This window comes from Tympanuchus pallidicinctus, unplaced genomic scaffold (genome assembly GCF_026119805.1).
Source record: "Tympanuchus pallidicinctus isolate F22 unplaced genomic scaffold, pur_lepc_1.0 scaffold43, whole genome shotgun sequence".
Taxonomy (NCBI): domain Eukaryota; kingdom Metazoa; phylum Chordata; class Aves; order Galliformes; family Phasianidae; genus Tympanuchus; species Tympanuchus pallidicinctus.
The window spans coordinates 1,034,660-1,176,237 of record NW_026294762.1 but is presented as its reverse complement, the minus strand read 5'-3'; the positions used below and the strand labels follow the sequence as shown (position 1 = coordinate 1,176,237).

At 47.3% G+C, this 141,578-nt stretch overlaps 4 protein-coding genes and 2 long non-coding RNA genes across 15 annotated transcripts; 2 read left to right on the top strand and 4 right to left on the bottom strand.

Annotated features, from left to right (window-relative positions):
* Positions 1-10,012: 10,012 nt before the first annotated feature.
* On the bottom strand, positions 10,013-14,630 carry LOC128090159 (uncharacterized). 2 transcript variants are annotated; one of them, XR_008210821.1, is made up of 3 exons: positions 14,519-14,630; positions 13,273-13,507; positions 10,013-13,008 (listed from the first exon to the last, which is right to left on the bottom strand). It is a non-coding gene; the product is annotated as an uncharacterized LOC128090159 (long non-coding RNA). The 2 variants fall into 2 exon arrangements; XR_008210819.1 differs by lacking the exon at positions 14,519-14,630 and having other exon boundaries at positions 13,273-14,226.
* Positions 14,631-14,653: 23 nt separating this feature from the next.
* MVP (major vault protein) lies at positions 14,654-24,194 on the top strand. Of its 7 annotated transcripts, none has more exons than XM_052702255.1 (17): positions 14,654-14,753; positions 14,931-15,098; positions 15,370-15,565; positions 16,464-16,587; positions 16,659-16,790; positions 17,187-17,281; positions 17,481-17,717; positions 17,939-18,064; positions 18,415-18,573; positions 19,201-19,451; positions 20,248-20,445; positions 20,992-21,130; positions 21,641-21,852; positions 22,601-22,717; positions 22,979-23,105; positions 23,177-23,365; positions 23,968-24,194. In XM_052702255.1, the coding sequence occupies exons 2-17, from the start codon at positions 14,980-14,982 to the stop codon at positions 24,094-24,096; spliced, it is 2,550 nt and encodes an 849-aa protein (XP_052558215.1). In that variant the 5' UTR covers positions 14,654-14,753; positions 14,931-14,979; the 3' UTR covers positions 24,097-24,194. The 7 variants fall into 7 exon arrangements, with proteins under 7 accessions (XP_052558215.1, XP_052558213.1, XP_052558217.1 ...); XM_052702253.1 differs by having other exon boundaries at positions 14,886-15,098; XM_052702257.1 differs by having other exon boundaries at positions 14,654-14,851.
* Positions 24,195-35,214: 11,020 nt separating this feature from the next.
* On the bottom strand, positions 35,215-39,939 carry LOC128090085 (PHD finger protein 7-like). Its single transcript, XM_052702100.1, has 9 exons — positions 37,967-39,939; positions 37,688-37,779; positions 37,481-37,591; positions 37,118-37,242; positions 36,805-36,967; positions 36,607-36,713; positions 36,275-36,388; positions 36,006-36,124; positions 35,215-35,834 (listed from the first exon to the last, which is right to left on the bottom strand). The coding sequence occupies exons 1-9, from the start codon at positions 38,301-38,303 to the stop codon at positions 35,215-35,217; spliced, it is 1,788 nt and encodes a 595-aa protein (XP_052558060.1). The 5' UTR covers positions 38,304-39,939.
* A 10,992-nt stretch (positions 39,940-50,931) lies between these two features.
* Positions 50,932-54,686, bottom strand: LOC128090084 (PHD finger protein 7-like). The gene is made up of 9 exons (XM_052702099.1): positions 54,644-54,686; positions 54,365-54,456; positions 54,158-54,268; positions 53,795-53,919; positions 53,482-53,644; positions 53,284-53,390; positions 52,952-53,065; positions 52,683-52,801; positions 50,932-52,511 (listed from the first exon to the last, which is right to left on the bottom strand). The coding sequence occupies exons 1-9, from the start codon at positions 54,684-54,686 to the stop codon at positions 51,892-51,894; spliced, it is 1,494 nt and encodes a 497-aa protein (XP_052558059.1). The 3' UTR covers positions 50,932-51,891.
* A 5,165-nt stretch (positions 54,687-59,851) lies between these two features.
* Positions 59,852-121,106, bottom strand: LOC128090156 (ceramide synthase 4-like). 3 transcript variants are annotated; one of them, XM_052702261.1, is made up of 12 exons: positions 121,015-121,106; positions 116,480-116,534; positions 98,993-99,166; positions 80,794-80,911; positions 77,450-77,568; positions 74,398-74,455; positions 71,064-71,114; positions 67,748-67,840; positions 66,424-66,552; positions 66,050-66,156; positions 65,493-65,649; positions 59,852-61,787 (listed from the first exon to the last, which is right to left on the bottom strand). In XM_052702261.1, the coding sequence occupies exons 2-12, from the start codon at positions 116,497-116,499 to the stop codon at positions 61,596-61,598; spliced, it is 1,218 nt and encodes a 405-aa protein (XP_052558221.1). In that variant the 5' UTR covers positions 116,500-116,534; positions 121,015-121,106; the 3' UTR covers positions 59,852-61,595. The 3 variants fall into 3 exon arrangements, with proteins under 3 accessions (XP_052558221.1, XP_052558223.1, XP_052558222.1); XM_052702263.1 differs by lacking the exon at positions 121,015-121,106 and adding an exon at positions 120,074-120,607; XM_052702262.1 differs by lacking the exon at positions 121,015-121,106 and adding an exon at positions 117,767-118,861.
* LOC128090160 (uncharacterized) lies at positions 120,593-127,853 on the top strand. The gene is made up of 3 exons (XR_008210822.1): positions 120,593-120,800; positions 122,242-125,578; positions 126,869-127,853. It is a non-coding gene; the product is annotated as an uncharacterized LOC128090160 (long non-coding RNA).
* The last annotated feature ends 13,725 nt before the right edge of the window (positions 127,854-141,578 follow it).

Here is a 141,578-nt window from a genome sequence, read left to right as displayed (position 1 = left end):
GCCTGCTGTCAAGGCCTTCTTGTTTCAGGTATAGGAAACATCTCACTTGCAGGCTGTCATGATGGGAGATTTCAGCCACCAGATATCTGCTGGGAAATCCAGAAGACTCATGAAGTGCACTGAGAGTGTTCCTGATCCAGATACTAGACAAACTGTCCAGAGGAAAAGCATTACTGGACATGGTGCTCACTGACACAGAGGATCTCACTGAAGAGATTAAGATTGGATGCATGCTGAGTTGTAGAGACCGGGCTCAGGTCAGCTTCGTGTTCTCAAGGAATATGAGCCTGTCAAAGAACAGATTTGGTAGAGGTAAAATTGTACCAGCAATTTGAATTTGGTTCTGTTCTTTTATTTCTTTATTTCTCTATTGTATTATTTGAGGCTATCAGAATCGATTACTTTAAACTCTGTAGATCTGTGTTAAGCAAGCCCACTAATTATCCAGGGGCCAATCTGTATTTTCTCCTCCAGTTTGACTTGGAGTGTAGTTTCTGGTGAGAGACATTTCAACTCCATTCATCTGTTGAGTAGGTTTCATTTTCATGTATGACTGAAGTGGAGAAATTTAAGGTCCTTTTGTTTTGTGGTGTTTCAGTGGTTACAGAGCATAGTCCCACGGGTCACCAGGAAAACTGCTAACCCCATGTTGTAGCAAGGTTTCCACATATTTATCAAGAGGTGCTTCAGTGTGAGCGTGTGGGGCTAGGACAGGCTGTGTAGTTGGGTCAGGTTTAATCATATCTATTCTGAACCTGAATGATGGCCCTGAATGATGGACCTGAATGATGGACCTGAATTATGTTGCTGCCTTTGACAAAGCACAACAGTGGGTTTTATCAGGGTGAAATTATAGCAGCAATCCCTCTTATCAGTGACACAATGCTTTGCAGCTATGGAATCTGAGAAAATATTGGATATTATGATCCATTTAACTTTTCATTTGTTGATCCGCTGATCAATCTACGTGTCATCTGAATTTCTTATCTAGCTATTTCTTCTCCTTCTGGACACAAATCAAAGAGGATTGTACAAAGGTCAGGATAGCGCTCAGTATTACTTATCCTCCCAACAGAGTCATTCTAAAATCTGGGTTATTCAACCTCATGCAGTTTATTCAGGATTCCTATGAACACAAAAGAGAGAGGAAATATGTTTGTCCATACTTAACTGGCAGGGTTAGAAAGGTCACCAGATGATTTCTGCTGTGCCAATGTCAGCCCACATTGCTTCTAAATGTGTGTGAGTTTTGTCACATGCAGTGAGGTTGTGTACAGCAAAACACCAAATTAGAACTGGAAAATGCCTCTGGACACTGCCCAGTCCAACCGCTTCCTATCTGAGCATCTTCAGCTGGAGCAGAATTTCCAGGACTGTGTTTGTACATCTCCAAAACATATCTGGACATCCAGCTGTAGTGATCAACAATCCACAGTAAGCAAGTGCTTTTCTAAAACTCTCATGAGACTTCATGTGTTTCACCTGGAACTCACTGCCCCTTGACCTGTTGCTGAGCATAACTGGGAGGAGCCTGGCTCCCCCCCAGGTCCTCCCATCAGATGTTTATATACGTTGACATACTTCCCCTTGGAGCCTTCTCTTCTCCAGGCTGAGCAGCAACTGCTCTCTTAGCCTCCCTTCTCATAAAGGATGCCCCAGTCCAATTCAAAGGCCTTTGCAGGACTTGCCCCACTAAATTCACATCCTTTTCATATTGCAGTGCCCCGTTCTGTACTGGTCACAGTTCAGCAGAATTTGCTTTACCAGCGCTGAGCAGAGAAGAACAAACACCTCCCTTCATCTGCTCCCCCAGGAGGCTGTTATTCTTCTTTGCAGAAGCAGCACATCGCTATTTCATGGTCAGCTTGTTGCCTGTGTGGATGCCAAGGTCCTTAAGGTCCTTAAGGTCCTTAAGGTCCTTCTCTGCCAAGGCGCAGGGCCAGTCAGCCACCATCCCCTCCCATGCTGATGCAGGGGTTATTTCACGCTGTGTGCACAGGGTCTCATGCAGAGACTGGCAGATTGCTCGGCAGTTCGCGCTGGCAGGAGGAGCTGGGAGGAGGAGCACCCCGCAGTAGAGCTGGAAGACATTGCTGTTAAGCCACTCTCAATGTTCTTTGCAATGTCATAGAGAGTGGGAAAGTTCCCCAAAGACTGGAAGCATGCAAATGTCAGTCACATCTTTAAGACCTGCAAAAGCAAGTGTCTGAAGGGCCAGTCACCATTCCTTAGGCATTCTCCTAGTCAGCTGACACAACATAAATTAGATAAATGGCAGGTGAGACTGATTGAAAATGACCAAATATCAAGGCTCAGAGTGTTATGACGGATATCACAAGGTCGAGATGGACATTCTTGCTTTGCTTCCCAGGGGCTGATGCTAGGTGTTACATTCTCTAACCTCTTCGCTAAGACTCTAGACAAAGGGGTGCAGTGGAGGTCTCCAGCACCACGGTCTGCTCTAAGCAACAATAAGGTGATAATAGGGTCACAGTGATCAGTAATTTCTCTAGACACAGTGCTGGTCTGCATTCATGGTGATTTATTCCCCTTAAGAAAGTAAGAATTTTCCTTTTCTATCTTTTCAATTTCATTTGCTCACTGCCCTTTGTTCTTTCCCCACTTCCCTGCACTCAGATCAGGTCAGCCACATCTACTCTGACCAAACACAACTGTATGGGGTTTGACTGGGATGGAGTTAACATTCTGCATAGCAGCCTATTAATTAGCACAGCAGCTCAGACAAGAAGGTAACATTCATTCTGTGCACACTGAGCTGAGGCAAGAGGAATCCAGCTCCTGTGTGTCTGTGAGGTACACAGCAGGGGCAGCTGAATCCCTCTCCAGCTCCAAACTACTGATGAGAGCAGAGATGCCCACAATGAATCAGGCAGATCCCTGTGCTGCACAGGGAAGAGATTGCTGCCTGACATTGCCCTGGTGTGCTGCCTGACAATGGGTAAGGGATTCCAGAGGGGAACACTGCACCTCCTGCATACCACCAGCACACACTGGGAGGGCAATTCCTACAGCAGGAGTCTGTGCAGTGCTAGAGAGAGTCGGTAACGATTCCTTCAGCTTGCTTCAAAGTGAGTTCTCCAGGAGGGGCCCTGCTGCTTTTCAGGAGCTGTGAGCCCTGGAGCCTCAGGGACATCTCCGGGGAGGTTGGTTTGGGGCATAGAAAGTGATGCCTCGGGCTGTACCTCTGCTGCTGAGCTGGGCTGTGCTGTCTGAGAAGCAGGGAGCTGCTGGCAAACAGCAGTGCTGCAGACAGACAGCTATGTCCAGGAGCAGCTCTTCTGCACCAAGAGCTGGGGACTGGCCTGCAGCTGGCACAGGGAGAGCAGGGAATGAAAGAGGTGTTAAAGGCTGTGTGGAAGAACTCCTCAGTGCTCTTCACACAGTAAGTCTGGCTGAAGGCAAGGCAGATGCCATACGTTGAGAGATCACCTGAAGTTAGCATATCCCACTGCTTATAGGATCTTCTGGGAGTGTTCCCATCATTTTTCCATCACAAAGGAGGAGATTCTGCTCCAAGTCAGTGATTCCCTGCTCCAGGCAGTGCAGGGTGGGATCTGTGAGCACAGGTAGGCAGGAAATGTGGGGACAGAGAAGCAGCTCCCATCAGGGACAGCTGCAGGCAGCAGAGATGCACAGGCTGTGGGAAGGAACTGCCATGGGAGGGGGATTCTGGCACCTCCTGGCTGCGCCCTGCCATGCAGATGCTTTCTCTGGAGCAGCTCTTCCCTGGTCTCTCCCACTCCCCCAAGCCATAGGGTCTCAGGCAAGCATCACCAGCACAGCAGCCAGAGCCCGGAAGAGAAGCTCCCACACTCTGTCTGTGTGTGCCCCTCTTCCCTTGACAGGAACCCTGTGGCATGTCACTGTGATCCACTTTGGACCGACTAAAGCAGTAGGGGAGGAGGGGAGGATTTGGTCATCATTCAGACACCAGCCCAGTGGTCCTGCTGTGCCGCGGTGCCTGAAGGAACAATGACCAAGTGTCCTCCTGATACTGCAGTGTAAGGAGCTGGGATACAGGGACACCCCAGTTTTAGGGTATGCAGCAGTGTCTATGGGGCATCTTTCGGGGCTGCGTGCTGCTCTCCAGAAGTATGCAGCTTTCTCACTAGATCTTTGTGTTGCCTAGGTGACCCACAAAGGACACACCTCAGTGCTAAGGCCATGTAGATGCTGCTGGATGGCTCTCTGTGTGCAGACAGAAATGAGGCCTCTGTATTCCTGGATAGGAGGGAAGAGCTGAGGTCCTGCTCAGACATTTTGAGGAAAGGACGATTCTTTACACTGCACATTGACCCAGAGTCTCTGCTGCACCCAGAACAAGGTAACACCTGAGCGTGACCATCCTGCAGCTCACAGAGGTGTGACACAGCACAGCTGGGAACAGGGTGGATGGACAGAACTGCTCTCCTCACTGTTCACCAGGGGACAGTCAGCTTGCCTCCTGGAACCCATAGGATTTCCCTTGGAGTCCGCATGGCTTTCAGCTACCCAAAACCTCTTCTGAGAGTTATGGGGACGGCTGTAATAAAATAAACCAAATAAAATCCCCTTAGCTCTTCTCTGCAGTTGGATGAGTTGAAAGAAATGGCACAGAAAAACTCAGTGATGTTATAAGCAGAGTGAATCTGAGTTTCCCCCCATGTTCCTCTTTCCTTTCTGCTGCGTGAGAGGAAGGGCTCCTCTGAAATCTGCAGCAGCCTCTGTTCCCAATGGCACTCTCAGCACCAGCCAGAGATCAAGTCAGACAGCTGCAGAAAGGTTCTCCTGAAAAGTTTAAGGCTCTGTGCGGGGGGGTTGCTGTAAGGTTTGCAAAGTTTTCTTCAGATAAAGCTGTTTAAACTTTATATATCATTTTCATCAGAAAACTATGTAGAAATGTACAATGGTAGCTCCATCACCAAGCCTAGCCTGTCTTGTTCTCCTTGAACTGGCCCCAGCTAAACAAATGTCCAACAACACCTTCCTCCTTCCAGTTCCTCCTCCTGCCATTCACAGATGTGGGAGCTGCAGATCCTGAAGGGGCCTATAGGAAACCTGAGGAGGGACTTCTTATAAAAGCACGTAGTGACAGGACAAGGGGACATAGCTTTAAACTGGGTGAGTTAGACTTAAACTAGATATTAGGAATAAAATCTTTCCTGTGAGGGTGGTGAGACACTGGCGCAGGTTGCCCAGTGAGGTTATAGATGCGTCTCTCTGGAAGCACTCCAGGCCAGGCTGGATGGGGCTGTGAGCAGCCTGGTCTAGAAGGAAGTGTCCCTGCCTGCAGCAGAGGGGTTGGAACAAGGTGATCTCCAAGGTCCCTTCCATCCCGAACCATTCTGTGATCCTTAATGTCAGTTTCATTTCTCATTTTGACAAGCAGGGAATATCCCCGCAGGGCAGCTGGATAGAATCTGACTAATTCAGTGCAGGGATTCAAAATTCCCCTTCAGATACTTGGGCAGCTCCATGTGCCAACAGGTCTGGTTGGGGATTAACTCTCCTAAATCCAATCCTAACACCTCTTTGTCTTATCCTCCTAGTACAGGTCTCCAAGCCCAGCAGCAGCAGTTGTCCAACAGCAGCTCCATCAATGAGTTTCTCCTCCTGGTGCTTGCAGACACGCAGCAGCTGCAGCTCCTGCACTTCTGGCTCTTGCTGGGCATCTGCCTGGCCGCCCTCCTGGCAACAGCCTCATCAGCACAGCCGTAGCACCACGTGCACACCCCATACACTTCTTCCTCCTCAACCTCGCTCTCCTGAACCTGGGCTGCATCTCCACCACTCTCCCCAAAGCAATGGCCAATGCCCTTTGGGACTCCAGGGACATCTCCTTTGCTGGATGTGCTGCACAAGTCTTTTTTTACTATTCTTTTTTGATGCAGAATACTTCCTTCTCACTGTCATGGCCTACGACCACTACGTTTCTATCTGCAAGCCCCTGCACTACAGCACCCTGCTGGGCAGCAAGCAGAGCTTGTTGCCACCATGGCTGCAGCTGCCTGGGGCAGTGGGTTTCTTTATGATCTGTTGCACACAGCCAATACATTCTCAATACCATTCTGTAAAAGCAATGCCAGTTCTGTGAAATCGCCCAGATCCTCAAGCCCTCCTGCTCAGAGTCAGACAATCTCAGGGAAGCTGGGATTATTGATTTTAGCCTTTGTTTAATCTTCGTGTGCTTTGTTTTCATTGTGCTGTCCTATCTGCAGATCTTCAGGGCCGTGCTGAGGATGCCCTCAGAGCAGGGACGGCACAGAGCCTTCTCCACATGCCTTTCACCTGGCTGTCTTGCTCTTTGTCAGCACTCTCATGTTCGCCTATCTCAACCCCCCCTCCATTTCGTCCCCATCTCTTGACCTGTTGGTTGCAGTTCTGTACTCACTGGTGCCTCCAGCAGTGAACCCCCTCATCTACAGCATGAGGAACCAGGAGCTCAAAAACACAGTGAGGAAATTCAGAGGAATTCCATGGTGTATCCAAAATTATTAGAACAGTCTTTTTACTTTCATTACTATTTCCTCATACTTGGATTAAGATTTAAATACTTTTATATTCAAATTCTTAGCCTCCTATCTGTTCACTTTTTTTACCTAGTCATGTCATTACAAGTCCAACTTGAAAACTGGGACTCTGTGGTCCTAACAAAGTTCAAAAAGTTCAAGTGCAATGTGTTGCCTTGGGTTGGGGCAAACGTAGAGATATGTGCAGATGGAGAGATTTCACTGAGAGCAACCCTACTGAGAAGGACTTCTGTCTGCCAGAGTTCTGGTGGATGAAAAGCTGGATGTGAGCCAGCAGTGTGTGCTTGTAGCCCTGAAGGCCAACTCATCTGGGCTGCATCAACAGAGGGGTGACCAGCAGGACGAGGGAGATGATTGTCCCTCTCTACAAAAACAACCAGAGGCCTGGATGTCCCACCCCTGGAGAAGTTCAGGGTCAGGTTGGATGGGGCCCTGGGTAACCTGATGTAGTTTGAGCTACACTACCTTTAAGGTCTCTTCTAACCCTAAACATCCTATGATTCTATAATTCTATGCTCTTGTGTACCTGCAGAACCAGGCTTCCTGTGCAGATGAACACAATGAAGAAGCCAGCAGAAATTCTTTTGTCTCAGCTCCCATGTCTCCCTTGTCCTCTTGAGCAACCCGCATATGTGGGAGAGTTTCAAGGAGCCAGGAAACCATCTGCCACATGGAGCAGCAGACCTGGTGCCCCTGTGGTCTGCCCCTCAATGCTGGCTGGGCTCTTTCTCTCTGCTGCCTTTGAGTTGGGGCTATTGCTTTCCTGAAACCATGGCCATGAGCAGCAGCTGAATATGGTCTTTTTAGCACTGCTCTCCCTCCACTTCCTTGCTCTCCTAATGTGCCTCTCCATTCCAGTTAGTCTTCAGTTCTCAATTTACTTGATAGCAGTCCTGCTGTCTCTACAGTAGCATACCTAACTAAAGGCCTGCTCAGGGCAGAGCCAGAATCCAGGCCTCTTTCAAAGCTGGTGTCAGCAATGCACTCAAGGAGCTGCTCTCTGCTCTTTTGTTGTCTGGAGCTCTCCATGGGCTGAAGAACACAGGCTTACAGTCCCACAGTGATCTGCTAGTGACCAGTCACTGGACCCAGGGCTCCCTTCTCAGTGGCACTTGTTCAAGCAGACAACAAATATTTGTTGACTTATCTGGAGCGTGATTCAGTACAGACTTTTTGAAGCCCTGTGGGTCAGATTTGGTTCAGCACTCAAGTGCCCTTTGTGACATTAGAGGCACCCCATGCTCCTGCCAAGCACTGTCCTTGGCTGCAGAGCCTTTAGCACTAGATGCAAGATTAGATTAGATTAGATTAGATTAGATTAGATGGCAAGAGGCAGCAGAGATCTCCATCCATCTGTGTCTGCTGCCCACCCTGAGCAGCATAACCTGGGCAGGGTCACCACAGATCCATCACTGCAGAGTAGTACCACCAGATCAGGGCCTTGTGGGGAACACGGGGAGGGAACCAGGAGCAGCCAGCCAGGCCAGCATGGACAAGCTGCCCTGGACAAGGCTCTCCAGGAGCAGGGATAGCTCTGGAGAAGAGCAAGAGAGCATTTCTGTGCCTTCAGAGAGGGACAGATGAGAAAGAGAAAGCTATTTCTGCAGGCATTTGCTGGGGGCAGGCTGTGCTGGGCCAGGACTCTTGTGCTAGGCTGAGAAGAGGATGGCACTGGCACAGGCAGTCTGTGCTGGGGGTCTTCTGGGCCTGGAGCTTCACTGACCTCTGTTTCCCCAGGCCACAGCCCCAGCCTAACAGCTGCTGTGCCTTCAGAGCTTCTGGGCCGTGGTGGCATTGCATACCCAGCGGTGGGCACTGCCACTGGGCTGCTGGGCTGAGCTGGGTTGGGAAGAGGGTAGGAGGTGGGGAGAGTTGGGGAAGAACCGGGATGTTCCCAATAGAGGGAAATACCACCATTAGCTGAGCTGAGACAGTGTGCAGGGTGAGAATTTGCAGCAGGGCTTTGTGGAGCAGATTCAGGGATTAGGGAAAGAGCCAAGATTTGCAGATGCAGGAGAGAGGATGTCAGTCTGCAGAGGTCTCAGTCACTAACAACCTTACACAACCAAGTCAGTTTTCTTCTGACTGAGATACTTTTGGGACTGAGACTTAGAAAATAACCAAGGTTGAGACAAGGCATAATATGCAATACCCTATAAAGATTTTCAGGAACATTTCAGGAACGTTAGTTTCTTCCCAAAATCAGAAAATAAATTATTTAAAAAAAAACAACAGGAGAGCATTATAATGATATATTAATGACAAAATAAAACTTAGCTCTGATTGCCATCAACAGGAACTAAGAACAGCTGTGAGCAAGTTCTGAGATTCATTTCTTTGAAATGATAATTCTGAACTTCTCGCAGTTATCCTTCCTCAAATCGGATGCTTCTCTGGAAGAGATTGGTGTGCAGGAGTTGCTCTGGTTGGTACACTTCTCCAATCAATAAACAAAAAGCTTGGGCTTCTACTCAAACAAGTGAGGGGTGAGGAGCGACGCCCTTGGGAAGTACAAACATAGGAGCTGTGACCAAATTGTGAACAGCTGTGCCAAATGGGAAGATTTCAGTTAGACATTTTGGAATACACCTTGCTCAGACTTGCAAAACTGATGTGGTGTTTCAGGAAAACTTACCCATAGCTTCCATGCTTACTCCTCGTTTTCACAAATGCAGCGTTTCCTTTGGAAATTAATTTGGACAAAAATAAAGAGAATCAAAAGCCTGTTTTCCTGTACTTCTGTAAATCTGAGCCCAGAAAAAAGAAAAAATAAGTTAGATAAAGTTCTTATGGAAATGAGACAAGATTGTCATTCTGGTGCTGACCTCCCCGTCATACACATGGATAATGCAGTGAACAGGCTGCAGGTGTTTCATCAGAACAGCTGCACTTACTTACTCCTCGATGCCAACAACCAAGGTAAATCTAACAAACCATGCAAAATCAATTCATGCTACAAAGCAACTGAAGGTGAGAAAGCTACTGTGAGACTTTTCACTTCTTGAACCTGCACTTGGCCATCACAATGTAGCATCAAACTATCTTCTGAGACTTTGGAGGAAAGTTTTGTGTGGCATGTGACTACTTTGACTGCACAGTTATGATCAAGCCTGAAACATCATTTCATGTAAGCAGTTCAGCAAAACCTGTACGCTACTGTCTGCACAGAGCTCTTCTGAGTTCCTCCCACCCCTCCCCTCACTGTCCATTATTTCTACAGGCCATTTTTTCTGCAGAGAGCAGCATAGCATTTTTACTTTATAGTTCCAGTGTTCTTTATGTGGCTAATGGAGAACTCTGCAATGTAGAATGAAGTAATGGGAACTTCATTCAACTGGCTGATTTAATAGTTCAAGCCTCCACATCGGACCTTGCTCTCCCCAGAAAAACCTTTGTGTATTTGTCACTTACTCATATTGTTCCACTTCAAGTGTGGTAGCCAGCATTTCAGAAATAACAAAGAGAAAAAAAATGCACTGAAGTTTTTCTCTTGCAAAAGATTTTTATTTTACAGTATTGATAGAAGCAAGCAAGAGCCTTGAAACCATTACTGCAATGAAAATGCGATCCCAAGTCTGCTCCTCAGCTTGCTACCTTGCTCACTTTAAGGGCAAGAATGCTTTCAACATTTTTAGTAATATATTTAAGGTTAGAAACTCACTAGTGAGCACATAGAGAAGGAAGGCAGTGTACAGAGAACAGCAATCCCAGCCTTGAGAACACTCCACTGCAACAGACCACTGCAGACACTTCTGTTTTATCATCAAAACTGAAACTAGAACTGCATCATGAATGGAATTTATTACCATGGGCAACATATGACATTGGTGTAAATTATAAATGAACCAGCAGATATAAGCTTTGGTCCCTGTAATTTCTGTAGCTAAAGCTAGTTTATCATGGAAGATTTACATACTGCTAAAATCCTTGCAAAGTTGTAGTATTCATTTTTTCTAATAAAAATTTGTGGAACAAGATACATATTGAGCTCCATGAGGTCTTTGCTTGCAGTAAGACAGCCTCGTTAATAAATAACCAAATTAACTTTTGAAAGCATCAGATGAGCATCAAAGCAAAAGCCTGAGAAATAACTGAAACCCACTTCAAACATAAAACCATTTTTCCCACTGAATTAGCAAGCGCATGTAAGTCAGCTCCGACTGGCTTCCAGTGAGGGTTTCCCAAGTGTCATGGCTGGAGGCAAGGATACGGCCTGTGTTTCTGCAACACTAATATCTGAGACATGTCTTTCAAGGCTCCACACCCCAAGACTGACTGTTTAAAATAAAATCTGTAATTCCTTACAACTACAATGTACTTCTGCGAGAATCCTTCTTTGTTTTGTTTTGGTTTTTTTTGGCTCAAAGCTTGCTTCCTGAGGTATTTTGTGTGATAAAACTCTGATCGATTTGTTGAGGAGGCAAGTGATGGGTGCTAACCGTGTGACAATGGATATCACTTTGGGAACATTTGCAAGCCCCTTCCTCCAGAGCTGCTTGCCTCTGGAAGAGACTGCTCATGAGTGTTCACTGGCGGAAGATCTGGCCTGTGACTAAACAGCTCCAGCTAGGTGTGGGAAAACTGGGGAATGATACCATTGTGTCCCGTGAAAAACAGGATGCAGATGGGCATCCCTGCTCCCTCTTATCTGCTGGCAAGGCCTGGAAGAACAAAGGAGTTTCTGCTGAGATCCCAGAGCCAGAAGCTGCCACTCCAAGGAGAGCTGACTCAACCACTGTGGATTTGAGCTGTCACTCCAAAGACAGCTGACTCGGCCGCTTTGAAACCATTTAAAAGGGGCCATCATTGCCACGGTCGTTGTCGTCATTGTTGTCAACAGAACAACTCTGCCTGACCACCCACCCTACTGAAGATCAATGACTGAACTACGAACCACGCTGGATCCATGGTGGTGATTCTCTCCCTCTTGCTTCCTATAAAGACTCCTTGCTTCTTTTTTTCTTCTTTCCTATCTTTTCTATCACCCTCCTTCCCTTCCCCATTTCCCTAATTAAGATTTGTAATAAACTGGTCGGACCAACATTTGAACTGTTGTTTCTTAATCTCACACCGAGTAGATAGACAATAAAAGAACCTCCTCTCCCTCCTATAAATTGGAGCGAGACAACTTCTTGAGCAGGGTCTTGACAGGAAGAAGAAATGCTGCCATTAAGCAGAGACAGAAAGGGGCAGAGGCAGTGGCCTGCCCTCTCCCATCCGCGTGCCTCAGAACTGGGAAGTTACACAGCTCACTGGGGTGGGAGCATAAACCTACTTTCATAGTTCCAGCATCGAACAAAATCCCTTGGGAAAACAAGACTGAGGGCTTCCATGGCTCTGCCCAAGCTGAGGTGGGCAGACAAGACAACAGCAAAAGAGGAGAACTCACATCCAGTTACACTTCTGGTTTCTCTCCCTAGACCAAGTTAGTGCTCCAAGATCCTTCCTATCTAGCCATCAACTCAAGGTTAAAATGTGGCTCCCCGTCCTTCCATATGTCTTGCTCATTTCTTCCTGTGGACAGGACCTCTACCCTGGCAGCACCCTGGGCATGACACTAAGTGCTCCAGGCACACAGGTTTCCAAGTGATGCCTGGCTTATCTAACGTGCACCACTTAACACACTCTCCCCTGTCACCACAAATATACCATCAAAATCTTAAGCATCTGGCTTGATTACTGGCAAATCTACATTTCTGGTCTTGACTGTCTGCTCTCTCCATTTTTTATATTGCTGACCAAATAATTTTCTCAGGCCAAGACTTTGAATCTTCCACGCTTCTCTGTGCGTCACTAGGTATGGATTCCTTGAGATTATTTTTTTTTGTATTCCTTTCTCTACATGCATAAAAGTTAATTCTCAGCAGAACTTTTCCTAACAGATGGTTTGGAAAAAAGGGAGACAGAAGTGTAGAGAATGAATGAAGGATCACTCAGTGCCCATCTAGAATCATCTTCACTGAGTCAGTCTGCCCTCCAGCAGGTCTGCATGGGTGAAAGAAGGCAGCCGAGCTTCTCCAGCAGCTCTGCAACTGTTGGTCTCAATCTATGTTCCTTTAACTTCTCCAAAACCCTACTATTGTTCCTCTAACTTAACTCTGAGCTTTTAATTCTCACTGTGTGTTTCTCATCCATCCTTTGCACCTTGTTCCCTCGTTTTTGGCGATCATTGAAGTAGAGTTGACATCACACTGGGCTTGATCATGTCAGATGGATCACTGGCAGCTCACTGCTTACCAATGAGCTGTAGCTGGCAGAACATTAAGGCCTGGAAATGCTGCCACAGAGGTTGCAGAGGGCTGCATACTTCTGCTCCCAGTTCCTGCAGACAAAGCAGTAGCCTGGTGTTGGTCAGGGCAAGCTTCTCCTGCCGCAGCTTGATGATGATGGATCTGGAGATGATCTGCAAGGTGAACTTCCACACATTTTACAGAAGGTGGCAGAGAAAAGCAGCATCTGTCAGTCTTTTAGGAGAGCCCTGGGGCAGGAGAAAAACTTGTTTGCCCTAGCAGCTCATTAGCACTAAAGATTCATTAAAAAGAGGAGCTACATAGCAATTGGGATTGAATAGTACTGACGACCTGTTAGCCCTCAGAACTCATTAGTATTGAGGACTCATTAGCACTAGCAGCTCTTTGGCACTTTTGTGTGAAACTCTTACATTTTAATAATGGATAAAGCGAGTCTTTAATGGAAAATTTTATATTTTGGATAAAGTGAGCCCATTATAAAAAAATCTTACCTTCTAACTCCCCCCTTTTGCATTTTCCTGTGCCAAAAGCTGGTTTCTGTGATCCATCTCTGGATGTGGATGCTCTGGGAGCAGAAGTCCTGCATGTCAATCATGAAGTCCAGCCTTGTCCAGCATGAACATGCAGATCCTCCTCATGTTGAGCAGTCTCTGCTTGAAGCACCAGTTCAGGATGACCACAGTGCGTCAATGACAACGTGCTCCTTCAGGTTGGAGCCCAGGGACACTGCCAGGGGCAAAAGAAGGCAAAGAGATGGGTAAGGGAAGTGCAAAAAAATGGAAAAGAGGGGTGAAGTGTGGGGGAGAAAAAAAGAAAAAAAATGAATGGGAAAGGAAGAAGCAAGGAATAGTAAAGAAGTACACAAGGAACAAGGAAGGAATGGACATGGGGTAGGAAAGGAAATGAGAAAGGGATGGGAAAAAGGACAGAGAAAGGGTCGGGCAAGGAGCAAGCAAAGAATAGTAAAGAAATTGGAAAGGAACAAAGAAGGGACCAAAGAAACGAGGAAAGGAATTAGGAAGGAAGGAGCAACAGGAGGAGCAATGGGAAGGACAAAGGGGTCCAAGAGTCTCTTCATTCCCACGTCCACGTGTCTCCTGTTATCCCTGCAGTAACTCCGTTACTCCAAGATTCTGTGACATTCACTCGGATTGAACGCAGCACTGAGGTGTGGAGGTGGCACTGCGTGACAGCAGGGATGACAAAACCCACTCGGAGGGTGGCAGCGGTGACAGCAGGGATGACACAGCCCCTAAGGCGACCCCTGGAGCGAAAGCCCCTCAGGAGGCGGCAGTGGGTGACACTGGGTGAAACCCGGGTTGACACAGACCCCCAGGGAGCGGCGCTGGTGACACCAGGGAGCGACAGTTCCTCGGGGAGGCACTCGGTGTCCTCTGCAGCCCCCAGCAGCCTCCGACACTTTTTGGCTGCCCCTCCAACGCGACCCTTCCCACCGCTTCCCCCCCGCCCCTCCCTCAGCCTCCCTCCCTCAGCCTCCCTCCCTCGGCCCCGCCTCCCTCCCGCCCTTACAGCCAATGGGAACACGCTCTGCGGCGGAAGGCGGAAGCAGCGGGAACGCCCGCGCCCCCTTTCTTCCTCCCCCCCTTCCGGGGAAGCGGACGTCATGGCGGCGCCGGCTGCGTAGAGACAGCGCAGGGCCTGCCTGGGGGCTGCCAGCGCCGTTCGGGCTCAGTCAGCCGCATAATTCTCATCCTGATCCTAATCCTAATCCGTTACCTGCAGCCCTACAACGCGGCATAAATCCTTCCTGAGGGCGAACTTTGCCCGGGGTGCGGCATTTCGGGTGTGGAAACCCGGCCCTGGGGCGGCCCCCATGGGCTGGGCCCCGTCTGCCAGCAGGGCTGGGCCAGGCCAAAGGGAAGTAGAAAAGAAAAAGTTAAAAATAGTCACTTCCGCGTCCTCCTGCCCCACTGCCGGGTGTTGTGCCCCGCGTTGAGGTCCTCTGCTCCAGGTGAGGTCTCCTTCTCCCTCTTTTGCCTGGCACAAAGCTCTTCTGCCCCACAGCAGGTCCTGCCACTCCTTTGGAGGTTTCCCCTCACGCATTTCAAGGTGCCTTGTGACAATTTTTCTACCCTGTTTCAAGGTCTACCACCTATGCTGAGCCTCATCGAGCTGTTCTGCTCCACAGCACGTTCCAGCAAGGTCTCCTGCTCCACTGTGAGGAAGTCTTCTTCCCCATGGAGGACCCTGTGATCCGCATACCCCCCTACCACTACATCCACGTGTTGGACCTCAACAGCAACGTCACTCGTGTGGAGGTTGGACCTCACTCCTACATCCGGCAGGACCATGAGAGGTACCTGCCTGGGGTTCAAGCAGTGGGCTGGAGAGACCCAGTCCCACATCTAGGGCCGTGATGGGCTCTGTAGGTCCGTGGGGGGCTCTGTACAGTTATAGGAATTCTGTATGATCATGGAGGCCTCTTTTATCTGGTTGTGTTCCATAAGGCCTTAGAGTTCCATGGGAGGTCTGTGGGGCGAAACAAGGGTTGTGGAGTATGTGAGGGGTTGCTGTGGAGCTCCAACAGTCCTACAGAGCTGATGGCAGATGTGTGGGGGCACCTGCAGGGTGGTCTTTTCCCCCAAGCGCATGGTGATAGTTCCCCCCCGGCACTACTGCGTGGTGCTCAATCCTGTGGCCCGGGGCCCAACGGGAGCTGTGCTGTTCGATGGTGCGGGGCAGGCCCAGCTGCGGCATGCTGACCTTGATGTCCGCCTCACCCAGGAGCCCTTTCCCCTGTACCCCGGTGAGGAGCTCCAGCAGGTACGCATAGCCACCCTACATTGCTCCTATAGCCCCCTATAACCTCAGCTATCCTTGCCCTGCCACCCTGCAAAGACTTCCAGCACCTCTACCTATGGGTTTCAGGGTGCCTACAGCTCCCTGTAGCCCCCTGTGGGGTTATCCACAGCCTCCTGTAGCTTTTTCAGTGTGTGACAGTATACACTAGCTTAGTCTTATATAGCATCTGTAGTTTGCAGTTTGATGTGATCCCCCTTAGCTTGTATAGCTCTTCTAGGTTTTCATGATTCCTGGAGCATCTGTAGCTCACCAGCAGCCATCCCAGAGGTCCTATAGTTAGTTTCTGGTAATCTTTCCAGCCCACATTCTCCTTCAGCTCTTCAGAAGCTCCACAGCACCTTATAGCTTCTATGGTTCTTATAGTCCCCCTATAAGTCCTCTACCTTCCCCTCCATGGTCTCCTATAGATTCTATAGTCTCCCAGGTCCCCCTCTGCAACTCTTCTCTGTGTCCTTCCATAGCCTCTATAGCTCCTCCTGTAATCCCCTATAGCTCCTCTGACCCCTCTGTTCAGTTTGCTATACATCCTGTAAACCGTCTATAGCTGTCTCATTGACTATAATCACTCCTGTAGAACTCCCACAGCTTCCCGTAGCCCTCCATGTGTTCCCCTTGTCCCTGCTTTGTGCCTGAGTACCTGCCACTGCCCTACCAGGACCCTTGCATCCCTCTGATAGACTTGTCATGACCCCCATGTCCTGAGGTCATGTCCCAGAGAAACCTTTTCCCTTATGCCCCCTGCCATGCCACCATCACTTCTGTCCCCCATTGTCTTCCAGACATCCCTAGGTTGTCACCCTCAGCCCTGACCTCTGTGTCCCCAGGATGTCACCCTCAGCCCTGACCCTTGTGTCCACAGGGTGTCACCCCGCTGCAGGTGGTGCTGGCTGATACTGCCCTGCGCCTTCGAGCCTTGCTTGACTTTGAGGATGAGGATGGGAACAAGTTTGTGGCAGGCGATGAGTGGCTCTTCGAGGGTCCTGGTAAGCAAGGGGCACACTTTAAGGACACCTTGGGGACATCTTGGGTTGCTGATGGTGCCCCGGCTCCACAGGCACCTACATCCCCCACAAGGAGGTAGAGGTGGTTGAGACGTTGCAGGCCACCGTCATCAGGCACAACCAGGCCATCCGCCTGAGGGCACGCAAGGAGTGCCTCGACCGTCAGGGCACGCGGCGTGTCACAGGTAGTACCCTTGGGATTGTCTTTTCCCCCCCAGTGGCCCTTGGGATCATCCCATCTCACTCTGATGACCAGTGGGATTGTCCCTTCTCACCCAAATGACCCTTGGGATAGTCCCATCCCACCCTCGTGATCCCAGACACCGTTGAGGTCATCCCATCCCACCCTAACGACCCTTAGTTTTGTCCCTTCCCACATTTGGGGTTGTCTCATCCCACCCTAATGATGTCTGAGATCATCCAGTCCCACCCTTAGGACTCCAGACACCCCTAGGTTTGTCCCACAGGACCCCCAGCACCCTTCAGACCCCTTCCCAACCCAGATCTCCCCAACCCTCCCTGTCTCCCACAGTCTGCACCAGCCCCCTTAACTCCTTGATCACCCACAATGCTGTTTCCAGGTGAGGAATGGCTGGTGAAGCGGGTGGGTGCCTACCTGCCAGGGGTCTACGAGGAGGTGGTCGATGTCGTGGATGCCTATGTCCTCACTGACAAGGTACAGGGACATGGGATCCCCTGTGGTCACCCCTACACCCATGGGTGACAGGGACACTCCAGGATTTTTTTGCCCTGACCCCAAATCTGGGTCAAGTTTAGGTGTCCCATCACTCTGTCTCCTAGCACATGCAGGTGATAAAGACCCTCTGGGACAGAATTGGGGTCCCATCATGCGCTTTGATCTCATTGTCCCACAGAAAGCCCTCCACCTGCGAGCTACCCGGACCTTTGAGGATGCGCAGGGACATGTGCGCCGCACAGGAGAGGAGTGGCTGGTGACACAGGAGCAGAGTGAGGCCTACGTCCCTGATGTCTTCGAGGAGGTGGTAGCTGAGGTGCTGGTGACAACTTTGGGTCCTCGACAGTACTGCGTGGTGCTCGACCCTGTGGGACCCAACGGGCAGCCCCAGCTGGGACAGAAGCGTGTGATCAAGGTGCACACCTCATGGGACCACAGAGATGTCACCTGCAGGTCCTTGAGGACAAGTTGGGTACCCCAGAGGACCATGTAGATGGACCTCAGGGACCTGCAGGTGGCTCTGATGTACCCATAGGTATCCCCAAGATATCTCAGAGGTGGCCAGTGGCCACCAGGGACCCAAATTTACTCCTGAGAGCACATAAAATCCCTGAGGTGATGTTCCTGTGTCCCCAGGGGGAGAAATCCTTCTTCCTGCAGCCGGGTGAGCGGCTCCAGGCTGGCATCGAGGATGTCTATGTGCTCTCTGAGGATGAGGGGCTACTTCTTCAGGCTCTGCAGACAATCAAGGACACTGACGAGGTGACACTGAAGCTCATAGCATCACGTGGTGGAGACTGGAGGTGGTGGGCGAATGGGGGACAGAGGGAACAACTGGGGGAACTGGAGGGGGAGCAAAGGAGACTCGTGGGAACACTGGAATTGGTAAGGTGCATTGGAGGCAGGTGGGGACAGGTGAGGTTCATGGGAGACGCCTGGGGTACATGGGAACAGGTGAGGTGCATACGGGGCACCTGGGATACATGATGATACCTGGGGACAGGGGGACACCTGGGAGATTCTGGAGGTCCCACATCCCCAGCCAGCGATTGGGTAGGGTCCCCACGTCCCATGTCCCCAGGTTGGTGCTGATGCCACCGCTGCATCCTCAGGATGGGACGGAGGTGATACGGCGTGCAGGGGACCGCTGGTTGGCCCGGGGTCCTCTCGAGTACGTGCCACCAGCTGAGGTGACTGTGCTGGAGCGACGCCGTGCGCTGGCCCTGGCTGAGAACGAGGGCATCTATGTGCGGGACATCCGCACCGGCAAGGTGAGAGTCCTGTTCCTACAGACCCCATGGGTGCTCAGTGCCCCTAAACCTACCCCAGTGTCCCTCACACTGCTTTCCAGTCTCTAGAAACCTTCCTTAGCTCATCCCAGTGCTTCCAGTATCCCATATAGCTGCTTCCAGTACCTACAGAGCCCATCTAGGATCTCCAAGAGCCCACCACATCCCTTTGGATACCCCTCCAAGGGCTCCTAGTAACCCCTTTCCTCTCTCAGTCCCTCAACAATCCCTTCCCAGTGCCCCCACAGTCCCCCTCCCTAGTGCCCCCACACACCTTTCCAGTCTCTCCCAGTGTCCCCCAGCACACATAATTCCCTCTCAGTTTCCCCAAGCCCCTTCCAAGTGTTCTTAGCACTCCCCAAATCCCATCCCAGTGCCCCCAGACACTTCCCACAGCTCATCCTAGAGCTCCCAGTATCCCATATAGCTGCTCTCAATAGCCCTTTCTGTGCCTCCACATGCAGTACTCCCAGTAGGCCTGAAATCCTCTTCCAGTGCCCCTAAGCCCCATCCAAGAGTTCCACGTACCCCACGAATCCTTTCAGTCACCCTTTCCAGTCCTCCTAGTATTCCTGGTGACACCCTAGGCCCACACTGGTTTCCATACAGGTGCGGGTGGTGACGGGGCAGACCTACATGCTGACGGAGGCCGAGGAGCTGTGGGAGAAGGAGCTGCCCCAAGGGGTTGAGACCCTGTTGGCTGAGGCTCGTGGGGACACAGCTGGTCAAGATTTGGGCATCCAGTCATCCTCAGGCCCCAGTTTTGGGGTCCAGGAAAGGGACCGGACCCGTGCTGTCACATATCAGGTGCCCCATAATGCTGCTGTGCAGGTCTATGACTACCGGGAGCGGCGAGCACGGTAAGTGCCTTCAGATGAGAGGCATGGGGACAATGGGATGTGGGGCAGGCACTGAGTTTGGGGAATTTTGCTGGGATCCCTGGCTTTGTTTTTTCCTAAAAGCCAACCTATTGGATCCATTCAAACTCAGGATATTCTGGGTTTGTAGGGTTCTAGGTTTTTATGTTTCTGGGATTCTAGGGTTCTGCATTTCCTAGGTTGCTGGGTTTCTGGGACTGCAGGACTCTAGGATTCAAGGACTGTAGGTTTTTAGGACTCTCAGTTTCAACAATTCAGGGATTCTAGCATTCTAGTTTTTTAAGATTCTAAATTCCATGATTCCAGGATTCTAGCATTCCATGTTTATAGAGTTCTAGGGTGTTTATAAGATTCTTGTATTCTAAGCATCCTAGGGTTCTGTGTTTATAGGACTCTAGAGTTCTAGGATTCTAAGGTTCTGGGGTTCTAGAGTTATATGACTGTAGAGTGTTGTAGAGTTGTTGAACTCTGGGGCTGCCAAGGATTGTCCAGCCCTCTACTACCTCCTGATGACCTTCCTGTGCTGCAGAATCTCCAATGTGACTGTAGGGTTTTGGGGTGAGAGTAAGGAGCACAGTGATGCTTATGGGTACTTACTCACGATGCTTACTCAGGTTATTATAGGTATTGTGGGACTCTATGGTTTCTAGGCTTTGTAAGATTGTAAGTTTCATAGGATTCTAGGGTTTGTAGGATTCTGGGGTTTGCAGGGTCCTTGGCTTGAAGGACCCTTGGGCCTCATTTTACCTTACGATGCTCTTTCTCCACCCCATTGCAGAGTGGTACTGGGCCCCGAGCTGGTGGTGCTGGGCCCTGGTGAGCAGCTGACGGTGCTGTCCCTATCTGGAGGCCGCCCCAAAAGGCCCCACGCGCGCCGCAGCCTCTGCCTGCGCCTCGGCCCTGACTTCTGTGCTGACATTGTCACCATTGAGACAGCTGACCATGCACGGCTGCAGCTGCAGCTGGCCTACAACTGGTGGGGCTGGGGGCTGAGGGGTCTTAGGTGGGAGTTGGGGTGGTCTTAGGATTGGGTGGTCTTGAGTATGGAGTGATCTTGTGTATGGGGTAGTCTTTGGGTAAGGGTGAGGTGGTCTTGGGTGGGGTTTGGTTTGGTCCTGGGTCTTGAGGTGGTCTTGGTGTGGGATTTGGGTTGGTTTTGGGTGGCGTTTGGGTTGGCCTTGAGTTTGGGGTGGTCTCAGGTGAGCTATGGGTTAGGATTGGGTGGAGTTTGTGATTGATCTTGGGTGGGGTTTGGGGTGGTCTTGAATTTGGGGTGGTCTTGGTTGAGGTTTGGGTTGGTCTTGGGGTGGGGCTTGGGATGGTCTTGGGTTTGAGGTAGAGTTAGAGTGGTCTTAAGTTTGATTTGTTCTTGGGTGCAGTATGGGTGGTCTTGGGTGGAATTTCACTGTAGGACAGCCAAAGCCCATGGGTTGGTGGCCTGGGGACAGAGGTAGCTTTGAGAATCAGGGTTAGGACCAGGACTGTGGTATGGGGTGGTGACATGAGGACATTTCCCCAACAGGCACTTTGAGGTGCCTGAGGATCCAAAGGCTCTGGGGCGTCTCTTCAGTGTTCCTGACTTTGTGGGGGATGCCTGCAAGGCCCTGGCCTCCCGTGTGCGTGGAGCTGTCGCTGCTGTCACCTTTGATGACTTCCACAAGGTCCACCCCTTGCCACCCCTTGGTTCCCCCACTTATCACCCATGCTTCCCCCAGCCACGTCACCCTAAGTCATTGCCTTGCGTCTTCCTGTGTCACCTCCCCCTACGTCCCCACATTTTGTTTATGTGATCTTGGCTCGCTCAGATGTCACCAGAATGAGGTTCCCCATGTCCCTGAGTCTCTGCTGTCTCCTAGAGCCTCTGGGGACATCAACAGAATTCTCAACATCCCTGCTTGGCTTTGATAAATCCTTGCAGGTTCCTCAGTGTCACCCCATGTCCCCATTGTGCTCACTGCCCCAACAGCCTACACTATGATATTGTCCCCAGATGTCCACAGATGCCCTTATATCTCCATATCCCCAAGTATCTTCTATATCCCATTTCCCAGATCTCTCCTGTCACCAAATACCCTCTATGTCCCTCACACCCCTAAATGGCCCTGTTGCCCCCCTGGTCCCCTGCCCTTGTCCTCATCCTGCAGTGACACTGCTGTCCCTGCTGTCCCCAGAATTCCAATCGCCTCATCTGCTCAGCTGTCTTTGGCTTTGACGAGAGTGGACGACTGCGGGAGCACCTGCGCTTTGTCCCCAATGGGCTGGTGGTGACGAGCGTCGACATCCAGAGTGTGGAACCTGTGGACCAACGCACACGCGACGCACTGCAGCGCAGCGTCCAGCTGGCCATCGAGATCGCCACCAACTCCCAGGAGGCTGCCGCCAGGTCCCCAGTTCCCTGTGTCACCTTGGGTTGCCCCCCTTGTGTTCTTGTTGCCATATGTCTTCTTTTGCCTCTCTGTATGCCATGTGTTGCCATATTCCCACCTCTCCTTTTCCACTTCCTGTCCCCATATGACCTCTTTATCCCCAGGTGTCCTCTATGTCCCCTGTGTCCCCAAATGTCCTCTATATCCCATACATCCCCAAATTTCCTCTACATCTCCCATTTGCTCAAGTGTTCTCTATATTCCCAAGTGTCCCCAAATATCCTCTCTATCCCTCTTGTCCACAGATGTCCTTGTCCCACATCCCCGAGCATCTTCTATGTGTCCCATGCCACCAAATGTCCTCTTTATCTCCCATGTTTCCAAATGTCTTCCATATCCTCTGTGCCCCCAAACTTCATTCCACATACCCTCCATCCTAATGTCCCACATATCTTCAGCATCACCTGCATCCTTCTGTGTCCCAGTATCCCCAAAGCGTTCCCAGTGTCCCCAGTGTGTTCCCAGTGTCTCTAACATGTCCCATATGTCCCATCCCCAATGTCACCTGTGTGTCCTCAGTATCCTCAGAACCCCAGAGTTCCCACAGCATCCCCAGTGTCCTGTGCTCCAGTGACCTCAACGTGTCTCCAACTGTCCTCCCACTGTCCCGTCTGCATCCCCACTGTCCCACCCCCCAGTGTCCCCAGTTGGCCCCCAGTGTCCCCCCAGTGTCCCACATGCCCACAGTGTCCCTTCATCCCACAGGCATGAAGCTGAGCGCCTGGCACAGGAGGCCCGGGGCCGCCTGGAGCGCCAGCGGCTGTTGGACCAGGCGGAGGCAGAGCGGGCACGCAGGGAGCTGCTGGAGCTGGAGGCCCTCAGGTCAGCCATCTTGGTTCTCCCCCTTCCCAGCATGCATCACGCTCACCTGCCAACTTGGGAAGGCTGCCGGGGACCTCCATTTGCCCAAGGCTCCACCTGTTCCAGTGTCCCCATGTGCCCCAGCTGGAGCGAGTGCTGGGGCTCTGGGAGTGCTGGGACCCATTGGCCTACAGAAGTAGGGCAGTCTCCTTGCTTGTAGGCAAGGGTGGGAGGAGGGGATGTGGCCCCGGCAGGCTTGGCTTGTGACAGCACTCCTTGCAGCGCTGCAGTGGAGAGCGCAGGCGCAGCGCGGGCGGAGGCCCAGGCCAGGGCAGAGGCTGCACGCATCGAGGCCGAGGCCGCCATCTTGCAGGCCAAGCTGAAGGCAGAGGCTGTCGCCATAGAGACGGTGCGTTACGAGCAGGGCTGCGGCAGTATCTCATAAGGTGGGGTGAGACCTTACCTCCTCCCCGTGTCCAGGAGGCAGAGCTGGCGCGGCTGGAGCGGATGCAGGCGCAGGAGGTGCGGGCGCAGCGGGCGCGGGCGGAGGCGGAGGCGGCGCGGGCACAGGCGCTGGCGGCCGTGGAGGCCTCAAAGGTGCGGGAGGTGGCAGCAGCCCTGGGGCCTGAGACCATCCGGGACATTGCCCGTGCTGGGCCTGAGCTGCAGGTATGTGGGGCTGGGGGTGGGCTTAAGTGTCAGCTTTGGGTGGCCATGGGGTTTCAAAAGCACGGCAGTCTTGATGGGCTGTAGGGTGCCCGTGGCTTGGGGCTCCATAGGGTGGGAACTCTGTTTGGTTACAGGGTTTCGATTGGATACATGGTGTCAGTGGGGCAGGATCTTCATTGTATTGGGTCTCCATGAGCTCCATGTGGTTTTGGGGGCCTCTGTGGGGTAGAGGGTGGCAAAACATAGGGGGTGTCCATTGAGTTGAGCCTCCATGGGTTACGAAGTCTCTATGGAGTTACAGGATCTTCATAGGGTACAGGCTTTTAGTGGAGCAGTGTCTCCATGAGGTGGAGGTGTCTACATGTTGTTTCCATGGATTGGGTTATCAGTAGATTGGTGTCTTCAAGGTAGGGGGATCTCCATGGCGCTGAATTTCCTTGGGTTATGAGGTCTCCAATGGGACGAGGTCTCCATGGGCTGGAGGTGGCCAGTGTTGTGGGTTCTTCATGGAGTATGAGGTCTCCAGGTTAGGGCCCCCAAGGCTGGTGGGGCCACCAGGTCTCTGTGCCACGATGGGGCAGCGCCTGCACTGTGCTTTCCAGGTGAAGCTGCTGCAGGGCCTCGGACTGCAGTCTGCCCTCATCACCGATGGAGCTGCCCCCCTGAACCTCTTCAGCACTGCCCGGGGGCTGCTGGGGCTCGCGGTTCCTCCGGAGCCCTCAGCCTCGTAGGGCTCAGCACTAACAGAAGGCAGAAATCCCAGGATGCTGAGCACTCAAAGCTTCCTTTATTATTTTTTTTTTTTCCAAAATAAAGCAGAGTGATTGCAGTAGTGATGTCATAATGATGGTGAGGCTGGGGTGGAGATGTCAAAGTGTCTGAAGTAGTATCACCAAAGTTGGAAAAGACCTCCAAGATCAACCAGTCCAACCATCCATCTACCGCCAACCAGACAAATTCTGGTTGATTTTCCTCCCTTTTTTATAACAAAGCCCTACTCTCTTTGCAAATGACACCAGTTTGGAGCAGAAGCACCAAGCCTGGGGTGAGGTGTCTACAGGCTATGTTGTTTCAATGGATTGGGTTATCAATAGATTGGTGTCTTCAAGGTAGGGGGATCTCCACGGTGTTGGATTTCCTTGGGCTTATGAGGTCTCCAATGCAATAAGGTCTCCATGGGCTGGAGGCCATGTCCCTTAGTGCCAAATATGTATGTTTCTTGAAAGCCTCCAGGGACAGTGACTCAGCCACCTCCCTGGGCAGCCCGTTTCAGCACATGACCGCACTTGTAGAAGAAATCTTTGCTAATATCCTACCCCCAGACAGGTTGACACTTCCTACCAGCTTGGTGTCATCTGCAGACTTAAGTAAGTGCGTTCGATCCCCTCGTCCAGGTCATCTAAAAAGATGCCGAACAGGACAGGCCCCATTACCAACCCCTGTGCAACACCACTCATGACCATTCACCAGCTGGGTGTAACTCCATTCACCACTACTCTCTGGGCCTGGCCATCCATCCAGTTCTTCACCCAGCAAAGAGTGTACCTGCCCAAGCCGTGGGCTGACAACGTCTCCCGGAGAACATTGTGGGAGACAGTGTCAAAGGCTTTGCCCTGGGAACAGTGAGGTCACAGCAAGTGGGGTCCTAGAGGCTGTGGGGCTGAGGGATGGAGACTGGGAGCCCCTTTCCCTACCTCAGGGTAAATGTGTTAACTCAAGTTTTATTGACATTTTCGATGTATTTTCAAGCAGAAATGAGAAAAAGCAAATTGCAAACAGTTATGACAAAATACTGAGGACATGGTTAAAAATGAAGTAACCAGTGAATGTGTTCCGGAAGGAAAATAAGGCTGTGAGCAGGGAATAGGAACATTTCTGAGCAAATCACAGTAATTTAATGAAAAACATTAAAAATATGGTTAGAACAAACTAGAGAATGAATATGTTTAGGGAAGAAGATAGTAATGTTACTAGGAACAGCAAAATTTCTGATAAAATTGCAGTACTGGAGACATAGTTAGAAAACTAGACCTGTGAATATATTGTGGAAGAAAAATAAGGGTGTGAGAAAGGAATGAAGATTCCTGAGTAAAGTGTGGTAACATAAGAAAATAATAAGCAATACAATTGAAAACTAAACCTGTGAGCAAGATTCCAGTCATAAGCCCAGGCTTGGTGCTTCTGCTCCAAACTGGTGTCATTTGCAAAGAGGGAGGAGTAGGGCTTTGTTATAAAACAGGAAGGAAAATCTACCAGAATTTGTCTGGTGATGACATTAGGATCACACACCCTGTGCCAATCTCACCTGTACAAATTCCTGTTTATAAGCTACACAGCACTATACATCAGTTACATATGATAAAGAATAGTAATTATAATCTACAGTAAAAGAGATTTGCATGTGTGTATAAAGACACACACAGGCACACATGCATAAAAGCAACAGTCCTTTTACTCTGCTCTTTCATCTCAATGTGCACCAAGAATTGGAAAAATCCAAAGGTAATGTTGTAAAATTTCAGCAAAAATTGTAGCCAAGTATTTTGGGGAAACGAAGCAAAAAAAAAAACAACCCTCTTTTGCCTGTTAGCTTCATGGTTTTGGGTGATATTTTGCTTTAGGAAGTGCCGGGGCTTAAACCTGAATTTCTGCCCGTTTGTTTTTCTTGGAATTGTTGCCTTCTGCGGTTGTTTCTTTTATAAACAGCCTTCTGAAATAGATTCTGCTTGGGACCTGTCGGCCGCTTGGAACGATTCCACATGTTAAGCATGGGTGTGGGTTGGAAAATACCTTGCTTTACAGATACAAATCTGGGAATCCGTCCTCTTTGTGATAAATCAGAACCATCAAACGATGGTAGCCCAGAATCACCATGGGATCAGAGAACCTATCGTCAGGGAATCTACACAGAGCCAGACAATCTAGAAGTATTGAATCATCATGGAGATATTATGAAATCTGCACTCATTGAATCTAGAACATACAGTCATAGAAGCATCGGCTCATCATAAAACACCAGTCTGGAATAATAGAACCATCATAGAACGTAGAAACAATTAATTAATTTAATTAATTTAATTAACCCCATAAACTACTCTCCCATAAAACTCACCGAATCCTCACAGAATCTGACATAGGCCCACAAGGCATTAAGGACTTCAGCCTGTGTTTCCACCCCTCCATCCCATGAAGGCTGGGGATTCTCCTTTATCCTCCCTTAGCTTCTACTGTACTTAGAGCAGCATTTTTTGTGCCTTCAACAGCGGTAGCCAGATGGAACTCCAGCTGCACTTTGCCCTTCTAATTTTCCCTCTGACATCTTTGCAGTCCTCATAGTTTTGTCCTGGGCAGAAACCAATCAGACTAACAGGAGTTGGTGGGCACAAGCATTATTTTGTTTTCTCAGTCCCACAGAGGGAAATTTGGCATGGAGCAAGCTCATAACCAATGGTGTTGAACAGCATCACCCAGCGCTCCTTATGGAATGGGTTATGTAGAAAACCAAAGCACTGCTGCCAGGTACAAGTGCTGAGAGGTTTTCTTCAGAAGATGGATTTTAATATTTTTAATACATTTTAAATATTTTTAAGACCTTTCCAAAAGAAATCCAACACTGGATTTCTTTTGTGGAAATCCAACACAATCCTTCACAAAACCTCCTTTTCCATGACTCAGGAAAAAAAAGTGTTCATATAAAATACACAAGCAAAAAGGAATCCCAGGGAGCCTGACCTTATAGAGTTGCATGTGTGAACCTCAGCACAGGTCTCCCCATCTGTGGAAGCGTTCAGGGCCAGGCTGGATGAGGCCCTGGATGGCCTGATCTGATGGGAGGTGCCCCTGTCCAGGGCAGAAAACTGGGACTGGATGATCTGTCAGGCCTCTTCCAATCTCAGCCGTTCTATGATTCCATGACTTGATGATTCTACAATGATTCTCTGATTCACTGATTCTATGCTTCTGCTATTCAATGATTCTATGATAATTCTGATTCTAAATTCTCTGATTCTGAGACTTCTCTGTTTCTGAGCTTCTTTTATTCAATTATTATGATTCTAGAGCATATAATTAGCTGATTGCATGATTCTGGATTCTCTGATTCTTTGACTCTATGCTTCTGCATTTTGATGGTTTGATGATGCCCTGGTGGTTCTCTCATTCTCTGATTCCATGCCAGAGCATATAGCTGTACATGGAAGCAGCCACTCACATGTAACCCCACTTCTCCTCCATTACATCACCCAGATTTGAGGACATCCATTTCAGCCACTTTTCTGTGGCCAGCGGGATTCTTCCCATCAGCATTATCACCATTCGGGTGTTGGCTCACCAGAGGTATGCAATCTTTCAGTGTGCAATTTGAAAGTGAAATCAAAACTGAAGTATTGGCTGCAACATCCAGGTAACATCTTAGGCATGCTCTAAGTGGGGATCAGATCAGAGCTGATGCAAAGCCCATGGTTTCTTGGTGGCCAGCAACTCCTTCTTCCACTGCATCCTCCAACTTGTGATCTTGTAGGTAGAGTCTGACTCTATGTTACAATTCCTGCATTTCATACTGATTAACAGTGGATCTGCCAAGGGTCCCAGTGACTGAAAAATGGGGTGAAGTAAGGATTCTAGATAATAAGAAAGCTACACTAATTGCTAGATGTTCTGTGGAGCAGTTAGCGACGCTAAGTGCTAGAAAAGTAGGCAATGATAAGCAATTCTACTTGCTAAAATGTTTATGTAATTCTGAAACTTGTAACCAGAATGCTGGGGTCTGTCTTCGTCCTGCCAAACATTGTCAAGTGGGATGAGCAGTGGCAGATATCAATCCAAAAGCCTTGTAAGTCCTCGAGGGTGTGCACAGCTGTGTGTGAGTGGCTGTGACAGAAACATCTAGGATAACCAAGAGGAATGAAAGAGGGAAGTAATTGATTCCATATTGATGATTAAACAACTACTGCTGCATATTCTTGACTCTGTTCCTAAGACTATATGTAATAATAAAGCTCTAATATAACACTGTAGTCAGCCCACATTCTGAAGGAACCATGAGAAGATTCTCGGCCCCATGGAGTCAGGTGAGGGGAGTCCTGAAAAACTCTTGCTGTTAAGAATTACATTCTGAACATCTCACAGCTGCAAGCACCACCTGCAGCAGTGTTTCGGTGAACTACGGCATCAGGAGGCAGTATGGACTACATGGTGTCCAATCTCCTATGGCGCGCCCTCAGGCATCTGGGGATGTGTATCTTCTCAAAATCCACGAGGGACCTCAGGAAGATCCAGCCCAAGGGGGGGTACAAGCACTGTGAGCTGCAGAGCACGGTGGAGCTGTCAGCAGCTGCACTGGCCGGCCTGCTGTACAGCCACCATGGGCAGCCCCACAGCAGGCAGGTGTCAGCAGATACACAGAGGGGCATGGGATGGATGTAACAGGACGATGTGCTGGAGAAGCCCATGCCCCACACATGAGGCACAGCGGCCTTCAGGCCCAGCTGGCTTCTGGCCCAGCCCCACTGAGGCACGAGGTCTCAAGTCAGGATGGATCAAGGCTCTGCTGGCAGGGCAGCCCAATTCTGGGGGTGTTTCATGGCTTGGGGTTGCCACTGTTCTGTATCGTTCATTCATTAGCAGCAAACCGTTTCCATTTGTAGTATTTTTTAAAGCGTTGGGGGGAAAAAAAAGGAGAGAAACAAAGCGTAAAACTGGTGGGATATCTGACTTCTTTTTTTGTGAAGGTAGTGCATCAATGCCTCGTTTGATGTCAATGGTTGCAATTTTTTGTGAGGTCTTAATGCGTTTGTCAGATTTCTGATGAAACTTTACTCTTGCCATGCTTCATTCTTCACAATTGTTCACAAGCGTGCTGACTGCCAAAACGCGACGACGTGAATAAGGCTTGACTGCAAAGCGAGGGATATTTCTGTCTGTTAAAAGATGTCTGACAGAAGTCCAGTCAGGAGACGTGGTTAGATTTTGGAGTCGAATATCTGGTTGGAACTCTAGGCATTCCATTTGAAAACTGGCAGGTAATGCATTTGTATCAACTTAAAATGGGGTCACCCACATAAAGGGATGATTTTTTGGCAAAATTGAAACCGATTTCCAAATTCCTTTATCAAAAGAGAAAGCGTGGCTGCACATTCTTTGCTGTTCAGAGCACTGCGTGGGGCCGGGGCTGGGCTGCACTGCTGGCTGTGCGGAGCTGCGCATTGGGTACACCTGCTCTGGGTCCCAGAGAGAGCTCCAACACACAAAGTAAAGCAATACGGTGCACAACTCTCTTGCAAAATGCTACTTTAGGATTCAGCATTCACCAAGAAAGAGCAAACCTAGCTTTTACAACGGCTCACACAAATTACCCAAAGACACCCTGTGAGACAGAAAGCATGAAGATTCATGGAGGCAATCAGCTTTTTTGGGGGTGGAGTTTCAAGCACGCAGCCCAGCCTGGAGCACAGCCCCAGGTGCCCCTTTTCCGTTTGTAATCCTGCAGGAGTAGAGCACCTGCTGGGGCACAGAGCATCATCTGGACAGTTTCCACTGACAGAAGTAGAGCATCATACTGGGGCAGAAAAAGGAAAAAAAAAAAAAGAAAAGAGCATAGCTATATTCAAATACTTTGAACTGAACTTTTCACCCTGCAGGATGAGCTCACTTCAGGACTCACATCGTGAGAGGTTTGGAAAAAAATATTCAAACATCCTGATTTGTGTTTCCAGTGCTACGGATTAAAAGCTGCAGAAATGCCTTCTCCTCCACCATCCATCAACTCTGATCCTGGTACAGAGACCCACAAACTCCTCAGGGTCGGAAGGGTCCTCTGAGGGCCATCCGCACCAACCCCCCTGCAGCGCACAGGGACACCGCAGCTGGGTCAGGTCTCCAGGGACAGAGCACCCAGCGCACCGCTGTGTGACCTGTGCCAGTGCCTCACCACCTCTCTGCAGAAGATTTCGTCCCTATAGCCAACCTAAATCTCCCCTCTTGGAACTTGCAGCCATTTCCCTCTTGGAGCTGGAAACCACACTGACACTTTGGTCAGTTTTGGAGCAGAAAATGAGATGAGATGTAGATAGACAGATAACTCGATGTTTTTCTTCCTTGATTTACTATTTATTATGATCTCGCTGACCGACTGCACGCCGCACGCCCAGCACTGCCGCCAGCTCCAAGCACTACCTGCCCGCCGGGCCGCCAGCGCAGCGCCCTTACGCCAACGAGCCGCCGCTTCCGCTCTTCTCGGCACATGCGCAGCACGAGCAGGAGGACCCGCTACCATAGAGTTGGAGGGCTGGAGGCACAGAGCAGTCAGAGCAAAGAGGCACCACTTCCGGGTTTCCGGAGGCGTCAGTGTCTGGAGGATCGCTTCGTATTACCGCAGGGACGGGCGGTACGGAGCGGAGAGAGCAGAGCGACGCGTCGTGCCGCTCCGGGACGGCTCTGTGGTGCTCTGCGGGACCGTGCGGGCCCCGGGGGGCCCAGAGCGCCCAGAGCGCTCCCAGAGCTCGTCTGATCCCCCGCTGCCCCGAAAACCGCTGCCGAGGCGGTCCCGACTGCAATTCTGCGCTCCGGTCAAGCGGTGGCAGCAGAGACCGAGAAAAGAGCGGCGCGGGGCGTGGGTACCGGCGATGGGAGCGGTGCGAGCCTGGGGCTTGGCTCTGCTCGGGTAAATGCGTCCATTCCAACTGCATTCAGGCTCGGCTAGCTCGGAGCTCTGTGCCAAAGTGGTTGGCATTTGTCATTGCTGAGCGCACAAGAGGTTCGACCAAAGGTGACGATGCCCGGAAGGCAGAAGGATGGAGAAAAGCGTGGCCACATCCCTGGCACGGAGCCGAGCCCGTAGCTGGAGAAGGGGGTTGTTCTGCCGGATGTGGACTGGGAGCGGTTCTGTGCCACGGCCCGAATCTGCCCTTCTTTGGCTCCGGTCGGGCCAGGAGCTGCTGCGCGGTGCCGCACACCGTGCGTGTGCCGTAACCCCACGCTGCTCCGTGTGCACGGTGGTTGTGGAGGGCCGTGGTTGTGGGGGGGACCCGAGACCGCCTTCAGCCGGGCGACTGACTCCTGGGTTCTCCGTGGACTTGGTACAACCTGTGTTTGTTGTGCACCTTTCACAAGCATGTGACAGTACAGTGTTTGCTCTGATGCCTTCACGAGGCTGTCACAGCCGTGTCTCCTGTCTCCGGTTAGCCACAGGTCCACCTGTGAACCAGACAGAAAGAGGACGAGAATTCACAGTGTTACAGTTCTGTATGGCGTTGTCACAGTCTGAGCCACAAAGAAACACTTGTTCACACGCCTACAGAGTATTGAGAGTGAGACATAAATATGTGCGTATACATGCATACAGAGCGTCTGATCCTTCACCAATCGTAATGGAACTTCTTTTCACCAGCTGCGTATTCACATAGGTTTCACCTTTATAAATGTCCACAGTCCATAAATGCCTCATGAAGCTCATGCAGACTGGGACGTGCTTGATCGTTTTTCCAAATCATTTCACTGATGGGCTCCGCCACAAGCTCACCTGAAGCGCAACGGTACCCAAGCCCAGTGAAAAGTGTTGAAAAGCAGCAAGGGGCTGGAGATGGAGAAGGGTGAAAGAAGAGCTCGGGTGATGTTTTTCACAAAGAACAGAATGTGGAGAGGAACAGCATCCCCAGGTCTTCAAACTGACAGAAGTGTTGAGATTGTTTCACTCCCTTCTTCAAGAGTGGATGTGCAGTGGGGTTCATGCCAGCTGACCAGAAAGACACCGAACCTCTATTCATCAGGGGAAGAGAAGGGTTAGGATGAGCCTGGAAATTATCAACTACTTGGTGTACCATCAAGTCCCGGGACAATTCTAGAAGCCATCACCCAAAAAGTCTTTCTCAAAAGGTGAAATTTCCTAATGATTTTTGAAGTAGAAGTCACTCTAAGAGGAAATCAGATACAGTTGCACATACAGCACACAGTCCAATTGCGCAGAAATTTCTTTGCAAACTGTGCAAAACAAAATGATAACAAACTTGTGAATGCCTCAGAACAAAAACTGTGCTGCCATGCTCCTGCGAAAGGTGCAGAACAAACATGTTGTGCGTGAGCACAATGGAGAAGTCTGGAGTTTGTTGTCTTGCTTAAGGCGGTCTCGGTTCGATCCCCAGCCCCCCGCACAACCACCATGCAATGGGAGAAGCATGACTGGTATGGCATGCACACGGTACATGGCACCAGGCACACTCCACGCCATCTGGAAACTGCTCCTGAGCCAATTGGAAGGGCCCATCCAATGGCATAAAATGCATTGCCGACTCCACAGTAGGACCATCACCCCAGTCTTTGGGAGAGCAGAACCTCCTCAGTGGGCCTGCTTGGAGGTATCCCATGGACGGGAGCTTTGGCAAGTAGGCCCGAGAGAGCTGCTTGACACTTAAACACCGCTTCCTCCAAGCTCAAGATGGATGCACCCCTGAGAGCAAGAAAGCAGGGAAAAGTGGCAGGAGAACTGCTGGATAAGCAAGGGGCTCATGGATGAACTCAAAGGGAAGAAGAGCGTACACAGCACGTGGAAGAAGGGCATTTCTACCTGGAAAGAATGTATGAGCGTTGTCAGGGCCTGCAAGGATGCAATGAGGAAGGCTAAGGCACCCTTGGGATTAAATCCAGGAAAGGCGGTCGAGGAGAACAGCAAGGGCTTTTGTGAGAATGTTGGTAGTAAAACTAGGACTGGAACACATGCGGGTCTGCCACTGAATGCCTTGGTAACAGGGGACAAAGAGAAGGCAGAGGTACTGAATGCCTTCTTTGCTTCTGTCTTTCCTACCAAGATTGCCCCTCTGAAATCTCTGAAATATTTTTTCCAATTCTCTCACGGTGGGAGTTCTTCAATGAGCTCGTACTACCTGTTGAAATGTTCAGTTAAAAATATTTTAATGTATTAAAAGTATTTTATTGTAATAATGTAATTAAAAGTATTTTGATATAATTAATAATTTTGATAAAAATCATGTTAATGTAACTTAACATGAAATTTATAATATTCCACCAGTTTTACGCTTTGTTTCTCTCCTTTTTTTCCCCCCAACGCTTTAAAAAATACTACAAATGGAAACGGTTTGCTGCTAATGAATGAACGATGCAGAACAGTGGCAACCCCAAGCCATGAAACACCCCCAGAATTGGGCTGTCCTGCCAGCAGAGCCTTGATCCATCCTGACTTGAGACCTCGTGCCTCAGTGGGGCTGGGCCAGAAGCCAGCTGGGCCTGAAGGCTGCTGTGCCTCATGTGTGGGGCCTGGGAACATGGCGGCGTGGATCCTCCTGGAGGAGATGTGAAGGCACACGCGAGATGGGGAGGCGACCTAAGACAGCCAGCACGGCTTCAGCAAGGGCGGCTGTGCCTGAGCCATCTGGAGGCCTCTGGTGATGGAGTGATGGCTGTGATGGACAAAGGAAGGGCGACTGATGTCTTCTGCCTGGACTTGTGCAAGGCCTCTGACGTGGTCCCACAGCACCTCCTAATGTCTGAAGTGGAGAGATGTGCATTTGAGTGTTGGACAGACAGGTGGATGCAGGTTGTTTGGATGTTGTGCCCGAGGATTGCTGCCAGCGGCTCTGTGTCCAGGTGGAGGCCGGGCACCCAGGGGTCCGTCTGGGGACTGATGCTCGTGAACATTTTTATCAAGGACACAGACAGTGGGATTGAGTGCACCCCCAGCTGACGGCACCGAGCTGACGGTGCGCTTGGCACAGCAGAAGGCAGAGACGCTATCCAGAGGGACCTGGACCCAGGCTGGAATACAGGGCACGTGAGCATCCCGTGAGGTTTAACAAGGCCCAGTGCAAGGTGTTGCGATTGGGTTGAGGCAGTCGCAGATACGGGTGGAGACTGGGAGGAGAAGACAGCGATAGAAGCCCTGTGGAGAAGGACCTGGGGGTCGTAATGGCCAAAAAGCCGGAGATGAGCCAGCAGCGCATGCCTGCAGCCCGGAAGGCCTGAGGAAGATGTCCAGCAGGGCAGGGCGGTGATTGTCCGTCTCTGCTGTGCCCTTGCGAGGCCCCATCTGGAGTACTGCGCCCAAGCCTGGGGTGCCAAGCACAGGAGGGGTGTGGAGCGGTGGGAGGGAGGGTCCGGAGGAGGGCCGCAAAGAGGAGACAAGGCCTGGAGCACCGCACCTCAGAAGGCAGGTTGAGGGAGTGGGGTTCACTTTGCTTTAAGAACAGAAGGCTCTGAGGAGACCTCGTTGCAGCCTTCTCGTACTTTTAAGGGTCCTGCCAAGCTGGAGGAGGACTGACTTTTTCATGCGTTCTGATAGTGACAGGACAAGGGGGAATGGCATGAAACTAAAAGAGGATAGAGAGAGATGAGGTGTTAGAAAGAAACTGTTTCCTCAGGGAGTGGCGGGGCACTGGAACAGCGAGGTTCCGCCCTGAGGGGTTCAGGACACCCTGTCGCTGGAGTCCTGTGAGGCCAGGTTGGATGGGATCCTGGGCATTCTGATCTGGTGGTGCATGAACCTGCTCACGGCAAGGGGGTTAGAGCCGGCCCCTCCAACCTGAGCCATTCTGCTGGGGAGAAGGCAACCCTGTGGTCGAGGTCTGAACTCTGCCCACCCCAGGAAAAGACGAGAAGAATGAAGCTGATGGGGGTGGGGGTGGGATTTATTGTCTTGGCTGATGTTGACCAAGTTGAGCAGGTGTCATTAGCACCCGGCTGCTCCTGTGCAGACTGAGGTCTGGCTGTGGGGATGTGGTTCTGCAGATGGATCTGGGAGCAGCCTTGTGCCCAGGCTGGCCGCTGCTGTTGGGTTTGGCTGCTGCGGCGTGCTGGGGTCTGTGTGGGAAGTCTGCAGCCTGACATCCCGTTGCGGAAGGGCTTCATGTGTGGGCCCTCCCTTGCTGCCTGGAGGGTCTTCTGTGTCCCAGCAGCGGGGAACCCCTCGAGGGCCTCGATGTCACTGGGGCGGCTGAGCAGAGCGTGCTGCTCTGTGCAGCTCGGCGTGGCATTTGTCTGCTGCCACGGCTTCTTCTGGGCCGGCTCTGGGAACGTGAGGCCCGATCTTGAAGCGGGGAGCGGCTTCGTGCCCGGCCCGTCCCCTGCTGCCTAGGGCTCCTTCTGGGTGCAGCCACCGGGGAGTTGCTGGAGGGCCGTGGTGCCCTCTGTCGGGTGGACCTGCAGGAGCTGCTGCTGGTGCGCAGGGCTGTTGCACGGCCGCTCCCACGGCGTCCTCGGCGCCGCAGAGATGCCTCCTGATCCTCAGGGAGGCGTGGGCCGATTGCTCTCTGCCGTGTCCCAGGCTCACTGGGCAGGCGTCTGTTCTCAGGCAGCTGGGACCGGTGTGAGGGGCCTGATGCTGCCTGGCTGCTGGAGCCGGAGCTGATGTTCTCCGGTCCCTGGGAGCCATGGGGAGGCTCCGGAGCCCCTTGGCTGGAAGTACTGGGGCCGGCGCGCTCCGTGTTGGTGCTGGGTCCGGCGCGCTCTGTGTTGCTGCTGGAGGCTGTAAAGGAAAGCAGGAAGGTGATCATTGGGATGAAGCTGCAGCCTTGAGTCGCAACGGGCTACCCTCCTTCCTGAGGCAGAGAGAGCCTGGCAGGGCCGCCCTGAGCAGCACCCACTGCCAGGTGTTGCCCGGCCCCTGCCTAGGGAGCCACAGCTGTTTGCATCTTACCGGTGCCTATGCCAGCACAGCTGTCACACTCCCAGCTGTTAACTCTGTTGCTCAGGTAGGAGCATTGTCGGTGGGTCCCTTCTGCAGCACAGGAGCTGCAGAGCAGCAGCTGCCAGGGCCTGGGGAAGCAAACGGGTTGTGGCTGTGAGGACAAAGTGAGCCAAGCCAGGCAGCGGCCGGCACATCTGCGGTGCTCAGCCCTGGTTCCCCATCCGGTGTTGAGGGAGAGATCCCCTGCAGAAGCCCAGAGGGCTGCTGAGGTAACTCACCCATTCACCTCTGCCTGCTCCCTGCCTCCTGGGTAAAGGCACTTGCTGACATCGCAGCGCCTGTGCCTCCGCAGAAGTGATGGGTAGGTGTTGTCGTCCCACCAAGATGGTCTCCTACAAGAGAAGGGAGGGAATGCGATGAGTCCCCGGTTCCCTGCCATGTGTGATCCGGGGTATCCCTGTTCATCCAAGGCAACCCCATTTCCAGCTTCTCTGTGAAACTGAGGCCTGTGCTGGTGAGACAGCAAAGGGCCAGGCCTGCCGGGACAGCCCCCGGGCAGGCCCAGCGCTCGTGCCTTCCCATCTGCAGCGCTGGGGAGAAGGACACCAACCTGACTGGGACTTGGATCCCCAGAGTGGACATTTCTGCACGGAATTGCTCCGTGTCTTGACAAATGGGGCACTGGAAGCACATGGTGCCGGCGTTCGTGGCCTGCCCCTGCCGGAGAAGCAGAAGCAGCGTGAGCGTGAGCGGGGCCTGGTGCTGCTGAGCGCGGGCCGTGGCCGCAGGGTGAGGGGAGGGCTTCTACCTGGACACAGCGGCGGTGGAACCAGGTGTGCTTGCATGCTGGGCACCACAGGGTCTGGTAGGACGTGCTGTCCTCCAGGGGCTCCAGGCAGATGACGCAGTCGGTGCCTTGGGGTGGAGCTGCCTCCGCTGCCTGTCGCGGGCGGTGCTCGCAGCAGAAGGACCTGGGGGACGATGCAAGTGATGGGCACCGTGAGAAGCACTGCCAGGAGGGCAGAGCAGCAGGCAGGAGCCCCAGGCCCTGTCTCTGGCAGGCTGCTGGGAGCTGTCGCTGTGGGTTCCTCCCTGGCTTGGCTGCTGCTGACAGCCCTTACCTGTGCTGCCCAAAGAACTGGGTGACGCATTCACCGTCCGCGGCGCAGGGCAGGTGGAAGCTGCGTGCACAGCCTCTCTCTGCGCAGCTGATGGCGGCTCCTCTCTCGCCACAAACGAAGCATTGCTGAAAGGAACAAGGCAGCCCCGATCAGCAGCAGGCTCAGGGCCTCCACGGCCGGCCCCACACCTCTGGGCAGGGCACGGGCTGCGGAAGCTGCTGGGCCCCACTCTGCAGAGCCGCCTGGCAGAGAAGGCTCGTCTGCTATGGCAGGACTTTGCCCTGGAGCCCGCTGGAAGGGCTGCCATTGCTTTCTCTGGGTGCAGACTAAGCTGGCGTGAGCCTCTCCTGGCACAAAGCTCACCTTCTGGTCCGCCTGCTTGATTCTGCATCTGATGGTCTCAACGGGGAGGCACAGCGTTTCCTCCCAGGGGTCGCTTTCTTCAAAGAATGTGTTTTTCTTCAAAGAAAAAAGCTGTGGGAAAGAGCAGAGCAGGATCTCGTTAGGACAGACAGGAAGGGAGCATCCCTGGCAGGAAGCTGGCAGGAGCCCTTGAGGGTTGGAACTCACCAAGCAGAACTCATGCACGCAAAGGTCACTCTTGGCAAAGGTGCGCCCGCAGATGTTCGGGTCGACATCCGCCCGGCGACACAGCATGCACACTGGAGAGGAGAGAGCAAAGGCGGGCAGCAGTGAGCACCTTGCGGGGCCAGATGTCCCTGAGGGCGGTCCCCAGGGACCCCCCGTGATCTTTGCTCCTGCCCTTCCTTCCCTCTCAGCCGCTGGCAGACCCCCAGCACCCCTCTGCCCGGCGGCGGGGAGCTGCGCGCAGGGATGCTTTGCTCTCACCTTGCTCCCCGGAGTCGGGGGCCTTCCGCTTCCTACTGGACATGTTGCGCGTCAACGGTGAGCACTTGAAGAGTCCCTGCTCTCTCTGCACCTCACCAGGCCGCACTGACCACGCTCTGAGCCCGGCAGCCTTTGCTCTGCTCCCAGCCCCGCGGGTCACAATGGCCGCTCCCTGCCACCACTGTGACATCACGGTTACCCCCTCGGGGCGGAATGCGTCCCAGGCTCCCAAGCAAGATGGCAGCAGCCCTGGGCAACTGTTCCAGTGCGTCCCCACCCTCAGAATCAGCAATTGCCGGCCAACAGCCAGTCTGTATCTCCCCTCTTTTTTCAGCATTATGCATCACCTCCAGAAGAGCTGGTGCCCTCAGGCACACCTTTCCCCACGGTGGACCGCTTGCCTGGGTAACACACCAGATCTTCTTTGAAGGGACTCCTTTCCCTCTTGGCCCTTACAGAGAGTCTCCTCCACGAGGGGAAGGCTTGTGCCTCATTTCCAAGGGCTTTGCCAATGCCCCCTGCCCGTGAAAGGGATCCCAGATGCCTGCCTTTGCTGCCCGCCTAGTCCAGGCTTGCGGCCCCATTCTCCCAGTGTCAGAGTGCTCCCCTGCATGACAGCTGAAGTCTTTTCACATATCTCTCAGCTCACTCGTGCTCAGGAGTCAAATGATTCTCGTCTCCTTTATGAGTTCTGCCTCTTCCTCCTGCCGTTCTTGTCATGGCCTGGCTTCATTCTCATCCTCTTCTTCTACCCCCGTCTTAGAATGTATTTCCTTTCTTACTAAAGGAGCTGATTTTCACAGCCTCATTTTGCTCTCTTTAATAAGGGCGATGGATACTGGCACAGTAGGTTCTCTGGTTGAACCACGTGGGCTGTCACGAAGTCGGGTGCTGGTGCAGGGCCAGCTGGAGGCCTTTGGTGATGGAGTGACAGGCTGGAAAGGTGGGCCTGGGTGAACTTGATGAGGTTCAACACAGCAAAGTGCAGAGTTTGGCATTGGGCTGGAGGAATCCCAGGCATCCTTACAGACTGGAAGGAGCTCCTTGAGAGCAGGGGACCTGGGACCTTGAGAGAGAGGGACCTGGGAGTCTTGATAGATGAAAAACAAAACATGAGCCAGCAGCGTGCTCTTGTGGCTTGGAAGGTAAATGGTATCCTGTGCTCCATCAGAAGGCTGGCCAGCAGGGACAGGGAGGTGATTGTCCCCCTCTACTCTGCTCTTGTGAGGCCCCCTCTGCAGTACTGTGTCCAGGTCTGGAACCCCCAGTACAAAAAAGACAGGGGAGCTGTTGGAGAGGGTCCAGGGGAGAGCCATGAAGATGATCAGGGGCTGGAACAGCTCCCTGTGAAGACAGAATGAGGGAGCTGGGCTTGTTTAGTCTGGAGGAAAGAAGGCTGTGGGGTGACCTCATTGCAGCCTTTCAGTGCCTAAAGGGAGCCTACAAACAGGAGGGGAATTAACTCTTTGAAAGGATAGATAACTGCAGGACAAGGGGAAATGATTTGATGTTGAGGGAGGGAAAATTGAGGTAGGATGTTAGGGGGAAATTCTTTACAGAGAGAGTGGTGAGGTGCTGGAACAGCTGCCCAGAGAGGCTGTGGATGCCCCGTCCATCCCTGGAGGTGTTCAAGGCCAGGCTGGATGGGGCCCTGGTCAATCTGGTCTAGTATTAAATGGGGAGGTTGGTGGCCCTGCATGTGGCAGGAGGGTTGGAGCTTCATGATCCTTGAGGTCCCTTCTAACCCTGGCCATTCTGTGATTCTGTGATTCTGTAATTATAACTCCCTCTGGAGCTTAGATGCCTCCCCAGGCTTTGCCATCACATCCAGCACCCGACTGGAAAGCAGCAAAATGGGTGTAGTTAGGCACAAGGGCTGGAGAGCAGAAACAGCTGGAGAAGGAATAGGTGTGGGCAGATGGATGTGGGATCCCACCCTCCCAGGTGCTCTCCCACCAGCTGAGAAGCCCACAGAGGTTGTTTGGACACATATTTGCAGCAGCTTAGCTCTGTTTGCATGTGCAGCAATATGCTGGTAAGGCAGTGGGGTACCCACAGCTCACCTGGGTTCTACTGTGCCCAAATCCCAGACGTACGCTGCCAGCACTAAGTGGGAATCAGCATCACTCCCGAGGTGCCTCTACCTGCCTCCTTTTGTGATGTGGGAACAGGATTCAAGCACTGAGAAATGCTGTTTTCAGAGAACGAGGAACAGAGGATCTTGTGCCTGATTGGAGCCTCTTTGTACATACAGTTTAAAGCCTCAAGCTGAGATCTAACAATAACCTGATCCTTTTCATTTGGACGCTTGGTGGCTCCTCTGTCTTTTCTGATTCCATATTCTACTGAGATATGCATTAGTATCTCATATGAGAGTGGAAAGTTTGAGGAAAATAAATTTAGTGAAGTTTTCAGTGATTTCTGTTGCTTTTCTGTTGTCACCTCCCTCTGTCCATGCCCAGTGGCTGGTTGTCACACTGTTAGGTCCAACAGTCCACGAGCTGGTAAGAGTATTTAAAATTTGTCATTTCATATAAAAATCCTCTTAAAAAGGTGTTTGCCAATGGTATTACTGCTGAAAATCCCTCCAGCACCTGAGATTTAAACCTGATCAGTGGATACTGTTGAGTCAACTTCATTGTTTTAAAATGCAGAAGTGGGAGGGGAGGAAGGGTGAAGCTGGGGGCACTGCTCAGTGGCTCTGTCACTCCACTAGACTGCATTCAGAGCTAAAGGCAGGATGTGTGCTGCCATGCAGCTCGCTGGTGGAGGCTCCCATCCCCACGCTGGCCCACCTACCTCGCCTCACAGAACCTCTTCGTAAGCCTGGGACGGTCCTGGGCCCGCCGCTGCCGGAACCAGCTCTGCACTGTTCTGACTGGCAGGCCGCTTTGCTTGGCCACTGAGATCAGGTCCTCCTGCAGAACAGATGGGGAAAGCAGCGCCTCGCCTCCCTGACTTTGTCTCCATGTGGGGGCAGGGGCTGCTTCTGCCCCTCGGGGTCGGTGCTTCCCCAGAGACCGCCTCTCTTTGGGAAAGAACTGCATCTGCTGTGCTTGCACTGCTGACCTCCCGCATCACTTTGGCCGTCCTAAAACTCCATGCAGAAATACGTAAACCCAGGTTTGGAGCTTAGCACCGGCTCTCTCTGTCCAACTTTTCCAGCAGTGGGACTCAGTGCCTGCTCTGAAAGCCTAACTACAATTTTTTCACCTCTCAAGGTGAGTTTCTTCAGACCTCAGCCCAGGAGTCTTTCTGAACACCTTTGCAAAGCACTACCAGCAGGTTCTCTCCTCTGCATAAACTTGTTGACTCTTTGGGAGAACTCTGGCAGAGAAAGACACGATTTCCTCACACACAACACATGGGAGCTCTTTCCCACAACGTAATGTTCACACACGTTTCCAGTAACTCATGGTACGTTGTGCCAATCTGCTCGGGCCAGATGTCAGCAGCTCCTCACATTTCCACCTGGGACTTCCACCAGTTTCTGACACCACCATGGTTTGAAACAACAGCGACCCTGCTCAGTTGGTAGCTGAACTCTTTATTGTGTCAGCTCCCTCTTGGCTCTTGGGTGAATACCACCCAGGCTGAAGGTTTGCTGTTATTCCATTGCTGTTTCTTATAGAACCCCTTCATGCCCATCATTTGGTGGGATGCAGCCTCAGCAAGAAGACAGCTGATGTGGACACTGCCTGCTTCCAAGTAGGGAAGCCTTATGCAGGCAGCAACAGGCAGCTCCAGCCTGATCCCTTCTCACCCTTATTATTTTAAGTCTCCTACAGTTTTCCCAGTGTTTTTCAGAGCAGATTACTGCTGCCCTTTGTTCCTCAGTGTATTTCCTGGTATGTCCAGATCAATCTGCCAAGCTTACGAGTCCTTTCCTTGTTTAGACATGACTTCAGCTTTCTGCTGTTTCTTAGGGACGCCCCTGCCTGCAGGCACTGTCTGTTGCACACGTGCAGATGGGAAAAGCAATGTTGTTTGAAGCGCAGTCATCCAGTAAAGGCTCCCTTGGGCATACGTGTCTGAATCAAGAAACACAGTGGATGCACTTCTCCCATGTTTCCAGTGCGTGCTTTAAAAACACGACCCCAAGCAGTGCCCACTGGAGCCAGCAGCTCGGTGCCAGCTGCCAGCCCTGGGGCCCAGCTGTTCCAGTCTCCAGCTCAGCACTGCACAGCTGCCTAAAGACACCAGGAGAGGTTCTTTTTCTCACAGCTCACCTGCAGCTGGACATTCCATCTTCCCTGCAGCTTGATGACACTGCTTGGCGCACACATGGTGCGGTGCACTCCTTTGTTGCACACAGGGCTGATAAGGATCAATTGCAAAGAGATTCTGCTGTTGCACCCGGAGCTCCATTCGCTCTGCTGGGTTATTTTAGCAGATGTGACACGGAGTTTTGCTGCAGGTTTTTACAGCAGCTTCTCAGTTTTGAGGTCTGTGATGCTCCAAGAGGAACTGCGTCCATGGTGGTGATAAAGGGAGTTGATGCAATGAATTCAGAAATACTAATGCAGCACTCACAAACTTCCTGACACCAGAGCAGACATAGAGCGAATGTGGAGCCACTGTGGGGAGAAAGCAGCACACAGAGCTTCGCTGAGCCATAGCAATTTGATGGCAAGAAAAAATCTGCTGTGTGATGGGCCACAGTGATTCACGGCTGCCATGCTCAGTTACTCAGTTGAAGTGTCCTAATTCAGCCCCCAAGAGCCCTCCCAAATCCTTGATGCATCCTTTCACAGTGATCAGATCAGCCTTACAATGAGCCTGGGCAAGAGCATTCTGCTCCTCAGATGTGTTGTGATTTTACAGCATCAATCCTTGCCGCCCTTCTGAAACCTCACGACAAAGAAGACTCCAGATGCATTTCCCTTCCCACGTCCCCACAGCTCCAAATCACCCACCAGGCTGTGGACTCCCATTGCTCTGTCAGTGTCACGTCACCTGGACTGCCTCTAGATTTAACACAGGGGTGCCCCAAACTGCTTCAGGGCCAAATGAAGCTTCACCAAGCAGGGCACAAAGGAGGCAGCTGCTGCTCTTTTCTGGCCGGCCTGATACGGCTGAATGCTCTGCAGCATCACCTCCATGCACGCTGAGTGTTCAACAGCCCTGGCAACAGCACCCAGACGTGTCACCAACCAGCCTGGTCACCTCCTGAGAGTCCAAGAAGTAGAAAAGAGCCCAGAGAGCCAAACCGTTCAAAAGTAATTTACAAAGAACTGTTACATTCAGTAGTACAAAACGATACATAACCATTCCTCCTGAGCTCACCGCCTGCAGAGGAGTGGCAAGATTGCACTTGTGGATTACAGAAACATGACCGTATACAGAAATTGTACTCTGAACTCTAAATTACCCCAACATCCAGAGAGAAGCTATCTTTGCAGTCCTCATAGTTTTGTCCTGGGCAGAAACCAATCAGACTAACAGGAGTTGGTGGGCACAAGCATTATTTTGTTTTCTCAGTCCCACAGAGGGAAATTTGGCATGGAGCAAGCTCATAACCAATGGTGTTGAACAGCATCACCCAGCGCTCCTCATGGAATGGGTTATGTAGAAAACCAAAGCACTGCTGCCAGGTACAAGTGCTGAGAGGTTTTCTTCAGAAGATGGATTTTAATATTTTTAATACATTTTAAATATTTTTAAGACCTTTCCAAAAGAAATCCAACACTGGATTTCTTTTGTGGAAATCCAACACAATCCTTCACAAAACCTCCTTTTCCATGACTCAGGAAAAAAAAGTGTTCATATAAAATACACAAGCAAAAAGGAATCCCAGGGAGCCTGACCTTATAGAGTTGCATGTGTGAACCTCAGCACAGGTCTCCCCATCTGTGGAAGCGTTCAGGGCCAGGCTGGATGAGGCCCTGGATGGCCTGATCTGATGGGAGGTGCCCCTGTCCAGGGCAGAAAACTGGGACTGGATGATCTGTCAGGCCTCTTCCAATCTCAGCCGTTCTATGATTCCATGACTTGATGATTCTACAATGATTCTCTGATTCACTGATTCTATGCTTCTGCTATTCAATGATTCTATGATAATTCTGATTCTAAATTCTCTGATTCTGAGACTTCTCTGTTTCTGAGCTTCTTTTATTCAATTATTATGATTCTAGAGCATATAATTAGCTGATTGCATGATTCTGGATTCTCTGATTCTTTGACTCTATGCTTCTGCATTTTGATGGTTTGATGATGCCCTGGTGGTTCTCTCATTCTCTGATTCCATGCCAGAGCATATAGCTGTACATGGAAGCAGCCACTCACATGTAACCCCACTTCTCCTCCATTACATCACCCAGATTTGAGGACATCCATTTCAGCCACTTTTCTGTGGCCAGCGGGATTCTTCCCATCAGCATTATCACCATTCGGGTGTTGGCTCACCAGAGGTATGCAATCTTTCAGTGTGCAATTTGAAAGTGAAATCAAAACTGAAGTATTGGCTGCAACATCCAGGTAACATCTTAGGCATGCTCTAAGTGGGGATCAGATCAGAGCTGATGCAAAGCCCATGGTTTCTTGGTGGCCAGCAACTCCTTCTTCCACTGCATCCTCCAACTTGTGATCTTGTAGGTAGAGTCTGACTCTATGTTACAATTCCTGCATTTCATACTGATTAACAGTGGATCTGCCAAGGGTCCCAGTGACTGAAAAATGGGGTGAAGTAAGGATTCTAGATAATAAGAAAGCTACACTAATTGCTAGATGTTCTGTGGAGCAGTTAGCGACGCTAAGTGCTAGAAAAGTAGGCAATGATAAGCAATTCTACTTGCTAAAATGTTTATGTAATTCTGAAACTTGTAACCAGAATGCTGGGGTCTGTCTTCGTCCTGCCAAACATTGTCAAGTGGGATGAGCAGTGGCAGATATCAATCCAAAAGCCTTGTAAGTCCTTGAGGGTGTGCACAGCTGTGTGTGAGTGGCTGTGACAGAAACATCTAGGATAACCAAGAGGAATGAAAGAGGGAAGTAATTGATTCCATATTGATGATTAAACAACTACTGCTGCATATTCTTGACTCTGTTCCTAAGACTATATGTAATAATAAAGCTCTAATATAACACTGTAGTCAGCCCACATTCTGAAGGAACCATGAGAAGATTCTCGGCCCCATGGAGTCAGGTGAGGGGAGTCCTGAAAAACTCTTGCTGTTAAGAATTACATTCTGAACATCTCACAGCTGCAAGCACCACCTGCAGCAGTGTTTCGGTGAACTACGGCATCAGGAGGCAGTATGGACTACATGGTGTCCAATCTCCTATGGCGCGCCCTCAGGCATCTGGGGATGTGTATCTTCTCAAAATCCACGAGGGACCTCAGGAAGATCCAGCCCAAGGGGGGGTACAAGCACTGTGAGCTGCAGAGCACGGTGGAGCTGTCAGCAGCTGCACTGGCCGGCCTGCTGTACAGCCACCATGGGCAGCCCCACAGCAGGCAGGTGTCAGCAGATACACAGAGGGGCATGGGATGGATGTAACAGGACGATGTGCTGGAGAAGCCCATGCCCCACACATGAGGCACAGCGGCCTTCAGGCCCAGCTGGCTTCTGGCCCAGCCCCACTGAGGCACGAGGTCTCAAGTCAGGATGGATCAAGGCTCTGCTGGCAGGGCAGCCCAATTCTGGGGGTGTTTCATGGCTTGGGGTTGCCACTGTTCTGTATCGTTCATTCATTAGCAGCAAACCGTTTCCATTTGTAGTATTTTTTAAAGCGTTGGGGGGAAAAAAAAAGGAGAGAAACAAAGCGTAAAACTGGTGGGATATCTGACTTCTTTTTTTGTGAAGGTAGTGCATCAATGCCTCGTTTGATGTCAATGGTTGCAATTTTTTGTGAGGTCTTAATGCGTTTGTCAGATTTCTGATGAAACTTTACTCTTGCCATGCTTCATTCTTCACAATTGTTCACAAGCGTGCTGACTGCCAAAACGCGACGACGTGAATAAGGCTTGACTGCAAAGCGAGGGATATTTCTGTCTGTTAAAAGATGTCTGACAGAAGTCCAGTCAGGAGACGTGGTTAGATTTTGGAGTCGAATATCTGGTTGGAACTCTAGGCATTCCATTTGAAAACTGGCAGGTAATGCATTTGTATCAACTTAAAATGGGGTCACCCACATAAAGGGATGATTTTTTGGCAAAATTGAAACCGATTTCCAAATTCCTTTATCAAAAGAGAAAGCATGGCTGCACATTCTTTGCTGTTCAGAGCACTGCGTGGGGCCGGGGCTGGGCTGCACTGCTGGCTGTGCGGAGCTGCGCATTGGGTACACCTGCTCTGGGTCCCAGAGAGAGCTCCAACACACAAAGTAAAGCAATACGGTGCACAACTCTCTTGCAAAATGCTACTTTAGGATTCAGCATTCACCAAGAAAGAGCAAACCTAGCTTTTACAACGGCTCACACAAATTACCCAAAGACACCCTGTGAGACAGAAGGCATGAAGATTCATGGAGGCAATCAGCTTTTTTGGGGGTGGAGTTTCAAGCACGCAGCCCAGCCTGGAGCACAGCCCCAGGTGCCCCTTTTCCGTTTGTAATCCTGCAGGAGTAGAGCACCTGCTGGGGCACAGAGCATCATCTGGACAGTTTCCACTGACAGAAGTAGAGCATCATTCTGGGGCAGAAAAAGGAAAAAAAAAAAAAAGAAAAGAGCATAGCTATATTCAAATACTTTGAACTGAACTTTTCACCCTGCAGGATGAGCTCACTTCAGGACTCACATCGTGAGAGGTTTGGAAAAAAATATTCAAACATCCTGATTTGTGTTTCCAGTGCTACGGATTAAAAGCTGCAGAAATGCCTTCTCCTCCACCATCCATCAACTCTGATCCTGGTACAGAGACCCACAAACTCCTCAGGGTCGGAAGGGTCCTCTGAGGGCCATCCGCACCAACCCCCCTGCAGCGCACAGAGACACCGCAGCTGGGTCAGGTCTCCAGGGACAGAGCACCCAGCGCACCTCCGTGTGACCTGTGCCAGTGCCTCACCACCTCTCTGCAGAAGATTTCGTCCCTATAGCCATCCTAAATCTCCCCTCTTGGAACTTGCAGCCATTTCCCTCTTGGAGCTGGAAACCACACTGACACTTTGGTCAGTTTTGGAGCAGAAAATGAGATGAGATGTAGATAGACAGATAACTCGATGTTTTTCTTCCTTGATTTACTATTTATTATGATCTCGCTGACCGACTGCACGCCGCACGCCCAGCACTGCCGCCAGCTCCAAGCACTACCTGCCCGCCGGGCCGCCAGCGCAGCGCCCTTACGCCAACGAGCCGCCGCTTCCGCTCTTCTCGGCACATGCGCAGCACGAGCAGGAGGACCCGCTACCATAGAGTTGGAGGGCTGGAGGCACAGAGCAGTCAGAGCAAAGAGGCACCACTTCCGGGTTTCCGGAGGCGTCAGTGTCTGGAGGATCGCTTCGTATTACCGCAGGGACGGGCGGTACGGAGCGGAGAGAGCAGAGCGACGCGTCGTGCCGCTCCGGGACGGCTCTGTGGTGCTCTGCGGGACCGTGCGGGCCCCGGGGGGCCCAGAGCGCCCAGAGCGCTCCCAGGGCTCGTCTGATCCCCCGCTGCCCCGAAAACCGCTGCCGAGGCGGTCCCGACTGCAATTCTGCGCTCCGGTCAAGCGGTGGCAGCAGAGACCGAGAAAAGAGCGGCGCGGGGCGTGGGTACCGGCGATGGGAGCGGTGCGAGCCTGGGGCTTGGCTCTGCTCGGGTAAATGCGTCCATTCCAACTGCATTCAGGCTCGGCTAGCTCGGAGCTCTGTGCCAAAGTGGTTGGCATTTGTCATTGCTGAGCGCACAAGAGGTTCGACCAAAGGTGACGATGCCCGGAAGGCAGAAGGATGGAGAAAAGCGTGGCCACATCCCTGGCACGGAGCCGAGCCCGTAGCTGGAGAAGGGGGTTGTTCTGCCGGATGTGGACTGGGAGCGGTTCTGTGCCACGGCCCGAATCTGCCCTTCTTTGGCTCCGGTCGGGCCAGGAGCTGCTGCGCGGTGCCGCACACCGTGCGTGTGCCGTAACCCCACGCTGCTCCGTGTGCACGGTGGTTGTGGAGGGCCGTGGTTGTGGGGGGGACCCGAGACCGCCTTCAGCCGGGCGACTGACTCCTGGGTTCTCCGTGGACTTGGTACAACCTGTGTTTGTTGTGCACCTTTCACAAGCATGTGACAGTACAGTGTTTGCTCTGATGCCTTCACGAGGCTGTCACAGCCGTGTCTCCTGTCTCCGGTTAGCCACAGGTCCACCTGTGAACCAGACAGAAAGAGGACGAGAATTCACAGTGTTACAGTTCTGTATGGCGTTGTCACAGTCTGAGCCACAAAGAAACACTTGTTCACACGCCTACAGAGTATTGAGAGTGAGACATAAATATGTGCGTATACATGCATACAGAGCGTCTGATCCTTCACCAATCGTAATGGAACTTCTTTTCACCAGCTGCGTATTCACATAGGTTTCACCTTTATAAATGTCCACAGTCCATAAATGCCTCATGAAGCTCATGCAGACTGGGACGTGCTTGATCGTTTTTCCAAATCATTTCACTGATGGGCTCCGCCACAAGCTCACCTGAAGCGCAACGGTGCCCAAGCCCAGTGAAAAGTGTTGAAAAGCAGCAAGGGGCTGGAGATGGAGAAGGGTGAAAGAAGAGCTCGGGTGATGTTTGCACAAAGAACAGAATGTGGAGAGGAACAGCATCCCCAGGTCTTCAAACTGACAGAAGTGTTGAGATTGTTTCACTCCCTTCTTCAAGAGTGGATGTGCAGTGGGGTTCATGCCAGCTGACCAGAAAGACACCGAACCTCTATTCATCAGGGGAAGAGAAGGGTTAGGATGAGCCTGGAAATTATCAACTACTTGGTGTACCATCAAGTCCCGGGACAATTCTAGAAGCCATCACCCAAAAAGTCTTTCTCAAAAGGTGAAATTTCCTAATGATTTTTGAAGTAGAAGTCACTCTAAGAGGAAATCAGATACAGTTGCACATACAGCACACAGTCCAATTGCGCAGAAATTTCTTTGCAAACTGTGCAAAACAAAATGATAACAAACTCGTGAATGCCTCAGAACAAAAACTGTGCTGCCATGCTCCTGCGAAAGGTGCAGAACAAACATGTTGTGCGTGAGCACAATGGAGAAGTCTGGAGTTTGTTGTCTTGCTTAAGGCGGTCTCGGTTCGATCCCCAGCCCCCCGCACAACCACCATGCAATGGGAGAAGCATGACTGGTATGGCATGCACACGGTACATGGCACCAGGCACACTCCACGCCATCTGGAAACTGCTCCTGAGCCAATTGGAAGGGCCCATCCAATGGCATAAAATGCATTGCCGACTCCACAGTAGGACCATCACCCCAGTCTTTGGGAGAGCAGAACCTCCTCAGTGGGCCTGCTTGGAGGTATCCCATGGACGGGAGCTTTGGCAAGTAGGCCTGAGAGAGCTGCTTGACACTTAAACACCGCTTCCTCCAAGCTCAAGATGGATGCACCCCTGAGAGCAAGAAAGCAGGGAAAAGTGGCAGGAGAACTGCTGGATAAGCAAGGGGCTCATGGATGAACTCAAAGGGAAGAAGAGCGTACACAGCACGTGGAAGAAGGGCATTTCTACCTGGAAAGAATGTATGAGCGTTGTCAGGGCCTGCAAGGATGCAATGAGGAAGGCTAAGGCACCCTTGGGATTAAATCCAGGAAAGGCGGTCGAGGAGAACAGCAAGGGCTTTTGTGAGAATGTTGGTAGTAAAACTAGGACTGGAACACATGCGGGTCTGCCACTGAATGCCTTGGTAACAGGGGACAAAGAGAAGGCAGAGGTACTGAATGCCTTCTTTGCTTCTGTCTTTCCTACCAAGATTGCCCCTCTGAAATCTCTGAAATATTTTTTCCAATTCTCTCACGGTGGGAGTTCTTCAATGAGCTCGTACTACCTGTTGAAATGTTCAGTTAAAAATATTTTAATGTATTAAAAGTATTTTATTGTAATAATGTAATTAAAAGTATTTTGATATAATTAATAATTTTGATAAAAATCATGTTAATGTAACTTAACATGAAATTTATAATATTCCACCAGTTTTACGCTTTGTTTCTCTCCTTTTTTTCCCCCCAACGCTTTAAAAAATACTACAAATGGAAACGGTTTGCTGCTAATGAATGAACGATACAGAACAGTGGCAACCCCAAGCCATGAAACACCCCCAGAATTGGGCTGTCCTGCCAGCAGAGCCTTGATCCATCCTGACTTGAGACCTCGTGCCTCAGTGGGGCTGGGCCAGAAGCCAGCTGGGCCTGAAGGCTGCTGTGCCTCATGTGTGGGGCCTGGGAACATGGCGGCGTGGATCCTCCTGGAGGAGATGTGAAGGCACACGCGAGATGGGGAGGCGACCTAAGACAGCCAGCACGGCTTCAGCAAGGGCGGCTGTGCCTGAGCCATCTGGAGGCCTCTGGTGATGGAGTGATGGCTGTGATGGACAAAGGAAGGGCGACTGATGTCTTCTGCCTGGACTTGTGCAAGGCCTCTGACGTGGTCCCACAGCACCTCCTAATGTCTGAAGTGGAGAGATGTGCATTTGAGTGTTGGACAGACAGGTGGATGCAGGTTGTTTGGATGTTGTGCCCGAGGATTGCTGCCAGCGGCTCTGTGTCCAGGTGGAGGCCGGGCACCCAGGGGTCCGTCTGGGGACTGATGCTCGTGAACATTTTTATCAAGGACACAGACAGTGGGATTGAGTGCACCCCCAGCTGACGGCACCGAGCTGACGGTGCGCTTGGCACAGCAGAAGGCAGAGACGCTATCCAGAGGGACCTGGACCCAGGCTGGAATACAGGGCACGTGAGCATCCCGTGAGGTTTAACAAGGCCCAGTGCAAGGTGTTGCGATTGGGTTGAGGCAGTCGCAGATACGGGTGGAGACTGGGAGGAGAAGACAGCGAGAGAAGCCCTGTGGAGAAGGACCTGGGGGTCGTAATGGCCAAAAAGCCGGAGATGAGCCAGCAGCGCATGCCTGCAGCCCGGAAGGCCTGAGGAAGGTGTCCAGCAGGGCAGGGCGGTGATTGTCCGTCTCTGCTGTGCCCTTGCGAGGCCCCATCTGGAGTACTGCGCCCAAGCCTGGGGTGCCAAGCACAGGAGGGGTGTGGAGTGGTGGGAGGGGGGGTCCGGAGGAGGGCCGCAAAGAGGAGACAAGGCCTGGAGCACCGCACCTCAGAAGGCAGGTTGAGGGAGTGGGGTTCACTTTGCTTTAAGAACAGAAGGCTCTGAGGAGACCTCGTTGCAGCCTTCTCGTACTTTTAAGGGTCCTGCCAAGCTGGAGGAGGACTGACTTTTTCATGCGTTCTGATAGTGACAGGACAAGGGGGAATGGCATGAAACTAGAAGAGGATAGAGAGAGATGAGGTGTTAGAAAGAAACTGTTTCCTCAGGGAGTGGCGGGGCACTGGAACAGCGAGGTTCCGCCCTGAGGGGTTCAGGACACCCTGTCGCTGGAGTCCTGTGAGGCCAGGTTGGATGGGATCCTGGGCATTCTGATCTGGTGGTGCATGAACCTGCTCACGGCAAGGGGGTTAGAGCCGGCCCCTCCAACCTGAGCCATTCTGCTGGGGAGAAGGCAACCCTGTGGTCGAGGTCTGAACTCTGCCCACCCCAGGAAAAGACGAGAAGAATGAAGCTGATGGGGGTGGGGGTGGGATTTATTGTCTTGGCTGATGTTGACCAAGTTGAGCAGGTGTCATTAGCACCCGGCTGCTCCTGTGCAGACTGAGGTCTGGCTGTGGGGATGTGGTTCTGCAGATGGATCTGGGAGCAGCCTTGTGCCCAGGCTGGCCGCTGCTGTTGGGTTTGGCTGCTGCGGCGTGCTGGGGTCTGTGTGGGAAGTCTGCAGCCTGACATCCCGTTGCGGAAGGGCTTCATGTGTGGGCCCTCCCTTGCTGCCTGGAGGGTCTTCTGTGTCCCAGCAGCGGGGAACCCCTCGAGGGCCTCGATGTCACTGGGGCGGCTGAGCAGAGCGTGCTGCTCTGTGCAGCTCGGCGTGGCATTTGTCTGCTGCCACGGCTTCTTCTGGGCCGGCTCTGGGAACGTGAGGCCCGATCTTGAAGCGGGGAGCGGCTTCGTGCCCGGCCCGTCCCCTGCTGCCTAGGGCTCCTTCTGGGTGCAGCCACCGGGGAGTTGCTGGAGGGCCGTGGTGCCCTCCGTGGGGTGGACCTGCAGGAGCTGCTGCTGGTGCGCAGGGCTGTTGCACGGCCGCTCCCACGGCGTCCTCGGCGCCGCAGAGATGCCTCCTGATCCTCAGGGAGGCGTGGGCCGATTGCTCTCTGCCGTGTCCCAGGCTCACTGGGCAGGCGTCTGTTCTCAGGCAGCTGGGACCGGTGTGAGGGGCCTGATGCTGCCTGGCTGCTGGAGCCGGAGCTGATGTTCTCCGGACCCTGGGAGCCATGGGGAGGCTCCGGAGCCCCTTGGCTGGAAGTACTGGGGCCGGCGCGCTCCGTGTTGGTGCTGGGTCCGGCGCGCTCTGTGTTGCTGCTGGAGGCTGTAAAGGAAAGCAGGAAGGTGATCATTGGGATGAAGCTGCAGCCTTGAGTCGCAACGGGCTACCCTCCTTCCTGAGGCAGAGAGAGCCTGGCAGGGCCGCCCTGAGCAGCACCCACTGCCAGGTGTTGCCCGGCCCCTGCCTAGGGAGCCACAGCTGTTTGCATCTTACCGGTGCCTATGCCAGCACAGCTGTCACACTCCCAGCTGTTAACTCTGTTGCTCAGGTAGGAGCATTGTCGGTGGGTCCCTTCTGCAGCACAGGAGCTGCAGAGCAGCAGCTGCCAGGGCCTGGGGAAGCAAACGGGTTGTGGCTGTGAGGACAAAGTGAGCCAAGCCAGGCAGCGGCCGGCACATCTGCGGTGCTCAGCCCTGGTTCCCCATCCGGTGTTGAGGGAGAGATCCCCTGCAGAAGCCCAGAGGGCTGCTGAGGTAACTCACCCATTCACCTCTGCCTGCTCCCTGCCTCCTGGGTAAAGGCACTTGCTGACATCGCAGCGCCTGTGCCTCCGCAGAAGTGATGGGTAGGTGTTGTCGTCCCACCAAGATGGTCTCCTACAAGAGAAGGGAGGGAATGCGATGAGTCCCCGGTTCCCTGCCATGTGTGATCCGGGGTATCCCTGTTCATCCAAGGCAACCCCATTTCCAGCTTCTCTGTGAAACTGAGGCCTGTGCTGGTGAGACAGCAAAGGGCCAGGCCTGCCGGGACAGCCCCCGGGCAGGCCCAGCGCTCGTGCCTTCCCATCTGCAGCGCTGGGGAGAAGGACACCAACCTGACTGGGACTTGGATCCCCAGAGTGGACATTTCTGCACGGAATTGCTCCGTGTCTTGACAAATGGGGCACTGGAAGCACATGGTGCCGGCGTTCGTGGCCTGCCCCTGCCGGAGAAGCAGAAGCAGCGTGAGCGTGAGCGGGGCCTGGTGCTGCTGAGCGCGGGCCGTGGCCGCAGGGTGAGGGGAGGGCTTCTACCTGGACACAGCGGCGGTGGAACCAGGTGTGCTTGCATGCTGGGCACCACAGGGTCTGGTAGGACGTGCTGTCCTCCAGGGGCTCCAGGCAGATGACGCAGTCGGTGCCTTGGGGTGGAGCTGCCTCCGCTGCCTGTCGCGGGCGGTGCTCGCAGCAGAAGGACCTGGGGGACGATGCAAGTGATGGGCGCCGTGAGAAGCACTGCCAGGAGGGCAGAGCAGCAGGCAGGAGCCCCAGGCCCTGTCTCTGGCAGGCTGCTGGGAGCTGTCGCTGTGGGTTCCTCCCTGGCTTGGCTGCTGCTGACAGCCCTTACCTGTGCTGCCCAAAGAACTGGGTGACGCATTCACCGTCCGCGGCGCAGGGCAGGTGGAAGCTGCGTGCACAGCCTCTCTCTGCGCAGCTGATGGCGGCTCCTCTCTCGCCACAAACGAAGCATTGCTGAAAGGAACAAGGCAGCCCCGATCAGCAGCAGGCTCAGGGCCTCCACGGCCGGCCCCACACCTCTGGGCAGGGCACGGGCTGCGGAAGCTGCTGGGCCCCACTCTGCAGAGCCGCCTGGCAGAGAAGGCTCGTCTGCTATGGCAGGACTTTGCCCTGGAGCCCGCTGGAAGGGCTGCCATTGCTTTCTCTGGGTGCAGACTAAGCTGGCGTGAGCCTCTCCTGGCACAAAGCTCACCTTCTGGTCCGCCTGCTTGATTCTGCATCTGATGGTCTCAACGGGGAGGCACAGCGTTTCCTCCCAGGGGTCGCTTTCTTCAAAGAACGTGTTTTTCTTCAAAGAAAAAAGCTGTGGGAAAGAGCAGAGCAGGATCTCGTTAGGACAGACAGGAAGGGAGCATCCCTGGCAGGAAGCTGGCAGGAGCCCTTGAGGGTTGGAACTCACCAAGCAGAACTCATGCACGCAAAGGTCACTCTTGGCAAAGGTGCGCCCGCAGATGTTCGGGTCGACATCCGCCCGGCGACACAGCATGCACACTGGAGAGGAGAGAGCAAAGGCGGGCAGCAGTGAGCACCTTGCGGGGCCAGATGTCCCTGAGGGCGGTCCCCAGGGACCCCCCGTGATCTTTGCTCCTGCCCTTCCTTCCCTCTCAGCCGCTGGCAGACCCCCAGCACCCCTCTGCCCGGCGGCGGGGAGCTGCGCGCAGGGATGCTTTGCTCTCACCTTGCTCCCCGGAGTCGGGGGCCTTCCGCTTCCTACTGGACATGTTGCGCGTCAACGGTGAGCACTTGAAGAGTCCCTGCTCTCTCTGCACCTCACCAGGCCGCACTGACCACGCTCTGAGCCCGGCAGCCTTTGCTCTGCTCCCAGCCCCGCGGGTCACAATGGCCGCTCCCTGCCACCACTGTGACATCACGGTTACCCCCTCGGGGCGGAATGCGTCCCAGGCTCCCAAGCAAGATGGCAGCAGCCCTGGGCAACTGTTCCAGTGCGTCCCCACCCTCAGAATCAGCAATTGCCGGCCAACAGCCAGTCTGTATCTCCCCTCTTTTTTCAGTATTACGCATCACCTCCAGAAGAGCTGGTGCCCTCAGGCACACCTTTCCCCACGGTGGACCGCTTGCCTGGGTAACACACCAGATCTTCTTTGAAGGGACTCCTTTCCCTCTTGGCCCTTACAGAGAGTCTCCTCCACGAGGGGAAGGCTTGTGCCTCATTTCCAAGGGCTTTGCCAATGCCCCCTGCCCGTGAAAGGGATCCCAGATGCCTGCCTTTGCTGCCCGCCTAGTCCAGGCTTGCGGCCCCATTCTCCCAGTGTCAGAGTGCTCCCCTGCATGACAGCTGAAGTCTTTTCACATATCTCTCAGCTCACTCGTGCTCAGGAGTCAAATGATTCTCGTCTCCTTTATGAGTTCTGCCTCTTCCTCCTGCCGTTCTTGTCATGGCCTGGCTTCATTCTCATCCTCTTCTTCTACCCCCGTCTTAGAATGTATTTCCTTTCTTACTAAAGGAGCTGATTTTCACAGCCTCATTTTGCTCTCTTTAATAAGGGCGATGGATACTGGCACAGTAGGTTCTCTGGTTGAACCACGTGGGCTGTCACGAAGTCGGGTGCTGGTGCAGGGCCAGCTGGAGGCCTTTGGTGATGGAGTGACAGGCTGGGAAGGTGGGCCTGGGTGAACTTGATGAGGTTCAACACAGCAAAGTGCAGAGTTTGGCATTGGGCTGGAGGAATCCCAGGCATCCTTACAGACTGGAAGGAGCTCCTTGAGAGCAGGGGACCTGGGACCTTGAGAGAGAGGGACCTGGGAGTCTTGATAGATGAAAAACAAAACATGAGCCAGCAGCGTGCTCTTGTGGCTTGGAAGGTAAATGGTATCCTGTGCTCCATCAGAAGGCTGGCCAGCAGGGACAGGGAGGTGATTGTCCCCCTCTACTCTGCTCTTGTGAGGCCCCCTCTGCAGTACTGTGTCCAGGTCTGGAACCCCCAGTACAAAAAAGACAGGGGAGCTGTTGGAGAGGGTCCAGGGGAGAGCCATGAAGATGATCAGGGGCTGGAACAGCTCCCTGTGAAGACAGAATGAGGGAGCTGGGCTTGTTTAGTCTGGAGGAAAGAAGGCTGTGGGGTGACCTCATTGCAGCCTTTCAGTGCCTAAAGGGAGCCTACAAACAGGAGGGGAATTAACTCTTTGAAAGGATAGATAACTGCAGGACAAGGGGAAATGATTTGATGTTGAGGGAGGGAAAATTGAGGTAGGATGTTAGGGGGAAATTCTTTACAGAGAGAGTGGTGAGGTGCTGGAACAGCTGCCCAGAGAGGATGTGGATGCCCCGTCCATCCCTGGAGGTGTTCAAGGCCAGGCTGGATGGGGCCCTGGTCAATCTGGTCTAGTATTAAATGGGGAGGTTGGTGGCCCTGCATGTGGCAGGAGGGTTGGAGCTTCATGATCCTTGAGGTCCCTTCTAACCCTGGCCATTCTGTGATTCTGTGATTCTGTAATTATAACTCCCTCTGGAGCTTAGATGCCTCCCCAGGCTTTGCCATCACATCCAGCACCCGACTGGAAAGCAGCAAAATGGGTGTAGTTAGGCACAAGGGCTGGAGAGCAGAAACAGCTGGAGAAGGAATAGGTGTGGGCAGATGGATGTGGGATCCCACCCTCCCAGGTGCTCTCCCACCAGCTGAGAAGCCCACAGAGGTTGTTTGGACACGTATTTGCAGCAGCTTAGCTCTGTTTGCATGTGCAGCAATATGCTGGTAAGGCAGTGGGGTACCCACAGCTCACCTGGGTTCTACTGTGCCCAAATCCCAGACGTACGCTGCCAGCACTAAGTGGGAATCAGCATCACTCCCGAGGTGCCTCTACCTGCCTCCTTTTGTGATGTGGGAACAGGATTCAAGCACTGAGAAATGCTGTTTTCAGAGAACGAGGAACAGAGGATCTTGTGCCTGATTGGAGCCTCTTTGTACATACAGTTTAAAGCCTCAAGCTGAGATCTAACAATAACCTGATCCTTTTCATTTGGACGCTTGGTGGCTCCTCTGTCTTTTCTGATTCCATATTCTACTGAGATATGCATTAGTATCTCATATGAGAGTGGAAAGTTTGAGGAAAATAAATTTGGTGAAGTTTTCAGTGATTTCTGTTGCTTTTCTGTTGTCACCTCCCTCTGTCCATGCCCAGTGGCTGGTTGTCACACTGTTAGGTCCAACAGTCCACGAGCTGGTAAGAGTATTTAAAATTTGTCATTTCATATAAAAATCCTCTTAAAAAGGTGTTTGCCAATGGTATTACTGCTGAAAATCCCTCCAGCACCTGAGATTTAAACCTGATCAGTGGATACTGTTGAGTCAACTTCATTGTTTTAAAATGCAGAAGTGGGAGGGGAGGAAGGGTGAAGCTGGGGGCACTGCTCAGTGGCTCTGTCACTCCACTAGACTGCATTCAGAGCTAAAGGCAGGATGTGTGCTGCCATGCAGCTCGCTGGTGGAGGCTCCCATCCCCACGCTGGCCCACCTACCTCGCCTCACAGAACCTCTTCGTAAGCCTGGGACGGTCCTGGGCCCGCCGCTGCCGGAACCAGCTCTGCACTGTTCTGACTGGCAGGCCGCTTTGCTTGGCCACTGAGATCAGGTCCTCCTGCAGAACAGATGGGGAAAGCAGCGCCTCGCCTCCCTGACTTTGTCTCCATGTGGGGGCAGGGGCTGCTTCTGCCCCTCGGGGTCGGTGCTTCCCCAGAGACCGCCTCTCTTTGGGAAAGAACTGCATCTGCTGTGCTTGCACTGCTGACCTCCCGCATCACTTTGGCCGTCCTAAAACTCCATGCAGAAATACGTAAACCCAGGTTTGGAGCTTAGCACCGGCTCTCTCTGTCCAACTTTTCCAGCAGTGGGACTCAGTGCCTGCTCTGAAAGCCTAACTACAATTTTTTCACCTCTGAAGGTGAGTTTCTTCAGACCTCAGCCCAGGAGTCTTTCTGAACACCTTTGCAAAGCACTACCAGCAGGTTCTCTCCTCTGCATAAACTTGTTGACTCTTTGGGAGAACTCTGGCAGAGAAAGACATGATTTCCTCACACACAACACATGGGAGCTCTTTCCCACAACGTAATGTTCACACACGTTTCCAGTAACTCATGGTACGTTGTGCCAATCTGCTCGGGCCAGATGTCAGCAGCTCCTCACATTTCCACCTGGGACTTCCACCAGTTTCTGACACCACCATGGTTTGAAACAACAGCGACCCTGCTCAGTTGGTAGCTGAACTCTTTATTGTGTCAGCTCCCTCTTGGCTCTTGGGTGAATACCACCCAGGCTGAAGGTTTGCTGTTATTCCATTGCTGTTTCTTATAGAACCCCTTCATGCCCATCATTTGGTGGGATGCAGCCTCAGCAAGAAGACAGCTGATGTGGACACTGCCTGCTTCCAAGTAGGGAAGCCTTATGCAGGCAGCAACAGGCAGCTCCAGCCTGATCCCTTCTCACCCTTATTATTTTAAGTCTCCTACAGTTTTCCCAGTGTTTTTCAGAGCAGATTACTGCTGCCCTTTGTTCCTCAGTGTATTTCCTGGTATGTCCAGATCAATCTGCCAAGCTTACGAGTCCTTTCCTTGTTTAGACATGACTTCAGCTTTCTGCTGTTTCTTAGGGACGCCCCTGCCTGCAGGCACTGTCTGTTGCACACGTGCAGATGGGAAAAGCAATGTTGTTTGAAGCGCAGTCATCCAGTAAAGGCTCCCTTGGGCATACGTGTCTGAATCAAGAAACACAGTGGATGCACTTCTCCCATGTTTCCAGTGCGTGCTTTAAAAACACGACCCCAAGCAGTGCCCACTGGAGCCAGCAGCTCGGTGCCAGCTGCCAGCCCTGGGGCCCAGCTGTTCCAGTCTCCAGCTCAGCACTGCACAGCTGCCTAAAGACACCAGGAGAGGTTCTTTTTCTCACAGCTCACCTGCAGCTGGACATTCCATCTTCCCTGCAGCTTGATGACACTGCTTGGCGCACACATGGTGCGGTGCACTCCTTTGTTGCACACAGGGCTGATAAGGATCAATTGCAAAGAGATTCTGCTGTTGCACCCGGAGCTCCATTCGCTCTGCTGGGTTATTTTAGCAGATGTGACACGGAGTTTTGCTGCAGGTTTTTACAGCAGCTTCTCAGTTTTGAGGTCTGTGATGCTCCAAGAGGAACTGCGTCCATGGGTGGTGATAAAGGGAGTTGATGCAATGAATTCAGAAATACTAATGCAGCACTCACAAACTTCCTGACACCAGAGCAGACATAGAGCGAATGTGGAGCCATTGTGGGGAGAAAGCAGCACACAGAGCTTCGCTGAGCCATAGCAATTTGATGGCAAGAAAAAATCTGCTGTGTGATGGGCCACAGTGATTCACGGCTGCCATGCTCAGTTACTCAGTTGAAGTGTCCTAATTCAGCCCCCAAGAGCCCTCCCAAATCCTTGATGCATCCTTTCACAGTGATCAGATCAGCCTTACAATGAGCCTGGGCAAGAGCATTCTGCTCCTCAGATGTGTTGTGATTTTACAGCATCAATCCTTGCCGCCCTTCTGAAACCTCACGACAAAGAAGACTCCAGATGCATTTCCCTTCCCACGTCCCCACAGCTCCAAATCACCCACCAGGCTGTGGACTCCCATTGCTCTGTCAGTGTCACGTCACCTGGACTGCCTCTAGATTTAACACAGGGGTGCCCCAAACTGCTTCAGGGCCAAATGAAGCTTCACCAAGCAGGGCACAAAGGAGGCAGCTGCTGCTCTTTTCTGGCCGGCCTGATACGGCTGAATGCTCTGCAGCATCACCTCCATGCACGCTGAGTGTTCAACAGCCCTGGCAACAGCACCCAGACGTGTCACCAACCAGCCTGGTCACCTCCTGAGAGTCCAAGAAGTAGAAAAGAGCCCAGAGAGCCAAACCGTTCAAAAGTAATTTACAAAGAACTGTTACATTCAGTAGTACAAAACGATACATAACCATTCCTCCTGAGCTCACCGCCTGCAGAGGAGTGGCAAGATTGCACTTGTGGATTACAGAAACATGACCGTATACAGAAATTGTACTCTGAACTCTAAATTACCCCAACATCCAGAGAGAAGCTATCTTCAACAAACATGGATTTAATGATCCACATGAAATGATGATGCAGGAAGAGATGCTCTGCTCTGAGTATGTCACTGACCTCGAATCACCTGTGCTGGAACCACTTTTCCCTCTGAAGTTATCCAATATATTTTGATTGAAACCTAAGAGCAAAGGCTAAAATCAAAGCTTCCCCAGTCATATTTCAGGCGAACTTGGTGAGCTGCTGAAAACCCTCATCCTACTAGACTGTCATTTGCCTCTTAACTTTATAAATGTGCATCACCTCCTAGAATTGGGCATTTCCTTGGTCCGTGTCCATCAGTTAGCACTGGACCTTGCCAGGCACAGACAGGGAAGTGTCTGCATGGCCTGCGCAGACGAAGTCCCTGCTATTGTAACAGCAAATCTGTTAGTAATGTGGTTTCATAGTTTAATAGATCTATAAGACAGAAATCTGTGCCATACCTATTTAACTCTCCTAAGGCATTACAGAATCAAAAGTCTAAAACTACACAGGATATAAGATACAAAACGTCTAAAGGAATGAATCAGAATTGCATCATGACTTCACCGCCTACTGCTTTAAACTCCCAGCACATCTAGGCAGCGGCCCCAGAATTAGAAGCCTAAATTAAAGCATTGTGCCATGAAGTTCAGCAGATCTTCTCTGATTCTTCTCCCTCTGAGAACAGGGGTGTTCTATTCCCTTCTTACCACAAGCTCACTGCAAATATCTCCCACTGTGCCAATCATCCTACATAAAATCATGAGCACTTGATCGGTGTTGTCTTCTAGAATGTCAATTTCCTTGTCCCCTCTCTTCTCCTGAAATTGTTACTTTCCAAGATGGGATTCATTATCTGACAGCTGAGACACAACTGCTTGGATTTTCTAGCCCCTACAACCACGACTGGGGTGGGAACTCTCTTCATTACAGCCTTTGGAGTTCCCCCCCTTTGAGGCAACAGTGCTGACAAGAGAAGGGACTGAGATCCATACGTTACAAAACCAGTCACATGGCACACAGCAGCATTTCCTGTACGAAAATGTTTTCTCCTGTATCTTTCCAAAGCTTTTATACCACTATACACAGTTTCAATGTTATGAGTACATATGGGGCACCTCTGCTCTTGAAGGAGGTGTCCCTGTGTTAAGGTTTAGAGTTTCACACTTCCTGTCCATAGTCATTAGTGGCAGTGGGCTTTGGCTTCCAGAGGCCATTCCAAATAGATTCCTATCAAACAGCATTAGGCAGTTAAGAGGTGACATTGTCCAACATCATCCACTGTTCTGAGTGTTTTTTAAGATCAACGTGTTTAACACCTGCTGTGATATTGTCTAGTTCAAGTCAAACCACTTGGATCCCCTTCTATTTGCCTCAAGGCTACAACCTACAGAAAACTTATGTTGAAGAAAGACCAAAAACTCCCCTCAGATATCACTGACTGTACACAATTCTGTTTACAATAAAAACAAATTAGTTATGATACTGCAATTGCAATCTTTTATATCTATACAACAAGCAAAACTGCTTCTAAAGATGGTGGACCGGATTCATGACAGACACAAAGAGGGCTATCTTTCCTTGACGTGGCCATTGGTGAGATGGGCTCTGCTGTTCAGTGGCTCAGACCCATTCCTCTGGATGTCATTGCTGCTCGTGACATTGCTGAAACGTGCAATCCCATTTTTCTCTTTTTCCATCATGTTTTCTCTTTCTTCATCCACGTCACTCTCTTCTGTTTCACTTCTCATGTCCTTTTCCATCTACAAAAAATGTAAACGAGAAACAGTTCAAATGCAGAAGTGTACAAAAAGCAGTGCTAGCTGAGCCACAGGCTGAAACTGCTCCTTCAGCCACCTGCCTGCAGCATGCATTTCTGCAGTGTGCTTTTAGCTTTAGCTCACCTTTGCAAACAGTTTGATTTCTGTCCCAATTAAATCTTAACTGTGACCCTGATATTCATTATACAAACAGGTTGAAGCAGCCCCAAATCACAGCTGCCCAGGAGTGAGGACAGCCGTGTCAGAGTGAAGAGATCCACACTGCTGCTTTGGGCATCACCGTGCAGAAGAAGAGAGAGGAAAGGCCGTGCATCAAAATCTTACATTTTCCAAAGGGGACACGAAAATGGGTGCTGCAAGTCCAGCACTCAGAATCACAGGATCACAGCACAGCCTGAGTGGGAAGGGACCCACAGGATCCCTGAGTCCAGCTCTGGCTCCACAGCACCACCAAAACCCAAACCCTGAAGGTGTCCCAACGCTCCCTGAACTCCAGCAGCTCAGGGCTGTGGGGCCTTTGGTCTGCAGGGCACGCTGCTGCCTCAGACCCAACTTGCTCTTGACCAGAACCCTCAGATCCTGTTCTGCAGGCTGCTGTCTGGCCTCTGATCTCCCTATTGTAGCCATGGCCAGGGGCTGCACACCCAGGGGCAGGATTTGGCCCTTGCTCTGGCTGGACTTTATGATGCTGGGAATTGCCCAGCCCTGCCATTTGTCAAGGACTGTGCAAGGTCTCTTCACCCTTGAGGAGGTCATCAGCTTCTCCAATTTCAAGTCCTGTATCCTGTATCCAGTGTGTCCAGTAAAAAGGACAGGCTCTAGAATGGAGTCCTATTGGTGGCTGCCAGCCTGATGTAGCCCCATTTATCATAACTCTGTGAGCACAACCTATCAGCCAACTTTTTACCCATCACATCATGGTTTGGTCTAGCTGTACGCTAGATATTTTGTCCTGAAGGATACCATCTGAAAGAGTACTGAAAGCTTTGGAGACATCCAAAAAGATCACACTAACTGGCTCCCCTTGGTCAGTGAGGTGGGATCCTTGTTAAGCGCGTTAAACAGGACCTTCCTCTCATGAACCTGTGTTGGCTGTGATCAGTGAGCGCAGGCTGTTTTCTTCCCAGCCACTGAAGTCAATTTGACAGGCTATAATTAGCATGATCTTTTTTCTCGCCTTTCTTGAAAACTGGGAGAATGTTTGCCAACTTCCAGTTTACTGGGACCTCTCCAGACTCCTAAGACTGTTGAAAAATACTTGAGAAAACTCTTGGAGTACCCTGGGATGAATCCATCAAGCCCTATAGACTGAAGTGCATCCAGCTGGAGCAGCACATCCCACATCACAGAGCTACTCAACTCTGCATTCACATTTATATTCAGGTTTTTTTTTCCCTTGCTATCAAGAGATCTGCAGTCCACTTTTGTAAATATTTATTTCCTTGCCTAAATAAAGTGATAAATAAAGTGATAAAATGACAGATTAGAGAAAGCAACCTAACATTCATTGGCTTCTCAGGCTGCTTTTACTCTGCCATACAAGATGCCAAAATTGGGAACCCATTCACAGTGTCCATGCTCTTTGGTGGGAAGTGAACTGAGAGCTGCAAGCTTCGTTAAGACCGTGTCCATTGATGGACATACTCTATGGCCTCAATTTTTTATGTATGTTCTTCTGGATATATTTCTTGGATCACATTAAGCAGACTGAAGTCTGAAGCCTTTTCTAAAGATCTCCAATCCCCTAAAGAGCAGTTAGGAATAAGAATCTGAACTTGAGTGAATTCATATTGCCTGGAAGAGCAATAAGAATAGGAGATGCCACATTCTGTGAGCAATCTGTGTCATTCTGGAATTGGCAGTTGAGGAGCTATGCACAAAGAGCACTGATCTGCAGCTTAAGTGCAATTAGTAATCAGTAGTACTCTTCTAAGTGTTTTTTTTTAATTCAGAAATGCAGAATGTGGCTGAGGCCTTACACCTAGCAAGGTCCCCAGAGGAACTAACTAGACAGCTGCATGAACTAAAAAGGTGGTTGCCTTTATGAGGAAGTGAAACCTCTTACGTCAGGATTTGGCTGAACCCTAATTACTGAGGATTAGAGAACACCATATGTAAAGGTGATGCAGATAAACCTGGAGCCATGGAGGAAAATTACAGGGGTCAGCTGGGTGGGCACAAGGGGCTGTGGACAGTGGACTCAAACTGGCCAAAGGGATATTCCATGCTGTATAACATCAGCAATAAAAGCTGGGGTAAAGGAGGAAGAAGGGCATGTGCAGAGTGATGGTGTTTGCTCTCCCAAGAAAGCATTATGCAAGATAAGCCCTGCTTTCCTTGAAGTGGGAAGCTGTGCATGAAGTCCATGGGAAGCAGTGAATGAATTCCTTGTTTTGCTTCGCCTGATCAACTGTCTTTATCTCAACCCAACAGTTCTAATATTTTTCCCTTTCTGATTGTCTCCCATCCCATCGGTGGTGAGTAATGAGTAGCTGTGTGGCATTCAGATGCCTGCCAGGGTTAAGCCACAACACTTACAGATAAAACATGAAAAAATCTGAATGTGCTCCAGCCTTCCTGATAGCTCATTTATTTCTAATAAGACCACTTATTACCTCATCATTTAACACTGTAATAACTGTAGTGGCATTTCACCTCACAGGAGAATTAGGAAAACAGCAGAAAGGCCTCTTCAGTCACCTCTTCATTTTCTGCAGCGTGTGAAGTTTCTTGTTTTAATTTGTAAGTAATTTGCTCTGTGCTACCTTAAGGGAAGGCTGATGAGGAAGCTCTGGACAATATGGATGAAGATAAGTTATTCATGCTTGTTCTTAGTTCCCCTAAGACAGAATTCATAGAATCATAGAATCATAGAATCACCAAGGTTGGAAAAGACCTAAAAGCTCATCCAGTCCAACCGTTCACCTCTTACCAACAGCTCTCACTGAACCACGTCCCTCAGCACAACATCCAGCCTTTCCTTGAACACCCCCAGGGTCGGTGACTCAACCACCTCCCTGGGCATCCATTCCAGTGCCTGATTGCCCTTTCTGAAAAGTAATACTTCCTCATGTCCAGCCTGAATCGCCCCTGCTGTAGCTTGAAACCATTCCCTCTGGTCCTATCACTAATGACACGAGACTCTCTCCTATGATACGAGAGAAGAGGCCGACCCCCAGCTCACTACAGCCTCCCTTCAGGAAGTTATAGAATTCCCCAGTTGGAGGGTAAGAAAACAACTCATCCCAGGGTATGAGGTCAACTCCCACAGAGCACGAACTCGTTTCTCCTAGACTGTGTCCTTGGCAGATGGCCAACCTGATGACTTGAGGTCATGTCTTTGATTCTGAGAAGAATTTCATGCTGAGCAGCAGTTTGGTTTCACAGCAGATGCCACATGCTGTAGTCAGAAAGAATGGGATGCATTTCACCAAAGTTTATGCAGCTGCATCTCAGGCATGGAACACTGCTCTATGACTGATAGAGACAAACAGGCAATACCTAGCTGCGATCTCGAATGGATTACGCTTACTGAGTGCCCCTTTTGCCAGATGGATAGGAGTCTACATATGTAATTACATTAGTACAAGAAAGAATCAATCCCAAATAAACTTCTATGTTCCCAAATAGCTTTAGGGCACCCTCCCTCCCCGTGTGATGCACAAGGGACTACAAGCTGATTCCTACCGTGCCCTGGAGCATGAACTTGTAGACCATATGAATAATAAGGCAGGACCAGAAGATGTGAAGCAACTGTAGAGTTATCAGGAGAGCATTCACAAAGTAGTATCCAAAGAAGGGCTGGAATATCTCCATGGAATAGTAGTAGGTGTTATAGAGCACTCTGCAAGAGAGAAAGAATTGCACTGAAGGGTACTCATGTTCTTAGCAGGGCTGTAAGCCCCCAAAAGCTCTTTGTCATAGAGGAAGTTTCAGGTCAGTCATTTCCTTCTTCCATATAACATGTGAGTTTCCCACTGGAAACAGAGTAGAGCCAAAAGACAAGGACTCTTCTGCAGTATACATCAGGTCTTTACGACTCCTCTATGAACTCCAAAGCAGACCACCCTTGTTTACCCCAAGGCAGGTGCAACAGCCATATGACACTGTAATCTACACAGATATCAGAGACATGAGCTCAAGGATTGAAAAGCAAAGGCTGTAGCAAAAGATTCAGTCCACAGCTGAATTATCCTGCCTCTGAGAAGGCAGTTTTTTATTTTCCTTGACTGCAGCAGACTCACGTGTAGGGGAAAATGACCAGGCGGCTGATGAGGAAGACAGCTGAGAAGATCATGAAGAGGCTGTCACAGGTTTTTTTCCACTTCATGTAATTGAATATCTTAGTTGGCTGGAAGGAGAAAGAACAATAAAACAAAGCAGGCCTAGACACTGCATCTGCACATGCTCCAAGAAGCTAATAAACCAGATATAATACTATCCACATGCATGTAATCATCTCTCCTCTGTAGGGCACCTTAAGCTAGGTCAAGAGATCAGCAATGAGTTATCAGTGGAATAATGCTTGGCCCTTACTGCATTAGATCAAAAGAGAGCATTTGGCTGAGGAGCATCACTGCCAGCTAGGTTTTACCTGGCAAATAACCTTGGAGCTCACCTCTAGGAAGCAATCAGAAGCATCATGAATCACCATCACCAGTGTCCCAATGCGGATGTAATTGGCACAATATGAGAAACTGATCAGGAAGATGGTTGCAGCATGATGGACTATCTGCTCCTTGAAGTCCTGAAGAAAAAGGGGACAGGAGAAATAAAACACACGGTGTACCTTCTGTCTCAGTTAGAGCATGACTCCTGCAGGAAGCGATAAAATCTCTCAAAAAACCTCTCACTGTAATGTCTCAGAATAATAGAATCATAGAAACCTTGGAGTTGGAAGGGACCTCTGAAGGTCATCTAGTCCATCTCCCCTGCAGTAAACAAGGACATCCACAGCTAGTTATCAGGTTGCTCAGTCTTGTCCAGCCTGATTCTGAGCATCTCCAATGACAGACATCTACCACATCCATGGGCAACCTGTGCCAGTGCCTTGTCACCCTCACTGTTAAAGACATTTTCCTTATATCCAATCTAAATCTCCCCTCTTTTAGTTTGAAACCATTTCCCGTTGTTCTATGACCATACACTCTGCTAAAGAATCTGTCCCCTTCTTTCCTGTAGTTTTTCTTTAGATACTGAAAGGCTACTTCAGATCTCCTCAGAGCCTTTCCTTCTCCAGGCTGCACAGCCCCAGCTCTCAGCATGTCCTCATAGGAGAGGTGCTCTGGCCCTGGGATCATTTTTGCGGCCCCCCTCTGGATGCGCTCCAACAGCTCCATGTCTCTCCTATACTGAATCCTCCCCACCTGGACACAGTGCTCTAGGCAAATCTACAGTACTGAGCAGAAGGGCAGGGGAACCCCCCTCACCCTGCAGACCACACTGCTTTTGATGCAGCCCAGGATACGGTTGGCTTTCTGGGCACATTGCTGGCTCACACCCAGCTTCCTGTTCACCAGTACCCCCAAGTACTTTTTGGCAGGACTGTGCTCTATCCTTATATCCCCAGCTCGTATTGGCAGTGGGGGTTGCCTTGACCTGGGTACGAGGCCTTGCACTTAACTTTGTTGAACCTCGTGAGGTTCTCCCACACCCGCTGCTCAAGTCTGTCTAGGTCCCTCTGGATGGCATCCCATCCCTCTCATGTGTCTATCGCATCCCATGTGGCAGCTCACACCTTCCCATGCCAGGGTTTGCATTCCCCACCTCCCAGAGGAAAGGGAAGTGAGTGACTGGGAATGGAAACTCCTGGCAATGAGCAAGGGCAGAGTGCCACAGATCATCAGAACGGCACTGTAGGCGCTACACACTCCTGAACACTCTCCCGAGCTTTAAGCTTACATTCTCTTTACGCTTGACTCTTCCCTGGTGCTGTCACTCACCTTCCTCTTCACATCAAAGGGCAAGGTGAAGACCAGGGAGCAGTAGAAGGAAAGCTCCAGCATGTAGTACCAGAACAGAGAGGGCTGGAGAGGCTGCAACACCAAGGGAGAGACAGTGATAAACCCATCAGATAAAGCAGAGAGAGAGACGGAAACCACAGCTCCTCTCTATGCAAAAAAAAAAAACAACAAACCAAAAGAAAAAACAACCCATGAGATCACCACCATGAAAAGATCTGGTTCCTGCAGCATCAGGGGGACAAAAATCAACACAACAATCTAGTCACTAAACAAACATCAGCTGTGCTGAGGTAGAAACAAACAGAAGGGGACACTCTACTTTGCATTACCATGAGGAATATTGGGGAACTGGGGGAAGTTGCAGAAAGTCTTTGCTCTCTTCAGCACTGCGTGAATTCCTGAGCTGTCACTGCAGACCTTATCAAACTCTATTTACTGTTTCACTGCAGTGGAGCAGATTAGGACTTGAATAAATCATTCCCTTTGACAGCGTTCAGGGAGACGCTTCAGATTTCTTGGACTCTGTCACAGGTTTTTCAGTCTAATCAAATTATCGGGCAAAGGTACAGTGCTCCTATGTGTGAACAGGAGATCATACAGCATGAACTCATCTACATTCTTCTGAGTAACTTTTTCTGGGGTTTTACACGTGGAAGACTAAAAGCTCCAACGCAATTAGCAAGGTGTGTGCAAATTAAGCAGTAATTTTTCTGTTGGGAGCTCTGGATCAGAAGGCATTCATTTTGGGAGAAGAGATTTGGGAGAACAGATGCTTCTTTTGCCCTTGTCTGTACCACAGAGCATGGTTTGTTTAACAGAAATTATATTTCAAATATTCTTTGCTCCTGTTAGGACACAGGTATGTTCTTGACCCTTCCTACTCTTTTCCAGTGGAATGTTACCAGATCTGGTTTTGGTCTTTTCTATTTATTACAGCTGTTAGGAAGAGTTTTGTTATGAGGGTTTAAATTTTTCTGGAAAATACATGTACTGCAAATGTACAGAAGAGAAAATGAGGATCCGTAGAGTCCTATTCATACACCACCTGTTTGCACAAATTCACCCTTAAAATTTCTGCCTTTGGGTGACAAAAGATATTTGGAGGCTTGGTCTGAAAGATAGTACCTCACTCCTCACTCATATGCCCCATCATTGCTTCTGTGCTTAAACCTATGCACTGTATTTCCCTTTACAGGTTAGCAAATCTCAATGGACATTCAATTGCTCTTACTCTGACTGCCAGACCAAGCAGCCCTGCAGCACAAGCAGGGCTTGTCTCACTTTGTCTTGCTGCTGGAATCAAATTGTACTTCAACCTTTCCTTCAATTAATGCAGAACTTATTTCTCACCCAGGATGTTCTTGCATTGTAAAACCCTATGCATGGGAGCTCCCTGCATGATACCAGTGGAAATTATTATCCTGCCAGAAACACTTTGCAGCCTTTGGATTGCAATGAGCAAATGCTGAAGGGAATCAAAGTCTACCAAGTCAATAGCAGCCTTTTTGCCTCCTTCACTGAGCTCTGAATTGCACTGTCAGAACTCTGAGCATACCAGCAGACTCTGCAAAGGATTCCTCTGAGGGGGTTTAGCTGCCTGTGGTCAAGATCAGTTTCTCAGAGGGCCCATCTGTTTCACCTCAAATCACAAGAGCTGTGAATGAGCTGTGTGAGAAAGAGCAGTCAGTACCTCATCGAGGCCCTCCTCTCTCGGCTCAGGAGCTGTGTTTCAATTCCAGCCTTTGTGTCAGTTCTTGCTTGAACTATGATATAGGTACATTGTGTGTGCTGATGTACTTTACTCTCCTGGATCCACACACTCCATTTTTAGACTTATCCTCTACCTGCAGACTTGCCTGGTGACCTGAGCACTCAGCTGATCCCACCTGTATCCGCTCTTGTGCTTTTCCTCTTGACACCGACTGCTGCTGTCAACCTTTTCTCCCAGTTGGTTTCCCTTGTAGGGCAACACACTCCTTTGGTATCTGACATAAAAGGCAGATTTCATCTGCTCAGGAAGAAGTAACTTAACTAAAGATACTGAACTATTTTTCACAGAATCACAGAATGGCTGAGGTTGGCCCATCTGGAGGCCACCTGGACCAACCCCTGCTCAAGCAGGGCCACCCAGAGCAGAGCAGCACTGCATTCAGTTAATTAGAGTCCTCTGGGCAGAGGGTTAGAATCATAGAATCACATGTGGGGGTTCCAGCACTCAGTCACTTACACAGTGGAAAGTGCTCCCTTTTCCCTTTGCTCTTCTTAGCTCTGACATGAGTTCAGACTCCTCTAGTTTTGCCACAATACTCTGAAAATATTTCCCAGATGAAGCCTGTGGGATTGGTTTAGTTTGCAAAGGCTTTGTCAGCTCTGTGACGACCAACGATTCTTGCCTTTCACTGACAAGGACACAGTCCTGCAGCAAACCAAAAATGGTTCACTCTTGAAGAAGGAATGAAATGATACCTAGGTGTCTCACTAATTGATTCATAATGCTAATCAAGTCTGTATTTAAGAAGGCTGCTGCTATATAACAGTCATAAAAACATAAAGAAAAAAGATGGAACAGTCAGTGGTTCGTGCGCTCAGTGGGTGAAGCCCCATCCTAACTTGTCAACTTATGAAGTATGAATAGCTGGGGAGGCAGATGGGCAAGAATATATTCGTTTTTTTGTGATCCTTTAGCTGATAGGAGATGCTGGAGATCTCCAGCCCTCTGGACAGCTTCTCACAGTGCTGTTGTGGGAAAAAACAAACAAACACAGAATATACATTGGAGAACTGTAAAATAACATCCTACAAAATTAAAGGAAATGATGCTGTGTTGCTACTGGCCATAGTGCCAGTTCCTCTGGGAAACAAGCTCTGGGGAGCACTGTGGACACGATTCTTTGGTGTAGTGGAAGGATTACACCTCTCAGAGCATGTCCTCTGCTCTGTATGCTCTCCACTGAAGTTTTCTCCTCCTTTGGCAAAGTGTCCTAAGCCTCAGTCTCCTCCATTAAGTAAACAAGGAGCATGCTTATTTTTCAGTTCTTCGCTCACCTGGTCCAAAGTCTCACTTTCCTTTCCTTCTGTAAGTCTCCTTCTGCTATACTGACTTCTCCTCTATTGTGTTTGGATTAAGACAGATATTAAGATGTTATCTACTGACAAGGGTTTTGAATTTTTAAGACTCATCAATCTGAATTTTATTCAGTGCTCTCTCTTTTTTCTGTAATATAATCTGATGTTGAAAAGAGATACAGAGACAATACACAATTTATAACAGCAATTTTCTCTCCAGATGACTTACCTGTTGTGGGTAACCTGTCCAGCACTCTCTATGGTCCCAAAGCCAAGGCTTCTGGAAAGAAAATGCAACATGAATGACAGGAAGCCAGAGAAAGTCTTTTCTTATAAGCTACCTAAATCTCTTACTTGTTGGCTATCACAGATTTGCTTCATGTTATTACAAAAAGAGCTGTTAAGCTGTTAAGTATTGTTAAGTATTGCAGGCCACACACCCCTGCCAGGAACATGTTTTTCCTTCACATGGCAAGGATCATGCTGCAGGCTGCTAAGTAACGAACCTCTGAAAAGATACTGCTTTGTTTACACTTCAAAGAAAACTGAAGTTTAAAGCTTGTAGTTTGACAGGGCTTTACACTAGGTTTGAAGGGAGAAAGGGGTGACAGCAAGCCTGCTCAAGACAAGGTGTGGGATGGCATAGCTCAGTTAGCAGGACAAGGTGCTAGCGGAGGCCCTTCACCTGCTGCATCTTATGATGATGAAGGCAAGAAGGAGACCCAGGGTAAAAAATTCAAAGAATTAAGGAGCTGTTCTCCAAGGTGACAACACCAACTGCCCAGCTAAACTGCCTCTATACCAATGCATGCAGCTTGGGAAACAAAACAGGAGAAGTTGGAAGCCACCATGTCACTGGAAAATCATGATGTAGTTGTTGTCATTGAAACCAGAGGGATAATTCCTACTAGTGGAATGTGGCTACTGACAGCTACAAGCTGTTCAGAAGGGACAGGTGAGGAAGGAGAGTAGGACACATTGCCCCCTACATATAGGAAGGAATAGAGTGTGAAGAGCTGTCCCTGAAGAATGACCACAAGCAAATCAATAGCCTTTGGGTGAGAGTTACAGACTGAGGCAACAAAGGGAGCCTTGTGACTGGCATCTACTACAGGCTGCCTGAGCAAGTGGAGCCTGTTGATGAAGCGTTCTTCCTCCAGCTACAGGAGACTGCAGACTCTCATCCTGCTGGGGGACCTCAACCACCTGGACATCTGCAGGAAAAGTAGCACAGTGAGCTGTAGGCAATCCAGGAGGCTCCTGGAATGCATCAAGGACAACTTCCTGAGCCACATAACAGACAGCTCTATCAGGACGGATGCAATGCTGGACCTATTGTTCACTAACTGGAGTGAATTGATTGGTAACATCAGAATTGGAGGCTGCTTGGGCTGCAGTGACCATGTAACAGTGGAGCTCACAGTCTTGATTGATATTGGACAAAGAATAAAATCAGGAAACTTAATTTTAGGAATGCCACATTCTAGCTCTTCATGGAGTTAGTCAACAAACCCCTTCAGAATCAGCTCTTGAGGACAAGGAAGTGGAGCAGAGCTGGCAGATCTTTAGGGAAGCCTTACTTAGGGCACAAGAGCATCCCCAGGTGTAGGATGTCAGGAAAGGAATGCGAGAGACCAGCATGGCTGAGCTGGGACCTGCTGGTCACACTGCAGAGCAAGAAGAAAATGCACAGGCAGTGGAAACAGGGACAGGTAATCTGTGAGGAGTATAGGGACATTGCTGGGCTGTGAGGGGATGGGGTCAGGAAGGCCCAACTGGAAAAGGTCTTAGCAATGCAACAGAAGAACAAGAAAGGCTCCTATAGGTACATCTACCAGAAAAGAAAAGCCAAGGAGGGCATAGCCCCCTAGAGAGCAACACAGGCAGGCTGCTTACAACAGACAAGGAGAAACTGGGGTATTCAACAGCTCTTTTGCCTCATCTTTACTGGTGACTGTTCTACACACAGCTCTTAAGCGGATGATTTGGAAGGTGGGAGCTGAGGGGAATTGCCCCTCCCACTGTATGTGTCGTTGAGGATCACAACCTGAGGAACCTGAACATCCATTAGAATGCAGAAGAGAAGGAGGAAGTACTGCAAATCAGAGGCAGTGGTAAGTAGGAGTAGATACAGCCTCCTGCTGGGTGGAAGGTGGGATTCACAGCAAATACAGGTAAGGAACCAGAGATGCGTGATGCAGTATCAGAGACGTTGAAGTAAACACCCTGAAACAACTGGGACCCAGAAAGGAATCTCACATCTCTGCAGTCTATCATTCCTATACCAACAGCAAATAAATCTCTTTTCTGGTAATCTGTGAGATAAAGTTATACTGTTACTAGCTGATATACTAACTCTAATACACTAACTCATGTGGCAGAGGGTCGTGCAGCCAGCTGAAAGCTAATACTATAGAATTTAAGCTTCAAATTTTCTTGTTTTTCTTTTTCTAGATAAACAAGAAAGTTTCACAGAAGTTTTGTGTGTGTGTGTGTGTAAGATATCTAATGAATGAAGAAAAGATTTTCAGGAAAAGTGCAGGTGGTCTCATTCCTAGAATGGGCAGGTGACGTGCAGAACAAGATTTTGTTCCTTCTGTCACGACAGAGATCTTGAGCTATGCTGAGCAGGTCGTTCATTCCAAGCTTTCACAGCTGGCTTCACAGAACAGCCTTCTATTTTGATGTAAAGAACTACAAAACAGTATAGGTTTAGATACCTTCATTCCTGTGTTAGCTCATCCTACCTCATACTCATCAGGTACCTTGCATTCTGCCTTGAAAGTTTCTGAGTTTCACAGTTCTTCAGTTATTATAATGAGCAGCTTCAGCACAGTCTGTACCCATGTCTTAGGATCTGCAGATTTCTCCACTCCAGAAGGTCTCAGGGGAGAACACTTTTACAAAGCTCACCGAGGAAACTGGGTTGAGCACAAGGGCCAGGGGAAACTTTATCCCACACTCAGAGGAGGAAGATGCCCCTCGTCCCAGCACAGTGACCACACTCAGGATGAGAGTGTGTGGCATGATTTCCACTACCTTCTCTGCCTCAGTGATTCAACCCATAACATTTAAGTCCCAGCCTTCTCTTGTTGAAGCTAGTCTATCTGTATAAAGAGGAATCACTATTTATCAGATCAGAGAAAAGGCAGACACATGAACTTCACCTCACCTCTTGGCTAAGGAAAACACATACATAAAATTTTTGAACTGCAGCCCACCCTCCAAAAGAAATAAGAGTACGAACCCAGTACTGGACACAACACACAAACAAGCCATGCAGCTTCTGTCCCAGATAAATGTTCCATCTCTCACACCATACACTGTCTCACAATTGTAATGATCTACTGCTGTGTCAGAGGAAGAGGAAATCTGGTTTTGCCTTAGAGTTCTTAAGGTACGCATGGTTCCTTGTTCTTGTGAGCTCAACAGTGTGCTGTGCAGAGGACATATCTGATGGGAAAATCTCTATAAGGTTTGAAAGCAAAGGTTTGGCACCAAAAACTGCCATTCTTGAGGCACTTCCCAGATAGGACAGAAGGTGGCACTGCTTCTATACTCACATCATACAGTACAGCCAGCCCAGTGAAGAAAGAAACGATGTAAAATGCAAACCTCCAGCTACAAAGAAAGAAAGAAGGATGTCAGTAACCCATTAACCACGAAGGTACAATTCTGTATATTAATCCCACTCACACATGATGCTGTTAAAGCAAGCAAAAACATCAAAATGTTCAAGGTTTGCCCAGATCCTAACAGATTCTGTATATTGTTAGCACGTTCAACAGGCGCCACAAAGGCTGTTGAAATCACCCAGATAATGATCTAGGTGATTATCATTTTCCAGATAATCATTTTCTGGATGATTACCTGGAAATAGCTCAGATAATCATACCAACCCTTCCCAGCCCAACCAGATGCATGTGTAAAATTCCAACAGTGCCAATCTCCTCATTAGGCTTTTGAAGATTAGGTATGCTAAGTTCATTGTCATGTAAAGCAAATGACTGTTGTCATGTTTGGTCTCAGTGAGAGTTGCTAATGAGTTAGCCACATTAAACCCACAGAGATGCACATATAAAATACGTATAAAATAGAAGTTCAGTGGAAAGTGATGTGTCATGGTGCATATTTACACATACAGTAAGGAATGAGGGAAATTTTATCCCAGCAGAACAAACAAGCAGCTAACAGACTAAACACAGAAAATCTGCAAACGGGTAAAACTGCCTATAACAGCTCTTAAATTACCAAGCATCTCTGTAACAAATTGGAAGCAGCTTTATGTTTTGAAAGACTCCATTCGTCCATGAAACACTCAGGACTCCAAGAAAGACATAAGCTACTATTTCATGTTGGAAGGGCATTCTTTGTGTAGATTGCAAACAGCAACAGAGGGCAGGCAGAAAGACATTATAGTCAGTGGGCTCAGTTAGAAACCTATTTACTGTTTAGTGTTCACTGCTACTATTTACTGCAAGGCAGCTGAGTGCAGGGAGAGCTTGGATTTCATCTTGATAGAAGCAGATTAAGCATGTTTGTTTTACAACTCTTTGTCCACAGTGCAGTAAATCTTTCTAACTGTAATGATCAGGAATGCTGTAAATAAATAATATGCACCCTTTTTGTTTTGTTTTCTCCATTAGGGGGTTAGATAGGAGTTCTGAATTAGAGTGAATAGTAAATGGATTGTCATCAGCTCAGAGGTGATGCCTACCCTACAGATACACTTTTAGTTAGACGAATGTCACTGTAGGTATTTATTTTCTCCTTCATCTCTGTGGCCTTCCTGTAAGAACCTCGTTCTCCACAAGTGAAGCAGATCAAGCACTCAGCAGTTTGACATTTCACCCAAGCTCAGGAGAGTTCTCCTCCTTTGTGGAAAGCTGAGCCAAAGCTAACATTTCTAAGAGGGCTAATTTCTAAAGTTTTACCAAAACATTCTTGGCATTCCTCTACCCACAATTCTGTATTCTGGGTTCACTTCTTCTCCCACCAAACCCAACATACAGGAACTTTATATAGTTTATTATAGCTTGTATTATAGTTATATAGTTCCAATTATATATAGTATAACTTTATATAATTGGTAGAACCAATTGCTGAGTGATGGTCTACCACGTACTATTACAGAGCATAACCTCTCAGATCTTAACATCTGTAACAACCTTAGGTTGAGATTTTCATAGCCTTTGCACAAGCATGAGGATCAAGCGGGGTCCTGAGACGGAATCACAAAGACACAGGCTGGGGAATAGCTGGGGCATGCTCACGTGGGTATGGGCATCAGCGTAGAACAGTTTCCTAAAGGGCTTTACAGTCTGATTTTTTGCTGTAAAATGGCCTTGATGATAATTCATCTAGATTCTGGCAAGGAGGAAATCCCAGCCTAGAAAGCCTGTCTAAGCATGGGGACAAGGATGGACAGTCATGGAGCCCCAAGAGTTGCACAGCTTCTGACCTCAGCTGTGCAACAGGCTGCCCCCGGCCAGCTCACCAGCACCTCCAAAGGCAGCAGTGAACATGCAAGCATGCAGCCACCACAAGTCTGTTGGGACTATTGCTGTGCTACCACTTCAATCTGCATTAGTTGAAGTAACTAAAAAGTGAGAAGTCCAATTATAGTCCTCCTTTACCAGACCTGCTTGTGTCTCCCACGAAAATCTTTTGTACAAGCTCTCTTTCCTGACATTATAAAAGGATTGTACTTTCTGGCTTTCAGGGAAGTTGAGAGTCAGCTGCCAACAGAATGCAGTCTAGCCCAGCGTCTGTGACTTTTGAAAGTAGCACTGTGGAAAATAGCTGCTGGAAAGATGCAGCAGAATCATGATAGAATCATAGAATGGCCTGGGCTGAAAAGGACCACAATGATCATCTAGTTTCAACCCCCCTGCTATGTGCAAGGTCACCAACCACCAGACTGGGCTACCACCAAGGCCACATCCAGCCTGAGCTTGAATGTCTCCAGGGATGGGGCATCCACAACCTCCTTGGACAATCTGTTCCAGTGTGTTACCATCCTCTGCATGAAAAAGTTCATCCTAATATCCAACCTAAACCTCTCTTGTCTCAGTTTAAAACCATTCCTCCTTCTCCTATCACTATCCACCCTCGTAAACAGCCGTTCCCCCTCCTGTTTATACGCTCTCTTCAAGTATTGGAAGGCTGCAATGAGCTCTCCCCTGAGCCTTCTCCATTTATCAGCTTGCAGTGAAGCAAATGGGAGGGAAACAGAGAGGCAATGGTAGGCTGCTCTGGCATCATAGAAGCAGTAGCAAAGCAGCAGGAAGCAATACGAAGCAAAACAATATTGAATTTCTCAGATATTATGTTTCAAAGCAGAGTGTCAGTCTTGCGAAGTCAAAAACAGGCATCCTAAAAAGCATAAAGTGAGACAGGAGTAAAAGGAATCTTGGGGATGAAAATAAAGGGGAGAAACAAGGAACAATTCAGGAACTGGTAAGCAGCAGCAGGGCCACAGAAGAATCAAGTGGGGCAGAGAAGGTTCAGGAAGCTCTCTGTGGATGAGTGCAGGCAGGCTGGAGGCAGCAAGATGCTTGCCAAGCTCAGAGCCAGCAAGAGGCCCTGCAGCTCACAGCTTGTGCTCCTGCTCACCAGGCCTCACAGAACTTCTTCGACAGGCTCGGTCGGTCGGTGTTCCTCCGGCGCCGGAACCACCTCTCCACCTTTCTCACTGGCAGGTCACATTGTTTGGCTAAACTGATCAGCTCACCCTGGAAAACAGGTGAGGAGGTGGGATTCAGATTCAGGTTTGAGGGTCAGAAGGCTCCAGGGCTGTCTGGTCTGGGCCATCACAGAACATCGCCGAAGTTCCGGGCGAGCCCAGGTGTGTTCAAGCTAAGGCATCTTTCAGCAAGCTGTCCATTCCTAGTATAGAGATTTCAGGTAACAGAAAATCTTCCACTTCTGCTTGCAAGCAAATGGTTATTAATGCTAAATGTTAAAACCTTACATTTTAATTTTTATGACAAAGTCTCAGGTTTAGAGTTTCAAACTGTGGTCTCTTCTCACAGGTGTTTCTTCTTGAATTATTTCATTTGTCTTTAGTGTCCAAGTCCCTTAAATCTGTCACTCCAATAAGGTTTTACTGAAGCTTAAATAACTTCTAAAGTTCTACACTGGATCTTGTCAAGTCTTTCAGCATTCCCATCCAGTATCAGAGAACAACATGACCAGTGTAATGAGCAACATCATTTTCCTACCAGTTATTCTCCTTTTGTGGTAAATTCAATGGATTACTCACAGAAATACTGCAATTACCTTCCTTCTTGCCCTTGGGCTCCTAAAGAGTTTGCTGCGCGACACAGAAGTTGTTCATCATTTTCTATATTCCTTCTGAAAGTGTCATCAAGGATAGCTCAGTAAAGCAATAGGCTTTCAATGAATGCACTCACCTTAAAGGTCTCACATACAGTGCTTTACATACCCTGAGAGTGCTGTAAAGATCTGTGTCCACTACCATTGTCAAATATATTTCTTTCTAATTTTACCTAATGCTCTTGGGGTGGAGTCACACAGATGACTGTGATTTCAATGCTCCAATTGCTCCATGAAGTGATATCCCTCTCAAGGTGAGGGCTGCTGAGAACAGCAAAATTACATCTTACAAAAGCTGCCACATAAGCAGGATTCTGAGAGCTCACAGGAGGGGAAGGAAGCCAAAAGACTGGCTGAGATGCAAGTGGTGAATGAGAGTAGGGCATTGGCCGGTTGCAGTTTTGCTCTGTGACACACTGATATCAGAAGTCTCACAGCCAGATACACTCTGATATCCCAGATTTTCTAGGACAGAAGTGCAGATTTCTGCTCCTTCAGTGCACTGGGGTGCAGTAACAGCTGTATAGAAAGTCTGCCTGCAGAGACAGGCCTTGAGTTAGATCTCTGCAACAGGAGTAGCTCTACTGAGAAATGTGCAAATTTCTCAGACAGACACAGAGAAGGTCGGAGACCATGGCAAGTGATCCTGAGAACATTCCTTCCCATTGCTAGGGAAAGAGGCTGGCTGCACAATCCAGATGAATGCCTGCATTCTTACTTTAGCCTCTATTATTTTACCTTCAAGCTGCTGCTGAATGTCCTGGGGCTCCGTATGCCCCACTGCCATATGAAACATGCTGAAACAGCCATGACAAGGCATTAACTTGTTTGCACTAGGACTGTCCAGTGGGACTGGAATCCCTACTCCTTGGTAGTGGCTATTAGCTTTTGCTTCAAGGCCAAGACAGCCTGCAAAAAGGAGATGAAAGGTAATGTTGCAATTGGGCTTACACAGCAAGGTTTTGTTAGCAGAGGTGGCCTCTGTGAGCATAGCCCAGCAGCTGCCCCTCGTCGGATTAGATCCAGATCCAGCTGCTCCAAAAGGGACCTGCTACAGCCAGAGCTCAGTTGTGAGCGATGCTTGTTACACACACTGAAGAAAGGGAAAAACTGCTGTTACTGAAAGAGAGGGAAGAGGAACAGAGAGATGAGCAGCTCTGCAGCCACCGAAGTAGGCACAGAAGGAGAGCAGGAGGAGCTCCAGAAGCAGAGTAGAAGATCCCTGAAGCCCAGGAGAGGTCATGGTGGATCACATTATCCCCCTTCAGGCCACGGGCACTGCGTGGAGCAGATCTCCACATACAGCCATGGAGCAGCCCACAGTGCAGCAGTAGATGTGGACTGGAGGAGACTGCAGCCCACGGAACCCAGCAGGAGCAGCTCTGGGCCGGAGCTGCCACCCGTGGTGATCAGTTTGAGGGAGGCTGGACAAGCTGCCACTCATGGGGCCCCATGTTGGAGCAGTGCTTGGAAAGCTGCAGTCTGTGGAAGGCCATGCAGGGTCAGTTCAGGAAGGATGGCATTCATGGGAGGGGCCGACATGGAGCAGGGGCAGATAGTGACCAAGGTGGAGCAGTAGAGATAGAGCATCGTGGACTGACCACAGCTCCATTCCCTGTCTCCCTGTGCTGCTTGGGGGGAGCAGGTAGAGGAGTGTTTGAGTAAAGGTATTTTAGTTTGCTTTTGGTTCTCTCTGCTCTGTGCCGTTACTAATAGGCAATGAATTATATTAATCTCTCTATGCTGACTCTGTTTTGCTTGTGATTGTAATTAGTGAGCACTCTCTCTGTTCTCATCTCAACCCTTGAGTCCTTTTCCCTCTCATTTTCTCCTCTCATTCTTCTGATGAGAGAGAGTGAGATAGTGGTGTGGGGAGCTTTTGCTAGCCATCAATTTGATATTTGAACTCACCACAGTAATTCCCTTACATACAACACAGAGTTACATCCAGGGACTTAACTGACAAGGTTAAATCCCAGTACAGAATATCTGCAGTTCTGCCAATGCTTTTTTTCCTCAGCCACAGCCATTATAATTCCAAATTATCCTGCCAAGATCACCCTTTTTCTCTCTCATGGGAAAACTATCTACTACTTGTGCTTGCCGTATTCTGATGGTCCTTATTGTGTCTCTGAGAGAGAAGATTTTAATTGGATTCCTGAAAGATCAATCAAAAAAACTGTGGATTGTATAGCAACAGAACAATTTGCCTTCCAGAACTAAAAGAATCATGCAATCCACATGTGCTAAGCTGCGAGGGAAAGTCAGTTCAAGTGAGCTGATATGACAGCAATTTGCTAACACACAAAGAAAAGCCATGTACAAGGCAAACAAGAGCAAACAGGTGTTTGGAGAGAAGTCTCCTGTCCAAACAAGTCTGAGATTCAATTCCTTTGAGTGCTGTCCCTGGAAAGCTGTTATTCTCACATGTTCAGAAGCAGAACTGATGACTTACAGCATCTGCAGGATGATCTTTGCGGTACACTGGTGTCAGGAGGCCAGTGCTACAGTGTTTCCTTATGGTCTGCTGAATGTTCAAATGCAAGATTCCGAATGTGATTTCATTTAGGCAAATAGACAGGGGCTAAATCTAGAGGAAAGCAAAGGAAAAAAGGACTCACCTCTTTAGGGTTCCTACAATTCACAGTGTAGAATGTTTCCAGAATGGAGATGGGCTGAGCTTTAGGTCTCAACTTGTCCTTCACACCTAGTTTGGCACTGAGAGGCAGGGCTATGGCTCTGCAAAAGAAAAGATACAAGTTCAGCCCAGAACAGAACAATGATTTCTAATGCTGTAACACTGTAAAACATTGCGTGTACGTAACGGTTTCCTCCTACAGTTGCCTCCTACAATTCCGAGTCACAGTACAAGTATCACATCAATCAGGTGAGGAAGACAAGTACAAAACCTTGCAGCAGAAACAGCAAGACTTGTATTCTGCAGGTCTGAGCTCTGTTCAACATTGAATGAGTTTGGAAATGTTACGTCCTGCTTTGTCAGTGCTTGCAGAGACAGCTGTGATCCCTGCCGTTGCTTTTTGGCTTACCTGCAGCTTATGCAGAGTGCCACATTGATGGTAAGGCCTAAATCTAGGTGACATTGGGGTCCGACAGAGACATCTGTGTCCCATCCCACGTTTACATCTGGGCGATAGTGGGGGCCCCTCAGTCCCATCCCATGTGGACATCTGTGTGACACTGAGGACATCTGAGTCCCATCCCAGGTGGACATCTGGGTGACCCTGTGGACAAAGGGGCCCCATAAGGACACAAGGGTGACACTGGGGTCATCTAGGTGACCCTGGGGACATCATGGCCCATCCCATGAGGACGGACATCTGAGTAACACTGGGAACATTTGGGTGACATTCAGGACATCTCTGGTCCCATCCCACACAGACATGTGGCCTAATCGAGGTGCTCCTGCTCCGGCAGGGGGATTGGACTAGATGACCTTTGGAAGTCCCTTCCAATTTCTGATATTCTGTGATTTTGTGATTCTGTGAAATGCTGTTCAGTTTTTATGTGGTCATACAAGGGCACTCACTTGAACTAAGGACTGGGCTCAGGATCAAAAGAGAGACTCTGAGACATGCAGAATTAATGGAAAAAGACTTCCTGATGAAACAGGAGGCCGCTTGGTCTTCATTGGAAAAATGTTCCTCAGTTTTTCCTATGGCAAGTCAAACTGTGAGAAAATAAAGGGCACAGCAACGTCATATTTAACCACAAGGACTTGTGCTACCTGTGCACCTTCACTCTTTCAAAGTGAAACAATGCAAAGAAAAACATCTATATAACAAGGAATAAGTACCAAGAGAAGACAAAACTTCCTGTGCTCAACAACTCAACTTCTGCGCTACAACCGTTCTTCTATTCCTTGGCACAAAGTAATAATGTGGTGTGAAGCATCTAAGTATTCCCTGACCTGATGCTCTTCCACCAAGGGTATATGTTCCTGTTTCTAAACATGAAATGTGCAAAATGTCTGGGAAACCTTATTTCTGCATTTTGGAGATCTTTTATTTTGCTCAGAGTGCTTAAAGCTTACTTGAATGGTCACTGAGTTATCAACTGTAAATCAGTGCTGACAGTGGTTGTGAGCTGATGAATATGCAGCAAGTACTGAGACGCAGGCCTGCCCTGCCTGGCCAGACTTAATTCTGTTCAGGCAGCTCCTCTGGTAAGTTATCCCAAACGATTCAGATATCAAGAATTCTTCTTTTCCACAGCAGCAAACAAACTGGAACATTCGCTATGCAGGTATTTTAAAAGTGTTTTACTTAACAACAGTATATGATTTGCTGGTTGCCTGTGGTTACCTCTTCTAGCTACACAGACTATATTCCACATGTTCATGTGCTCAGGGACTATTATAGATCAAAAATCCTATCAGGGGGTTCTTCTGGAAGTTTAATTTTCAAAAACCTGTATCACCAATTAATAAAAAGGTATCAGAAGCAATTTTCTGAAGAACCCAACTACATACAGAATTTTGCAGCTTGTATTACATCAAACCATAAAACACAAAATGGTTTGCACATTTGGCTTCTTTGTGTAGCAGTTGATTTCAAACATTCTTTGCATGGCCAGCTCCAAATGGCCAGCTGTTGTTTTTTACCTTCTCTTTAGCTTTCCAAGAAGGTTGATTCAAGCTCCTCTGAAAATGAAGATGTAATCAGTTTCTATTGTTTAAGAAGAACCTTACTGCAGTTTCCTATAGGCTGGAAACAGAATGGTCTGAAATTTTTCCGACAGATTAAAGGGAAAGAGAATGTTTCTGCTGGGTGCCAGGGCAGCCAACAAGTTTGAAAAGCTATTTAAATTATCCTTAATTTTGGTTAATGCTTATTTTCTCTTTCTTAACGTTTTGTCACAGCCACAGTATAAAATCTCACTGTAACAAAAACAAGCCAGTTGCAGCTGAAGAAGACAGGGTGTGAGTAACCAAAGTTCCAATTACTTTGTTGTTGAGGTACTGAATTTAACCATCAATTATAGGACCAATCCTAGTTTTATGGACATTATTGGGAAATCAAGCCGTGAAATTCCTCCAAAGGGATGTTTGTACATGTTGGATGCGTGCTCTGACTCACTTCTAAGTTTAATCTTGTTCCAAGCACAGCCCTAAGAATGGTGCTTGTACTGATTTCAACATCACAGGTCCATGGTATCAATTGCCAGGGATTGTCTCATCAATGGAATCTTCACAGCTTGCTAAAACATGGAAGAAGAGAGACTGAAGACCGTATTGGACAGTTTCCATACGTAAGGCAAGCCACAGTCAGTGACATGATTCAACTCAAACCTGTTTCCTCTTCAGTCAGGTTGAGGTGAAAATAGTTTCTCCAAAGTTTACAAACGAAAGTTCATACTAAGGCATTTTATTCAGTAATCACCAATGAGCAAACTGTCTTGTGCAAAACCATAATCCCTCACCTGCAGAGGCTTCCACAGCTAGTATGAAACAAAATAATTTAGCTTTTGTGAGTTTATTTTCCACAAATGTTACAGAATTTCTAAGGTTCTAAGGGTTAAGAATTTCTACAGGATAATTTCAAACAACTCTGCCAGTATCTTCCAGCACCAACAGCCAGTGACTGCTGCAACTTCTACCCTTGGAATTGCACAGTTCCTTGAAGCCTCATACACTGTGTTGGCTCTCTGTGCTCTTGACATCTCTTCTACGTGGTTCCAGGAGAATTCTACCAGAAGCTATCATCACAGCTATGTTGTACAGAACAGCCAGTTTACACTTCTGCACCAAAAAAAACAACCAACCCAGAGCACCTAAGAGGAAGATGCTCTCAGGTACGTTTCAATTTCTGATTAATAACAAAAATCTTTGTGGAAAATGAACTGCAGATAAACGCATTTTCAAATAAGCTGCTTGAAAAGGGTTTTCTGTTCCATCTTTTTTTCCTGGTTCTGAGTTCATATATTCTCTGCAGATGAACAATATTTCTTTCTTATAACGCACAAAGCATGAGTAATAAACTGCCACAACCCTCCTAAAGAAGAGACATAACCATTCTGACTGAACCAGGAGTCTGTTTAAAGAGCCATTAAAAACAGTCCAGATTTAAGACATTTTCTAATGCTCTTTTATCTCCCATCAATAACTTCTTGCTATCTTGACCCCTCCACATCTTCCACACAGCTATCGCCATGGAAATTTCTGCATTAGCTACATTTGAAAAAATGAGATTAAATTTATGATTTTTCTTGTTAATAATCCTGATTTACTGCTCTGCTCCCATGAGAAATGCACCAATTCACATTAACAGGCACTTCCTCTTTTATAGACATAGAAATTATTCAAAATTTGCTAACTTGGGAGAAGTAATACTTAGTGGGCTGCAGTTGTTCACCTTTCATTGGCAATATGCTCAGTTACTTCTGAATTAACAGGCTTACATGGAGAGAAAGCTATCTCAACAGTGTAACAGCCAGCCTCCTCCAGCCCTATAGACCTGAGGAATGCCAGAGGCAGGCAGGTAGAGGAAGGAACTGGAGCAAAACTAAAATAAAGTTATTTTTCTCCCATTCTTTCCTGCACTCAGGGAGTCTGAAGGAAGGTAAATCAATGAATTAGGAGGTAACAGGTATGCTCGTGGTGAAGACTTTCTCCAGAATGTGGGGCACTTTGGTGTAGTTCTATCCTCTGACTCAGAAGATATAAGACAGTAACAGCCAGCAGATCAAGGAGGGTGTTCTGGAACATCTGCCCCAAGTCCTTTTGGTTTATACCGTTCCATTTGGAGGAAAATGCTCAAATATTGATTGAATTTCCAGGTAAATTCTGTCTACCGTACTAAACAAGTGTATGTTAATTTCATTAAAATAATAAATTTGTAAAGTCTTACAATGACAGCTAAGTAATATAAATACATATATGGATAGGAATCAGAGTTACACTGTTGTTTTTGCGCACTTGTTAAGAATATGTTCCATTTGTGAGTAAGACTGTGTTTAAAATTTCTTCATTTACTCCCTAGCATTTGATCCTCTGTAAATTAACATGTTGGTCCTAAGCCTTCATATAAAATTTAGGCCAATAAAATTTGTCCTAAATGGCTAAAGAGCTTGCAAAGCTTGTTCTTCTTCCACTATTGCACAAGAGGATAGAGGGGTATTTTTTTGCTTTATCGTGTGCATCAGCAGGGAAGCTCCCTTCGTCAAAGGCCAACTAGATGCCAAATCCTCCTCCCACCCCTTCTTCATCTTGAGAAGAAGGAATGTTACAAGGGCTCAGGAAGTGAACTATTCCAGTTCTCCCTGCAACACAATGGCTAAAGTCAATGTCAAGTCACAAACTCGGAGCTGTTTATTGTGCCTTCTGTTCTTGGAAGCTGCCACTAATTCATTGCTCCATGTAGTTACCAAAGACACACAGAAATCAGCAGATTTATGGATCTTGGCACCTGAAGGAAGCATTAGGCTGTGTGAAGCAAGGAGAACAGTTGTAGTCATTCACATTAATAATGTGACATTAATGATGATGGCAGCCCGAGGCTTGGATGGATGCACTCTTGGCTGGGTAAGGAGCTGGTTGGAGGGCCGGGCACAGAGAGTGGTGGTGAATGGAGTGAAATCCAGCTGGCGACCGGTTGTGAGCGGTGTTCCCCAGGGGTCGGTGCTGGGGCCTGTCCTCTTCAATATCTTTATTGATGACCTCGATGAGGGCATCGAGTGCACCCTCAGTAAATTCGCAGATGACACCAAATTGGCTGGAAGTGTGGGGGTAGCGAGGCCCTACAGAGGGATCTGGGCAGGCTGGAGAGCTGGGCTGAAGCCAATGGGATGAGTTTCAACAAGGCCAAATGCCGGGTCCTGCACTTCGGCCACAACAACCCCAGGCGACGCTGCAGGCTTGGGGCGGTGTGGCTGGAGGACTGCGTAGAGGAAATGGACCTGGGGGTATTGATTGATGCTCGGCTCAACATGAGCCGACAGTGTGCCCAGGTGGCCAAGAAGGCCAATGGCATCCTGGCTTGCATCAGAAACAGCGTTGCAAGCAGGAGCAGAGAGGTGATTGTTCCCCTGTATTCAGCACTGGTGAGGCCGCACCTCGAGTGCTGTGTCCAGTTTTGGGCCCCTCACTGCAAGAAAGATATTGAGGCCCTGGAACGTGTTCAAAGGAGGGCAACAAAGCTGGTGAGGGGTCTGGAACACAGGCCATATAAGGAGAGGCTGAAGGAGCTGGGAATGTTCAGCCTGGAGCCCCTCTCTCTCAGGGGAGACCTCATTGCTCTCTATAACTTCCTGAAGGGAGGTTGCAGTGAGCTGGGGGTCGGCCTCTTCTCTCGTGTCATCAGTGATAGGACCAGGGGGAATGGTTTCAAGCTACGGCAGGGGAGATTCAGGCTGGACATGAGGAAGTATTACTTCTCAGAAAGGGTGGTCAGGCACTGGAATGGATGCCCAGGGAGGTGGTGGAGTCACCGACCCTGGGGGTGTTCAAGGAAAGGCTGCATGTTGTGCTGAGGGACATGGTTTAGTAGGAGCTATTGGGAATAGGTGAACGGTTGGACTGGGTGATCTTTTAGGTCTTTTCCAACCTTGGTGATTCTATGATTCTATGATTCTATGATCTGTTTTTAATTGTCCGCATGCAGTTTGACTCTCAAATAGAGCAGGTCCCATGCTGAGACAGTAATTCTTGCATTATAACTGCAACTTCTGACTGAGATAATCTCTCAGGATTCCCAAGCTAGACACCTTCTTGAGGCTGTGTCTCCCTTCCCTCTGATCTTCAGTGCCTTTCTGCTCACCCAGCACTACTGGGCTGAGCTGTGCTATGACAGTCAGCTGCAAGTCTCCTAAGACTTCATCCTGAGTTCAGTCAAGGGAGATTGCTAGTAACAAATTAGGTGCATGTTTTCTCACACTGCAGTCAGCAGCTGCTGCCCAAAAAGGCAGAGAAGTTCTAGGGCAAATGTTAAGAGTGTTAGGGAACAAACTTCTCCCTCTCGTAAGGCTTATTTTAACAGCTCTTACTTGCTCAGGGCGCAGCATTTGTTCTCTGCCTATAGTAACAAGATATGTTATCTGTAAACTACTGTTTGTGTGTAGGAACATACTCCAATTATCAGTCTCCGTGTATAAAAATATCACAGTGTCAGTGCAGGAATCACAAACACTATGGATAAAGATAAACTACACTGCTATCTGAAGCACCTCCTGCTACAGAATCACAGAATCGCAGGGGTTCGAAGGGACCCCTGCTGACCACTGAGTCCAGGTGGGCTTTGAATATCTCCAGAGAAGGAGACTCCATCACCTCTCTGTGCAGGTTGCTCCAGTGCGCTGTCACCCTCACAGTACAGAAGCTTTTTCCTCATGTTTGTATGGAATTTCCTACGTTCCATTTTGTGCTCATTGCCCCTTGTATTGAATCATTTTTGGAAGATCAAGCACAGAGCAGCTGCTAAACTGAAAGAAGAATTCCCTGTACTCACTACATACGCTTTGTAATTAGGGCCCAAAGACTCTTTACCCACATAATGTGATGCACAAATGCACAAACATTTTCTGGGAATACACAAACCAATACTTGCATGACAATCTGGCAGAGGAAGAAGCAGAGCAAGCTATTTCCACATGAACTATGATAGGAAGAACACAACTATTTTGGCTTAACAGTTAGTAGAACATGGAGAGGGAGAGATGAAGCCATGGCTTCATGCAGACCAGGAGCGACAAAGAAATTTGTACAGAACTTTGAGGCACAGCCTGTTCTCGGGGGCACCAACACTCACTTCCCAGCCCTTAAACCACACGGCAGGCATAAAAAGTGCACGTTACAGGATATAGATTCCATGGGAACGAGTCCCTGAAAATGATGGTGGACAGAGGTCAAAACAGGAACCATCCACACAGTCTCTACATGGAGAGCTCGCACAGGAATCACCACCCTTGTAGTTCAGTGCAATGAAAAAGGGTGAGCTGTGATCCTGATGGAAGGTTTTCTTGGAGATGAACCAATCCCAACAGCCAGGTTAGAAGGTTCAGTGCACTCCTGGCAGAGCAGCTACTGATACCTCCTTACAAGGAGATGCCACGGCCTTTCTGTGAGACTGTCTGAACTCCAATAAAATGCAAGAAAGTTCTCCTTTGACTTCTGCATTTGAAAATCAAGCCGACTCAAAGCACAGGACCACAGAAAGTGAATAGACAGTCCTAGCTCCCTACATTTCTTCTCCATGTAGCTCAGGAATCAAACCATAATACTACTATAGGTTTCTTGTTCCCCACATGCATTGCATTACACAAGCTGGTTACAGCTGGAACGAAATAGGCAGCACTTGAATGAGCTAGAACGTCTTTGAGTGTGAATATGCATTTAAATGAAGCATTAGTTAAACAGCACTTTGCTGCAGTATTTACCTTGAATTCTGCACAAACTGCATTAATTATTATTGGTCTTCTAGCATCAGTGTAACTTGTTGCAGCAAGGAGAACAAAATCATTTAGCATCACAGGAAGACAGAAGCTGCTTTTCAGCTTGAAGAGAAGTTTCCTCTTTCTCACATGCCCAATTCATGCTTCCAGGCACTGGTAACAGCAGTGGTGACAAACACCTACTGTGTTTAAATCAGCTGGATTCTCCATCCGATGACAAAAGAGGGTCAGCATTCAAATTCCCCACTTCAGAAGAGAAAGGATGTTCACCCAGCAGCAATGGGGATGGGGTCACCCATATCCCCATGTGACCCTTGAGCTCATGTAGAAATCCAGAGCTCTGGGCTGTACAATGGTCTTTTGCTTTATACTCTGATATAAAGGTGACACTGCGCTCATCTTGACTGTACCTGAGCACTTGTTAGCAGATACTGCATAAATTTGACCTTTATCCTTTTATTCTTTTATTTTTTTCCCAAAGTGAACAATTGGTGCAATGTTTTCTGTATGGTTTTAACTCAAATATTAAACCTTGGTGTAATAATACAATCAATGGCATGGTTCGCATCTTAAGGGAGGGGCTCAGAAGTTTCTAAGGGGTTTTGTTTCTACAGAAATTTACACCACAACCTTCATGCATAAATACAACCACATCCATCAATACTCTTTCTGTATGTGTACTTACAGTGAGGTTGCCAAAGCTAAAGAAGTTGGATGTCTTATGAAGCCAAGTTGATCGGAAATAAATCAGAAAGCTGGATTAGAAGCTAACCAGAAGCTTCCAGCCAGTAGGAGATGGCTCAAGTGAACACTGGGATCACTGCTGATTTTTAACTGTGAGGGAGCAGCATCTGACCTAATTACTGATCTGGACTTCACTACAATGCATTTGTTGGAGCCTGGTGTTGATGGAGCATGAATTTAGAACAAGATTTGAGAGCAAATCTCTAAGCCTTTGTATCTGCAGCTAAGGAAGCTTTTGCAGCCAACAAAGATGAACGTGTCATTTCCGACAGAATGCAAACTAATGTTCAGAATGTTTCAACTCCCCCAGGTACATTTAACCAGCATCTGCCAAGACGTGAACTGAGAGATCTGTCTTATGATTTTTCTGTTTGAAACATCATTTAACCTTTCATTAAACTCACTTTTCAGCTTATACGACATCAGTTTCACTCCGTATGAATCTGCCACAAAGATACACAAAGGAATCAAAATATTTTTTTCTAATTGAGGGAAATGGCAATTTAGAGCATAAAATGGGAGCTTGGAGCAGAAGGCTGAAGTGCTAGTGATGGCAATGGTGATGAGGAGACGGTTGGACTAGGTGATCTTGTAGGTCGTTTCCAACCATGTGATTCTATGATTCTATAAAGGAAATGTAAAGCAGACCCGAGCTAAGTACTGCACACCTCTAAATACATCACATTCATAAACTTTAAAAAAAAAAGCAATAACCAAATTCATCACATCTTCGGGCCTTCAGGAATGTCACAGGATGCCAGAATCCCAGGATCCAGTTAAGCTGAGAGATAATGCACATCACTTACCATTTTACGCTGCATCCTGAAGTGAAAGGAGCAGGAAAATCACTTGTGAGGATTTCTCTAATTTTAAATAGGACTTGGTTGGCTAATTGGTTAAGCATTAATAATCTGTAGGATACAGTCTCCCAACCACTGGACTCTGGGATAAGGAGCTCTGGGGCTTTCAGAAGCCACAATTTGCTCTGCTGGGGCTCTTTCCATGTCAAACTTGCGGCTGAAGCACAGAGGCAGCCTAAGGAAGGACACTGCAGACACAGAGCTCCACAGCTGAAACTTCCTTTCTCTTCCTCTTCTGCAAATTGCAAGATTTTGTAATTCAAAATGCATTATCTCTAACTCATATTCAATGGCTTACAATGCATCACAAGTCTCTATGCTAACCTAATGGCTGTGGGTGTAACACACTAACTTTCAACTGCTAATTTTTAGCAGGTTTGACTTCCTCACTGTATTCAGAACAGCAAGGCGTTAATGCTCTCACTTATTTCTGGAGTCCTCGATGGTTACACTTTATAGAAATCAGCAGCCCTGACACTGAGTGAAGAGATATTTCTTTTTCTTTTTTTCTTTCAAATGCAGCGTTCAAATGCTCTTTATTTCAGAATTGAGCCTTAAACCAGTAGTTATGGCTCACAAGATGTACTTCAATCACTCTGTGCTACTTGATTTACAAGAATATCAGAGGTGTCAGTTCAGCTACTGATTTCTAACAGATGATACAAGCAACTGAACACTCAGGAGCAACAACAACAACAAAAACTAGAAGTTAAAATAATAATAATTAAAAGATATCTTCAAAGAAATAATTTTGAATATTTTGTAAATTGAGATAGTTTGTCCAGCATCAGTTTTCACGCACCCAGCTGTATTAAACACATAGGAGAGAAGCAGAGCTGTCTTTTCCCTACGCCTCTTAGAAACCTTGCTCCAGAATTCAAACTCCTTTGTTTTCCTTTGCTTTTTGAAGAGTCTCTGCAAGCTTTCAAGGAATGTCATAACCAAGGGATAAAATACCCCAAAGGAGTTGTTCTCAATCACAGAACCATAGGGAAGGGACCTCTGGAGATCCCCCACACCAACCCCTTGCTAAAGCAGGTTCCCTACAGCAGAAACACAAGAGAGCATCCAGGAGATTTTCAACTATCTCCAAATGGAGCTCCAAAACTGCTCTGGTTCAGCATGTGCCAGGGCTCTGCCAGCCTCGCAGTTCTAGTGCTAGTTTTAGTTTTAGTGCTAGTGGTGGCAATGGTGATGAGGAGACAGTTGGACTAGATGGTCTTGTAGGTCGTTTCCAACCTTGTGATTCTATGATTCTTTTTCATGTGTGGATGGAACTCACTGGGCATGGCTGAACAGAGCCTGGCTCCATCCACTTAACCCCCACCCTTCAGATATTGGTCAGCACTGATCAGGTCCCTCTCAGCCTTCTCCAGGTGACCAGCCCCACGGCTCTCAGTTTCCCCACCAGGAGATGCTCTGTGCCCCCCCATCTCTGCAGCCCTCCACTGCACTCTCTCCAGCAGTTCCCTGCCTTTTTTGAAGTGAGGAGCCCGGCACTGGGCGCAGTGCTCCAGCTGTGCTTCCCCAGAGCAGAGCAGAGGGGAGCAGCACCTCCCTTGCCCTGCTGCCCACGCTCTGTGCAATGCACCCCAGGGTCCCATTGGCTTCTTGGCCACCACAGCGCGCTGCTGGTGCATGGTCACCTCTTGGTTACCTGGGCACCCAGGTCTTCTCTTCAGGGCTTTTTTCCAGCAGGGCAGCCCCTAACCTGTACTGATGCATGTAGTTTATTCCTCCTCTGGTGCAGGTCTGTGTACTTGTTATCATTTAACTTCCTAAGGTTCCTCTCTGCCCCCTCCATCCTGCCCAGGTCTCTTTGAACGACAGCATGGCCTTCTGCTGTGTCAGCTGCTTCTCCCAGCTTTGTATCATCAGCAAACTTGCTGAGGGTGCACATCCCTTCATCCAGGTCACTGATGAAGATGCTGAAAGACCAGGCCTAGCACTGACCCTTGGGGAACACCACTGGTTACAGCCTCCAACCAGACTGTCAGACAGTTCCACTGATCACAGCCCTTTGAGATCTGCCGGTTAGCCAGTTCGCAATCCATCTCACTGTCCACTCATCTATCCCACCTTTTCAGCTTCATTACAAGGATGTTACATGAGATAGTGTCAAAAGCCTTGCTGAAGTCAAGGTACATAACATTCACTGCCCTCCCCTCATCTACCCAGCTGGTCATGATACCACAGAAGGCAACCAGGCTGGTCAAGCATGGTGAAACAATGTTGACTACTTTTGCCAAACTTATTTTCTTCCACTTGCTTGGAGATGAAACCCAGAAAAAGCCACTCCATCACCTTCCCAGGAACAGAGGCGAGGCCAACAAGACTGCAGTTTCCCAGGAGGTCATCTTCTGGAGCTTAAAGCTCCACTGAGTATTTAATTATTTTAAGGAAGACATTCATCAGTGTCCTTCACCCTTGGTTCCCCACTGCTTCTGAACTGGCTCTCAGCAATACACCCATGAGGATCTAAGTGTTTATGAACCTCAAATGTTATTTTCATTAGCATTACCTTTCTGGCTTGTAAGTGTCTACATTCTGTAAGAAAGTTCAGGATAGAAAACCCAGAGTAAATTTATTTCTAAGTCCTATGGAAGGGTAGAAAATGAGAACTGGAGGAGATAGCCTAAAAAAAAGTCTGCTCTGCAACACCTCCAAACTCAGAGAATGAGGTTCATACTCACTACCCACAAAACCTTGGTGACATTTTGGCTACAGAAAGAGCAACAAGCAGAAGCAAAGCTAAGCTTCCATTCAAAATGAGCAGTAGGATGCGCCATATCCAGCCATGTCCATTACAGGCTGGAAACAACTTGAAACATTTTAATAATGCAGAAATAGTGCTTGAAATCTCCTCCTGAAATATCTTCAGTGCAACCCAACTCTGCACAAAATTAGCAACTCCCATGCTTTCCTGTTTCATTCGTTCTGACAACCATGAATGATACTGCTACCATCCCCCTGCCCAGGGCAGAGCAGCAATCGCTAACATCACTAGCATCACTAGCATCACTAGCATCACTAGCATCACTAGCATCACTAGCATCACTAGCATCACTAGCAGCAATTCTTCGCTTTCCTGCTCTTAGGAGTTATATGATAACACTTCTCTCACTCTACAAAAGAACACTGCTCTTGGGAAGATCAAATTGCTACTGCTTAGTAAAGACATTCTGCAAACAGGCAATGATAAGCACTTTTAAAGACATCAATGTAGTTGACGGAGTTATATTTAAATGAGAGCTGAATTATTACCAATGCTATGCAGTCCAAATTAAACTGATACAAACGTATGAAGTGCACTTGTATACACACAAACAGGTATGCACTTATATAGCATAGATAATTTATTTAAGCTGATTTTAGTTAACTGGAATGAGAATCAATGGCTCTATGATTTCATGAAGATTTTTAAAGTTTAAAGTAATTTTTGAGTCTTTTATTTTTGTATTGGTGACAACTAGAAACCTGAGATTCCTCAGGATTTTGTTCAGTCAGAATGCTTTGATTTTGATGTGTACTGTTTAATGATCGTTATTTGTGTAGCACCTGAATACACCCAAGTTGCCAGTCCAAGTAGAAACTAATGGACAGAAAAAGCAAATTTAGACTGAAGTGTTCTCACATCATAACATCTACAGTGGGTCTGAAGAAAGCTCTGTGCAATTCTGAGCCTATTTTAGCTCCTAGTTTCCTTCAGAAAATTGTTTCACAATTCAGAATTTCAGTGTCTGTACTTGTGCCTGAAAACTGATGTTGCCACATCACCAAGAATCTTGAATCGCTTTGTAATATGTAAGGTTTGTGTTTTATTCTATCATTTTCTCCTATTAAAAGCTTTTTTCACCATTCACTAGAACAGTTCTTTTATCATCCAAAATTTAGCTAAGAGGCACTCATCTTCCCCTTTGTGCAAAGGAAGCACAAAGGTCTTGAGGAAATGTTAATGTCATAAGCTCCAAAATCAAGTTTTTCCCACATAGTTAAGAAAAGAGTCACTGAGACAGCTCTAAACTACAGCCGCAGGGAGATACAAAACACCTGAAACAAACACAATGCATCTAAGACCCTGGCCTATAAATGCAACTACAGGAAATTATGAGTGATGTCGGGACACTACAGTTTGAGTATTGGATACAAAGACTCAAAATCAACCTTTGAGCACCAGTGTCCTGTATGAAAACATGGACAGGAGCACAGGACAATATAATAGGCAGTGACATAGGACACTTGCCAGCCCAGCATCCTAGCATCCTACTTTCACATGTATGATATATTCACCAGTATACAGAATTGTGCTAAGGCTCAGAAGCATCCACCTAGACCTGAGCTTGTGCAGAAATCTGTAAAAAGCAGAGCCTGCTGGGCTGCCAATTATCACAAAAAGGTGGGGTATAAGTATGTCACAGTGCCCAATAAACTAGCATTGGCTGAAAGAGACCTCTGGATTTCTCCAGTCCAATGTCCTGCTCAAAGGGAGACCATTGCTAACATCTAATCAGGACAATAGAGGTTTCAACATGAAGTCTTGGAAACGCACCATAGCTAAGTCTTGAGGACACCAAGTACAGAGATTCTCCATGTCTCTGGTGACATGTCCCAGGCCTGCACCATCCTCCCAGGAATGAAGTTCTTCCTAAAGCCCAAAATGAATCTTCCAGGTTGCTGTTTCTTGACTTTGTCATTTGTTGTACCACTTGACGCCACCAAGGGAAAAGTTCTGTTAAGGCACACAGATGTTTAAAATCTGGCTCCAAATTACGGGTCCAGAACACACTTCATATGTACAAGCACAATCAGAGGAACTGAAGAGGTTCTAGAGTTTTAGCTCCTCTCCTGTGTCAGCACAGAACTACTTACCTCCCCCAACAGCTGGAAATGGCCTGAAGTTGCTCCAGGGGAGGTGCAGCTTGGAAGCATTTATTTATAATAAATTAATTTTCATTTATTTGTACACTCAGAACAAATGGTGAGGCACTGGAACAGGCTGCCCAGGAAGTCTTCAAGAAACATGGAGATGTGGCAGTGAGTGCCATGGCCGAGAGTGTCACCGGTGGGGGTTGCTGGTTGGACAGGATGCTCTTATTGGTCTGTCCAACCTCAACAACTCTGTGGTTCTCTGACCTGCCTCAGTATTGTGGTACATGGAGACAAACAGCACTGTATGCTGCTCACCAGCCCTGAACACCCCCTATTTTCCCACCTTACCCAGATCACAGCAGCTCAGAGAGGAGTTGCTTCACAAAGTGTTTTTTCCTCCAGGGTTGCACTCACAGTGTCCTCAGCTCTCCCAGGCCCCACCCAGCTCCTCCACTTCCCACAGCCGCCACCTAATCCACTCAACAACTGGTTGTTGGATGTTTTTGTCACAGTTTATCCAAGTTCAGCCCATACATGCCAAGGAGAGGAAAAGAAAAAACACTCCAGGGTAGCAGCAGGTAGAAAAACTCCCAAGGTATGAACTCCAAAACCATAAGATGGTACCATTAAAAAATGCCAAGCAAGGCATCCAATGCAGCTGCTGAAATACGGCTCACAGAACCTCCTCTGGGCTTCTCTTGCCTCTTTAGAATTTTCTTGGAATTCTGACAGAGCATTTCCAAAATCCAGAGCAGGAATCACCAGAAACAGAGAGCATACTCAAACAAAAGAAATGCTTTACACCGGATGCACAGTTAACAAGTCATAAGGGTGGAATAAACTGACAGAGGCCAAGGGAAAGCCATTTAAACCAATCTTGTAGCTTATTTACGTTCTCCAAACTCACATTTTGATCCACAAACATGCAAAGCTACAGAGTCAGAGCCATCTGCACGGAAAGTGAGAAATAATACACAACCTTTCAGCCTGCTTTTCTCCAAACTCTGCCAATGAGTTTAAACCATCCTAGCCCACCTGTGCAATGTAACCGAAAGACAGTGGGCTTGATTCACACTAAGGGAGGCTTTCTTTTCCAGGATGAATTGACTGTGAAACAGTAATGATTTAAGAATGTGAAAATTTCCTGCTGAAATAAATGCCTGTAGAGAGTTAGGACAAACAAGAATATGGCTCAGAACATTAGCTTGTAATTTGCATAGGTAAGATAGTGGCATGATTACAGGTTTCCTGGACTTGTAAAATGGGCTTGAGATATTATCTTTTAAAGGGTGTGGCAAGAAGCTTTTATTTAATGAAGTTTGTGAATTAAAACAGCTTTAAAATGCATGAGCAGGCCTAGGCCCATGGAAACCCTCCCAGCTGACGCAGTGTTTGGATAGTAAAGAAAAAAAATCTTTTTATCTGGTTGGAGGTATCTTAAAGGAGACAAAAGATATTCAGGCAGACTAGGACCAATGTGGCAGGAGGAAGAGGAATACAAAGACGCAAAAGCACTGAACTGTTAGAGCTGGAAGGGGCCTCAGGATACCACACAGCCCAGCTCTGCAGCTCAGGCTGAGGTGGCGAGAGCAGGCTGCTGAGCATGCAGTGGGGCTTTGAGTTTCTCCACAGAAGAGTGTTCCCTTCCTGTGCGACCTATCCCAATATCTGACCACCCTTGCAGTAAAAAAGTGTTTTCTTATATTCAGATGGGATATCATGTGTTTTATTTTGTGTTCAGTGCCTCTTCTTGTCCTGCCACTAGGCATCACTGAGCAGAGTCTGGCTCCTCTGTCTTCATGAGCCCAGAATGGGGCAATTCTGGTCAATGCAGAACATGGAGGTTGATGTCTAGCTTCACTCTCCAAGCATGTCTAAGTGGCCGACTGACATCACCTACCTAAAGAAGACTACAGGTCAGCAAGGAAGAAATGTGATTGACTTCTCTTTTAATGGTTGCTGACAGCAGCTTGGTTCAAACATGAGTGGAGGTAAGTGAGACACCTATGTCCTCAGGTAAGCGGACGATAAAAACAACACAATTTATGGAATGCACCCTAAACATATTCTTTACAAACAATTCCAAGTATCATCATAAAAAGATTCTTTAAATAATCATTCATGCATTTGGTTTTAATAACACTCTACTTGAATGCCAGTACTTTTACATAAAAACATTCTCACAACAGAATTTAGAATCTACTTCAAAGAACTTTTCCATTATGTCCTCGTGTCACAAAAAATCCAGAGAAGAAATCTGTTACTAGCCTACAGAGAGGTCTATTTCCATTTTCTTGTGCAGACTCTTTTTTGATTTTTAATTTTAATTTTTTAATTTTTTTTCCTAAAAACCACCACCACCACCATCTTTGACTAAATTATGTAGGTTGCTCCAAAAGTGATGCCTCCCATTTATTTCCATGGACTCTACAACAGTTACAGACAGCACAATAGCTCTATTTGATAGAGCAAGTTCTCAGCTACCTAACACTGTTTCTCAACATGGTCACCACCATTAGCTGTGCCTTTTTGCCAACAATATTTGCAAGTTGCACTCACACAACTTCAACTGCAGAGGTGACCCACCTCAATGCCTCCACTGCTGAAATGCACCACCTGTCCCTCACTGTGCTCACATCCACTGTTTGGTCTCCATAAATGTTGATGAACATCAGTGTGTATCATTTTTTCCTCATGGAGGAATTCAATTCACCCCCCCTGCTTCATCCACTTCCATGTCAGACACCATTCTGTCAGACTGCCCTTGTCCTGCTATCTGTCACACGGTAATGGGATGTTGGTGGGGAGGCTCAACCTCTACTGCCATCCCACCACCATCCTTTTCTCATGTTGTGGGCCAACATAATAAACTAGAAAGCATTATTTTTGGAGCAGCCATCGTCCCTTAAAGGAACGCCTCTTCAGATAGCAGGTAGGAATAGGATTTCTTCAGTCTAGCAAAGACTATTTTAAGTAATTTTCAAAATCATGAAAGCGGATTTACTCTGCAGCCCTGACAGTTGATGACACTATGGTAACTTTCAGTTGATCTACACACAAATTACATCACACCAACACTAAACAATGGCTAAACTGCCTATATCAATAGCACCAGTTGAGGACCTTCATGAAACCCACCCAGCAAACACTGGGAGATTTCAAGCTGTGCCTCTGCCATAATTCCCAGATTTTCTTCCCTGAAGAGTAAAATTTCCAAATGGCTCTGGCCAAAAAGATCCTAAAACCACAGCAACTCTTGTGTTGTTACTGGAAGACTGCAAAAAGCAGCCACAAAGCAGGGGAAGAGGAGGAGAGATTCTGGCAGCCCAGCACTGTAAGTGGCTCCAGCAGGCCCTGACCTGGAGAAAGCAGCCACAATTCTCCCTGCATGGTGCTCCGAAGGAAATTACACTCCTGATCCTGAACTGTGGTGAGTGAAATGCATATGTTCATGTGGCTATGCAGTGCTGGTTCTGAGGGCACAAGCTTATGTTAATGCGTATTATTTAGGCTCCCCTGTCCGGTGAGATATCCCAGATCCCCACTTTCTGAGATAGAGGGCACGTAAATGTATTTAGGAAGTCTAAACACTATTTCCACTTCACTTGACCCAGAAACAGCCAGCAATGTACAACAGAAACAGTATGTCTGCATTTTGAAGCACAAGCACAAACTAATACTAGGGCTTACCTGTTTTAAGTGTAGGAAGTTACACTGCTTATAATTAGACCTTAAGGGTAAATGCTCTATATTCAATATGCTTCTTCAGTAAATAAATACAGCTACAAAGTAAGACCTGAAATATCTGGCTCAGCAGAATTTATGACCTGATGTTTTTGTGGTTGTCTTCAATCATGCACTGGTCCAGACAACAGAGCCACGTTTTGGACCTGCAATGATGCTGTTATCCCCAGAACACCCCAAACATCACTAAAGAACTTACCTTTCAAAGACACATCGAATGACAACCAGGATTAAGGCAAAAGGGATGCTGAGCAGGAGATCACGAGGCTTAGGGTAGTGGATGTCTTCAGACTCCTTCATGTCCTCCCATGTAATTCCTGGGGGGAGCCAGAACTCGTGCTGCCATAGCCATTCATTCAAAGAGTGTGCCATCCTGGAAGGAAAAGAGACCAGAGTACACTGAGGATGCACAGCACACAGCAAACCTGTCAGCACAAGCATGTGAGCCAGAGAAAGGATTACACCCTAGCTGAGGTAGCATCTGGCTATGAAGGCAGGTGTGGAACACCTCAGTGCCCAAGGGACCGATAAACTACTCACAGATTTTTATCAGGTGCTCAGTGATTGCAGATTCCTGGCAAAGAAAAGGAAGGAAAAAAAAAAAAGAAAGCTAAAATGGGATTAAGTGTCTCAAAATTCAACAGAACACTGGTGTAATCCTCAGCAAGATCTATCAGGAAGTTTTAAGTCTAATGCTGCATCCTCATAGGCAAAACAGAGTCCCTTCCACAGGAATGACAGCTTGGTGAAGATATGCTCCCAGGCTGGCTACCAGCACCCCTCTATATCTACATATCCTTACCTTTTAGTCTTCTCCTCAATATGTACATATCTGTACCATCTAGCCTTTGATCTTTTGTATTTATTTGCTTCTATTTACACACTGCAATTTCACTCTGTGTGTGTGAGCACTCTAATTACTATTATTTTGAGGCTTGCCCTTAAAAAAGGAAGAAGAAAAAAAAGAGAAGCTTATCTTCTGCTTTACATGATTGAGGAAAGTATGTCCAATTTCTGTGGTAAGCTGGATTCCCAGTGTATAAAGACCATGACTGAAAGTGTTATTTACATACACAATCAGAGAATTTAACAGCATAAAAGGCAGCGAAATGGGTGTAATGAAGCATTCAGCATGAAAATATCACTGCTAGATAATTCTAGCTCATTCACAAATATGAGTGCTTTTGCCCTCAAATAGAAGCTGCTCATTCTAACTGGTAACAATACAGAGAACACAAGTTCTGAATGTGTCAAACAGACTCTGCATAGGTAAGGAATAAGAGGGAAGGCATGGGAATGAGATGCCCATTGAGATTATTTGAAGAGCACGCAGGAAATGCCCTGTTATGAAACCAACAGAAAAAGCATGTAATTTGAGTGTCAGACCTGATTATCATAAAACATCTGATCCAGAGGAGGACCAAACTCTGGCCCATTTTCTGCAAGAAGTGCATAACTGGTTGAAAATGAATCATAAATTTGACTTTGAAGACATCTTCAATTCGAGAACAGATGCTTTGTTAGCTAAAATGAAGATCAGGCTTATTCCAGAATTTTGCAGAGTCTGATGGATACCGTCTGAAGCACAAACTCTCTTCTTGATTTGGACTTTATTACTGGAGAGATCAGCAGGGAGGAACAATGATGTTTAACATGAGCAAGCGTAGAGTCCAGCTCTTGGGGAGGAATACTCACATGCATCTGTACAGGTTAGGGGATGACCTGCTGGAGGCGATCGCTGCACAGCAGGACCTGGGGATCCTGGTGGACAACAGGTTGGCCATAAGCCAGCAGAAGGGGATCCTGGGGTGCAATAAGAAGAGCATGGCCAGAAGGGCAGGGAGGTGGTTCTTTCCTCTGCTCTGCCCTGGGGAGGCCACATTCAGATTAATGTGTCCAGTTCTGGGCTCCCAAGTTCTAAAAAGACAGGAATCTCTTCAAAGGAGTCCAGTGGAGGGCCACAAAGACGATGAAGGACCAGGAGCATCTCCCATATGAGAAGAAGCCGAGTAACACAGGGCTATTTAGCCTGGGGAAAAGACTAAGGGGGATATCCGATCAATGTTTATAAACGTCTGAAGGGAGGTGGGAGGCTAATGGATGAGGTCAGGCTCTTCTTGGTGGTGCACAAGGAGCAATGGCCCAAAACTTGACTATGGGAAGTTCTGTACTAACACGTGAAAGAACTTCTTTATAGCAAGGGTGATGCAGCACAGGAACAGGCTGCCCATATTGCTGGGGAGTCTCCTTCCATGTAGATATTCAAGACCCGTCTGGATGCCCACCTGAGCCACCTACTGTAGGGAACTGCTTTAGCAAAGGGTTGGACCGATTGATCTCTTAAGGTCTCTTGCAATCCCTGCAATGCTGTGGTGCTGTGATTCATCTCAACGTGCCTTTTGATCTCATCGTAACAGGGAAGAACTGGACCCCATTGCTTCATATTTGACTCTCATTTTTCCTGGAGTATTCACAGTCAATTCACCATGATGACAAAGCTGATTGCAAATATGAGAATATTTGACATAAAGTGAATGCAGATTTTCTGAGCATTTAAGATATGCAAAGCAGGAAAATGCTTTTCCCTTTCCAACAAAGGAAAAAAAAAAACATACTAAAAATGCATTCTTCTTCATGCATTTCCTCATTTCAGCATTTGATATCTAAACAGACAGCACAGAAATAACTCCTAAAAATCAAGAGCCTGATATACTGTAGAACTGTATACAAAAGTATGAGGGCTGCTCCAAAAGTAATGCCTCCTAACTTATGATGTCAACCCACAACACCAGAGGCAGATGTTGGTGGGATGGCAGTAGAGTTTGAACCTTCCCACCCATTAAATTTTGTTGCCGTGTGGCAGATGGCAGCAGAGGGACAGTCTGACAAAATGGAATCTGACATGGAAATGTGCATGAAGCAAAGGAGTGGAACTGAATTCCTCCATGTGGAAAAAAAGGCACCCGCTCTTATTCATGGATGCTTGCTGAATACTTATGGGGACCAACCACTGGATGTGACACAGTGAGGGACAGGTGAGGCATTTCAGTAGTGGCAACAGAGATATGAAAGACAAGCCATGTGCTAGATGGCCATGAAGATTTTGACAAGTACAGTATGAAGCTCTTGTTCCTTGATGGCAAAAATGCACAGCTAATGGTGGTGACTATTGTCTTGTTTTGTAGCTGAGAATTTGTTCTATCAAATAATGTTATTGTGCCCTTTTATCTCTTTCAGTTTCCAAGGAAATAAATAGGAAGCATTATTTTCACAGCAATCTACTTAGTAACAGTTAAAGCCACAAGAATAATATTCATCCTTGCTCCAGCACCCAACTTCACTAACTCTGAAAAGAAAACCCAATTCTTTGCCTGATTCCAGTTTGACAATAATCACAGCATTTTCTTCTTTCTGGTGCAGCTTTTGGGACTCTGGGAACTGCTGTTTTGCTCCCATTTCCAGGCTGTTATTCATTCTTTCTGTTACCCCTTCTATCAGTGCAATGTCTGGATAAAGATCACTGACACATAAAATGAAGATAACATCTGTTTTAAGAGCCTAACAATCAAGATGTAACAGATTTTAAGTCGTCTGCCAAATCTGGCCTGGACTTCCCAAAGAGTTCACAGAATCACAGAATCACAGAATCACCTGGGTTGGAAGGGACCTCAAGGATCATGTAGTTCCAACCCCCCTGCCTAGCAGGGCCACCAAACGTACACATTCAGATCAGGTTGCCCAGGACCCCGTCCAACCTGGCCTTGAACACGTCCAAGGACGGGGCATCCACAACCTCCCTGGGCAGCCCGTTCCAGGGCTGAATCTGAGTTGGGCAGAGAAGAACCCCAGGAAGTTCAACAACAGCAAGTGCAGAGCCCTACATCTGGGAGGAATAACTACACGCATCAGTACAAGAAGACCTGGGTGTCCTGGTAACCAAGAGGTGACCACGCACCAGCAGTGCGCTGTGGTGGCCAAGAAGCCAATGGGACCCTGGGGTGCATTGCACAGAGCGTGGGCAGCAGGGCAAGGGAGGTGCTGCTCCCCTCTGCTCTGCTCTGGGGAAGCACAGCTGGAGCACTGCGCCCAGTGCCGGGCTCCTCACTTCAAAAAAGGCAGGGAACTGCTGGAGAGAGTGCAGTGGAGGGCTGCAGAGATGGGGGGGCACAGAGCATCTCCTGGTGGGGAAACTGAGAGCCGTGGGGCTGGTCACCTGGAGAAGGCTGAGAGGGACCTGATCAGTGCTGACCAATATCTGAAGGGTGGGGGTTAAGTGGATGGAGCCAGGCTCTGTTCAGCCATGCCTGGTGACAGAACAAGGGACACTGGGCAAAACTGGAACCCAGGGAGTTTCATCCGAACATGAGGAAGAACTTCTTTACTGTGAGGCTGGCAGAGCCCTGGCACATGCTGCCCACAGAGGTGGTGGGGTCTCCTTCTCTAGAGATATTCCCCAGACGCTTTCCTATGCAGCTGCTGTAGGGAACTGCTTTGGAGAAGCCAGACTGGGGGATCTCCAGAGGTCCCTTCCAGCCCCTCTGGTTCTGAGATTCTGGGATCTTTCAAGTCTCAATGATTCTGGGGCAAAGTGCAACCTAATTTCTCCTACAATGGATGTTTTAAGTTGGGAACATCTGCTATCTGCTGCTATCCCCTTTTCTTCTGCCTTGCCTGTTGTGATTCAGCAAAGGCAACTGAAACCAGAACCATAGCAGAGTGGTGACAGGACTCACGCTACATTAAAAAGAGAGAAGTGAGTTGAAGCATACATACTTTCATGCAAGATAAATCCTTTCAGACTACTCAGTAAGCATGCTGTTCATCAGTACAGCTCTGTATGGATCACACAATTGCACTAAACCAAAGAGCCAAGTTTTCAGGATGCCCTCAAGACTCCCAGATTTCTGTACAAAATCATACAGTTTCAGATCAGAAATTGTGTATGTAGAAACAAATAAGGTGAGTATGGACTTAGCCAGCAATTAATTCAGTATATTGTCACTGTGAAGCATGGTGATCATTTTCCAAAACAGCTTATGCACTTCAGATAGGTAGCAAATAGCAACCAGAAAAGTAAGGTAACCTAAGCAAGGGGTTTGAACCAAAAACAGCTCTACAAGACATGAAAGACACTGATTTCAAAAGCGTTTGTAAGTCCTCTCAGCTGTTAAAAATCTCAACTGTAGTCAGAAGAAGCAATACATTGGAGAGTTTTTTCACTCTGGTATGAAACTATGAAATTTGAATTGGTCTTCTCATCCTCAACATTTATCTCCATACTTTAGCCTGAGAAGATCTCCAGCTTGCAATTAGATACTGTAACTATAAAGGACACCAAGAATACCAAAGAGAACTACAAGGAGAAATTACACTTTCTTCCTGTCCCAGCTCTTTGGAATACATTTCTTAAGTGCTACTGGGCTGCTCCACAGTGCAGATAACAGGTATGTCAGGGAAAGTTGCTGTAATAGCAATCACACAACCACAAATCCTCCCTCCAGAGCTCCGCATATCTGATAGCAGCATGGGCCTGATGGAGGACAGAAACTAACTGCTAACAGGCTGGGGAGCATACAAAATGAGTCTTCCCATTTACTTCGGGGGAATATAGACTCAAAGCACTAAGGAAGTAAACAGCCATTATCTAATCTACTCCCATGTGCAAAACACAGTTGGGATCATCTTCCTGAAAGATTTATTTATCTCTGCAGCTATCTTTACACAGCACAAATATAGAAAAGGATAAAGGATGAAGCAACATATTTCCCTTTTTGCAATTCAGACAGGCTGAGCCCTCAAGCTGAGGCAGCTGGAAAGCTGAAGACAATGGTGTTTCCAAAATGCTCTTTGAGCATCCCCAGAAAAGCATAAACCAGTCCATTTCTTTTTGAAAAGTTCTTTAGGACTCTCAGAACATCCTGGGTAACTTTGTAATAACACTCAGGATGGAGCTCTATCTCTCCAGCTCTGATACAAGAGTCACAAAAAGACAACTTCTTTCACAGAGAAGAGTTCAGCAGGAACAAAGGAAAAAACAGCACTTCCTAAGTGCAAACACTTCCCTATATGTGACATGCAGCAGAGCAGCGTCCGGATTTCACAGATAGCAAATACCATGCTAGATGCTGAAGGAATAGCAGTAAGTTTGTAGTAAAATACGTATGTGAAGATTAAATCAGAAATAGTGAAGTATCATAATTATGCCAAGGGGCATAAAGGAAGGCTCAGGCTGTAACTGTGGGAAGGCACCCTACACATACACTGATAAGGCTCCGGGAAGTCGACACAAAATGTCCTGAAGCAACTGTCCTGACTGGTGCACTGACATTGCTACATTTTGCCACTCTTGATTTTTTGCTCTTTAACTTGTGATAAACCTCTCCTTCGAGCTGCAGCAAACTGCAGAAATGGCTCTGCTGTGCAGATGGAATGCGCCGCAGCATCTGAGCGCTGCAGAGAGCAGCACAACGGGGCTCCATGAAACCTGAGCCGAAGCTTAGTAACACTGCTATGCCTGAACCCCTCAGGGACATAGTTCTGTAGTTTCACTTTCAAAGCAGAACGGTTGGAGAAGCAGCTGGAAAGGTTACTCCTCGCCTCGTAGTTAAAACAGCCAAGCAGGTTTACCCAGACAGCATAACTTGCTTACATCTTCAAAGAGTTATTCTGCTGCTTCACCTGCAGAATCTATTCCCAGGCTAAGCATTAATACCCAAGTGCATGATACTCATTTAACTTTGCGTATGTGAAATAGGAGTGTGAGAGAGAGAAACAAGTCCTCTTAAAGAACTAGGTAATTACAATGTATAAATAATATAAATGTCCATAATAATAAATACAAAATATGCCAGAGTTTTTAATTTGCTTTTTGACTCATCAGCATTCCCTCCCTCAACCATTTTGCTCGTCTTAATGTCTGCACAGCACTCACTGGGAACACAGATGTGGCAGTGATTCAGGTCTCTGCTGTTGCAATTACCCTACAGCAGAGAATTTCCAACACCTTTCCAAGTTTCAATATGCAACTCGCTAATCTCCTTCCTCCTCTCCTCCACATGAGGAAGCGTTTAGATTTAGGAACATCTCAGCCTGCGTTGAGCCACTTTCTGCTTTTTGCTACGACAGGCAACAACCTTCTTACAGAAGGGTACCATACTAGAGGTTTTTGCAGCAATTACTTACATTGAAAACCATTCCTAAACTTCATCCTCGGTGGGTACTAATCTATAATCAAGAACGTGAATGCCATTTGCTTTTGTATCAGCACAGGTTCTTACTGTTCATAGACAAGCAGTACTTTTCTCTCATCCTTCATTTGTCCCAGCTAAACAAGTATGTGACTTCTAATTATCTCCTATAACATAATGAGCCACAGCTGAAGAAACAGAAAATCTCTTTTTGCACATTCTTCCATTCATGGCTACACTGTGAACAAAACTTCTGAGGAAGCGTCTACCTTTAACATCACCATTTTTAATATAAATGTATGTTATTAGTTCCCACATTCACAACCCTTCCCTTCACCTGATTCCTCTGACTCGGCCTAGGAAGGCCTTCCAGTTCTCCATCACACCACAGGCGGTCCGTTGTCCGAAGATGGATTAGCCGAGTTGTGGATAATGCGACAGACAGAAACATCCACAAAGCGCCTCTGGGCCGGGCACAAGTCTGCCAAGCCTAATTAGCGTAAGTGTATCATTATGCTAACTACCTCACTGCCAGAACCAGCTCAGGTATTCCTGCAGCAGACTTCCTGGTGGAGCCAGTTTTCCCAGGATTTAATTAACCACCAGCAGCACAGAAGTGCCACAGGGGAAATTATTAATTAATGTGAAATCACACCCCCGTGTGGATGCAGTTACATTGCTTCTGAATTCAAACTGCTTTATGTTTGTTGGCGTTTTTTTTTTGTTCGTGGTGTTTTCTTGTTTTACTTTTGTTTGTTTTTTGTTCTTGATGAGGCTACAGCTGAAATAACTAAAACCAAAAAATGCATCTCAAATCTTGATAATTTGAGAGTAGATTCAAGAGTGCCCCAAAAAATCATCAATTTTCTGGTTTACTTGTGGCTGTTTTCAGTTGACATAAATACATTTTTTGCCAATTTTCAAATAGAATGTATGGAATTGCAACCCAAAATTCAATCTTGTCTCTTTATCAGATGTTTATAAGCCCTCTCCTAGCAGGGAGAAATCTCCCTCCCTTCACAGACATGCCTTATTCAGGTCATTGCTTTTTGGCAGTATGTACATCTGTGAGCAGCTGTTTCCAAGGATGAAGCACAGGAAGAGTAAAACTTCATCAGAAATCTCTAACAAACACCTCAAGACCTCAGTCATTGCAGCCCCTTCCACTGACCCAAACCGATGCGCTCCTTTCACAAAAACAAGGTCAAATATCCCACTAGCTTTATGTTGCTGTTGTTGACTATATGTTTTAATTAAAAAAAAAGTTTTGTTACTTTAATACATTAACTATATAATGTATTTTATGAGGGCTGCTCCAAAAGTAGTGCCTCCTATTTCCTCATGTTGGCCCATGACATCAGAGGCAGAAGTCGGTGGGACGGCAGTAGAGGTTGAACCTTCCCACCAGTATCCGTTACATTTTGTTGCTGTGTGACAGATGGCAGCAGAGGGGCAGTCTGACAAAATGGGTCTGATGTGCAAGTGCAGATGGAGCAAGGGGGTGGAGCCGAATTCCCTCACGCAGAAAGAATAGCACCCATTGGCATGCATTGACACTTGCTGAACGTTCACAGTGGATGCAGCACACCGCGGGGGGTGGCATGCTTCAGCAGCAGCGACAGCAACAGAGGTGCAGACTGTTACAAGCACGGCACGCACCTCTTGTTCTCTGCTGGAATGCACAGCTACTGGTGGTCGCTACGTTGAGAAACAGAGTTTTGCAGATGAGAACCTGCTGTATCAAATAGCGTTACTGTGCTCCTTGTAACTGTTGTAGTTTCCGTGGAAATAAACAGGAGTCATTACTTTTGGAGTGGCACACATACACTTGGTCCAAGACAATTCCTGTTCACTCAGTGCAGCCCAGGCAAGCCAAGAGGTTGGACACCCTAATGGTTAGGTTGTAGAAACAGAGTCCTACTTAAATTTATAAAGGTTCCCTGTTACTTTAAATTCTCAGAGCCACTGTATTCCAGCCCTGCACTTGTCCTTATTTTTTGATTTAAGGTTATCACTGTATGTTATGCACTTGAATGTTTAACTAAGAAATCAATAATTCAGATACTATCTTCATCAGTTCCCTCGCAATAGCTTTCCTAGACAGCTTCTGACCTAATTCATACCTCCCATAATCCTGATGTCTTTCACTGCAGCTAAAACTGCTTGTTAGAATTGTGTGAGTTGTAAGTTCAAACATGAAATGTTCTGCAGTTCTCTCACAAAGAAATAAATAATTTTAACAAAGTAAGCTCAGTTTAACATGACAAAGGCTATTTTCTTTGCATGCACTTAACCTTGTCTTCATCTCAGTATCCAGGCTTTTTTGCCCTCTCCAGTCTTTCCTGTAAAAACATTATATTGTGGTCACATTAAGACCACAAACTGGGATTGAGTTGGTGGGATGATTTTCCATCATGTACCATGTATTGTCACTGCAGTAAAATGTACAGATTAAAAAAAAGATCTTTGCCCCCAAATTCTTAAGTTACATGTACCATTATTTTCAGAATGCTAAGACAGAGATTATCCAATTCCAGTCACTTGAAGGGAATGCATTAGCCTTTCCAAATTTCATCCCAGCTTCCATATGCTCATTTCCATCTCCTCATCCCTGGGGATATATCTGCCCTCTGATCTCACCTTATCAATATTTCCTTTGCCTGATATCACTCTCATTCCTTATTTCTGTGTTAGTTTTTCCCCACTTCAATTTTAAGACTTTCTTATCCATCACATAAATTTAACCACAGACAGCCAGTGACTAAGGAACACAGCTGAAATTTATCAGTTAAGAAAAATGCCTTTCTAAGAATGTCCTTTGATAGCAAAAAGCATTCAAAAGCTTTCCTTGGAGTAGCACTCCGTTGTCTCTTAGCCTTCAGTCTCTTAGTCTGCCTTCTCCTCATTTCGTCAAAGTCACTTTCCTCAGAAAAACACCACCCTATACAACTCTTTCAGCTTCTCCTGGAGGTGCATAGTAGGTCGGCTTACTTTGGCTGTAGCCAATACAGAACCTCCAATCACATGAGTGGCTTCTGGTACTGGATTCTGGATTCTTGGGCACAGACAATTGTTTTCTGCAGCTAGTTCTGCTTTATTTCTCCTCTGTTCCCCAGCTTTCTCATCTTTTTCTCTTGTGATTCTTGTCCTCAAGTTATGGCATAATCTCCCTTTTTGTGTGAGACAGGACTTTGTCAACCCATTGTCAACCCATTCTAGCGATGAAAAAGAATCTTTTTCCATTCTGTATTTTCAGCACTAAGTTCTCCCAGCCTCACCCTCCTCACCCAGACTTTGTTCTCCACATCCTGTCCTCTGGAAGCTGGCTGTAAACTTGAAATGATTTATACAGCGTTGCCTCTCCACCAGTGACTGCTTATCCTCAGCTTCCTGGCTTCCAGATGTTATCACTTTATTCTACCAGTCGATATTTCCTACCAAATCATCTCATACAATAATAAATTCATTTTGCAATTCATCATTTTCAATGGAATGTGACTATTTGTTTACTTCCACTACTAGTCCAGCAGAAGCTTGATTCTTCACTCCTAGTTTTAACAGCAGAGTTTGCCTCTGCAACCAGGAAAACATCTCTTTTCAGCCCACGGAGCTGGGTTGTGCTGCTTTCCTACCTAGACTTCCCAGTTATTCACCAACTTCAGCTCTGTCCCATGCTTCAGCATGGGCTGAGCATGGGCTACTCTGTTCAAAAGAGAAAAGTTTCTTTAATATCCACTATCCCAGAAAAAGCATAAAACCCCCCCAAAAATGCTGGAAGCTACAAATCAAAGCCTAGCAAAACGACAAACTTGATTAACTAGATCTTCAAGGAACAACTCTTCCTTACCCAGCATAAGTTACTCACTAACTTCCATACCTTATGGTCTGCTCACCACCTTCTTGGCTGCTGCTCTGACTGCTGACTGCTCAACTCCCAGGTAGACTGCCAGGTTGACAGCACAGCATTCAGGTTGCCATCAGACAGCCACGTCAGAATGCAAATTACACAGCTGTTCATCCCTTCCTGAGGGGGATGGGTATGATCCTTTGATTTTACTCAGTAAAAAAATAGCGCTAGTTTTTATTGCACTAGTGTAAAACAAAGCCAAAAAAGGCAGTAAGTACCTCTGGTTTCTCCATGTCTTTGGCAAGGAGTGCTTAGAATAGTGGGTTCACATTTTTCTGAGCCTTCCATTTGCTTGCAGAAGCCCTTCACATCACTCAAGCTCAGCTTTTGCCTTCTCAATTCTTGCGAGCTTAGACAATACTTCTCTATTCCTCCTGCCCAGCCAGCCACACTTCCACCTTTTTCATACTTCCATTCTGTGTTTGAGATCCATCAAAATTTCATATTTATCCCTTCCTGTCATCCTTGTAAGCACATTTAGAAATAGAATTATCACGGCTGTTCTCCTCCTTCAGACCCTTAAAGAAGCTTCTCTATTAAGGCTGAAGAAACTTGGATTAAACCACAGCAGCAAGTCTCAGAAACAAAGTGCTATCTCTTGTGAAAAACAGCAGACAAAAGCTGAAGATCTTCAGATTCCTATGCCTCTATTATGAAATGAAATGTTCCTTTTGACCATGAGGTAGCAAACTTTGAACAAGAATATCATATTCTACCATCACTGTGTAAAAGACTACAAACCATACTACTGCTATGTAGTAAGAACACCAGACACTGCTAGCAGCCAGGTAAGCTGATGGAGGCATCCCAAGAACCAGCTAGAATGTGCCCTCAAAGTACAGAGGCATGTATTATCATCTCTGCGTTCCTTGAAAGCTTATAAATGTAAGATGCAAGGAGGAGGAACATATAAAATCAGGTCAGCTACTTAGCAATTTCTTTATTGTTATTTCTAATGCCTGTCATTTCCTCCAGCCTCTCTGCAGATTGATTGACCTGAGGAAGAAAACCAAGTCACTGGGTTCAGGCGACAGTAAGACCACATAAAGAAATCAAAAGGAAGCTTACTTCAACCTTAAGTGCTCATCTCCTTTCTCTCAATTCATCAATACCAAATAGAGCTAGGCAAAGCAAATCTTAGGAAGTCCTTTTCCTCCTTAAACTGAGCCAGGAGACTGTGAATAACTGCCAAAAAGCCTTCTAAACAGAAATGCTATGTATCCCCAAAGACTGTACAAACAAGCAGAGATTTTGGAGGGAGAAAGGAAGAAAAAAGGAATCACACACTGTGAGAATCCACACTGAATAAGGCTGAAAACTTCAACCATGAAAAACAATTATTGCAGGAAATTCTCAAAAAAAAACCCAAATCTTCCAAGGAAAGTTCTGGCCTTCTAAGCCGAGGTCCAGCACATGGAGGCTCAGATGCTGGAGAAACAGGAACTACATTTCCATATCTTTCATATGTACCCCTGACATCTTTTCCACTGATTTTTCAACTGATTATCAATATTCCTGTTTCTGGACCTCAAAATGTTTAATTCTAACTATTAAGGTGAAAACCTGTGAAAAATAAGTAGTGGAGAGTAGGTTCAAATTTCCAAGTCTTAGGCCATACTTTAATCACATCTTCAAACTTTTTGATGCAATCATAAACACTAGGAAATGCTCTTTCTGTATAAACTGAAATTATAATACCATTTCCAAGTGAGGAAGAGAAAGGCAGAATTAAAATACCATGCAACTCTCAATAAAGTCTTTTTCACATAAGCTCACGTAACAGCACAGTGCTTGTCCAACGTGTCACCTGATTTTCAGCCCACTCAAAGCATAAATATGTCTTATTAGTCACACGGTTCAGGTTTGACGGCCCTTTGTAGTTTCTCCTCAGGAATCAGCCTTGGCGAGGCTTTCTGCTCTGTTCCATGAGGTCCCACTGAACTCCCAAACCGCTAATCTTAGGTCAAAATGAGAGAATGTTGTGATAAATAAGAAAATGCAATGACAAAGGAACAAAGCTAAAACACCAGAGTGGAACTGGATCATCTTGAATGCCAAAATAGACTAGAAAAGAGCTTATCAATCATTCCACACATGATGAGTTTGTTTGCATGAGGCTGAAGGAAGCCTCATTACATAACGGCTTGGCACACCTACGGGTGCAGATCATGGCTTTTCACACAATCCCCACTCTCCTCCTTCACACAGGGAACACACAGGCTTTAATTACTTTCTACCAGCTGGCTCTGAATTTCAGTATCAACAGTTCCATCAGTTTCCCAGGTTATTTGTTCCCACAAACTCCCAGGCAGCTTCAAAGCCCAAGAGAGAAAAAATGAAACATTAATTACTCTAAAATTAAGATTTTTTAAATGATAAGCTTTTAATACATTTTTATTATTATCATTCTTTAATTTCAAAACACAAAACTTACAATTTTATCTGAGATCAACGCCTACATTCCCAGTGATCACTCTGTGACCACTTCTTAATCGGTAATGCAATCTAACATGTGATAATGCTTATTAAAAATATGTATATGTATTTCAGTATCTATCAGTGCACCAACAATTCAAATGCAGAATGTAAAACTCTCCAATTCTTTCAACAGCGATTCTCCCTCTTCATTCTTCTTTTTAGAAAAGTACCCAATATCACAAGAACCTGCACCCCTGTGCTTTACCTCCTACATCAAAACACCATCACGGGCCAGTCAATTATTTACCACGTTACTTCACGTTGCAGCTGCACCGCGCCATGCATCCAGCAAATCCAGCTTTCTGAATGTGATGCACGATGGGATCATTTCCACGAGAAATCCCAACAAATGCACACAGAGATTCCTTACACTATTCAGCCTGGGTGGCCTTCTGTCTGTTATTAACAGTTCTTCCATAAGCAACAGCTTCTGCCTCTCTCTATTGAGTAGTCCCTGTACTACACTGCAGACGTGATGGGACTGTGACAGATGACCCAGATGCCACATTTCTTCTATTCTGCATTCACTCTACAATAAATACATGGATCTGCCTGTAGCCATATCTGCTCTGTAGCCATCAGTTCAGCCCTGCCTGCGCCGGGACAATCACACCTGCACCGGACACAGAGCCTGAATGAGCCAACGGAGCCAAGGCCAGAGTGACAGCCACAGACATTGTGGCCTCACTGCACAAAGCAAACGTCTTCGGCTGCACTGCTGGCTCAGAGCGCTGCCGGCTGAGCTCAGGGTTTATTTTTAAAATACAGATCCTCAGGGTCATTTTCTCCTTTCTTCAGTTCACCACAAATCAATGTCGTTACTGGGGGAAAACAACCTTACGAGAAGAATCCTGTAACAATCACTATTTCAGGAATTCTGAATTTATGGTTTCACTTCAGTGTTATCTCCAAACAGATAAAATCTTCTGGTCTTTTCTTTGAAAATATCAAACGTTCTCTGACATATCTTTCAGATCCCCCAGAATTAGTTGATCATTTACATACATACAAAGGCAGATGGACAGTAAGGAAGGAGTTGCCCCAGAAAGCTCAGGCAGTACCCCCAGTGGGTAAAAACATTACCAAAACACAACCTGAGCAGAGCCTGTTTCCTTCCTTCAAGATTCTTTTGCCTTGTTTTGATACAGAGCCCTGGTGCTCATTCTGCTGGAAGGCATATGCCATACTCGTGTCTGCTGCCATATGCACAATAACCTCATAAACATCTGAAGAGCCTTTTGATTTTTGGAACTGACTTTTAAAGTAAAGAAACTCATAACCAGCTTCAAAAAAACCTAGACTTTAGACTTTTCTTTAGACTAATGGGATTACCACAGTTGGTATTCTTAAACCATATTTTCTATGTTTTCAAACTAAGCCTACTCTTGCATTAACTAAAACCAAAGCATATTTTTAAAAGGAATGGAGAACATGCATTGGGTCCTCAACACAGTGCGCAATTATGATCAAACCATGCTGAGGTGTGCTCTGCAGCAAACACAAATACCTACAGAAATCAGCCTCAACAGAACAAACAGCCTTCAGTGTGTTTTCAAGTCTGGGAAGAACAGATTCATTTCTCTTTAGCTTGAAGACCCTACCATGAAATGCCAGTGGAATTAAGTATCAAATTTTGATGCAGACGTCCTAAAGGCTAATTTATGCATACAACAGGGACCCACAATGAAATGAAAGCCTTTACCTCAAGGACAACAGAAGTTGAGGATACGGAGCAAGGGCACTGGCATGAGGACCAGGGAGAGTAGCTCTGTCTTCCTCTTCAGAAAGCAGTGATGTGCTGGTGGAGCACACTGGGTTGCACAGCTTAGCCCTTCAATGGCAGCCTTGCAACAGACATCAGCCCAGGTAGGTAACAGCTCCCGGAACTGTCTGGTGCTGCGTAATGAAACAAGACTGCACTGCCTATGCTTTATCTCCTGCTGGGCAAGGATGCAGTGCCCCGGCTCTTGGCAGTGTTTTCTATACACTTGTTCATTAGATGTTCTCCAGATCCAGAGACAGAGCTAGCTGGAACTTTTACAACACAGCCTGCAGTGCACTGCACTGCAATGCAAATAGCAGCATAAATTCTACACCTGTGACATGTTACACTACAGATGCGTATGCAATGCTCTATTAATGCATTAATTCTGTTTACTATTAAGAAATAATTATACAATCTATTTTTAAGTAAGTTCTTGTATCAGATAACAACCTTTGCTTTCCCCTTTGCCCTCAGGTGAACATACATGTGTTCTTGCAACAGCAAAGAAAGTTGGAATGGACATCAGCAGTGCAAGCAGGAGATAAGACACAGACCACAATAAACCATCCTGACACTGGAAATCTCATTACAATTTTGTTCTTATCAACAGGCTCCATTTTCACAACTGAAGCAGAGTCAGCTCAAAACTGCTCTCCCTTGTTTACATTGGATTTTAGTGTGAACCTGTTATGACACAGAAACATTTGGATGCACTCAAAGCATTCAAATTAAAAAAGAACAAAAAACATCTATCTAGAATTATGCACTCAGTTTTCAGTATTTCAGAGAACAAACATGCCAGTTAGAGCCCCTAGTACAGAAAATCAAGATGGACTATTTCTTTTGACTTACAAATGTTATTCCTTTGAAATTCTATATTCTCCCCTCTTCTAACTTTGCTTTCACCTGAATAAAGACTGAAGCATGGGCAACTACAGTGAGGGAGGAAGCAGATATTTCCTTTGCAATTCTCTCAATGATTCTTCCAATTCTACAGCTAACTCAAGAGAGGGGAGGAGTGTTGGTCTCTTCTCCCGGGCAGCAAGAGATGGAACAAGAGGAAACGGCCTTGATTTGCACCAGGGGAGCTTTAGGTTGAATATCACAAAAAAAACTTTTACTGAAGGGGTTGTGAAGCAGCTTTCCAGGGAAGTACACAGGTCACTTCAAAAGCAATGCCTCCTGTTTATTTCCACAGAAATAAAACAGTTACAAAGAACACAACCACACAATTGATAAAGCACGTTCTCAGCTACAAAAGCTCTATTTTTCAACACAGTCACCACATTACCTATGCATTTTCACCAGTGATGAACAAGTTTGCATGCTGCACTTATAAAAATCTGCACAAGTGGAGGTGACCCACTGTTTCACAACTGCTATGATGGTGACATTGCTAGGAAAATATTGCCCAAGCAGTCCAACTTCCACTGCGCTCATATCAACTGTTTGGTTTCCATCCACGTTCAGCAAGCGTCAACAAATGTCAATGGGTGCTATTTTTTCCACATGGAGGAATGCAAGTTCACACCTTTGCTTCATCTACACTTCCACGTCAGACCCATCCTGTCAGACTGCCCCTCTGCTGCCATCTGTCACACAGCAACAAAACGTAACGGGATATTGGTTGGAAGGTTCAACCTCTACTGCCATCCCACCAACATCTGCCTCTGACACCGTGGGCCAGCATAATTACAAATATAGGAGGCATTATTTTTGGAGCAGCCTTCATAGTTCAGTCACCATTCCTGGGAGTATTTAAAACACACGGAGATGCAGTGCTTATGAACGTGGCTTAGTGGTAGACCTGGCAGTGCTGGGTTAAGGGATGGACCTGATGACCTTCAAGCTCTTTTCCAACCTATATGGTTCTACGATTTTAATGGGTGGAGAGATCCACCAGCCTTGAAATGAAATTGCTGCTCTTTCCAGAGTGAAAGGACCCCTGCTGTCTCTGGTTTTGGTAACATACAGACAGGGTAAACCAATAATGCCAACTCACCTGGCCCTGATCTCCACCCATCCCTGAGCAGCACACCCACTTCAGTGCCACATCTCTGTACTCAGCACAGAGGCTCGAGAGGACACATGGGCAGTAAGGCTGGGAAAATCATTTCAGTTAGAATTCTTATTCTTTATGCTTGGGGTAATTTCACCTCGTACCAGTTCATCTGTGCTCTTCACTACCTAGCTTCAAAATCATTTGTTCTGATGAAGCAAGAGGCAGGGAAGACAAGCACAAGTGGCCTGGCAGGGTAGAAGAGTTCATTTCTCTCTACAGGAATGCAGCTCAAGCTGCTGCAGAAAACACCTCCCCTGAACTCCAAACCTTCAACTGTTACACCATACCTGGAAATTTCCAGATTCATGTCATCAAGTCCTTATTGACCTCTGGAAGAGAAATCTGCAACACAAAAAAGAAAAAGGAATCATAAGTATTTTACATACATGGCCCAAAGTAAATTCAACTAACTTGCATGGACCTTCAGCTTCTCAACACACAAAATACTCTGTGTTTCTCCTGGATTTCCAATAGAAGTGAGTGGGAAGCCGATCTTTGATCTGAAAGAAACATATACAGTACATGATAACATCAAAGATGCATTTTAGAGAGAAGATGAAGAACCTGCCTACATTCAAGAGCCAGAAAGTAGATTTATTTCAAAAAGCTTTGCATGGATATTGCAAGATATTGCAAGAAATCTGAGTGCTTTAGAAACTGGAGTTATAATGCAGAATAAACATTTAGAAAACACTGCCAGTTTTCTTGTCTTCAGATACTATTTTGTTTTTATAAGAACTTCTCACCATCAAATATACAAAAAAGGTGTAGTCTTTATATGCAGAAGCTTCTCTGAAATCAGTTCTTCCAAAGCTTTGTAAATGATTAGAAACAAAAAAAGAAAACAGTACAATTAACAGAATCAGTAAGAAAAACGATACACTTGTCAAAGGAATTAAGAATGCATCTTCGAACTGCTCCCTTGAGGCAAATCTCAACGCGACATCTACATCCAGGAGAACAGCTCTTAACCAGAGCTGGAATTATCCTCATGACATGGATGCTGTTTATTACTTTTTGCTCATTCTAGAAAGTGATTTTTAGGTGAAGATCCAGGTAAAACTTGTTTGAAGACTGACATACTAACATTCACTAAGGTCTTCAAGTTTCTGGACACTCAGGCTTCTGCTCTAGCACTGCTGACTGTCTTCACTTCTACTTGCAAAGTAGTACTGCTAAAAACTTGGGGCCTGAGGATTCAGAAACTTTTCAGAAACCTTTAGATAATGATCAGACTTGCATCAGCTATTTTTCCAACAAAACACCCTTTGATCTCTCTTGAAGGCATCTGTTAATGTGCTGCTACCAACACCAAAGGAGCTGTAGAAAAAAAAGTAGTTCCCCACCTGTACGACAATAAGAGCTGTCAAAATATCCTGCTACAGATCACAGTTTATTTTCAGGTCTTCCTTTCATATTACAAGTGCTCTCAAATCCATGATACTGTAGATCAACATGTGAACCACTAATGACTGACAGGTAAAGCCCCAGTGACTGGAAAAGTAAAAAAATCAGTCCTATTTTAAAATCGTCAGAAGGGAAGACCTCAGGAATTACAAAACAGTCAGCCTCACCTCCGTGCCTGAGAAAATCATGGAACAGATCCTCCTGGAAGCTATATTAAGGCAACTGGAAATCAAGGGAGGTGATTTGAGACAGCCAGCACAGCTTCACCAAGGGTAAATCACGTCTGACCAATCTGGTGGCCTTCTACGATGGAGTGAATGCATCACTGGACAAGAGAAGAGTGACAAACGTCATCTACTTGAAGTTCTGTAAGGCCTTTAACGTGGCCCCACACAACACCCTTGTCTCTGAATAGAGAGAGGTGGATTTGAAGGGTGGACTGTTCAGTGGATAAGGAATTGGCTGGATAGCTGCAGCCAAGGAGTTGCGGTCAATGGTTTGATAGCTGGGTGGAGATCAGAGATAAGTGATGTCCCATAGAGGCCCCAGTAGTTTAATAACTTCATTAACAACACAGAAGTGGGAGTGAGCACACCCTCAGCAAGTCTGAGGATGACACCAACCTGAACAGTGCAGCCAAAATACCATCCAGGAGAAATGCCACCCAGAGGGAACTTGACAGGCTTAAGAAGTGGGTTCACGTGAACCTCATAAAGATCAATGATGCCAAGTGCAATAATGCCACGTGGGTTGCGGCAATCTCATACATCAGCACAGACTTGGGGATGGATGGAGAGAAGCCCTGTGGAGCAGAACGTCAGGATGCCGGTGGATGAAAAGCTGGATGCGAGGCAGCAGTGTGTTCTTGTGGCCCAGAATGCCAACAGCATCTTTTTACAATGGCATGTAGTGACAGGAGAAGAGGCAATGGTTTCAAACCAAAAGAGTAAATTTAGATTAGATACAAGGAAGAAATTTTTCATAATGAGGGTGGTGAGGCTCTGGAACAGGTTGTCCGAAGAAGCTGTGGAATAGCATTTTGTAAGTGCTCAGTGCCAGGTCGGACACGGCTCTGCTCCAGCGAAAGATGCCACGGCAGGGTGGTTGGACTCGACGATGCCTAAAGGCCTCCTCCAACTCAAACCACTTATGAGTTCATAAACACAAAAACAACTCAAGTTATAATAACAGGGATATCTATCTCAAAGGGCAGAAAACTATCAGATGTTCCTTTCTGACATCTTTTTCTCTCTTGGCCCCATTTGGGCCTATGAATATAATAAAAAAAATCCAAATCAGTTGTCATTCAGAAGAACTCTTGATTGCAGGAATGACTGACAAATTAAGTCCCATGTTTACTGGACAGCACCAGGTCTCTAAAAGTCTGGTTACTTTTGTGATATTGGCTCTTCAGAGCTTGCTCCTTCTTTTGGCCAAGCATTACTTAAGTTCTGCATTCAAAAGGTTGTCAGAACACCACAAGTAACCTTTAGTACCAGAATAAAAATCAAGTTGGTCACCACATGAGGAGAAAAAGAACTTCCTCAAGTCGAGGAGAAGGGAGCTTTAAAAAGATGCTTTTCTCAGCTCTATTTCTGCAAGAAAAGTGAGTAATAAACTGAAATGTTAAGTCTCCAATAATGATATCAAGGATGATATCACAAGGACACAGCCACTGAGCTTCTGATTTCAGACATGTTATTAAGCATCCCAGGTAAACTTGGGAAGAAAGAGTGAATAGCTTAGATATCCCTAAGCACCACCATTCATCTTTATTTCTACATGGGTTAGAGTCTCCTTGGACACTCTCTAAAAAGTAAGAGAAAGGGCACCCACCCGGAAGAAACATTTTTATTTTGCTTAGAGCTAAAATATAGCAATAGTTTCTGCTAGCGATCATGCAGTTCGTATAGCAGGAACCCAATCCTTGACTTAAGTAAATAGAGAAGCTGAGTCCCTTTGAATTACCAGACTGACAGACTGCAAAAATAAGCCTAGTTTCTGTGGGCTCAGGAGGATTATAATGCAATAGTATAATAACCATTTTTCACTGTATATATTGCTCTCCTTTCCTGCCTGGAAACAACAATCAAACAGAGAAATCCCTCTCTTCTACCTCCTCAATTCTAACACATGAAGGGAATGAGATTAATAAAGTTAACATTTCATACGAATTTCACAAGTTTGTAACAGTTTATAATCCAGAACAGGCATTCCTCAACAAGTTGTCTTGACTCCAGACAGTGAGAAATTCTGGCTTAGTATCAGGTGCATGGTTCAATTTTGCCAGCTTCTTTACTGGCATGAACACCTGACCGCCTGTTCTGTCTGTAATCTTCCAGCACACAGCCTTGGGTTAACAATATAAAAGCTTTTTTTTTTTTTTTTTTCCTTTTTTTTTCCTTTTTTTTTTTTAGCAGAAATGGAGAAAAGGCTCCTCTGTGATGGCAAGGCTCTGTAACTCTCCTGAATACCTCAATAAACCTGAGCTTGCAGGCAGATGAGTCATCAGCACATTTTCGCATCTTGCAGTTGTCCCTGGTCAGTCAGAGGCAGCCCGACTCCTCCGGAGGGCTGAAGTCCCACATTTGTCCCCTTCAACATATCTTCAATTTGACTTACGCACAACTTACAAATACAACTTCACCATCAACTTGCAAAACGAGAACGGCTTGCCTTCAGCTGCAGATCAGTGGCGTAAGCAAACTCAGCAAACATTTTCAAACCTCACTAGCTAAAATTCAGAAGCCTAAACTCATATTATTCATCAACGCCCAATCTGGAAACATTCACCTCACGCTCTGACACCTAATTTTTCTCTCATTCAACCGCCAGTGCCTCTAAAATCCACTGCTTCAAATGATTCCAGAAGTGGAAACTGCAATATAGCGCCTCCTCTTTTTCGGGAGCAGCTGTCATTGCTCGCAAGAAAAGAAAATGCTTCTTTAATTCCACCGCTCTTCCACGCGAAGCGCTCGGAGCGCAGACGCCCAGACGCCCACCCGAAGGGCTTTTGCGACCTTCCTCACCGCGAACAGCTCGACGCCACCCCTCCCCTCTGTTCTGATCTCATTCTGCCTCGCTGCGCTCCGACAGCGAGCAAAGAACTCTTCCCCGTGCAGAAGAGCGGTGTGGCGGATCGCCCTTTTCCTCCCGACCGCCAGCCAGGCCGACCGGCCCCGCTCCACGGCGCGGCAGCAGGTGGGACGCGGATCCGCCCGGCCGCTGCACAGCACGGCCCGGCGGTGCCCCGCGCCGCTCCCGCAGCCCCTCCGCGGTCACCGCCTCCCCTCCCCGCAGCCTCCGCCCTCCGCTCCCCAACCTCGATGACTCCGCGTAGCCCCCGGCCCGCCGCCTCCCCGCGCTGCCCCGCTCCGTCCCCGCCAGCGCTCGCTCCCTCTCCACGCTCCCTCACCTCCGCCTCCCCCGGGCCGCTGCCTCGCTCTCCTCTCCCCCCGGGGCGGCGCTGAACCGGTCTCTCCGGAGACCCGCTCGGCGTCCGGGCCGTTGGAGGAGGCGGCGTCCGCGGGGCGGGGCCGGGAGTACCGTGCGGTTGAGGAAGGGTCGCCCGCAGACTGTAGGGCTTTAGTGGCCGCTGGGAGCGGGGGAGGCGTCGCTGCAGCCTTCTGGTGCCCAAAAGGAGCGCAGGAACAGGAGGGAGAGCTACTTTTTATGCTTATAGTGATAGGACAAGGGGGAATGGGTTCTGAACAAAAGGAGGGGAGATTTAGGTCAGGTGTGGGGAAGAAATTCTTCACTCTGAGGGCAGTGAGGCCCCGGCGCTGCCTGCAGCTGCCCCAGGTCGTGGATGGGCCCTGGACAGGCTGAGCTGGGGGCACCCGGCCCATGGCACAGGTGGGGCTGGGGGGGATGTGAGGTCCCTTCCAACTAAAACCATTCAGTGATTCTATGAAGAGGGTTTGAGGGCACCAACAGGTGAGGACAGACTCTTCTGGTGACCCTGCAGTCTGAGCTTTACCAGGAGTGATGTGCTAAGGAGGCTGAGGGCTCTAATAGGAAGGCTCTTGTGTTACAATAATTAATGGAGAATGTGGTCTTTTTGCCTTACCCAGACTGCATTGGTATTTCCAGGACAAATCATACGGATATCAGAGAACCATTAAGGTTGCAAAAGATCACCAAGATTATCTAGTCCAACTATCATCATCATGCCCACTAAAGCCTAATTGGCCCTAGGTGCCTTTTCTTGAACATCTTTGTGGTTGTGATTCCATCACCTCCCTGGGCAGCCTGTTCCCAATGCCTGACCCTTCTTTCCAATAAGTTTTTCGTAATAAGAGAAGCGGGAGTCAGCTGGAAGGGACAACTGTGCTAGGACATGTATAGAATGGTGTATGTGCCATGGCAGCCCTAATAACAGGATGGCATACCACAGGAACAAAGACACCAGAGACCTTATATTCTCTGTCACTGTATGACAGTGTTTGCATGGTGCCATTTATCGCTGGCAAACTGAAAATGTAAGGCTAATGAATTAGACTGTTAGTTTATATGCAGTTTTCATGAGTTTGCATGAAAAAATGTAGGTGCAGTTGGAATCTTCATCCTGAGACTCTTGCTTCCCAATCTTGCCAACAGTGAGGGTGGTTAGTTGAACCCAGTATTTTCTTCACAAATGCAGAAAAAAAGGAGGAGTGAAGTCTCCCAGCGAACTGCAGCTGCCCTTGATGTGGAGAACCAATGATTTGGGTACTACATGTTATTTCAGCTTCTTGATGGGACAAGTCAAAACAAAGAGGAAACGCTGAGACAGTGGACTACAGCTTTGGAATCACTGCAATACAGCTGTGTAGATTTTAAGGCCAGAAAAAAAAGAAAAAAAAAAAGGCAAGGGTCATCTATTCTGTCTTCCTGCATTACATAGGCCAAAAAAAATTCCACCCCATCATTCTTGCTTTCAAGTCTAGGGAATACAGATCATGTGTACTGTTGTTTGCCAGTGTGCTGTAATGCATTCTAGCAGCACTTAAGACTGTTCCCTCATCTTACTAAAACGCTTTCCATCAGCTCATTATTTCCAGGCTTTTCTGAAGCTGTAGCCAGGATAGATATGATAAGCGTTGTTATAAATACCTGTCTTGATAGCAGTGTTAACAATTTGAAAACAAATATAGTCACTTCTTACAGTTTTCTCTCTTACATGTTGTATTTCACATGCTCAGTTCCAGTGAAGCAAGATAGAATCATGCTTGTAACAGACTGATGGCTTGAAAATAGTTTGCTGTAGTAACTGGGTTGCCATTAATGCTTTAGCATCTGGGCAAACAAACTGGTGAATATTTACACAAAGAGTTCCAGCCCTAAAGTTATAATAAATTTAGGAATCTTTGGCTCTATCGTACTCCCTTGGCAGAACCCCAATGCTCCTACGTGCATTAATATTCCTGTAGCTGATTGTCTAAAACCAGTTTAATACAGTGCTCAGCCTGCAGTGTCTGTATTTATAAATCCAGCTTCTCTGAATCTGATCCAAAGCCCACTGACATCAGTGAAAAACTCCCAGTGACTTTGAACGGATATGAACTAGGCCTTCCATGAGTATAAATCTGCTCATTTCAGTGCATGCAGAGGGTGAAACAAAAGCATCTAAGACTGCTGGAGCAAAGGAAGGGGCTTTGCCCAGTCTGTTCCCCCCCACACAGCCATCTGTCCCCCCCCCCCCCCGATAGTGCTGACTTCCTCAGTTTGGAGGTGTAATATGAGTCATACTATCAGGAGCAGCAGTTTCTGCGTAATCACAGCAATGACCAGCATAGAAGCAGCAAAGCACATCGCAAACCTGAACATTTCCGTGCAGCAAAGCAATTCAGGACACAAAACCTCGTTCAGTAGCCTTGACCAGGAGCACAGAGACATGACCCGTGCTTGCCTTGTTGTTTATATAAATCACAGTGACTTTGAACTGTGGCTAGGAGTGCCTCTCATTCTGAAGGAAGAGAGTGGTTCCTTAAAGCATTAAAAGGTGTCAGTTGTTTTAGGGGGATGTATGTTGATACATCCAAAGGGGTCTAATGCAAGGAAGCATACAACATCCCTAAATATCAGATGTCTTTGAGTTGTTTCATGAAACAATTAGGGTTTGAGGTACTTAAAAATAGCTCTAGAACATAGGCTGCTGAACTCATTTCAGGTTATTATTTATATTACTCTATATCTGTGAGCTAAAAACAACAACTCGTGTTGTTAGAAAGTAGTCACCCACCAGCCGCTCAGTGTGGACAATACTGTGTTCAGATGTCCCAAAAGTCCTCTAGTTACAGCCCATGAAAGAGTCATCCTCTGAAATGCTTTTCAACACGTTCTCCTAAGGCTCTGACAGGCTGAAGGTCACTTTGCCTGCAATCTCTGGTTATGATGTGCAGGAAGACCCGAATGTGTCTGCGTCAGAGTGCACAGCACCCTCATGTGGAAAGCCAAAGCACATGCACACCCATCTCTTGGTATGACCAAACTCCATTTATACGCATATGAATGGATTATGGCATGGAAAATAGCGTGGCAATAAATAAAGTAACTGTTGCAAATTACATGCTGCCAAAACGGTATACTACAGAGTGGAGCACTGGGTATTACTGCGGGGGAAATAACTGAAAGGCACAATTAGGTTTTGATGGTTTGTGACTGGTGGCATAGGAGGTTATGTGGGCTGGGTTCCTCCTTTTTTCCAGCAGATTTATGTAGGAGAAAGTAATAAAATAATACAGATCAAGGAACAGAGAATGGCCAACAGCAAACAAGGGAGGCTGAAAGAGATAAGACAGCAGTCAGCAGTTCCAAGCAAGGAGGAAATTGGCTGTGTGCTTAATTTGGGACAATAAAGTTTGTGTTTGTTCTCAGGATTTGTAAATGCATTTATCTATCTTCCATACAAAGTGCAGATGTGCTCTTTGTAGCAGTGACTGAGGCACCAAAGGAAAGCACCTTCCTTTCTGAACCATACACTTGCTCACTGTTGCCCATCACCTCACCTCCCTGTGTAGGGGCTGGATTCTGGGATGCATGACAAGAAACCTTGATGAGAAAAATCCTAGAAATCCTCCCTGCACTGGTTTTCAGGGGATTTAGAAACAGGAATATATCTGCTTGTGTAGGTGAAAGAAAGGTGCAGAAGATCTGCTGGTAAAGAGGCACCTGTGGATACCCACAGCAGCACAGCTCCAGATGCATGAGGACTTGCTAGTGTGAGCTGTGCTGTGAGAGTTCGGAGTGGCCGCAGAGCAATGCTCTCCAATACCATTGTTCTGGCAGCTGATCATGCATTTATCTTTCCAATAATAAAGCTTCACTTTTGCCAAAACTCAAACACAGAATGGATCGTGTGCTTTTTGTTAGTGACTCTGTGATGAGCCAAATGCCAGCCTTTTCTTGCTGTTAAATTGCCTCTCTCACTTTGATTTCATATGCACAAATGCAGACAGGGCTGTGCTTCCTCACCTCACAGAGTAACAAGTTACGTAAACAGGGTCCACTTCCACTTTTTAGTGACTCCCAAATGCTCTAATAGAAGTGCCATAATCTTCTGCAATGATCCCAAACATTGCAGCTCGCAGTGATGTTAGACTGTTTTGGAACAAAACTGAATTCTTTTGCCCTTGATTACTTTTCAGTCTGTTTACCTCTGCACATTCCAGTGACCTTTTCAGACCTCAGAGGGAGGTTGTTTCAGCAGTTCAAGTGTTGATAATGTTTGCAATGCTGTGGTAGTCAGGGAGAGTGGCAGTGAGAGGTGACCCGAGGTGTGAAACGCTGCTTGCACACTGGGGGACTTCTTGGGAAGTTTCTCTTGTTCCCTGCAGTGGATATGGAGGCAGTTGTTCCTCTCAACCCCATTTTAAGGAAGACCAGGGCTGGGTGATAAGGTCCTGACTGTCCTGTTTCAGAAAAGCACAGAAATTGCTTCCTCGGGTGCTATGAGAAGTCCACGAACCTGCTGTTCCTGCAGTCTGCTCTGCCTGCAGGTAGGTCATGTGTCAGGAGGGAGGATGGAAGAGTTCAGATCATTTTGTGTCACTCTGAAAGTAAAACCATGACTGAGAGAACAGACCTTTGTGAAGGAAGCACAGGGTTGCTGCACCTGGGAAGGACTGAGGTCTGAATCATGGCTGAGAGTTATCCCATCTCAGACACTCCACGTCGGGTTCTTCAGTGGTCAAAGTTGCATTGCAGCACAACTACCTGCACACTAACTGCTACCCAAAGAGGCTGTCCTGATCCTTCCAGCCATTCGCATTCCCTCAGGCACTGTTCTGCCATTCTCTCTATTTTCTACTCACAGAGTCTTAATTTAACAAAGAAATCCAAGCCCTGATGGTGTTCCAGTGTACATACCTGATTTTTGCCACCTATCAGCTGCAGCAAGTAGGGGTAGAAGGGAAACTGTAATCAAAAGGACCAGTAGAGAAATCTGACAGGTGTCCACATTAACTGCCATGCAGAATGAAGCAGCAGTGAGCTGGAAACAACTCTGATGCCAAGATGGTGCAAACAAGATCTATCACCTATCTGCACCTCGTTCCTTTAGCTGCATTTATTGACAGCCACTTTAAAAAACAAACCAAAAAAACATATGCTTGTGGCAATTTGAATATAAAGCAAGTATTTCTGTCCTGTTGCATTCTTTATGGTCACTGTAGTATGCCTGGTACAAACATTTCATTGAGCAGCTCCAGGAATATTGGCAACATTTCTTTTTAAAAGTACCTTATGTTCATCTTTCTATGAGCATCACAACATGCTCAATCTTGTTCTTGAGGATAAATCCTACATATTTCTGTTCTCCAAGACTGCAAAGACAATGGCGTGAGTCCTGACACAATCATTTTTCAGAAATAAAGCTGTTTTAACTCATTTTGATTGAAGTAATGCTCTTGGTGGATGCAGGCTGAACAGCAGGTCAGTTAAGATATGGCAGCTTACTTCAGAAACAAATAATTGTACTGGAAGCATACAGGGACTTCCCTTTTCATCCAAGAATGGTATTTTTTACTAAACAAGGAATACTGCCACTTTAAATTTAATCTTCTCAAGTGTCACACAGCTGACATGGGAAAGTCTGCTCAGCAGCTGTGTCTGGAAAGATTAGGGGAAGGTTTAAGGCTGTGTGTTGCTGGAGGAAAGCCTCTGAAGATAAGCTTTAGTTATTTAAAATAAATCAGCTGTAAAAGCCAATGTGGTGAGAAATCTCACAATGAAATATTAATACAGATAAATAGATGGGAAGGGTGCATTCATGGTCACTCTCCTTGCAGCGTGGGCAAAGAACAGGCATTGTCCTTGGACATCCAGACAGTTGAGCTGTGCAGACTGCTTTCCTGATGTGAACCTAAGAGACGATGCTAACTTTATATTCCAGCAAGGGCAGAATCTCTACAATGCCATGGGCAGTACCACCGAGAAGGTGATGCTTCACTGATGTATCTATTATGACTACAATCAAACAGCAAGCAATGTTGAACAATTTTACGGTAGCACGACCTTTAAGTAATAGTGAAACCCAGCCTATATCAGTATCCTCCAGTCAGCTGCTGAGCCCCTCCCCACAGCTGTTTTGCAGCATCTCTCCTGCGTTTGGATCGGAATCACAAGAATCCTCAGGTGGTGTCTGCATTCACACTGCCCTCTCCAGCACGACTTGGCTCTGCCTGTTTCCTCCTGCAGTGTGGAAAGTCGTCTGGGAACCTTTATGCTGGCTTTGTGCTGTGCATGGATCACATCCTATGAAGTTGAACTCCTGGGTGTTCAGTAACCTGGCCTGACGTTTCTTCTGTGCAACCACATCAATACAGTGTTGCTTCTGAACTTCCTGTTAGGTAGCTGAAGTTTCCCACTGCACTGTCTGCAGCTGATGCCTTGAGAGCAGCTCTGTCCTAAGTAAACTGAGGACGACTGTTCTCTTCACAGCATAATTCCAATGAACTATGTAGGAATCATTCCAAGATATGTGTTTTGTCTCGGGAGATAAAAGTGGCGCTGTTGAGTTCTTTGCATGTATTAAAATAAGAATTTCCAGACAGATGATGATAATAGAAATTACAGTCGGAGCAAGAGAGCAAAACATTACGTGCATAACGAGCAGCTGCCTTAATTTGCTAGATAAATGCCAATATACCATCACTAAGTCCGATTAGCTCCTCAGGTAGGTCATGTTGTACTTTATGAAACAGACCTGTTATATTGTGATGTTTTCAATTGCTGTCTAAATAACCCATCAAAAAACCTATTTTTAAGTTCAAATGCCTTTAACATAACATTTGTGACTATAGCACAGAATTGCGTGATGAGGAACAAACTTTTGGTTTGTGAACTTCATGCATTCTGACTACATCTAGTTCATCATCTAGTTATCTCCTGTGTTTACTGGGAGGCAAGTATCCCTGAGTCAGACTTTCAAAGATGTTAGACAACCACAGATGCCAGCAGCTGCCTGATGGGATTTACAGGACTCTCTTGGAGAGAGCTCACCATGTGCTTTAACTTACTGTATCTTCAGAAGGCCTTAGGAGCAGTTGCATTGCTCCAGATCAGTGCCATGTAGTCCAGGGGCTGCCTCCAAGATGGTTTCTGTGTTGGATATCCAGGCAAGAATGAGTGCAGATCTGGCATATATAATGCTTCCCCCTGGTGTTTTGCTTCCCTACCTGTTTTGACTCTGAAACCAAATGTGGTTTCTATATGTTTGCCGATGTATTTAATCTCCATAGAATTCTATGCTTTCCTTTGGATGCATTTGATTTCCACCATCTGTAGCTAGTTGTTCTTTTTGAACTTGGTCCCTGCAAGCTTCATCTTGTTCAGTTTTTGTATTACAAGAAAGTGGTAAAGTTACAACATTACCTGTATTTTGTAACCATGAAGACAGTCCATTTCTTGTCTGGGGGCCCAATACTACCATCAGATAGATTTCCAAAGGAAATTCATTACCCAGAACCTCATATGACCTGACTAAATAAAAGGTTTTGAAAAATGCTGAAATAACAAACTCCTGCAGAAGATGCAGAGCTCATTCTGAGGTGGTAAAACACCTCGTGAACATGCTACACCTAAAGCTACACACATTGGCAAGGATCTACCTTAGCCAGAATAGGAAACTAAGTACCATTATTGCCATAGAATTCACAGAATTGCTAAGGTTGGAAGACGAAAAGACCTACAAGTCCAACCGTCCGCCTATCGCCAATAGTTCTCACTAAACCACGTCCCCCAACACAGCATCCAAATGTTCCTTGAACACCTCCAGGGTCGGTGACTCCACCACCTCCCCAGGCAGCCCATTGCAGTGCATCTTTGTGGAGAGTACCATCTTTGGAGCCCAGAAGACTCAAACCAAACCAGGCAACAGACTTTGAATAATGAAGAACTTGTGACTACTGAAAAACAACAGCAACAGGAAGCAGAAAAAGGAGGGCAGTTCCACCCAATGCTGGCATGCTGCACAAACATACAAGAAATAGCCCTTCTCTCAAGCTTTCTCTGTGATTTTATGGAATGACAGGGTAAATTTGCATGCTATTAGAAGAGAGGACAGAGGTGAAATTCACCTCTGTGAAGATCAGTAATAGCTTTGATGTTTTCAGAGCTGCCTAAAATCTCATGCTGAATTTTTGATGAAGTGTGTATCACAGGTGGTATCATAGTGTGGTATGTCTGTGACAGTGTGCTTGGAAGCAAAGAACTTTATCATATAGAGAGTGACATACAAGCTATTCTGTTAAATTGAAGCTTGTGAAGCAGGTATCTTCTCATCACTTCAGGGTGTGACACATCAGTGTTGTCATTTTTCTTCAAAGCAGACTTGAAAATTAAGGAAATACAGCGGAGAATTTAAATTTGAAAGAATATAAAATGCAAATGAATAAATTTATCTTTCTTCTTTTTTTTCTTCTTTTTCTTTTTCTTTTTCTTTTTCTTTTTCTTTTTCTTTTTCTTTTTCTTTTTCTTTTTCTTTTTCTTCTTCTTCTTCTTCTTCTTCTTCTTTTTCTTTTTCTTTTTCTTTTTCTTTTTCTTTTTCTTTTTCTTTTTCTTTTTCTTTTTCTTTTTCTTTTTCTGTAGAGATTCAGTGGAAGTTAGGAAAGTCTAAAACCGAAGTCTGTCTATGGAGGACACACCTCCAACACAGCTGGTCGATATTCTTATTACTGCTTAGAGCTCCTCCTCCTCCTCTTGGATAAGCTTTGGAAGCAATAATCCTTGATAGCTGTTAGTTTCATGCAACTTTTTTATTCTTTTACCACACAAGGCATGTAAATATGAATTCAGTAAATTTTAACTCAGTGGAAATTTTCAGTAATCCTGTATTATCCTTCCACAAAATACGGTTGAGGCCTGAAAGAACTTCAAACAGAATTTCTAGTATTTCTAAATGACTTTTTAAAATTTTGCCTCAAATTATGGAACAGCTTTCTTACACAGAACACACCATACTCAGAATGTGCTGCACTGTGGAAGGAATGCCTTACAGTTTGTTTCATGGACAAACTGGATCCTTACACTGAAATTCAAATCACGTGGAGTCACGACTGTCTCACGACACCTCATCCTACCATCTTCTTCTTGTAGCACTCAATCCTGAAGATCCCAAATCCACTATAAGTCAAGACCAGGACACGGCATACCTCTGGGATTACTTGGTCTGCTCCTGAAATACAACCTTTTATGAAGAAATGGGGAGGCTGTCTTCAGGAGATACCACGGCTCTTCAGATCTTAAGAGAATTCTCTTAAGAGAAATATGCTGTGAGACAGTGTCTAACTGCAACTGCATGAGGAGAGCATGCAGTCATTGATACCTGAAATCTGAGAAAATGCTGTTGCTAACATCACTGTCCTTTTGAATACGCCTTCTGAAGATTTGTATTTTGTTTCCAGTTCTCTCCATCATTCCACTTGTGCAAGCTGCCAGGTTGAACCACAACAATATCCAGAACACTCGTGTGGTGCTGACTAATTTTGTGATTTTCAAAGTCTCAAAAAGCTCACTAAAAGTATAAAATAATTTGCGATGTGTTGCTAAATAGTTTTGTGATATGTGTATGATTAGAAAGCAGATAACTACGGCTCACACGATTTATACTTCAAAAGAGGAGGTCTAACAATTATTAACTGCACCAAACCTCCCCTTCTTCTCAAAGTGTTCTTTTAGACTGGTGAGATTCCTCAAGCCAATACCACTGTCCAACAGACTTAGGACTCTTAAAGCCTTTGTGTCATCAGCTGATCAAGGTCATTGAAAATAAATCCTCATGTCCGCACAGAAAGTTGATAACTGCACTGCTGGCAGCTCCTTCCTTTGAAGAGCATGAATTCTAGCTCTGCTCAGGCACCCCTGCATGTGCTCACTAGAAACGCCTGCGCTGGCAAAGCTTCAGCACTGACAGTATTCTCTGAGCCCTATTGAAATGGACAGAATAATGGGCATTTACTCAACGAAGTTGAACCAGAAGGAGCACAGCTCAACAAAATATAATGCCATAATATAATGCATAACACAGTGCAATAACTTCACACAAAAATCTCTCAGATCTCACTGCTCTGAGCCACTGGAGCCTGCAATTTACACTAGCAAGAGCCTAGTTATACTTACAGCACCTTCTGAAATGACAACACCGTTGTTCTGACTGTGCTTCTGTTTTACCAGCTACTTTATGATGACTGTCCTGTCTTACACTGGAAGCACTGGCTTATACATAGCATGTGTTGTGGTTACACTGAAAGATATTTGGTTTGGGGACTTATATCCAGATCTCCGGCCTATTGTACTCATGAAGCACAATAAGCAACATAAACATTGCAAGAGAAATCCTTTATATACCTTCCTAGATACAATGCAATCAGAGTGCTTTGAGCAGTGCTGTCTTAGATTACCTGAAATGCAGAATACATTAAGATTTAAAGAATATCTTAATTAGGAAGAGATTATATACATTTGCAAGCTTTGTAGGTCCTTTATTCTTTTAATCCACCAATGGCTAGTCCTGTAAAAGCAGTGCCTGCATTAATTTCTTGAAGTAATAGATCTCTTTTGAGGTCAACACCATACCAGTAGTCTGCAGTGCTACTGGGCATAGTATCTCCTAGGAGGGTAATGAACAGCAACTTGCTGCCACGACTATAAGGAAATTTTTGTTAATTGCTTTCCTTTTTCCCTTTTCCCACTTAGATTGTCTGTAACTCTGTGCCTTTTAGTTTCCTCCCTTGCTTCATGTCTGATTCAGAATGTTTTATTCAGGAATACTGAATTCTTGCCCTGAGTCTGTCCCTAAACTGCCATCTGCCACCTAAAGATTGCAGGTGACAGCTGATGGCTCATTAACACAACTCCACTTCCTCTCTTCTTCTCTGCTCACCCCAGCCACATCTGCTGACGTAAGTTTCTGCCCTCACTATGCCATTTGGTTTCTAAACTCTATCATGACACTGAGCCACACTCAACAGGAAAATATGGGGCAGAGCTGCATTGTTGAGTGACCAAGTGTGTTTAATTGCTTGTTTATCATCGTAATCAGATAGAAATGTGATTTCTGGTTGCACTTACAAGCAAAATTCTAGCTGTACACATCTCTTTCCCTTCCAGCGTCGCATGCTGTTCCTCCATGCCTCCTCCAGGTCATTTCTACTCAGAAGTGGACATCCCTCCCTCTACCAGTACTCCCAGTCCTATGTCAAGGCTGAAACTTGAAAATCTCTTGCATGAAAAATATTTATTCCTTTTCATGTGGTAAAAAAGAAATGAGTAAGGACCAGTCACATATCTGGAAGAAGAGTGAAACTGCGGCACCAGTTCTGAAATCATAAAAGGGAAAATAGGGAAACTATATCCTTCTATTCTAAAAGGAAGCCTGTGCGGTTCCTAAGCCTTTGATACACCCCACTTTTTATGTGTCTTATTTATAATCAGGTCCTATACTACTGTGGTTCAAGAGTAACCTTCCAAAATCTGTTCTGGGTGCCTCAGAGAGGAAAGAACCTTCCTCAAAAGAGAAATGCTTTTATTAAGCAGGGAAACATTGGCTCAGAGTCAAGGCACTAAGGAAGGATACCCAAAACCTAGGGCTCAGCTGAATTACTGTTGTTTTGGACAAGGATTTGTGCATTATCTAAGTTCCAGTTCGTTCACCTATTAGAAACACTCCTCTTTCAGGTGCATGGTTGAAACTCTTGCTTTGGCGGAAGCTCACACATAACTACAGCACAAAACTGCTTGTAGACAATTTCTGAATGTGAATTTGGTATTAAGACATTCAGGCTGAACATTCAGTCTGACCTGAGGACTTTCGTACGCATGTTGTCACCAGTGTTTCTAAACATCTGCCATTATGAGTCTGAAATCCCTGTAATTAAGGGTCAGACTCCCTTGGGGGTTGCTGGTTCAGGGGGTTCATCTGCTATCACAGCACTGCACTTTTGAATTTGAGAAGAAAAGGTGAAGGTGAGGCCCTGAGTTCTGTCTGCTGTCCTCCCATAAAGCCAACAATGATGCAAGCAGTCAGATGGGTGATGAGCACAACTGAACCATGAGGGCAGTTTGGATTTCCCTGCCTGGCAGGGTGGGTGACCTGCAGGGTACTTCTCTCAGCCACAGCAGCAGTCCCTCTGTATGCCAGCAGTGCCCTCACCCTATCCAGAAAGAGGCTTTGGGAATGTAATAGACAAAAGAGAAATCCAGAAACCATGACTGCTCTTCCCAGGCTCAGGCTCTATGGGGATGTGCGTGGGAGCAGCTTGGTTGCTATTTAAGGACAGGCTGAAGAAGCCAAGAGCCATTTTGTCTCCCCTACACAGCCTGGCAGGATCTGTGTTTCAAACCTCAAGGGACTGCTGCTGAGTGTGCTGCTTCAGGGGTTACAGAGAGGAAAGCTGTCCCGGGATCTCTGTCCTTAACAGAGCTACAGAAGAGTACTGTGGCTATCATTAGATACTGCGACTTCATCAAGCTGTCACGTGTCCTTTCTTTACTGCCTGGCTCTGCCCACTCCTCCTGTGAGCTCAGCCTGCAGAACCATTTTCAGGGTGAATGTCAGGACTGATACCAATGACTCTCACTGAGTCTCAGACTTCCAGTCTGAGAAAACTGTCCCGAGAGCACTGAGCACATCATAAGAGTGTCCGAGCATCCTGCCTCTGCCTTTCTCCTTGCACAGCTCTGCAGCAAAGCTCAGAGTGATACCGTATAGGTGATATAACTTTAAGCAGAATTGATTTATTAATACTCCTTAAATTTCATTTACTGAGGTGTAAAGGATCTCTGTGTAGGCATAGCATCAAGAACCATCCCTGCTAAAGGGGAGATCCTGCAAGGCAATCTGAAGAAGGAAGACGGGAGTGAGGAAGAAGTAGTGGGAGGAATGCAGCATCACTTCTCCACGTGTTGGCAGGACTGATCACTGACTTGTTTTTTTTCTGGCTTACTGTAAGCAGGCTATCCTTTGTAGTAGGCTGTGCTTGGTTTTCCTGCCTTGACAGTTTTGGGAACTAGAAATCAACATTCTGGTGATGACTTTCTACTCTAGGTGCCTTCATCACGTGCCATTCTTTAACCCTTCTGCAGTTTCAACTGGTGCTTCAGGTATGCGGGCTTCTGGCAGTTTAAATGGTTCTTTACCATTTTCTACAAACCTCAAAGGTAGACAGAACATCTCTCCAGATATGGTTGGACTGTTTAGAATATTCATGGTAATGGCTTCTAGCACTGTCCTGAGGCAAAGGACATGAACCTATCAAAGCTACTAATTTGAGAGCAAGCAATTTGGAAAGTGTAATTGCTGCAAGTTTTCTAGGCACTGGAGTACAAACTCAAGGAGAACAGGAGCCATAGAAAACTTGGAAAGCTGCAGATGTGAAGTAAGTCTGAAAGAAGAATGCTCTTCAGTTTCTTGCAAACCATGGCAGTTGTAGAAGCTGTTTCTATTTTTTTCCCCCATAGTATTGACAGAGGATAATTGGTCTATCCCTGAAGCAGATTCCCAAACACAAAGGAAAATGGCAAGCAGAATAGCAGGGGAATTGCACATGAGTCATGCAAAGTGCTGAGACAAGAGTGAGGAAGCAAGTTCTTAATACCATCAGGTTGACCGACTGGAGCTACTCACATTTCAGAAACTAGATGGCAGTCTCGTACCTAAAGACTCGGTTTCCGGAAAAGTTCCAAGAAATGCGGCTGTGACCCAAGCATCTGGTCTGAAATCATGCATGGCTGCAAGAAAGCAGCAGGAGAATCCTCCTCCCCAGAAGAATTGTCATCTCCCTGTTGTGTTTAGGGACCTGGCCCAAGTGATGTGGGTATGGGGAGAGCCCAGCTGTGCAGCCACTGCCTGGTAGGAATCTTTCTGCTTGCTGATGCTCTGTGGGTTGAGGATGGCCTTCAAGAGAAAGGGTAACAGGAGCTTCAGGAGTGGTGGTGCCAAACAGGTGTGCAAAGAGTTCCGTGGGTAGGTATCACCACTGTGAAAGGCTCTGGGTAGGTGGAATGCAGTAACTTTAGGCTGTGGGTGGGGGGGTTGTTGATTATCTGTGCAGAGTTCATTACAAAAGTAGCTCTCTGTGCATTAGGCAGCCAAAACACCTTCCTTTTACAGCTAGAAGGGAAACAGGAACCTCTAGGGAGTGTGTCACCACATCTGGATCCTGCTTCCTCTGAAACCTCTGGAATAAACTGAATAAACTGAATAAACTGACAGCATTTGGTGAGGACAGATACACATCACCGTGCTTTCAGCTGAGTCTTATTTCTGCACATGGATTGTTTTGAAGTTCCAGACTCTTGGGCCAGGCATGTGATTGCCTTGTGATTATGCACGAGGTAAGCACCTTGTTTCTTCTTCAGAATCCCGAATGTAATCCACCTTTCCAAAACGCACAGTAAAGGCACACAAGCCCAGACTTCCCAGGCATCATGGAGATGCCTGACCGCAACCCTGAATTAGATGTTAGATGTGAGATTGACTCGGACGTGTTCCTTTCCCAGGTTTTTTCCGTGGTTATCTTACACATTCCTTCATAGGCCTCATGGCTCTTGTAAGGGTTGTCTTTGTGTCACATACTGAGTCCCACACGTTCTCTTACATGTACAGATGAGCCTTAATTCCTGGACTGGATTTGACTTATGGTAAAGTTGAAGATCTGAAGAACTGAAAACCAGCTCAGATGCTGAGCAAACAGAGAGCTCAGATCTCTGTGTCAGGACCACTGGAAGGGGCTCTCCTACAGGTGCACACTGATACAGAAGGACCAGGAGAAGGAAGGAGGAACCAATGGGATACTTGAGTTTCAAGTGAGTTATTAAGCTCATTTGGAAAAAGTCATTTAATTTCCTGTCATTTGACTTTGTCTAACTATCCCATAGCTTTGGAAGCTTTCCTCTCATGCAAGTTATCAAATAGAGTATATCTCCTGGAATTCAGTATATTTGATTAAGGATAGACATTTGAAATCAAGTAGTGTGTGAAGTCATGAGGAAAAAAAAAAAACAAAAACCAGAAGAAACTCAGGAAAACTTGCATGTCAGATTAGAAACTGTTAGCACTTTTATTAGTGCTTCATTTGAAGCTAGGCAGTTTTCAAGGAAAGATCTTAGAGAGGAGATTCCAGTTATTAATGGAGTCAATTCAGAATTGTGGCATTTCAGAAGATCAGTAACTGTTCAATAGTTGTGTATTAAATGTGGAGGTTGGTGGCCCTGCCTGTGGCAGGAGGGTTGGAGCTTCATGATCCTTGAGGTCCCTTCCAACCCATTCTGTGATTCTGGGTCATTCTGTGATTCTGATTTTGTGATCATAAGAGTTTCTGATGAAGGCTCACAGATACTGCCAGGCACTGGCTATTGGCTGCCCATGGGGGAAGCAGAGGGCACAACAGCAAAACTTGCAACAGAAAATGACTGCTGTATTCATGCTAACCATGAGGAAGAAAGTCCCATGGAGCCCCCAGATTTATCTCAATGCATGTAATAAGTTCCAGACTGAAGATGAGCTTTAGACTACTCAGACCATTTGATGCAAGGCAGAATATAGTTGAAAAGAAGCACTGTGGTCTCATTTCAGAGGTTTTGTGTGCTTTTACATTTGTAAAAGTAAGTATCTGAGCATTCACGTGTGGATGTTGTTTCCGTTCCCACTGACGTCTCTTTTAAAGGTCACTGGTCACCAGCGTTGGGCTGCAGCCATTTTTTAAAGGATTGATTTCTTATTTTAATTCAGCATGTGCCTTCAGGACAGGACAAGGAGAGATTATATATTTTAGTAGATCATGGCATCATATAATTGTAGAATAGTTAGTATTACTGGAAAAAGCAGATAAACCTTTGAACGTGCAAGCTATTCTTTATGTGCATTGAGTGCATCTACATAAAATTTGCTAGGGGTAGCTGGGTAACTCTTGCTTCACTAGTAAGCTTGATAACTGTTTAGCTCAAGAAAGCATTCTGACAAGTCTACCTCCTGTGGAAGAAGGGACCTGGGGAGAGAAGAAAGCAACCTGGGGAGAGTAAAAGAAGCTGTTAGGATATATATCTAATTAACATTTAATTTGTGGCCTGCTGTAGGGATTGGAGCAGCTGCAGGATCCATTGCAAGGGTTGAAGCAGCCACAGGGTGTGTCACAAGGGCTGGAGCAGCCACAGAGTCCGTTGCAGGAATTGGAACAACCACAGGTCTCATCACAGTGCTTGGAGCAGCCATAGGAGCTGCAGCAGCAGTGAGAACAACCACAGGGCTCATCTTCCAGGCCCCAGCACACTGCACACTGCAGTGATTTGTGCCTCTCTAGAATTGCCAGGGCAACAGCAGACCTTTTCCAAATATTCTACTGGCTTTTCAGGATTCTGCAGTTGTTCACAGGTGAAGACCCAAACCACTGAGCGTGCCTACAGCTTCCCAGTGGGATGAGGAAGAGAATTGGAAAGAAAAAAAAAAGTAGAACTCATGGGTTGAGAGAAAGCTATTAAAATTATTTAGTAACATAGAGAAAAGTAGAGAGATAATAGTAATTTATATATATATATATATATGAATGTACATAACAAGTGATGCACGAGCAACTGCTCATCATCCACCAGCTGATGCCCAGCTAGCCCTCCAGCATGCAGAAGAGATCAAGATGAACTCCCATCCCCTTCAAAACTCTCCTTCTGCATGTTGTCATATGGTATGGAACATCCCTTTGTCCAGTTTAAGTCAGCTGTCCTGATTCTATCCCCTCCTAGCCCCTTGGGCACCCCTAGCCCTTCTCTGGGAAACGAATGTGCTTGAGTCTGTACAGCACTGCTTAGCAACAAGTGTAAACATAGATGTTATCAGTGTTGTTTTTCTTGTAGAACTAAAACATTCCATTATACCAGACACTCTGAAGAAAAGTTTCATCCCAGCTGCAACTAAGACATCCATTTAATCTCAAAGCTGAACCATATTTGAGCTATGTTGTAGATTTATCTGCATTCAGCCCTACCTCAAGCCCCTTCTTCTGGATGGACCTTGCATCTATGTTGTAGCCTTATCTCCAGTCCTGTCTCTTGGCCCAACCTCCTGCTTCTCCCCTGTGGACTCCCAGGATGGACCCTGAAACTTTCTCGTCACCTTGACTGTCAACGGACCCTGTCTGGATCCTGTGGGAATGCATATGGTGGGTGCTCTTGCTCTGTACTGTGGTCACTGTCAGCTCCTTGTTCACCTTCTCCTTCGGAGTAGCCCCAATTTTGCTGCTGCTTGATGGAGTGAGGAAAGTGCTGCTGCAGGAAGATTCTTTTCCCCTCAAGGTGAGAAAGCTATGAAGTCATCTAAGTCAAATTCCCAGAAGGAGGAGCTGCACATGTGCATTGTTCACACTTCAGCTATGAACATCATCATCACATGAGGCTAAACTTGTGTCCCTGAAGAGACAGGTCAATGCCACCTTCTGCAGTCTACCACACTAGGTGTCTGCTAGTGAAGGAACAGAGGAAGGCACAGCAAGAAGAAAGTGTTTTTGGAAGCTGATCTAAGACTTTGTATTTTTCACACTGTGTTTGAAAGGATCCAGCTGGGCTGTACTTGTCGAGAACATTTGGATGGTTCTTGGTAATGGGGATGCCAGCTATGGGCTATAGTGAGTCACAACCATATGGCTTGTGTGTGGTTTTTATGAAAAAATCCCTCAAGGCAGATTTTGGCTAACACCACATAAAAGTGCATGAATAGAAACAGCAACTGTTTTTCAGGCCTTGCTGGCAGGAAAGACAAGAACCTACTCTGGGTGTGGGATGGAGGACTGACTCCAAACCAAGCTTCATATGTTCAGCTGTGAGTTGAGTGGGCTGGGACAAAGCAGCCCACTAGAAGCAGCACTACTCCTGTACCACTTGGCCAGTGCCATGGACTTCTTTCCATGGCGTCAACCCTGGCAGAGCTCCCTACAATGTGCGGAGCCACTGAACAGAGCAAGTGGTGTGTGCACAGAACATTCCTCACCTTCCTCATTTCCTTTTCATCCCCCTCCACAGCACTGTAAAATGGCAATGTAAGCATGCTTGCTTTGGCTCTTTGCCTACTGCAGCCTTTCAGCATGGAGGAAGCATTGGCACACTATGCTCCACTCCAGAACTAGTCGGCGATATTGCACTCTGTATGTGCGTGGGTCAGCTTGTACACGTTTGTGTGCTGAGTGGAACATGGAGAGTTGATGACTTTGTTTAAATGAGATCAGGTCTCTACAGCTCTATTGCTGTTGCTCCACTCATTTTGATTGGATCATATTATATATAGAGATTTTCAGTTGCAGGTACATGACCAGCAGCGTTTCAGTTCAGAAAGAAGACAGTGCTAAGAACAACTCTGAAATATAAGGACAGAATGTGCATGGCTTGCAGTGTCCTTGGAATGCGATTTCTTCCAAGGGTTTTCCATCTTGTTTAGTTCACACTTAAATTTCCCACGGTTTATCCAGAGAAGGATATAACTGGAGAAAGTGTGTCTCCTTTTCATAGAATCATAGGATGGCTCAGGTTGGAAGGGATCTTAAAGATGATCAAGCTCCAACTCCCTGCTGTGGGCAAGGCTGCCCCCCACCAGATCAGACTGCCCAGGACCCCATCCAAACTATCATAAATGCCTCCAGGATGGAGCATTCACAGCTTCCCTGGGCAGTAGTGTAAGAATATTTTCCTAACGTCTAATCAAAATTTCTTCTCTTTTAGTTTAAAACCATTCCTCCTTGTCCTACCACTATCAGACCATGTAAAAAGTCAGTCTATCTCCTGTTTATAGGCTCTGTTCAAGTACTGGAAGGCTGCAATGAGGTCTCCCCAGAGCCTTCCCATCTCCAAGCTAAACAAGCACAATTCCTTCAACTTTTCTCCACAGGATTGGTGCTCCAGCCTTCTGAGCACTCTCCTGACCCTTCCCTGGACCTGCTCCAACAGCTCCACATCCTTCTTGTGCTGGGGGCCCCAGGCTTGGACACAGTACTCCTTCTCTGCAGAACTACTCTCAATGACTTCTCCCAGTCTGTATGCACATCTGGAATTGCCCCAACTCAAGTGCAGTGCTTTGCAGTTGGCCTTGTTAAACTTCTTAGGTTCTTCTGAGCTCACTTTTTGAGACTGTCTATGTCCCTCTGGATGGCATCCCTTCGTTCTGCAATGTCAACTGTACTACTCAAGTTGAAATCATCAGCAAACTTACTAAGGATGCACTCGATCCCACTGTCTGTGTCACTGACATAGTCACTGAAGTGCACAAGTCCCAAGACAAACCCGTGAGGGAACACCACTTGTGAGCACCCACCACTTGGACATAGAACCTCTGACCACAATCCACTGGCTATGACCTTCCAACCAATTCTTTATCCACCTAATAGTTCAGCCTTCAAGCCTGTGTCTCTCCAATTTAGAGATAAGGATGTTGTGTGGGACCATGTCAAAGGCCTTGCACGAGTCTAGACAGATGTGAAAGGAAGTTGCCCTTCCTTTGTTTACCAAAGTTGTCACTCCATCCAGAAGGCCACCAGATGGGCCAGGCACAATCTACCATTGGTGAAGCTGTGCTGGCTGCGTTGGGTCACCTCCTCATCTCCCGTGTGCCTTAACATCTCTTCCAGGAAGATCTGCTCCATGGTATTCCCAGGAACAGATGTGAGGTTCACTGGCCTGTGGTCTGATGTCTCCCTTTTTCCAGTCCCTGGGAACCTCACCTGACAGCCATGACTTTTCAAATATGATGGAGAGCAGCTCAGCAACCAGATCAGCCAGTTCCCTGAGGACTGTGGGATGGATGTCATCAGATCCCAAAGACTTCTAGACATTCAACCTCGTGAAGTGGTCTCGGACTTGCTCCAGTGTTACATTGGAAGGGATTTTGAACACCTGACCCTTACCTAGGTCAGAGACACAAGAGGTGTGGGAAGGCTGACTGCCAGGGAAGACTGAGACAAAGAACTCATTAGGTACCTCAGCCTTCTTCATGTCTGATGAAGCCAGTCCTCCCTTCTCATTTATTACAGGAGGTACACTCTCCTTTGCCTGTTTTTTATCACCAGTGTATTTAAATAATCCCTTGTTATTTTTCAAATCCCTTGCCAAGCCTAATTTCATCCATGCCTTAACCTTCCTGATCCCACCTCTGCACATCTGCACAGCATCCCTATGTTCTTCCCAGTCCACCATCTCTGCTTCCACTGCCTGTATTTTTTTTATCTCCCAGTCTGATCAGCAGGTCCTTGCTCAGCCATGCTGGTTTCCCATCTCCTCTGCTGGAGTATGGAGAACTCTCAGGTATCGTTAAAGTCAGAGCTGACAGCTCTGTTCTGTTCCTCTGTCCCTAAGGACAGTTTCCCAGCTGATCTTATCCAACAATTCCTTAAGCAGACTGATGTTCACTGTCCTGAAGGTCAGGGTCCTTGATATTTGGTTCAACTAATGAAAATTCCTGCACGAAAGCTTTGACTTCAGTTTCAAATAAATACTATATTCAAAGCTGATACTGATGCCTGGAGCTAC

Bases quoted from the DNA above. Each gene is read 5' to 3' on its own strand.
- LOC128090084 (XM_052702099.1), bottom strand. From the start codon at position 54,686: ATGTCCAGTAGGAAGCGGAAGGCCCCCGACTCCGGGGAGCAAG. The intron at 53,645-53,794 runs GTAAGGGCTGTC...ATCGTCCCCCAG, and splicing joins CAGTTCTTTGGGCAGCACAG to GTCCTTCTGCTGCGAGCACC. The intron at 52,802-52,951 runs GTGAGTTACCTC...TTGCTTCCCCAG, and splicing joins GAGCAGGCAGAGGTGAATGG to GCCCTGGCAGCTGCTGCTCT.
- MVP (XM_052702255.1), top strand. From the start codon at position 14,980: ATGGAGGACCCTGTGATCCGCATACCCCCCTACCACTACATCCACGTG. The intron at 17,718-17,938 runs GTGCACACCTCA...CTGTGTCCCCAG, and splicing joins GACAGAAGCGTGTGATCAAG to GGGGAGAAATCCTTCTTCCT. The intron at 21,853-22,600 runs GTCCCCAGTTCC...TTCATCCCACAG, and splicing joins TCCCAGGAGGCTGCCGCCAG to GCATGAAGCTGAGCGCCTGG.
- LOC128090085 (XM_052702100.1), bottom strand. From the start codon at position 38,303: ATGCTGAAAAAAGAGGGGAGATACAGACTGGCTGTTGGCCGGCAATTG. The intron at 37,780-37,966 runs GTGAGAGCAAAG...TCTCCTCTCCAG, and splicing joins CCCCGACTCCGGGGAGCAAG to TGTGCATGCTGTGTCGCCGG. The intron at 36,389-36,606 runs GTTGGTGTCCTT...CTTCTCTTGTAG, and splicing joins GGGATCCAAGTCCCAGTCAG to GAGACCATCTTGGTGGGACG.
- LOC128090156 (XM_052702261.1), bottom strand. From the start codon at position 116,499: ATGAATCTGGAAATTTCCAG. The intron at 66,553-67,747 runs GTGAGTGACAGC...CTTTTTCTTCAG, and splicing joins CCTTTGATGTGAAGAGGAAG to GACTTCAAGGAGCAGATAGT. The intron at 66,157-66,423 runs GTGAGCTCCAAG...TTCTCCTTCCAG, and splicing joins CTTCTGATTGCTTCCTAGAG to CCAACTAAGATATTCAATTA.